Genomic DNA, 121,925 nt, shown 5'->3' on the forward strand with positions numbered 1-121,925 from the left:
TCTTGGCATATCAGTGTTACGTAAAATTACTTTTTATAACCAACAAGTATAGCAAAGTACCTTATGGGGACCGTGGGGGAGACACAAATGTTCTTTTCATTGTTTACATGCAGGAGAGCTGATATAGATGACAGACGTCTCACCTTGAAACAGAAAACCAAACCCTGCTGCCCTGCTCTGGCCAGGCGCTGAGCTGGACAGTGCCACCTTCAACTCCACCATTCAGTGGCTCTCGCAGGGCTCCCACACCAGGGGGTAGTCTGCTGGCACACCACACCACGTACTTTCACTTTGGTTCAATGCCCTCCCATCCCAGAGCCTTAGTAAGCTACTGCAGAGGGCTGCCTGAGCACCAGGTCAGGTAAGTGGGCACAGTGCCTCCCACTCTGCAGCTGTTCCCTCAGTTCCCAGCTGGACCTGCCCAGGGAGGAAGAGAGCAGAGCGGTTCTGTTGTACCTTTCAAGGTGTCAGAGGGGAAAACGTGGGCTCATTGGAGGGTGGAGAGAAAGGCATCAACCGAGATGGAGAGAAGTAAAGGTGTAGAAGGAAGAGTCCCAGAGGATAAACGTGGTAAAATGGGGCAGAAGTGAAGACTGGTTAAGACTGGGCCCCTCTCTCTCTAGCTGTGTATACAGTGGGCACTCACCACATCTCTGGGATGAATGAAGAACTGTTATGCCCAAGTCGCGAAATCTCCCAATGACCACCAGGGAGCCAATGTCCGATGCAAAAGCAAGAGAGTCTTTATTACCAAGCTCGAGCTGGGGCTCCCACCGTTACCGACGCAGCGGCTATGGGAAGGAGCCCCGAGTTTTGGGTTACATTGCTTATATAGGGTATATTCGTGAAAAGGGGGGATTTCCAGGCTGGAGGACATCTGATTGGTCACCCTCTTCCGAGGGGTTGTGTGTTGATTTCTGATTGGTTCTTATTACCTAGGCGAACCACAAATTCCTGAACATAAAATCAGGAAATTTTGGTCTGAGGTCTGATTGGCTCGTGGGTAGTGGGGTGAGGTCGGGTGATTTCCAAAGTCTTTTTCCCGGAACCTCACTAAATGGAGTTCTTGAAGAACCTAAGCCACTCCATTTTGTTAAACAAAACAAAACAAAACAAAACTCCATTTTAAAGTTCTGAGGAAAGAGTCTTTGGAAATCCCCTGACCTCACCCCACCACCTGCGAGCCAATCAGATCCCAGATCAGGATCTCCCGACTTTACCTTCAGGACTTATGACCTGCCCGGGAAATTCGAATTAAGCCCAGGAAATGAAAACCAATCAGAACCCAACACCTGACCCTTCCACAGAAGGTAACCAGTTAGACGTCTCCCAACACGGAAAATCCCGTTTTTCAAATTTTTCGCGCAAGAATACCCTATATAAGCAATGTAACCCAGAGTTCGGGGCTCCTCTCCTTAGCTGCTGCGTCGGTAACGGTGGGAGCCCCAGCTTGAGCTTGGTAATAAAAACTCTCTTGCTTTTGCAGCGGATACCGGCTCCCTGGTGGTCATTGGGAGATTTTGCGACTTGGGCATAACATTCTCTTTTTGACAAAATGGAGTAGCTTAGGTTCTTCATTCCCCCCTTCTCAAGGATCCAGGACAGACCCAATCATGGGTCTGTAGTCAGTTCTATATTGTCTCCCGTTAAGGGGGCTGTTGGTAGGGCTGTATATTTGGACCTGAGCACCATGAGCTGCACCATGTTGATGCAGCTTTTGATGAAGGTTGTTCAGTTCAGTTCAGTTCAGTCGCTCAGTCATGTCTGACTCTTTGCGACCCCATAAATCGCAGCACGCCAGGCCTCCCTGTCCATCACCATCTCCCAGAGTTCACTCAGACTCACTTCCATCGAGTCCGTGATGCCATCCAGCCATCTCATCCTCGGTCGTCCCTTTCTCCTCTTGCCCCCAATCTCTCCCAGCATCAGAGTCTTTTCCAATGAGTCAACTCTTCGCATGAGGTGTCCAAAGTACTGGAGGTTCAGCTTTAGCATCATTCCTTCCAAAGAAATCCCAGGGTTGATCTCCTTCAGAATGGACTGGTTGGATCTCCTTGCAGTCCAAGGGACCCTCAAGTCTTCTCCAACACCACAGTTCAAACGCATCAAGTCTTTGGTGCTCAGCCTTCTTCACAGTCCAACTCTCACATCCACACGTGACCACAGGAAAAACCATAGCCTTGACTAGACGGACCTTAGTCGGCAAAGTAATGTCTCTGCTTTTGAATATACTATCTATGTTGGTCATAACTTTTCTTCCAAGGAGTAAGCGTCTTTTAATTTCATGGCTGCAGTCACCATCTGCAGTGATTTTGGAGCCCCCCAAAATAAAGTCTGACACTGCTTCCACTGTTTCCCCATCTATTTCCCATGAAGTGATGGGACCAGATGCCATGATCTTCGTTTTCTGAATGTTGAGCTTTAAGCCAACTTTTTCACTCTCCTCTTTCACTTTCATCAAGAGGCTTTTTAGCTCCTCTTCACTTTCTGCCATAAGGGTGGTGTCATCTGCATATCTGAGGTTATTGATATTTCTCCCAGCAATCTTGATTCCAGCTTGTGTTTCTTCCAGTCCAGCATTTCTCATGATGTACTCTGCATATAAGTTAAATAAGCAGGGTGACAATATGAAGGTTATTAGTTTGTTTAATAAACATGGCCTGAAGGTGAGTAGCAAAAGCAAGATAATCAGAGGCCCTGCCAAGAAAGATATGAGGGCTGTGAACCCGGGGGATGAGTTGAACCAGGATTCAAACCAACTCTGAGACATTTCTCTTTCTCTTTTCTCTGATTCAGCCCTTCTCTTACCTTGGCCAGGGATTCTCTGACCAACCCTGAGTGATCTACATAAAAACAGCACTCTTCTCCTAATGCAGCGCATAGGCCCCCGTGCTGGAGAAAAACCAAGTCTAGCCCCCTTCTGTTTTGCAGTACTACGTCCGCCAGGGAGCTCAGCGACTCTTGGAGGTGGCTGATTGAGCTTTCTAGTCGCTCGATATCAAGATCTATGGCTACCCTTAGGCTGGAATAATGTTGATTCTGTAATACCAGAGAGGATATCCCGGTTCCTGCCCCGGCCACTCCTAACCCCAACAAGACTGTGAGGGTTAAAGCCGTGACCGGTTCTCTCTTGGGCCGGTGAGAGTCTCCTAGTTGTTGGAGGAGTTCATCATTGCAGTGATAGAACAGTCGAGGGACTAATAGTACTAACACAGAGAAATCTTTTGAGTCATTTAACACCTGCCCATGTATACAAGGTGCTAAGCCCGTGGAGCATGCCCACCAATTTTCTTGGGGAGGTTCCAGGTACTCAGTTGTTTTTATAGAGTCTGTGGCATTGCAGAGGTGTTGATAGGTTTGGGGGACATTCCCTATGCAGAGGCCCCGTCCAGTCACTCATTGGAGAGTTGATCTTGTGTCCCCTCTTTGCTGCCGTCGGCAAGCTCTGTGGTCTCTCGTTTGGGTGTAATTTCCTGGGACGGCTATGCCTTCATAATAAGGGGGTTTGATGTCATAACATAACCAGCAACTACTAGTCAGGTCCGGGCGGGTGGAATTTAGGACCCGATAGGTACTAACTATCATGTCAAATAACGGGTCCTGATCGTTTTTAACGTTGGGCCCTGTAAAGTTAATTTGGGGGGGTGTTGTTTGTACTGGTAAAGCTGGGCCCGGGAGGCGTCCGGGTAGGCTCTCAGGGCACTAGGACAGAATTAGGCCCTATGCCTTGACTTGGGCCTGTCTGTATGGGTTCTATTTTTAGCCTAACAGTGAATAGCAATCCATTATCATACCCTGATTGATACAGCTGGAGGCCCCAAGATTGTCCCGCCTCCCAACTGGGGAACTTTTTTCCTTCAGTTGAAAATTTGAGCCTCACCGGATTGCCAAAGAAACCTCATACAAGGTCCCATAATGAGAGATCCCCTCCCATGTTCCCCAGTTAATCCGGCGGGCCCTGGGACGCGACTCAAAGTAATCAAGTCTCCTTGAGTAGGAGGTTCCTAGTTGATAGTCCCCGTTGACTCGCATCCCCAAGCGGCACAGTAAAATTTGTCAGCAGCCCTCCCCTCCCCCCTCAATTATTGACTGTTGCCCAGTTCCGTCTTCCCTCGGGGCATACATAGAAGGTAGTGTCCCACAAGGCCGCTCGTTGAATGAAATGACTGCATCCAGGTCCTGAGTTGGTAGGGGGCCAGGTATTGCAACGATTAATGCCGGCCCCACATTCTGGTTTGCCGGGCGTTCTTCCAAGATCCCGCAGCCAGAAGACAGAGGTCAAATTCCAAGTCCGGCCACCAGATATTTTTAGGATAGATGGCCGAGGTAGAGTTAATTACCTCTCCTGTGGTCGCACTTAAAACCATCCAAGTCAGGTTCATGGGTTGATGGGGGTTAGCGGCACCATCAGGCTGTAGAGACAACAGCATAAGCAGTATTTTTTTCGTCGTTGTAGTTTGAGCTTGAGGGGATTTGCCTTGCCCAGCTTGGCCTTCCATTGGGGAAGGAACTCTTCTCTCAAGGCAAACAGGTCTGCAGGCCGTACGTGAGTGTAGTGAACCCAAGTGGATATGCCGTCAACCTTGAGTGCAGTGGGCGTCGTCAAGACAACTAGGAAGGGTCCTTTCCATCTGGGTTCTAGGGTCTCTTGGCAATGGCGGCGCACAAACACCCAGTCTCCTGGCCAGTAGCGGTGGGGTTCAGGTGGTGGGCCTGATTCATATAGAGCCTTGAGTCTCTTCCATGTGTCCCTGTGGGAGTATTGTAAGGACCAGAGACAAAAGAGTAATTTTTGATCATCTATTTCTTTTAGCACCTCTGTTTTTAGGTTAGGAATTATTGGGGGTGGTATTCCATACATAATCTCGAAGCAGGTAAGTCCCAGTTGGTAGGGGGAGTTCCGCACCCAGTATAGGGCAAAGGGGAGGAGAGCTACCCAGTCCCCGCCAGTCTCAGCAACTAGTTTTGTTAATGTTTCTTTGAGTGTCCTATTCACCCTTTCTACCTGTCCCAAGCTCTGGGGTCTGTAGGCGCAATGCAACTTCCATTTAGCCCCTTAAGCCCGGGCTACCCCCTGGCTTACCTGAGATACAAAGGCTGGCCCATTGTCCGACCCTACCTGTGCAGGAAACCCAAACCGCGGCAAGATGTCTTCAATCAACTTTTTGGCCACCACTTGCGCTGTTTCTCTTTTGGTGGGGAAAGCTTCTACCCACCCTGAGAAGGTGTCTATGAATACCAGTAGATACTTGTATCCGTATCTACCCGGTTTTACCTCCGTGAAGTCCACCTCCCAGTAGGCTCCTTGTCGACTTCCACGCTCTCTAGATCTGGGGTTGGTTGGGTGGCGGGTAGCGTTGGTGAGCTGGCAGGCCTTGCATGTTGATACAATGTTTTCTATTGTTGGCCTAATGTCTCTCATGGTAATTTTGGCATGTCTAATCAAGTCCTGCATCTTGTGGGTCCCCAGATGAGTGGCGTGATGCATCTTCAATAATACTTGTTTTCCCAGCTCTTCCAGGAGGATCAGGGAGATATCTGCTGCCTGCCACCACCCGGTCAATTGATGGGTCATGGGCAAACTTTTTATCCAATCTAAGTCTCTTGGTGAGTAGTCGGGCAGAGCTGGGAAAACAGGGCTTCCAGGGTTGGGCAGTTATAGGGTGGCTTCTATTACCATGCCCTGGGCAACATCTCGGGCTGCCTTATCCGCCAAGTTGTTTCCCCTTGAGGTCGGAGTGTCCGACTTCTGGTGTCCCGAGCAATGTATTATGGCTAGTTTTTTAGGAAGCCATAATGCTGAAAGGAGGGCCTTTATTTCCTCTTTGTTTTTGATTGTTTTACCCTCGGCTGTGAGGAGGCCTCTCTCTCTGTAAATGGCTCCATGAATATGGGTGGTAGCAAAGGCGTATCGGCTATCAGTAATGATGTTAAGTTTCTTGTCCTCTCCCAACTGGAAAGCTTTCGTTAGGGCGATTAATTCAGCTTTTTGAGCCGAGGTGCCCGGAGGTAATGCTTCCGCCCATATGATTTTGGTCTCAGTGGTTACGGCAGCCCCTGCGTACCTGAGTCCATTTTGGACAAAACTGCTCCCATCTGTATACCAGGTGACTTCAGCATCTGCTAGAGGGCGATCTTGCAAGTCCTCTCGTGTTCCATGTACCTGGGCCAGTATGTCGCCACAGTCGTGGACTGGACCGGGTTAGGAAGCAGTGTAGCCGGGTTGAGAGCAGTAGGCTGCAGAAAGATGATTCTGGAGGGGTTTAGCAGTAGTCCCTGGTAGTGGGTCAGCCCAGTGTTGCTGATCCATCTATCTGGTGGTGGTTTCAGTATACCCTCAATAGCATGGGGGGCGGTGATATGCAACTCTTGCCCCAGCGTCAGTTTACCTGCATCCTCGACCATTAGGGCCCCTGCTGCAATCATGCGGAGGCATGGGGGCCAGCCTGACGCCACGGGGTCTAGGCGTTTAGACAAGTAAGCCACTGGCCGCTTCCAAGGTCCCAAATGTTGCATCAATACCCCTTTTGCCACTTCCTGTTTTTCATCTACATACAGGAGAAAGGGTTTTGTAACGTCAGGCAACCCTAGAGCAGGGGCTGACAGCAGGGCCGTTTTAATGGTTTTGAAAGCCGTCTCCATCTGTTCCATCCAGCTGAAAGGGGTGGTACTCTTTGTGGCTTCATATAAAGGTTTAGCCAGTTCCGCATAATTAGGGATCCAAAGGCGGCAGAAGCCAGCGGACCCCAAAAATTCTCTCACCTTTTGAGGTGAATCTGGGATAGGGATTTTGAGTACCGTCTCCTTTTGTGCCCCCGACAGCCATCTCTTCCCCTCTTTTAGTACCTACCCCAGGTAGGTGACCTCCGGTTGGCATATTTGAGCCTTTTTGGCTGAGGCTCGGTATCCTAATTTTCCAAGGGTCTGCAGTAGTTCTTGGGTGCCCGTGAGGCAGGTTTGTTGATCCTTGGCTGCAATCAAGAGGTCATCTACGTATTTTAACAAGGTTAGTTGGGGGTGTTGTCTGAATTCACCCAGGTCCTCATGAAGGGCCTTGTCGAAGATGGTGGGGGAATTCTTGAATCTCTGTGGCAGCCGGGTCCATGTCAGCTGGCTGTTAATTCCCTCTTCTGGGTCGGACCATTCAAAGGCAAAAAGATCCTGGCTTCTGGGCGCCAGGGGAAGGCTGAAGAAAGCGTCTTTAAATCTAGGACCGTATACCAGTGTTGGTCTGGTGGGAGTGAGCTCAGGAGGTTGTATGGGTTTGGCACAGTGGGATGAATATCTAAAACTCAGCGGTTGACTTCTCGTAGATCCTGTACCGGCCCATAGTCATGAGAATTGGGTTTTTTTGACAAGGAGGAGGGGGGTATTCCAGGCTGACTGGCAGGGCCTCAAGATCTTCTGGGCCAAGAGTCTGCGGATATGGGGGGTGATCCCCTGTCGAGCCTCCAGGGTCATGGGGAATTGTCGGACCTGGACAGGGTCGGCCCCTGGCTTGAGATCTATATACATAGGAGGGCAGTGCCCGGCAAAGCCGGTTCCCCCTGTCTCGGCCCATGCATCGGGGAATTCATCTAGCCATTTTTGAATGTCCACTGGGGGCAGTATGGGTTTCTGGTGCAACCGATATTCATCTTCTAATTGGATGGTCAGTACTTGGATCGGTTTGCCCGTCTGGTCGAGCATTTTAGTTTCCTCCAGGAGGAAATGAATCTGGGCCCCCCATTTTGGTCAACAGGTCTCGTCCTAACAGCGGGAAGGGGCATTCCGGAATGACCATGAAAGAGTGGGATACCTGTCCCGCACACAAGTCCACTGATCTTCGGGTAGTCCATTGGTATTGTTTCATTCCGGTAGCCACCTGCACCCAAGAGGTCTTAACGGCCAGTTTTCCCTGGGGCTCTAGCAAAACCGAATATTGAGCCCCCGTGTCGACAAGGAAGTCAATTGGGGTCCCCTCCACTTTTAGGGTTACCCTGGGTTCGGGGAGGGGCGCCGAACCCCATCCTCCCTAGTCGCTCAGTTCTTTGATGGCCAGGATGGGGGGCCTTTCGTGGCCCCCTTTTTTTTCTTGGGACATTCTTTGGCCCAATGTCCCTCTTCTTTACAATAGGCACATTGGTTTTTTCCCAATGCTGGTCGCGTACGGGGACGTTTCTTACCTTCAGTAGCTAGGCGGCGCAATTGGCGCTCCCTTTCTCCGGAGTCAGGAACTGTAGCGTGCCATGTTACGGGTCTGGCGGTCTGCTGCTTTGGCTTGTTTTTCCTTGGGGGTCTCTCAGGTGTTGTATACTCTTTCTGCTACTATTATTAAATCTTGGATACTCTTTTCACCCAGGCGGTCTAATTTTTGTAGCTTCTTTCTAATATCAGGGGCTGCCTGATCGACAAAGTGCATTATCAAGGCGGCCTGGGTGCCTTCTGCTTCTGGATCCATGGGGGTGTATTGTCTAAAAGGTTCCATCAGACTTTCCAGGAAGGCTGCTGGGCTCTCGGTGGGGCCCTGTTGAACATCTCCTACTCTAGCTAGGTTAGTGGGTTTCTGTGCAGCTGCCTTAAGCACCCCCAAGAGAGTCTGGCGGTAGACCTGGAGCCTCTCCTTACCTTGTGCTGTATTATAATCCCAGTCAAGTCATGATAAAGGAAAGGAGGTGTTAATTTCATCTATATTAGTGGTGGGTTCTCCATTTGCCTCTGAGACCCTTTTTCGGAAATAATCGTAACAAAAAGGATTCTACAAATAAAAAATGTTTCTCTTATGGTCAAATAGAACATTTTTGCTGGCAATGTCCTGCTAAACAGAGACAACAAGCCGTGCCAATCAACCCCAGGTAGCTCAGGCCTAGACCTCAGTTCCACCATCGCAATAATATTAACCCCTGATGTGTGGATTACTCAGATTCCAATGGGAGTGGCTGGCCCCCTGCCTGAGGACATTCTGGACTTGTGCTAGGGCGTAGCTCGACTACTTTTCAAAAAATTTCGTTGGTGCCTGGTGTAGTAAATTCTGATTATACTGGGGAAATTAAAGTTTTGATCTCGCCACCTACTAAAACTGTGCAAATTAATAAAAGTCAAAGAATAGCACAGCTTTCTTTTACCTTATTATCAGATAGGAAACATCTTGACTTCTCAAGCTAGGGGCCCCAGAGGATTTGGATCTAATGATCTAGCTTTTTAGGTGCAGAAAATTACTGTTTCTAGGCCTTTAAAAAATCTTTACTGGCCCAGCTCCTGGCCAACATCTACTACTGAAAATGAGTTGGTAGGATTAGAAAAAGTGGTATGCGGAGTGAGAATGCTGCAGAGGAAAAGGTGAGGGAGAGTTTAAAACCTTGGAGAGTAGTGAGTTCCCCATTGCTAGAAGTATTCAAGCAAAGATTGGATGGTTGCTTGTCATCTAAAAAGCCATAGACCAGATTTAGATTATGGAAGGATAACTGGAAAAGCTTATAAAGATATTGTGCAACACCTCTTTACTTGCGTCTCATATTTAGGTCTGCCAAAAGTTTTGAAAACTGATAATGCCTCTTTAAAGCTATGGAGAGATTGTTTACTAACTTTAAATGATTTCCAGGAATTATTAGGGGATATTAATGGGATATGCCCACATTTAAAACTGACTACTGCAGATTTAAAGCATTTGTTTGATTGCTTAAAAAGCAATCCTAATCCCAGTTCTAAGAGACAGTTGACTAGTGAGACAGAGTCAGCTCTTGTGGAGAGGCTTTAAATGATCAGTTAATTAGGATTAATATTACCAAAAGATGAGATTAAATTATTCTTGCCACAAAGCATACACCTACAAGATGCTTGTGACAAAAAGGCCCATTGGTTCCATCTACCAGTGACCCCAAGAAAAATAGTTTTATCTTATCCCAGCTTGGTGGCACAATTAATTATATATATATTTTAAAAGTGTGGAACTTTTTGGAAAAGAAGTAGCAAATATAGTAATTCCATTCAATAAGGATCAACTGCAAGTCTTTTACAAAATAGTGATGATTGACAAGTTGCCCTGATAGATTTCAGGGGCCAAATTTTGTTTCATTTGACCTCAAGGCCCCACAGTAGCTAAGAGTGCAAAAATTTTAGATTGGTGGTTTGAGGATACCTGTGGAACTTCTCAACTGTATGTAGTTCCTTCACTCCCCTTTACCCTGTGGGGGAGGGACGTGCTTTCTCAAATGGGAGTGTTACTGTTTAGCCCTGATGATAAAGTGACCTCTCAAATGCTGCAGATGGGCTATGATCGATCCATCAAAAGGACTGGGCAAAAAAACAAACAAAAATAATTGAGCCAATTTGCCCAGCTCCTCAACAGCTACGTACTGGATTGGGGTATCCACATTTATAATGAAGGTTATTGTTTTTGCTGCCGACCCCATTACATGGAAATCTCAGGATCCAGTGTGGGTAGAACAATGGCCTCTGCCTAAAGAAAAATTACTGGCAGCTAAAACATTAATCACTGAACAACTAGAATTGGGACATATTGAGCCCTCCGATAGCCCCTGGAACACTCCTGTTTTTGTCATTAAGAAAAAATCTGGTAAATGGAGAATTTTACAAGATTTAAGAGCAATCAGTGCCACCGTAGAGGACATGGGAGCTTTACAACCTGGGCTCCCTTCCCCAGTAGCCGTTCCAGAGAGACACAATATAATTGTAATTGATTTACAAGATTGCTGTTTCACCATTCCTTTAAATGCTGAAGATAAAAAGCGATTTGCCTTTAGTCTGCCATCAAAAAATCTTAAACAGCCTTATTTAAGGTGTCAGTGGAAAGTATTACCTCAGGGGATGAAAAATAGCCCTACCTATGTCAAAAATTTGTCAATGCCGCTTTGGAAGATATTAGAGCTAAATATGAACGAATATATATGATCCATTACATGGATGATATTTTAATAGCTCATCCTGATAGAGCTCATTTACAAACTGTACTCCAAGATTTGACCCAGACAGTGTCAGCTAGAGGCTTAAAACTTGCTCCACAGAAAATTCAAACTAACCCGGCCATAACCTACGTAGGAAGAGTCATCAATTCAGAAACTGTGACTCATGCCCCGCTACAATTAAGACCATCTTGTCACTTTAAATGATTACCAAAAACTTTTCAGTTCAGTTCAGTTCAGTCGCTCAGTCGTGTCCGACTCTTTGCAACCCCATGAATCGCAGCACGCCAGGCCTCCCTGTCCATCACCATCTCCCAGAGTTCACTCAGACTCGCGTCCATCGAGTCAGTGATGCCATCCAGCCATCTCATCCTGGGTCGTCCCCTTCTCCTCCTGCCCCCAATCTCTCCCAGCATCAGAGTCTTTTCCAATGAGTCAGCTCTTCGCATGAGGTGTCCAAAGTACTGGAGCTTCAGCTTTAGCATCATTCCTTCCAAAGAAATCCCAGGGTTGATCTCCTTCAGAATGGACTGGTTGGATCTCCTTGCAGTCCAAGGGACCTTCAAGAGTCTTCTCCAACACCACAGTTCAAACGCATCAATTCTTGATATTAATTGGATTGGGCCCTATTAAAAATTAACCACTGCCAAATTAAAGCCTCTTTTTAACGTTTTGCGCGGGGATCCCAATCCAACTTCTGAAAGACAATTAACTGCTGAGGCTCGAGAAGCCCTAGACAAAGTAGAAGCAGCTTTATCTGATAGCTCCATCTTCCCGCCCAAGCTAAAAGAGTGGTAGCTTCTTATCCAGGCTTAATAGCAACATTGATATTAAAAGGGAGGAAACGGAGCATTGAATTGTTTGGGAAAGAGCCAACAGAGATTGTAATCCCATATAATAAGGAACAACTTGATGCTCTTCTAATGTTTGATGAAGATTGGCAGATTGCTATAAGAAATTATTGTGGTCAAATTTTACATCATTTACCCTCCATGGTTTGTTAATTCAAAAACTAAAAAAAGGGGAGTTTAAGTATAGTTCTCCCCATCAAATCTTGCAACATGCCCTTTTCGTAATAAATATTTTAAATGCTGATTCAGCCGGAACTACTGCAATGCTTCACCATTGGTGCCCGGAGCAATTAAATGCAAAGCCATTAGTAAAATGGAAGGACCTCCTCTCCGGACAATGGAAAGGTCCCGACCCATTGTTAACCAGCGGTCGAGGGTATGCTTGTATTTTTCCACAGGACGCAGATTCTCCAATTTGGGTTCCAGACCGATTGATTCACCATGTCTCAGCCCCTCGGATACCGGATTCCCCGGCTGCCGCGACCCCGAAAAAGGAAGAGACCTCTGCCTCTGCTCCCTCCGCCAGCACGGAAACGCCACGCCGCTGACAGCGGGACAACTGACGTCGGAGATCCCGGATGGGCAAGGAATGGATCCGCCCACCAAGCAGATGTCTCAGCTTCACATACAGGACATTACTCCCCCTGATTCCCTGCCCCACAGAAAGATGCCAGGTCGCGTGACCCAGGCAACTCAACATGCCCACTTACCAACTTGGGGACAAGTGAAAACACTGCCACCAGGCACGGAGAATAGCTTCTTTACAGGGATCTCCAGCTTCTCCTGAGAAAATGTTTATTGCCATGCTTGCTTTGCTTTCCTGCCAGGTAAGCGCCTCCCCCATTCCAACAAAATATTGGGCATATCTCCCAGATCCCCCAACTTTTCAAGTTGTTACTTGGAATAATGACCCCATACGGGTTAACACAAACCAACCCCAACTTTTGGGAGGATTTTATACTTCTTACACTAACGATAAATATCCCATTAATTTTAATTATACCTTTAGGGGACTGACTGATGAACTCCCTGTTTGCTTTAATTTCCTACCAGCAAAACAGGACATTTTATCACTCCCACTAAGAAAGGCTGTGCTGGAGCCTCTGAAAAGGTAATTCTGACTGAGTCTCCAACCCAAAAACCTAATTTTAAAAAGCCTCATTCAGTTTGGATACTGCGGGCTCGCTTGCCCAGGATCCTTGACCCTCACGAGTCTCTGTTTGTTGGGGCACCCCCAGGTTATCCAAATTGTAGAGAAATTACTCCTTTAACTGCTGTCTGGAATGATATAAATTATCGTTCTGGGTTTCCGATTTGGAAAGCCTGTACTTATGATTCAAGAATTGACTATAGAATTCCAGGAGGAGGGAATTACTCAATTCAAGATTAGAGCAACCCAAACCCATCTGTAAGCTCTGAGGCCGAGAAAGCATATGTTTTGGGTATTGAGAACTGGCATACCGATATAATTCCTTGGCAATTAAGATCCACTAGGTGGCACGGTTATCAATTTGTTCCTCCTATGTTGTCCTATACAACTAAAAATAGAACTTTTTGGCAGCAGAAATATGGAGAGCTCTCGCTGCTACTGCCCCTATTACTTTGACACGCCCATATAATGACACTACTTATTTTGCCATAGCTTGCTTGCCTTCTCCTTAGGTCTTTCTTTTTGTTAATGATTCCAGAAAAGTTAATGTTCATATGAATTTCACAGGTGGACCCAATGTAGTGACTTGTGAACAATGTATGCCCTCATTTGTTTAACTCCTCAATATAATGTTTGTTCTTTTGTGGTGTTTAAATGCCCGCCATATCTTATACCTGTAACTACTCACTGGTATGACAATTATGGTCTTGCTGTGTTACAGCAATTGCAGGATTTGACGTAAGCACGACGATTTGTGGGCTTACTTATTCTAGGAATGTCAGCTTTAATAGCCACAATCACTTCTGTTACTGTGGCAGCAATATCATTGACTCAACAAATGCATACTGCCCAATATGTTGACACTATGTCTAAAAATGTTTCTTTAACTCTGGCAATACAGGAAGCTATAGATAGAAAGTTAAGAGATGAGGGTGGATGCCTTGGAAGAAGCAATAATGCATATTGGGACTGAACTACAAGCTCTAAAAGTAAAAACGGCTCTCTTATGCCACGCCGATTACCGGTGGATATGCGTGACATCTTTGAAAGTAAACGAGACAGATTATGAGTGGGAAAAAATTAAAAATCATATTTCAGGTGTTTGGAACAGCTCTGATATTGGCCTGGACTTAGGAAAACTTCATAATGAGATACAGACCTTGGAACATTCTCAACTGGATTTTACTGCCGCAGGAGCAGCTAATGACTTTTTCCACACCTACTCTAACTTTATTTCTGGAAGAAACATTTTGTCTAATGTCTTCAGTTATACTGCTGTTGGTGCTCTAATTTTACTTCTTATAATCATTCTTCCTCGTATTGTCAGGATTCTTCGGCATTCAGAAGCTCGCGACTGAGCTGCACCGGGCTGGTTTAAGAAATAATTAAAAAAGGGGGAGATGCCGGGAGCCAGCGTGAGGAACTCTGCCCTTGGCAAAGGTCACGAGGAAGGAGGCTCGGCATTACGCAAAGGCAAGATTGAGCCTCAGGAGACCCCCTGTTCCTGAGCATCTACCCCCAAAACCAGAGTGCCTACTTTACTGTTTTATGCTCTCACCTATACCTCTGACTTTACAGGGGGCTAACCACCCCCCCAGCTCTCTCGGAGAAGGAGTTAACTTGCAGCTCCAGTTAATAAAAACTCCTGAGCATGACAAGAGTGTTTCAACTTACAAACTCCTCTGAAGTTTCTCTAGCCTGCCTGAGCAGGTTCGTCCAGCCACATGTGATTGTTTACAGCCTCCCAACCATGAGAGGCACGAGATGCTTTAAAACTTTCTAAATACAGACTCTTTGGAGAAGTTAGAAAATTTATTAGTATAGTATTAGTGGGTTGGTTAGAAATTATATTGGTGAAGGGTTTTTCATTTGTTGAGCCAATATTTGCTGCTAAATCTCCATATTCCCTGCCCTTATAATGAATATAACTAGCATACAGGAGAAATAAGTATTAACCTTTAAGATTAATCATGTTAAACCTTAGGCTGAGAAAATTCCTTTCTTGATTGTAACCCACTACACCCTCACCCTATAGGAATGCAACTTTATTTGGAAGGTGGCGCCTGGTTTAAAGAAAAAATCACCCCTGGAAAAAATAAGTTTTTTGGTTGACTGACCGTTACCAGAAAGGGCCATAAAATGTCAGCAGGCCTCATGGCCAGAAGATGATGTAAAACCCCTAAGACCTTTGTATAATTTTATATGAAGCACCTGATTTTGACAAGGGTCAGGTCTGCTGACCCCACGTGACTCTGTATTCATCCCTATGTATAACAAAAAGTATATAAGCAAACCTGAAAATAAAGAAAACGGATCAGTTTCTGGAAAGACTGATTCCCCCATGTCGTTCTTTCTTTCCCCTTCTGGCTGAATTCTCATCTGGAGCGTGGGTACTCACCAAGCCTGCTAATTTTGCCTGGGCTTCTAAGATCTGACCGGGGAGGCCTCAGTGTCTCCTCTCCTTTGGGAGAATGGAAAGACGCCTGTGGCCTACGTAGGTGGTGCAAATTCCTTGTCTTGGAGTTTTATTGGTATTCCACGTAAACGAAGTTATTCAGCATCTTTTTCTCCACTAATTTTCCTGCTACACTATTCTTTTCTAATCTCTCTTTATATCTGTAATTAAGTAAGTTTTTTCCTAGGATGCCGATTCCGTCTCCCCTTCGAATTACCCTGGACCCACCAGGGCTGGACCCCAGCACTCTCTCTCTCTTCTGTGGTAAAGAGAATCTGGAGCAGCTGTTGGCAGTCATCCCAGGGGGGCTGGTGGGTAAAGAGCACAGTCTCTAGAAGATTGGTTAAATCTCTAGGGTTATCTGAGAACCTGGCATTTTGGGATCTCCAGTTATATAGGTCACTAGTAGAGAAGGGCCAATATTGATGAGGTTGGTTCCCTTCCTCATGGGGGGGGGCTGGCCACTCGCAAGGGGAGGGCATCAGTTGACTCTGCCGGCCCCTCTGGGGACATGGCTCGCCAATCGCAAGTATTTTGTGTGGGCCCCCCTCCCTGTGTTTCGGCCCTGGGTGGAGGGATGGCGGGGGCAGGCGGTGGTTCCAGGGGTTGGTAAGGGGGAGGGAAGAGTAGTTCTTGTTCCCCTCTGCAGAATAGGGTAGAGTGGCGCCGTTGGTTCAGGCTCCTTGGGATTGTTCAGGCTCTTTCCTGTTCGGGTCACTAACACCTGATTGATGGAAAATCCCTGCTGAGGCAAGAAAGGTTTTACCCAAGGCAGGGGGTGGGGTGGGGGTGGGGGAGGCGTGCAACACAATATTTTCCCATACGGTGATGTAGGGAACTTGGTCAGGGTGTCCGATCTGCAGTCGGAAAATGACATCTCGGACTCGGTGTACAGTTTCCAAATCAAAGGTGTCTTCTGAGGGCCAGCCTACATTGAAGCTTGGCCATTCAGCACTGCAAAAAGTGATTAATTTATTCTTTTTGACTTCCACACTGAGGTCATGAGCATGCATTTTGACCTCCTTGAAATGATCTGTAATCAAGGATAGAGGCGTGGGGCTAGAATGGCGTTGCCCCATTGTCCCTGGATCAATCAAATGTTGGTAAATTAACACAGACAAAACGGACAGCCACACAGACAGACAGAGAGACAGAAGGAATATACCTCCGGGAGTTCGGAGGCAAAACTGAAAGTAAAACCATGGCCTCTGGACGTTCAGCGGGAGCGACCCGCTATTGTCTACAGAGAACAGGGGCACTCCGTCCCCTCCAAGGGGGTCGGGGACGTCTCCCAACAACCCACACCAGCGACCCATTGGCGCGTCCGCCTGAATCATATACCGGTTTCAGAAAATAGGCCTTATCAGAAACGAGGAAAAAGAAGAAAAAGGCTTACTGGCTGCAGATGACTCTCCGGATCAGTCCTCCCGTGGAGCCGGTGGGAGATCCCGGACGAGCCCCCAAATGTTATGCCCAAGTCGCGAAATCTCCCAATGACCACCAGGGAGCTGATGTCCGATGCAAAAGCAAGAGAGTCTTTATTACCAAGCTTGAGCTGGGGCTCCCGCCATTACCTACGCAGCGGCTATGCGAAGGAGCCCCGAGTTTTGGGTTACATTGCTTATATAGGGCATATTCATGAAAAGGGGGATTCCCAGGCTGGAGGACATCTGATTGGTCACCCTCTTCCGAGGGGTTGTGTGTTGATTTCTGATTGGTTCTTATTACTTAGGCGAACCACAAATCCCTGAACGTAAAATCAGGAGGTTTTGGTCTGAAGTCTGATTGGCTCGTGGGTAGTGGGGTGAGGTCGGGTGATTTCCAAAGTCTTTTTCCCGGAATCTCACAAAATGGAGTTCTCTTTTTGACAAAATGGAGTAGCTTAGGTTCTTCAGAACCATCAGAGAAGGGCTCTTGTCACTGAGAAACCAGGCCCCAACCTCAGAGAAGCAGTTTGGAGCTGGGCAGAGGGTTCAGGCATTATCAAATTCATTACAGCAATGAAGCCACTGCACAGGGAAGGGGTGGGCCAGGGTCACTCAGCAAGTCTGATGGGCTAAGACCCTGGGTCTCCCTTGGGCTCCGTTAGTGGTAGGATACTGGGGATAGCTGTGTGTCTCTTCCCTGGCTTGGCAAAGTCAAGAGACAGAGCTAGAATTCCCCCCAGAGCCCCTCCCTTCTCTGCCCGGGAGGGGCATGACTGAAGGGTGGCTGCCTACTCAGGGCCTGAGTCCCTCTGCAGCCCCCCACCCCCCCGGCCCTGGTCTCTGCTTACAGGCCTCCTGACACAGAGAGCTTGCTGTCTGGTCCATCCATCCCGGGAGCAGCCCTTCTGCTACAAAGTACAGCCTCCTGCAAAGCTGCAGCCTGTCCCCCAACAGTGCCCCCAACAGGCCCAGGGGCTCCTTGCACTGCCAGAGAGGACAAGTTGACTCTTCCCTGGGCCTGCCTGCTCAATGACTGTCCCTCAATACCAGAGGACAGAGATTAGGCTGCTCCAAGACTATCTTGGGCTAAACACCCTCCCAGGAAGGATACTTCTGGTCCCTTCCCAACACTGACCCCTCATCAAGGACGGTGCTGAGAAGGGAATAGGAGGCCAAAGCCAAGCCTCTGCTTTACTGCCCTGCCAGGGCCTGAGGCTCCTCTGGGGTAGGCAGAACATTCTCTAAGATGGTCTCTATAGCTGAGGGCCCCTGACCCCCCTACCCAGGCCCCCTTCACCTGCTCCATGGAGAGGCTCACATCTCCCTGGGGCCCAAACCAGCCTCGGTCAGCCCAGAGCATTTGCTGGCTTTTATTTTCTCTGCAGGGGGCTAGGATCTGTGCCTGGCAACTCAGTGGCACAGTGGGGCCAGCAGCAGGTGTGACACCTCTGCACATGGCTCAGAGCCTAGTTCTGCCGCCTCCCCGTGAGGAGGGGCCGCCAGCGGGCCAGTGGTCTAAACCCACGGTGGTAGGGGAGGGAGTCCCACTCAGGATCCCTCCTGCTTCCCCCAGCATCTCCACAGGGTTAGGTCTGCAGAACAGCGCCCTCTGGAAGATCCCTTGGCACCCCTCCGGGGAGGTCCCTGGGAGGAAGTCCAGCTCTCTGTGGGTAGCTGGAGCCAGCCCCAGGGGGCCAAGCAGACTCTGGCCTCCTCTCTGAAGGCACCAGCGCTCACCATCAGCTATGTTTCTGCACTCTCCTTTTCTTCCCAACTGGCCGCCTCCTGGTCCCGTGAGCCCTGGCCCGCTCCAGGGCTATAACTCAGACTGTGATCTTGAGATACGAGGGCCTTTTCGGATCTCTTTCCGCTTCTCTTCTTTCTTCCGGCGTTTCTCCTCTTCCCTCAGGGCCTTCTGGAAAGGGTCAGTGCTGGAGATGAACTGAGGGGAAAAGCAGAGAGATCTATTAGGTCAGCTGGCAGCAAAGAGTGTGCTCTGAGCTAGGCTGCTGTGGGCTGTGGGTACAGGAAGGTCACTGAGACACAGGCCCTGGCCTTGAGGGAAGCCCACGGACATGGAGCTAGTAAATGGGCTCAGGGAAAACTGCTGAGTGGGTCTCAAAAGATTAAGCAGGAGCTTGCCAAGCCAACAGGGCGAGGGAAGAGGACATTCCAGGAAGAGGGACAGGTGGTGAACCTGCACAGCACATTTGAGAAACGAGTGACAGACTGCACTCGGGGTAAAAGGGGCTGAGTGCCCAAGACCCACCATGGGCCCCCAGAGCCTTCTGTGGGAGGGGGCAGTCAGCGAGCGTAAGACAACAGGGGTCCTACTGCTTGCGGACAAGCTGCAAGGTGTAGGCAAGGGAGTATATAGGAAGCAGCTGTATCAGAGGTTAAACTGCCAGACTTGGAAAGAGATGGAAAGAAGATGACAGTGATGCCCAGGTTTGTGGCTTCCCTAGTGGGTGCAGGGTGGTAGCCAGTGAGAAGACAGGAACACGGGGCGTGCTGGGCGGGAGGAGGACAGGACTCTGGCCAGGGCAACCCCCAGGCCCTCAGCTCTTCCTTCCCGACTCTCTAGACCAGTTCATCTGAACCCAGGGCTTCTGTCGCACCTCCACAGTCCGTCACCCCTCAGATTTGCATCTCCCTATCTAAATGCCTGTCTGACACCTCCACACGTGTGCACATGTGCCCCGAACTCAGCATGGCTCCATCTCCCCAAAACCCAGTCCCCTTCCAGAGTCCGTGTCCTCGTGAACAGCAGAGTCCCACATCCCAGTCAGCAAGTAGGGCAGAGACCAAGCATCGCCCCCACTCGCCCCCCCAACTCCCCAGCCGCAGGTCCAAACCCCTCACAGTCCATTGCCAAGGTCTGGCCCATTTTAACCCCTAAGTCTCGAACCCATCTCTTCTGTCTCACCTATCATATCGCTAACCCCATCACCACCCCCCTACACCTCTTCTGATAAACCTCAGCACATCCCAGGGTCTCTCCACACCCACTTTGGTCCCTCTGAAGCCATTCTCCTCGCTGCAGTCAGATATTTTCAAAATGTAAATCGGACTCCTGCTGAAACACTTCCTTGACTTTCCACACAGCTCTATCTGCAGGCCCACCCTGCCCACCCCTCCTCCCGCCTCATTTATGGCTCCTGGGTTCCTTTGTGCCCACTTCCAGCTCTCTGTTCCCTGCTGTGCCCCAGTTCCAGAACGCTCTTCCCGGCCCCCACCCTCTTTGCCACAGTAGCTGCAGCTCAGCGCTTCCCATCCCTAGGGTGACTCCTGCCCTGACTTTCCTGGCTGGGGCTGTCTCCTCCGTTTCCTTCTCAGTGCTTCTCCCCTGCAACCACCTGCTTCTGTGACACCTGCTTTGTGCCTGTTGCCCCCACTGGCTCACACTCTCCCCAAGGACAGGTGGATAGTGTGGGGTGCCGCTCACCGTGACACAAGCCCCCAGGGTGGTCTAATGGGCCGACAGGCAGCGCTTAGTATGTATTTTTTAAATAAATGAATGAATCATGTTAGAGTGTGAAATACACTAATATCCACAACTCAGATAACTCTGTTGGGAAATATGCCCCTTTTACTTGTTCATATGGTAAATCTGATGTTTGGTCAAGGCAGATGTTAAAAACAAACTAGGAGCTCCACCTTGTGGAGTAATCCACCTACTGTGTTAGATTGAACTAGTCTGGAAGATGGGATGAAGCCAGAGAAGTGCAGCCCAGAGAGGGTAAGTGGTCTGCAAAGGTCACACAGCTAGTCCCAGTTGGGACTAGCCCCCAAGCCTCCCAAGCTGCCTGCCCCGTGCTTCCCCAATCACACAGCCTCCTATCCCTACCAGTTACTTCGGATCCTCCTGGGAAGCAAGGAGGAGCCAGGAGACCCCTCGGCCCACAGAGGACCCCAACCTCTGGCTCTGGCTGGGGAAGGACCAGTCAAGAGATCCTGGCCTCTCCAGCCCCAACAGGTTGGGTCAGCAGAGAAACAACACCTAGTCCTTTTCTGGCCCTCCTGGGCCTGGCTAATGCCTATTTTAAATTCAGATGCTGACCTCCAGTGGGCCCTCCCTGCTGCCTGGCAACCCAGGATGTTGCCCTGGTCCACTCCCTGTCCTGCTCTCCTAGACAGACCTTCTCCTCGAGCCTCCATCTCTCCTCCCCTCCTCACCCGCAGACCGTGACCTTGCTTCCTGTTTCACAGAGAATGGAGACGCTAAGGAGACAGCTTCTGTGAGCCCCCGCCACCACACCCACGGGCCCATGCTGCTGTGCCCACGCTGCTCTTCCAGGCGAGGCCACCCCTCCCCCAGGCAACAGCTCGCCTCTCTCTCCCTCCTCACCTCCTCAGGGATGAGACTCCAGAGACTCTCCTACCCCTGTACCAGGGCCTCTTCCCCACCCCTGCCATGGGTGGGTCCCCTCAACATGCAAACGTGGTGTGGTCTCTCCCATCTGACTAAGATTTCCCCTAGAACCCACGCCCTCCTCCAGCTAGTCTCCCATTGGGTCTGCTCCCCTTGAAAACACATCTCTTTACAACAGATAACAAGGATATACTGCACAGCACAGGGAATTACAGCCTGTCTTGTAATAACTTTTAATGGAGTAGAACCTGTAAAAATACTGAATCACAAAGCTGCACACCTGAAACATTAAAAACAAAAAAAAGAGTAACTTTTCAAAAGAGTCAGCTGTATTTGATGGGACAAGTCTACTTCCTTTCATTTCTTTCTCTTGAAACTCAGCCTTTTATCCCCACCACTCAACCAAAAGAGCTTTTACCCAGCTCTCTGAGGGCTGGTCTCCACGCTAAGTTCGGCGGCCGATTCTCAGCTCCACCTTCCTGACCCTCCAGCGGTGTCTGATGGCTCGTCTGCTCTCTCCTTCCTGTCATGCGGCCTCAGGGAACCTATTCCCTCTTGGGTCTGCTACTGCTCCACTGACTGATCCCTCTTGGGGCGCTCTGTGAGCTCCTCCTCACTCTCCCATCTCTAACTGCAGGCACATCCCAGGCCTTGGTCCTCAGACCACCGCTCTACTTGCCCATCCCCCTGCCCCCTGGAGTGGTGGGACATGGTCTGTCATCAGCACGACTCTCACATTTGTAGCTCTGGCTTTAATAAGCTCTCCCCTGAAATCTAGTCCTCCTCCTTGACATCAGTCAAGTCAAAATCAGTTACCTCCTTGACATCTTCATTCAGATGCCCATTAGGTCCAGAAACAAGGCATTGATCCCCAATCCAGCCCTCAACCTCACCCCACCACTTTGCCCATCTGGTGGAAAATAGCAACTCCATTCTTCCAAAATTGTCAAGTCATCCTTAATGCCTCTCTTTCACTCCATATTTGCTTCCTTAGTAAATTTTACTGGCTCTACCTTCAAAATAGAACCAAAATCTCACCATTCCTAATAGCCCCACTGTGTTACCCTGGTTCAAGCCACTGTTAACTCCAAATGGACCAGCTGTTAACTCCAGTGGACTGTTAACTCCAAACGGACCAGCACAGCGGTCTCCTCACCAGGATCTGTCTCCACCCTGGTCCTCACAGTATTTGCCACACGGCTGCCAGGCTGACCCCTAAAAGAGCTAAGTCAGAGCCCCTTGCCCTGCTCCTGTGTGTCCCGGAGTAAACGCCAAAGCCCTGGAGAAGACCTGCAAGGATCTTATGATCTGGCCTACGACTGTGACCTCCCCTTCCCATGCTCCTGCCCTTCCAAATACGCTTCCAACTCAGGGCCTTTGCACTTGCTGCCCCTCCAGTCTGGAAAGTTCTTCCCCCAGAGACAGGGCTGGCTCCCTTGCTGCTTTCAGGTCTTTGCAGTTAGAACCTCCTGTGTCCAAGTCACATGAAACAGCAACGATATCCTCACCTTATCCCTGGAATTCCTTAACCACGTGTCTCTGCCTTTTCCTCCATCCCCCTTGTCTCCATCTACCATGTATTTTTTATTGCCCGTCTGTCTTCTCCAACCAGAATGCCTTTCCCAGGTGGGCAGAGCCGGAGGGCTTCTCTGGTGGCTGGGATTTAGCAGATGCTCACTAAACGTTGAATGAAGACATGCGCTCTGCCTCTGAGCCTTCATGCAAGCCAGTCCCTCTCCCTGGAAGGTCTTCCCTGAGATGGTCCACCCGGCAACTCTTACTTGTCCCAGAGCCTTGGCCACCTGCATCCACAGGTTTCCTCTCATGGGTCCCGTGGCTCATGACGCTTCCCTCTTCCACTGGATCCAATGATCACGCTCGACTTGGACTGTGCTCCTCTGCTACCTTCCCCAGCAGTCTGTAAGCATCTGAACAGCAGGGACAGGGCCAGCTGCCTCTGGATGGGGACAGTGGCCAGCCCAAAGCTTGATACAAGCTGGCTCTAGTATCATAAGTAGGGGCCCTCCCAGAACACCCACTGGTATGGAGGCAGTGCATGGGGGGAGCTGAGTAAACCTGGGCTATTGCTGGCCTCCCCAAGTGGATACCTCAAAGAAACTGCCAGGATAGGCCCTGGGCCCCAGAGAACTTGATGGGGCTCTCCTTCTCACCTCGCCTACCCTGTCCAGCCCCCAGGGGCCCAGGAGGCCAGAACTGAGCCCAGCATGGACTTCAGGGAAAGGAGTTCTGGTCCCCCAGCCCATCCACCCTGCACCAGGCTGGGAGCCAGGCAGGACTCGGGTATTTGGGGTGGGGGCAGGGGCTGGCCTCCCAGGAGCCCTACAATGCAGGTTCCGTGAGGGGCCAGTGCTATGCAATAGAGCACAAATGACCTTTAAAAAAAAAAAAGGTCCTCTCAGAACCTTGCTGGCGGAAGGGTCTACACTGGATACTGAAAAGTGAGTAAAATCTTGGGACCGGCCCCAGCCGATGAGAAGGGAAGTGTGCTGCTTCTGTACGGCTATATCCAAGCAGAGCATATTACGATGACACTAAATCACACCTCTCTGGAGCCTATTCTCTCTGAGGTCTACCTCCTGTGGGAGAGGCATTCATTTCATGATCTGTAGGGCAAGGAGAGCCAGCATCAGAGCAGGAAAACATCTCCATGAGAGCCCGCGCTGGGAAAGGCAACCTGCCACGGCCTGAAGCCTGCCCGTGTGTCCCTGCTGGGTACACCGACAATCAGCCCTGCTGCTCTTGTCCAGGCTGTTTATCAGGGCTGTGGTGGCAGCAAGCGCCGTGCAGGGCGTGTCATCTTGGTTTCACATGAAGGGGAGGCAGCTATGCTAGTGTGAAAAACCGTATCGCCCACTCCGTCACCTGAAGCAAAGCCACTAGTTAAACAGGGACCTTGAGTCAGAGGTTCCTCTACTCAGGAACTCCACTGATTTGTTCATCTGAATGAAGCTCTAATGGTGCTCTTAACCAAGCTGGCCTGACTGCTCTCCTCTGGAGGGCCTGCGTTGAAGGCCGGCCTTTGGTTGGCATCTCAGAACTTGGCCCTTGGCTGGTGTCTGGGAACCAGGATTCTGGGAGGGATTTCCATTACCCTGACTGATAAGAGTGGCGCCCTGCGCCTAAACCGTACACAAGTGCGGTTTATGCCACAAACACGTGCTTCCCTTCTGGAGTGTGGAATTTTGGTATGTGTTAGGCAGAGGGTGCCTAAGTGACCAGTCCCTGGTAAAAACTCTGGGTGCTGCCTCTTTAACGGGCTCTCCTAATAGATGACTTCTCACACGTTTTCATAACCTGTGGCTGGGGGAATAAAGTGGGCCCTGAGTGACTCCACTGGGACAGACATATCGAAGCTTGTGTCCAGGTTCCCTTAGACTTCACCCCAGGAGCCTTTTTACCTTTTTTACTGCTGATTTTATTGTGGATCCTTGCACTGTAATAAATCAGAGCCTTGAGGACAACGACACACAGGAGTATTAACCAGTGACTCACAGGACTCAGTCCTCCCAGCAAATCACCAACCTGGGGGTGGGTTTCTATGGGCGGCAGCAGCCATCCAGCCCCAGGGATGATGCTGGGAGACCAACTGTCATAAAGTCCAGTAAGACAACAACCTGAATTAAAAGCCGTGACTCTTGCCTAGATGGTATTTCTAGCGGCCAGGCATGCTGTATTCTTACTGACTGTTGTCAGCATCCTAGCCATCTGGTCTGGCAGATAAGCAGGCTGCAAACTGGCAGGTCACACACGGCCATCCCTCTCGGGGGCCATGACCTGTGGAAACAAACCGTGGTTGACAACGGGACAGTCTGGGTCACTCGTTTAGATGCCCACAGCCAATTCCCTGATGAGACTGATCAGAATCAAACTGCCGATTGAGCCAACACCGCCCAGTTGATGGCACAGCCACCTATACATGTCACTGTACTAGATATGGCGGTACACCCACCACCATGGACTGACATGAAGCAGAGGACTCTGAAGCTCTGATTCAACCACCTAGAGACCCTGGATGGAACAGTATGGCCCAAGATCATCAGAATAATGACCATCTGGGGGACTTCCCTGGCAATCCAGTGGTTAAGACTCCATACGGCTACTGCAGCAGGCATGGGTTCAATCTCTGGTCAAGGAATAAAGATCTCACATGCTACAGGGCGCGGCCCCCCTTCTCCGAAAAAATAATAATGACCACTTGGCTAAGTACATTCCTTGCCAAGTCCCCTTGTAGTGGCCCATGTGGGCCAAGATGGGAAATAGGTGTCTGTGAAAATTTTGCAAAAAATGCTCTTGTCCCACTCACTTCTACCCCTTTCAGACAAAAAGTCTAGGTGAAGGTAGGGAATAACTGGAGAAAAGTGAAATTATAGGTCCTGGGATGTGACATGTTGATTTTGCAGCAATATTCTAGGGAGGGACTGCCTTAGCCCCCAGGAGGCATGTGGAACAATGAATTCTCTTTGTCTCTTACAGCCAGCACTGCCGCCTGGCCAAACAATCCTATGGTTCATGCAAGCCAAGTGGCAGCTGCAGTTGAGTCAGACCAACTGTCCAGTGTGTCATTCTCAACCACGTAACAGGAAAATTCACATAGACGAGGTCACTGCTAAACTATGTGGTTCTGCCTGCTGCCATCAAAGGCAGCTCCCCAAGTAACCCTGCGGAGACACACAGACCAGTACAACCTTGCTTCAATCCAACCTTGGTATGAATCCTTCCACCTGTCCTGATCCCTGATCGACCTTGGGTTATACCACATAGGGCAACTGAGGCAACTAAACAACTCCATGATAACACTGTCCCCATTGTTTAGCTCGAACAATGCAATGGTGACCCAAATCAAGTGGGAGACAGTGGACAATGGAATGCCTCCCCAATGCAGATGAAGATGGCTTTGGGTCTACCTACTGGCCCCAGTATGAGGCTTCCCCGATGGCTCAGTGGTAAAGAATCTGCCTGCAATGCAGGAGACTCAGGAGATGCAGGTTCGATCCCTGAGTTGGAAAGATCCCCTAGAGAAGGAAATGGCAACCCACTCCAGTATTCCTGCCTGGAAAATCCTATGCTCAGAGGAGCCTGGCATGTTACCGTCTGTGGGGTCGCAAAGAGCTGAACACGACTGAGCAACTGAACACACACACAAACTGGCCCTGGTAGCCACTAGCAATGACACTGAAGATCAGCAGCTCAGTCTAAACTCTTGTGTGGGTGGTAAGAGGTAATAGATTGGTCTCATATGACATCCTAATTTTCTAATATAAGTTCTACTGATCCCCCAGGACTTATCAGAGCTGGTTGAGTTCAGGACCCTGGAGCATATGGTTAAGATCAACACTGCATGTGGCCTCATCTTGCTAGTTACAGTCCTACTGACAGCAGCCTGAGACGAACTAAACAAATGTGGTCCTAGTCTCTACTGATCAGACTATGATATGGAATAAGGCATTCATGTAGAAATGTTAGTTAAGCCAAGACACACAGGGCTGGTGGATGGACTGGTGTGTGTGGTGGTGGTGGGAGTGTATGGAATCCTCTCTATGGCCCTGAGCGTCCCTGCATTCTTGTTGGGTACACCTGACCCCTCTGTACCTGAGCTACTTCTCAGGTCGTACTTACAAAAAGTTACCTTGAAGGATGAGGTAATGTCTGTCTACAAACAAAGACCACGTTTGCTTCTGTTCACTACAAACATGGTGGATTTCCCAAGCTTGGTGTTTCTCAACTTGATACAAACCCACTGGCATCTGTCTGGACCCCTCTGCTTCACCTCTCTCCACCAACCAAGACTTGGGAAATAAGGCAAACCCGCATGACCAGGTTAACAGCAACTGCTTTCGCTGTAATGAACTCTGATGTCTCTAACCTGTCAGCATCCATGAAACAGTAGCAAAATCCTAGACCTTCAGCGGTAACCCCCCGACACTTGGGGAGAGCTTGTCTTTTGCGGAGGCCAGTCCTCCAGCCCTTCCTGCCCAGCCACTCTGACCCCACCCTCCCCTCTGCTGTCTGTCCTGCTCCCCTTGCGGCCTCCAGCCCTCAGAGCCCACTTCAGCTCTAGGATGAGAACACGTGCAGAAATGTGGGGCAGAAAGCTGGCTGGGTGCTCAGAGGCTCAAGGGCAGAGAAGCAGGGCCTGACCTCCCATGGCTTCCCTACCATTCACCTGGAGTGAACAGTGCCTACTGTGCCCTGGGATGGATGTCTTCATAGCCCCTCACTACCCCCATAGCTGAGGTTCACCTTGCATGGACAGAGAGGAAGCTGAGACTAAGACAGGGCCAGTAGCTTGCCAAAGGTACCAGTGAGTGAGAGATAGGTTAGACCCAGACCCAGGCACTTCCGGCTCCAAGTCCAAAGCCCTCACACTCCACTCTAGGTGCTGCAGCTCCTGCTGGCCCTGGCCTCCCAGGGCCCTGCAGACGCAGTGCAGACGGGGCCACAGGTCCCAGCAGCTCACCTCTGTGCGGTCTACTTTAAATGGGTTCTGGAAGTCAGAGTGTTTCTCGCTGATCCCCAGCTCCTGGGCCATCTGTGGATGAGGAAAAGCTAGTCATCCTCTGCCTTCTCCCGCATCTTGCTCACCCGCAGGCCATTCCCTCCAAGGCTGGGACGGATGTGGGCCAGGTGATGACCCCCAGCCACCAAGATCAACACAGAAGCCCTTGAAATGGCACCTCAAAGTGGCCCGGAGGCTTATCAGAGAAAATGCAACCAAGGGTTGACATTCAAGCCCCACTGAAGGAGGCTCATGGTGCAGCCACAGAGCGGGCTCCTAGACCTCCTCCACCCCAGTCCTTACCAGGCTGAGGATGGGTGAGTGGGGGCCCTGGTCAAAGACGCCCGACTGGTTGCAGAAGCTGATGCCCCAGCGGATGAGGAGGTTCCAGTTGGAGTTGTGGTCGAAGTAGTGGTGCACGATCCTTGGGAAGCGCAGCACCACGTCCCCGAAGAAGGCCGTGTTCTCCACCACTTGGGAGAAAGCTGGCAAGAGGACTCTGGTGAGTGGCTGGCAGAGATGGCCCTCTGCAGCCTCCTGGCCAGCCCTACACACCCTCCAAAGGATAGCAACAAGCCCACTGACCAGAGAAGGTAACAGTGCCTGTTGCACACAGGCTGCTGACCACATGTGCAGTGAGTACTGAGGGATTCATGTCACCAAATCATCAAAACCACCTTCAGAGAGACATGTGGCTGTAATTCCCATTTCACACATGGGAAACTGAAGCTGACAGCTAGTGAGCAGCAAACCTGGGCTGCAAACCCAGATCTGTCTGACTCCAAAGGACATGCTTCTTCCCCCATACCTTGCAGCTCAGAACACTCGTTTGCCGTGGAGACCAGAGAGGGGTGCCATTGCACAGATGGAGGCATTTGCATCCCATGAGGCTTTGCTCCTAACCTCCCCAACTTGGTACCATAATGTCCAGAGCTGGGCCCTGGTGTTAACTAGTGTCTGTGAGGGGTCAGTTCTGTTAGGATGGCCAGGGAACACATCAGGGCTTGTTTTCTTTTTAGTATATGTTCAATTTTATTTTAAATGCTTAAGTTCTTATTTTGAAATAATTTTAGACTTACATAATACACCACAAAATTCCTTCACTCGGCTTCCTCTAATATTATCATCCTTATATAACCATTGTACAAACCATCTAAGACAGGAAATTAACATCAATACAATACTATTAACTAATCCCTAGACCTTATTTGATTTTGGTCAGTTTTTCCACCAATATCTTTTAGTCAACAGATCAGTTTGAGTTTAGTGTCCATTACAGTGGCAGATTCCCCTGACCCAGGCTAGCGTGAAGAATACCAACTATACCCGGCCCTGGTTGCGGCGGGGAGGCCTGTTTGAGTGACCCCCCATAGATAAGGCCCACGTCCTTACCAGCACTGGCCAGACCACACAAAGAGATAAGGGGACTCCTCCAAAGATATGCCAGGCTGGGTCTGAGACAAGTGGGGCAGGGACCTCTGGGCTTCAGAACAATCCTGAATCACAAAGAACTCAGGAATTCGCTAGGTTTATAGGTAAGAGCCAGGCAAACCACCTGTCCTCTTTCCCTTGGAAACTGGAGTTGATGGTGCCTTCCTCAGTTACAGTGGTGATTAGAGATGGTATCTGCCCAGCATTCAATATGTAAAGGCTACTTCTGTCCTCAGACACTGTGACCTAACATACTTTATTGTTAGAATGTAACCAGTTAATGGAGAGAAATTACCACTGAAGAGAAATTCCTGGAAGAGGAGATGAAGGGATATAGAATATTCTTTTATTTATGTTGGTCCCACCTTGTCTCAAAAAGGATTTAAGGAGGTCAAGGCTTTTAGAACAGCAGTAAAGAGTGCTGGTAACTGCTCCCATGGACCAGTCACTTCAATAGACCTCAGTTTTTTTTTCTTCTATAAATGGGAACAACCCTTGCCATCTCTACCAGAAGGGTCAGGGTGGTGAAGGCAAGGATTGCGGGACTGGAAGTGGGCACAGGCTCCTCCCTGATTCCCCTTCCCCAAGCACAGGACAGCACTACATAATGTATTTGTGTCAGGGATGCAGAACCTGGCTCTGAAACAAGCCCAGAACATTGGGAGAATCTTACAGAGTGCCCAACCACCCAAGAGACTCCATGAAGGTGCTGCAAGAGGGCATTTCCAGAGAGGAAAAGAAGAGTGACAAGAACAAGAGGGAAGGAGCAGCTGCAGATCAAGGTTGCGGTGGGGGGAGACCATACCATCCTTCAGTTTCTCGTCCTGGGGGAAGGGCCCATCTGGGAGCACACCTGCAGCAGTGAGCACTGTCCGGGAGTCCTCCAGCACCTGAGGGAAGCCCGCCTGGGCTGAGTGGCTTTGCCAAGGTCTTCCCAGACCAGCCCCAGCCCTGTTTACTGAGGCCCTACTTCAAATCTTCTGTGGGTTCGCTTCCCCTTCACTGAACACCATCCCCGTGGGGAACTCCTACTCATCCATCAGTGCCCAGATCAAAGACCAGGCCTGCCATGAGCTGCCCCCTGCCTGTGTGCACCTTAAAGAGCCCCTTGAGCATGACATCCAGGATCTTGTACTGCTGGTGGACATCGTTCAGCTGTGCTAGGTTTTTCAGTGCCAAGAGCTGCTCCCTCCGCTTCACCTCAAACATCTTCTTGTCTGAGCACCATTAAGTTAAGGAGCTGGCACCAACTCTCCTGCCTGGACAATCCAGTGGTCCTGATCCAGAGGGCCCATTCCTGGCCAGCAAGTCTCTACAAGGAGCATAGATGTGCATGGCTAGGACTTCCCAGCGAATGAATAAGCTGTCTGAGAAGCATATGAATCCCACAACATATCATTATTTCACAGAGGATTCCACACCCAACAGCCTGAATAGAACCGTCAGGACCTGGCTCCTGCCCCGTCCTCCCCTCCCTGTGGTCTTTCTACCATCTCCCACAACCCTTCACTGTTCCCAGAACCTCTGCTCCTCTGCTCACACTGTACACTCTGCTTGGGGTGCCCTCCCACCCTTCTCTATGAGTTTCTACTCTTTCAAGACCCGGTTTTTTAGTAGGTAGCCCAAAATGCCAGGATTTGGTCTCCACCCAGGGTCTCACACAGAAAGTGCTAGGTACGTGTGAAATCCTCAGGATCCTGAAATATATGCCTTGCCTTCTCAATCTGTATGGGAAAACTGAGGCTCAGAAGAGAACTGACTTGATCAAGATCTGGTTAGAGCACATTACTTTTTCTCCCCGATTTCTACTGGTTATGGGGGGCAGGTCCTGCTTTACCCTGGAATCCCCCAAGCAACTATGGGTATAGAGGGACCTCATTTATAGATCCCTCTAAAATACCTCCAACCCCAAAGGATACATATCTCCAGGCTCGGGTCCAGGGAGGTCCTCAGGGTGTCTGTGACTCCTGTTCCAGACAATAGCAGGACAGACAGGGAGGTCAGTAACTGAAGAAGGTCCATATCCAAGACTCTGGAGCTAAGAGAGCAACCCAGTGAAGGAAGGTGAGATCCAGAGCTTAGTGTTATATAAAACAGAAAGTGAACTGAAAAGCAACTTCCCCTGACATGACACAGCCCCCAAATACTGGGAAGCCAGCTTTCGGAATCCCTGAAGCCCTAGTCCCTAGCCCAGGGCCAGGGACCAAGACACACACGGTGAAGACATGGGATGATGGGAGGAAGAAAGATAAATGTCAGCAAAGCAGGGATGCTCAGAGAACAGGTCTGGAACCCTGCACTGGAGCCCTGGCTGTGCCTGACTTCAGGACCTAAAGAAGGCAAACTGCTCAGCCTCTCTGAGCTTCATCTTCCTCACTGCAAAATGAGGATAAGGAGGTCATCTCCCTGTTGCAGAGACAGAGACCTGGGTGAGGCACTGTGCCTGAGGAAGGAGGGTCAACATCATTCCCCCTCAGTTCCCCCTCCCTGGCCTTCCAGGAGGCTCAGGCAGTCAAAACGTGAAACTTGTAGGCTTTCCTGCTTTTCCTGACTTCTGTCATCAGAAAGGAAGAAGGGGTGCGGGGTGGGAAGGAGGCAAGGCAGTTTTGGGGTAAGACGGCTGTTACTCTCCTAGGAACCACAGGCACCACAAGCAACACCTGTTCCTATCTAGGCAACATTCCCCAACTATTTACTGAGGAAGTTTCATGTTCCGGAGCCAGGAATACAGCAGGAACAACATTCCCTGAACAACGGCACTTCCATCTCTAGCAGGGTTAAGAGACAACCAACAAAGCTGTGAAACAAGCACAGAAGGATAAGAGGGAGTCAGCAAAGTGCGATATTAAAACCAGCAGTCAGAGGAAGCATCTACTCAGATGACAGCTGCCCAATTTCACCAACGTGGAGATAAATGCACAGAAAAATGAGGTGACTGCCCAAATCACTTATATATCACTCACAGATTTTCCAGTTAAACTAAGAGTCTTAATGAACAGGCTATCTCAGAGCTGGCCACTGTCTGCCCCAGGGGAGAGATGCTCAGTTATTGACAGTGACCTCTCACAGAGGTCAACCAGAGAACCAACTCTGTCCCGTGCAGATCAGACAACTGAAGCCCAGAGAATGTGAGGAAATAGTTCAAGCTCACCCAGAGCCCTACGTTCCACCGTCATACTCCAGACTCAAGGGAACCAAACCCTGGTTAAGACGAAACTTGGGAGTCAGGGAATATCAGATGGCCGGTAATGACTGAAGCGGGGAAGAAGTGGGAAATGAGAGAGGTGACCTGGTGGTGGGTTCTGAGCGGGCCACTCGGGCTTGCAGACCAAGGATGCCACCCGTGCCTTTAGAGCTCCTAGAGGAGTCTTTCCAATGAGGCCCGCGAATCCCACACTCCACCCCCTGCAGCCAGTTCTGGGCCCTCGGTCCCTCCCGCCGCCCTCCAAAGGGGTCTGCGTGCCCACGGCCCTCGCCCTACCTACCGGGCCAGGCGGGCGGGGGGCCAGGAGTCAGGCAGCAACCGACTCGAGGGTCTACTAGCGACCAGCAGAGCCGTGGATTCTCATAGACTGCTCGCTAGTAGCACCACAGGGACCGCCGATTACTGGCCCCGCCCACCGTGCCACTTCTGACCAACGAGCGCAGGCCGCGACGGCCGCTCCTTGACCTCACTTCCGGTCCCGCCCACTAGGCGGAGGCATCTGCTCGGCCTGAGGTCCGTGGGATTCCGGTCCCGCCCACCTTGCCGGTCAGCTCGCGCACTTGTCGCGTGTTAAGATCGGTTTGGAGAAAACAGCCTGAAAGGGCGCATCAGCACGCTGACGCCGTGATCCCTTCCGGATGGTCTTTCTAGCGCCCTCCCTGAAACTGTTTTGTCAGCTGTTTTTCTAACTGCATTTGTCAAAATCAGTTTAGTGGGTCGTGACTAACCCCTTTTTCTAAGTAATGTGCAATGCAGAGGTGGGACATCCCCTTCTCGCCGCTTCGATCCACGAAATTCTAAACCAAGCTCGTTGGTTCTTCCCTGGTCTATGATTTTGTACAGCATCAGTACAGACCCGAGGAGAGCTCCGAAACCGTGTACAACCCGGTATCCTTATCTTTTGAAGAAAAACGCTGACTCTAGCGTTAATGATTGGGAAAGGTGAAGATGTAGAAACAAAGAATAGCTGTTGGACTGCTAAGTCATTTCAGTCGTGTCCGACTCTGTGCGACCCCATAGACAGCAGCCCACCAAGCTCCCCCGTCCCTGGGATTCTCCAGGCAAGAACACTGGAGCGGGTTGCCATTTCCTTCTCCAATGCATGAAAGTGAAAAGTCAAAGTGAAGTCGCTCAGTCGTGACCGACTCTTAGCGACTCCATGGACTGCAGCCTACCGGGCTCCTCTGTCCCTGGGATTTTCCAGGCAAGAGTACTGGAGTGGGGTGCCATTGCCTTCTGGAACTGGTAACAGTTTAGACTATAATTCTGCCACATAGCAGAATCACCGAACTCTCAGTTCCCTGGAAGATATAAAGGTCTGACACACATTTCTAAATTGTTTTTATAGTAAGCAGACCACCACCCCCACCCCACCAAATGAAAACTGCTGCCCACAAGAACCATATAGGCCATTGACTAGCTGAAACCAGAAAATTGATGATACTTGAAACTTCATCTTGATGCCAACCGATCGGAGAACTGTCCATGGATCATGCCCCGCCCCTTGAAGACTATAAAATTCCTCACTACCCCCCTCCAGGGTGAATCACACAGTCTTGAGGGCATTAGCCCAGTGTGGCCCTTTTTGCCTGGCAAAACAATAAAAACTACTCTTTTCTACTTCACCCAAAACTCTGTCTCCGAGTTTCTATTACTATTTGGCACCAATGAACAGTGGCTGAGTTTCCACGAGAGCCCTGGCGGACAGTCAGTAAGGGAGCTGACACTCTGGGTGAGCTGAGCGCAGAACAGGAGTAGGAAGTTGTGGAGAGCAGACATTGGAAGAATTACACACATGGGTACACAAATACACGTTCCAAGGAGAGCCAGGAGTGAAAGGCACACAGGGGACCTGCTTCAGCCAGAAAGGAGATGAGGTGGAACAGCTTTCTTTAGTTAGGAAGGCTGAGAAAGTTCTGACCTGCTCACTTTCCTTGCCTGGAATTTGTACCTCTCTCCACTTTGACTTGAGGTAAAGCAGCAGATAAACTGATCCCAGAGCACCTGGATCACAGCAGCACCAAACATGTGGCCTCTCTCTGCCTCTCCTGCCCCAAAGACAGCCTGACTGATGTCTTCAACTGAGGCGACCAGCTGGTGTAAGAAGAACAAGTCCGCCCCCTCTCTCCCTGAGGCCACCGATCCTGGCTGAGGAACCAGCTGGAGGGAGCCCAGGTAAGTGCAAAGTGACATATTTTTGGAGAGCCCACACAGGCATCTGTGTTTCACTTTATTTCCTGATTCTGTTCCAGTGATGGAGTAAATGGCCCCAGATGAAAGGCTGCAGTTGTCATACATTTCCCCCAAACCACTGTGTCCTGACTTTGTCTTCTCCGGGTCTCAGTTCTCTCTGCTTCTAGGCATCCGGCCGGAGGGTCAGTCTCTGATGTGGGACAGGGATATAGACACCCCTCCCAGGCAGCTGGCAACAACCATGAGAGGAGAACAGCAAGGAGGTGGGGCCAACCATGGGAGAACCATGCTTCTCGTGCCCAAAAGGGCAAAAATAGACAAGAGCAGAGGTGCTCCTGAGAATAATGGGATGGACTCTAAATTTGGGACCTGAATACCTGAGCTCAGTAATCACTATACATCAAGGAGGGAACTGTTCCATGGAAAGTGGAAGGGGAGTCCATGAAGAGGCACCCCCACCCCCACCCCAGCACACGCAACTCCAGACCAAGTGTCTCTGGAGCACCGGAGCAACCCCTCAGAGGGTGGGTGACCACTGCCACAGCCCCTGGCTTTCTCAGGGACCTGCCAGTCACCCAGCACCCTCCCCCATGTTACACTCAGGGCAGCATCTGTGCCAACTGGGCTTGGGCAACTTTCTCCAAAGCTCCTGGGGAAGGGGTCACTCCCTCTGAGTTTGGTGATATGACTTTGGAGATGGTAAAATCTGGGGTCAAATCCTGATGCTATCAGTGTGGATCCGGGCATGTCATTTAACCTCTCTGATCTAAGTTACTACTGTATTAACACCCCTAGCTATTGTGAGGATTCGACACAGTGCGTATAACATGACTGGTCCTTGGTAGGAACTTAACAAACAGAACAAGTCATTGTCACTGCTCCCACTGTTAATTATTCTCTCTGACCCCTGCTTGCCTTAAGAGGACAGGACTGTAGACAGAGTACCTCTCTACTCGGAAGCATGATGCCATGGCCTCCCATAGCCTGGGTGACCATGTATAGGCCAAAGCTCCAAGATGAGAGAAAGGATACAGCATGTCCTGTAGGGATGGCTGGGCCAGGGAGGCCCTGGAGGAAAGACTCTCCAAGGAGGCCTGCAGGGTCTGGGCCATACTGTCGTCAGTCAGGAGGCCCATGCTCTGGACCTGGAGAAAAAAGAGGGTAAGACAGACAGGCTTTCTCAGTGCCACTCCACACAGGCCCTCTCTGCCCTCCACCCCCTGCACTCCTGACCTCCCACTGGCTGCTGTGTTTAGAGCTCCCCCTTCCCACCCCAGCCCAAGAGAAGATGGTATAGAGGGTTCGGCCTCCCAGTGACTAAATGGCATCCCCTTCCCACTCACCTGCAGGAAGAAGCCATGCAGAGCCTGGAGTGTGGAGCCAGGGAGGGTAGAGAGGTCAGTCGAAGCTGCGCCTTGCAGAACGTGACCCACCTCCTGAGAGAGGATGCTGCTGCTCTGGAACCGCACAAACTGGGCCAGGGAGAGAAGCCAAGCACGCAGTGACTGGGCATCTCCATCCACAAACATTTCCTGTGTCCCTGCCATGCCCAGCACGGGGCTGGGGACACGGACTTGAAGCGCACGGAACTCTGCCTTCAAGGAGCTCAGCACAGGTACGCACAGGTGGGGTTGTGTCTTGGGACAGTGAAGTCACGAGGACTGCGAGGCGGAGAGCTGGCCCTGCAGCCCTGCCTCTCACACTGGACTGCGTGTTGCCCACCCCCACCCGCCACCCTGTGCCCGTACACCTGCTGCTCTCACCTCAGTGCCCGCGATACTTTCCCTTCTTGTCAATTAATCCTCCAAGGCTCGGCCAAAGTGTTACCTTCACTACTGAGTGGTTTCTTAACTTTATTAAAGATATATAGGCATTAACTCTCCCTCCCTATGCCAAGCCTTTGAGTGCGTGGATCACAACTAGTTGTGGAAAATTCTTAAAGAGATGGGAATACCAGATCACCTTAACCTGCCTCCTGAGAAATCTGTATGCAGGTCAAGAAGCAAGAGTTAGAACAGGACATGGAACAACAGACTGGTTCTAAATTGGGTAAGGAGTGCATCAAGGCTGTATACTGTCACCCAGTGTATTTATTTAACTTACACGCAGAGTACATCATGAGAAATGCCGGGCTGGATGAAGCACAACCTGGAATCAAGATTGCTGGGAGAAATATCAATAACCTCAGATATGCAGATGATACCAACCTTATGGCAGAAAGCAAAGAGGAACAAAAGAGCCTCTAAATGAAAGTGAAAGAGGAGAGTAAAAAGCTGGTTTAAAACCCAACATTCAAAAAACTAAGATCATGGTATCCGGTTCCATCACTTCATGGCAAATGGATAAGGAAACAATGGAAACAGTGACAGACTTTATTTTCTTGGTCTCCAAGATCACTGCAGATGGTGACTGCAGCCATGAAATTAAATGACACTTGCTCCTTGGAAGAAAAGCTATGACAAACCTAGACAGCATATTAAAAAGCAGAGACATTACTTTGCCAACAAAGGTCTGTCTAGTCAAAGCTCTGGTTTTTCCAGTAGTCATATATGGATGTGAGAGTTGAACCATAAATGTTGAGCGCCAAAGAATGATGATTTTGAATTGTGGTGTTGGAGAAGACTCTTGAGAGTCCCTTGGACTGCAAGGAGATCCAAACCAGTCTATCCTAAAGGAGATCAATCCTGAATATTCATTGGAAAGGACTTATACTGAAGCTGAAGCTCCAGTACTTTGGCCACCTGATGCGAAGAACTGACTCATTGGAAAAGACCCTGATGCTGGTAAAGATTGAAGGCAGGAGGAAAAGGGAACAACAGAGGACAAGATGGTTGGATGGCATCACTGACTCAATGGACATGAGTTTGAGCAAGCTCTGGGAGATGGTGAAGAACAGGGAAGTCTGGCATACTGCTGTCCATGGGGTAGCAAAGAATCAGGCACAAGTGAGTGACTGACAACAACAGGTATTAACTGTCCCTCCCAGCTCTGACAGAAACAATTACTCTTTTATTGGGACTTCCCTGTTGGCTCACTGTTAAGAATCTGCCTGCCAACGCAGGGGACACAGGTTCAATCACCGGTCTGGGAAGAGTCCACAGGCCACGGAGCAACTAAGCCTGTGTGCCACAGCTACTGAGCCACCACTCGAGAGCCCCCAAGGCGCAACTATTGAAGCCCATGTGCCTAGAGCCTGTGCTGTCCTCTGCAACAAGAGAAGTCACCGCCATGAGAAGCCCATCCACTACAAGGAAGGGTAGCCCCGCTCACTGCAACTAGAGTAAGCCCAGCAGAAATGAAGACCCAGCGCAACAGCAACAAAACATTTACTTTTCTCTGGGGTCCTACACCAACCATTGAGTTACTCACTGATCTATTTCACTATCATTCACGGGCTCACTGCCCTATTGTTTATCCAGTAGATACCTACTGTGTTCTAGGCACTGAGCATTATCTTCTCCTCTTCCATTAATAACATATTTTAAGTCTTAGTTTCCGTGTCTATCTCCTTCTCTAGACTGAGGGACCCTTAACAAAGAACAGTTTGCTCACTGACATCTTTGGTAGCTAGCATAGGATCTGGCATGTGGTGGGCAGGCTCTGGTCAATGTTTCATTAGTGCGTGAATAAGAAAGAATGCCCAGGTCTTCTGGGCTAAGATGTGGGCATTTAGAGGAATCCTCTAAGCAGGTTTCTTGTAGGGTGAAGGCCCACCCAGCCCCTCTATGCTTCTTGGAGAATGACATTCTTCAGACCACAAGACATCCATTCTACACTTACCAGGGTCATAAGTCTCAAGATTTCAGGTTTGAGGAAGGAATTCTCTCCAGCTTCCAAGAGAGTAAACATCAAAAACCGATTCCAGGGCTGGCAGGCCACATGGAGGGCTATAGGAAACACCAGTTACCGTGTTGTTAATGCTGCTTTTCCAAAGGCCATGGAACACTGATAAAGAAAACTTTCTCCTATTGGCTCAAAACTGGGTTGCTCCACTAGAGGCAGGGCACTGGACAAGCTGACTCCAGGGGTTTCTTTTTTTCCTGGGCTTCTATCCACCCATGCTGCCTGGCACAGGGAGACCATATATCCCATTATATGTGGGAGGAGCTCTGCCATGCAAGAACTATGTGGGGCAATTGCTTGACATCCCTGAACCTCAGTGTCTGCATCTGTATGATGGACATAGCAGTGCCCTTGCAGTATTGTTAAAAAGAATTAAACAAGATGAATGTGAATCACGGAGCTCCCTGGTGGCCTGGTGGTTAAGATTCTGGGCTTTCACTGCCATGACTCAGGTTCAGTCCCTGGTTAGGGAATTGACATCCCACAAGCCAAAAAAAAAAAGAAGAGTGTGAATCACAGAACAGAGAATGGGAGTTTGGGGTGGGAGGGTGTCACGGCAGGTGCTGGCTCCCTCCAACCGCCCCCATGGGAACATCAGAGAAGGGTGAGAGTTTGTACCGACATGTGGGCTCCGGGCATGCACGTAGTCAAGCAAGGCCTCCAGGCAGCCGACACAGGCATGGGACAACAGAGGGTCCTTCTGCAAAAAACCAACAAAACCCAAAGATGTACACATCAGATTTCACTATCAATGGATTTTGCTGCCAATCAAGAAAAAACATTTGGTTTTCAAAACAACTGGATTTCAGGGTTTCAGATTGGGGATTGTGGCTCTGTAGAAAATCAAGATGTTTGTTGGTTTCATCTCTCACTCACATACACATCACAGTGTGTATACTGATGATTTACCAGCATTTGACAGACTGTTTTGTTCCAGAGAAGAGTGGGCCCTGGGGCCCCTCAAGCGATTCACAAATTACACATGCTGTAAGAGCCCCGCAGTTTATCTAAGTCAGTGTGGGTAGGTTTTTCCTTAAAGCAGAACCTTTTACCAAACAAAATTTTATGCTCTAATAAGCACATGAAAAGATTATTATCATTAGTCATTAAGGAAATGCAAATTAAAATCACCTTGAGATAACACCACATGCTCACCAATAGCTAACTGTGACTGACAATACATACTAAGTATTAGCAAAAATGTGAAGCAACTAGAACTCTCGTGCACTCCTGATGGGAAGGCGAAATGGTGCAGCCGCTTTGGAAAATAGTTTGATGGTTTCTTATAGACATATGCTTACCATATGTTGTAGGCAGAATTTTAAGATGGTCCCATGACCTTTGCTCCCAGATGTTACTCCTGTGATTAGGTTACATTATATGGCAAAAGGGAGATTGTTTGGGTTGGTTCAATCTGATCACATCAGTTCTCTAAAAGCAGAGTTTTCTTTGGCTAGTAGCAGAAGAAGAACCAGAGAGACTGGAAGGGTGAGAAGGACTCAATATGCATTGGCTGGTTAGATGGAGGGGCCATGTAAGACAGAATAGGGGCAAACTTAGAGATGGAAGAGCACCCCCCACACCAAACTGAGAAAGAAGTGTTTCTTTCTTTGATCTCCCAGATAAGCACCCAGCCTGAGCAATAACTTGATTTCAGCCTTGTGAGACTCTTAAGTGAAGAACCTGGTTAAGCCCACCCAGACTTGCAACATAAAGAACTGTCAGGTAACTAGTGGGTGCTGTGTTAAGCTATTGCATTTATGGTGTGTAGATGCGCAGCAACAGAAAACTAATATGTCATTTGACCCAGCAATCCCACTCCTAGGCATTTTACCTAAGAGAAGTAAAAATGGATATTCACCCAGAGACTTGTACTTCAGTCTTTATTCATAACAACCAAAAGTCTGGAAGTCCCAAATAGCTATCAGTGTTATGTTAGTCGCTCAGTCATGTCCAACTCTTTGTGGCCCCGTGGACTGCAGCCCACTAGGCTCCTCCATCCGTGGAATTTTCCAGGCAAGAATGCTGAAGTAGGTTGCTATTTCCTTCTCCAGGGGATCTTCCCGACCCAGAGATTGAGCCCAGGTCGCCCATACTGCAGCCAGACTCTACCAAGGGAGCCACCAGGGAAGCAGTAGGTAAATGGGTAAACAAACTGTGGTACAGCCACATAGTAGGCCACTACTCACCAACATATAGAAATGAAGCACTGACACACACAACAGCATGAATGGATCTCAAAAGCATTAAGCTAAGTTGAAGAAGACAGACACACAAGGCAACATAATATATGATTTCATTTACATGGAGTTCTAGAAATGGTGCAACTGTAGTGCTAGAAAGCAGATCAGTGTTTGCCAAGGGTCGGGGATGGGGAGGGGACTGACTACAAAGCAATACACGGGGGCTTTTTGTGGTGCTGGAAACCCATACCACGATTGTGGTGGTGTTCACAAAACTGTGAACTCTAAGACTTCCCTGGTGGCTCAGACAGTAAAGCGTCTGTCTACAATGTGGGAGACCCAGGTTCGAGCCCTGGGTTGGGAAGATCCCCTGGAGAGGGAAATGGCAATCCACTCCAGTACTATTGCCTGGAAAATCCCATGGACAGAGAAGCCTGGTAGGCTACAGTCTGTGGGGTCGCAAAGAGTCAGACACAACTGAGCAACTACACTTCACTTCATTTCACAAAACTGTATCTATTTGTCAAAACTCATCTAATTACACTTAAATCAGTGAATTTTACTACATGTAAGTTATATCTCAATAAAACTGATTTTTTTTTTTTAATGTAACAAACCAACAAAAAAAATCCTATGTTCGCCTCATGTTATCCTTTGGAACACAGCAACCTGGAGGTTAAGTTATGAGGCAGATCTGGGTTTGAATACTTGCTTGGCTACTTACCATATACAGGATCCTGGCCAAGGTTACTTAATTTTGCTAAGTGGGGATAAAAAGATTACTTGGGTTGCTAAGAGGGTTTGATGAGATATGGGTACAGAGTATCTAACGAGTACTAAGCACTGAGTTAGCACAAAAAAGTGGTGAATATCTTAATGAAATGCATAACAGGGGAAACATTCTCCCTAAAAACCACTAAGTCTAGGCCTTGTGTCCTTTCTCCTTCTCCAATCAAAAATTAACTCTTAACCAGTTAAGAGTTGGGCACTTCCAACTTCTTCCCAGGTACTCAAGATTAGCGACTTTTTGCTTGTCCAGGATCCATTCCTCCTTCTTCTGAGAACAATTTTATTTTGCAGAAACACTCTTCTCTTATGTTCAGTCTGTGTGAGTTACGGAGAGTTGACCATATGCCCCATCCTTCATGAGAGGCACAAGCCAGGCCAATCAGAGCACCCCGTGTTTCAAGCAGAGTGACTAGCACATGACCAAGCCAGGCTCATGAGACTCAATTCTGGGGGCTACTGAGAAAGAGAAACTTTCTTTATGCCAGAAGGATATAGGCCAAGAGTTGTTCTAGGTTATCCTGCCATCCCATGAGAAGAAAGCTGAGAGAAATGCAGAGCCAGGAGATGATGACACTGTCTGAGCGTCTGGGATCCCATATGTGCCTAAAGCCAGTTTTGGCCCCTGGACTTCTCAAAATAAGACAATTTGAGTTTTGTTTCTGTCACTGTAACTTTAAAACCAATCAATCTACTCTCCAGGCCTTGGTGGGAATACCAGGATCTTGACAGGCAGTTACCCCTTCCTGCCATCATCCTGGGACAGGCAGGCTCCACTGCCAGGGTCCCTCTTGGCAAGGGCCTTACCTGCACCAGGAGGTTCTGCAGTCCGATGACCAGGGACAGCACTTGTGATGTTCCCAGCGGAGCTAGGACAGTGTCCTCAGGGGCTGGCGGTGACTGGGCCCCTGAGGGCAGTAGGGCAACCAGGGCAGAGGAGAAGTTTTGTTGCAGGGCTGTCCGCAGGAAGCGTAAGATGGCAGCTGAAAGCAGGAAACTCCTTACACCCAGTTCCTGTCTCATTCCCCACCTCCCTGTGCCCAGCTCTGTTCCGGGGGAAGACCATGGAGATATAGTGGGGTGACCACAGGCTGGTCTCGGGGGGTGGTCCCATCTCAGGATCTAGGGGAACGGTTCCTCTTCTCCCTGCTGGAGGCCCTTGCCCCACACCTGACAGCAGTGCGGCCTTTCTCTTTGGTACGCTGAGGGCCTTCAGTACTTGGTCCAGTTCCACGGACAACGTCTGATGAACCTGGCAGAGCATGGGGTAAAGGCATAACCCCCACTTTCTGGGAGCCTGGGGAGAAAATAACCTGCCACCATATCTCGCATCCCCTCATACACATATCCAGAAGGACAGAGAAGGCCACACAGGGTCTTATGAACCTCACCTGGATTCAGGAGCTTGAGGAAAATCAAGCCCAGACCTGGAGAACCCTGCTTCTCCCAAATTTCCCCATCCTCAGAGAGCATCTGCACCAGGGAGGAACTGATCCCAGCCTTATCTGTAGGTCCGTCTCTATCTCAGCCCACCATCCACCTAACTCAGACCTGGAGTCAGATGGCCCAGATTCAAAATCCTGGCTCTGCCACTTGCCAGCTGAGTGGCTGTGGACAAGTCACTGCCCTGCACCTCTATCAGCCTGTCTATGTCCTTCACCTGTGAAACGGGAACAGCACCACCTGCTTTCACTCCTGCCAGAGCCATTGTGAAGAACAGCTGAGGATTAGCACTGTGAATGTGCTCTTTGACGTCAAAGCAGTGACCAAACTAAGGGGTTAGTTTAGGCAACAGGTTCAAAGCTGTGAGTGTGCTCTGCTCTCCTTACCCAGAACATGAGCTGCCTTCAGGCAGCTTCTCCTCCACTTGGATCTATCACAGTTTTGAACAAAGCAATTCCTCAAAAATGCTTGTTGGCTGGTGGAATTGGCAGGTTCTAGGCAGAAGAACCAACTTGTATAAAGATATTGAGATGCCATACTAATCTGTTAGTAGAGGAAGCTGTGTGCAAGTTCTTGCTATCTGCTCAATTTTTTGGTAAATCTAAAACTGTCCAAAAAATAACAGCTACTAAAAATCAACCAGAAACAAACAAAACAAGGTATGGAGATGTGAAAGAGCATAGTGAACCGGGAGAAGGGCAAGCACGTGCTCTGAAGAGGAGGGCAGAATGACAGGAAGTAAGGCTGCAGAGGGGCCTAGTAGGAAGGGTCTCAGCAGCCGTGAAGAGAACAGAAAGGTGCTGAAGGAGAGTGGGCAGAGGGGAAGTGTGGATAGACGGTGCTGTGGGGATAGAAAGGCAGGGGGACGGAGAGGCTGGGGCTGGCAGATTGTTAACAGGCCGCCTTGGTGGTGAGGATAAATGATCAGGCCTGAATGAGGGCAGAGGGGAGGATTTGGAGGAGAGGCAATTAGGTGATTGGCTGGGTGTGAGCTGAGGGCCAGGGCAGAACTGATGACATGGTGCAGGCTTCCATCCAGGCAGGTAGCTGCAGGGGCAGGGGTGGGCCCAACAGAGAAAAGCAGGAGAGGTTCCTGTCCCAAGTTGACCCCACTGGAAACTACCTGAGGATCTGCTATACTGTAGATCTGCCAGTTTACTGAAAGTCTAGAAGCCAAAATTTTAAAACTCACTTCAATTCTATACCAGTGAGTGTTTGCCTGGCATTAGGTTGGCACAAAGCTGGGCACAGTGAGAGGATACCTCAAGGGCTAGGCAATGGTTTACGTCCACCAGGAGTAGCCAGCCTTAGGGGAAACACTCAAAAGTGGAGCAGCCCACAGAGGAGCCTATGCAGGGCACTAGGATGCCAAGGTCATACAAGGGGGAGGGGCTGAGAGGAAAGGAGGTGCACTGCGGATAAGTCCATGTGCTTCCGTTCCCCGCATCACCTTCTCTAAGTCACATGACAGCTCCCACGTGTATGGCACGTCACAGCTTACCACCTACCACTTCAGGATCATGGGCTGGATTCTGCCTTCCCATTCAGCTGGACAATCCACTCCCTACACCCTGCCATTGCGATACCTCACCACTCTTCAAATACATAAATCGTGTCTTGTGCAACTTCAGGCCTGTGCTCATCTCATTCTCTTTGCCTAGCATGCTCTCCCCCTTGCCTGGCACAGGATACTTACCTTTCAAGGCTTTGCTTAAAGATTACAACACAAGTTCCCCAAGTGTGGGGTGTATACTGTATTCATTTTTTATTCCTTTGTTCCTAAAGTACCGCCTGGAATGGAGGTGATCCATGTGTGCTAAATGGATCAATGTAAATCAACCTGACAACAGCCTTGCATGTTACTCTCCTGTTTTGTAGGCAAGGAAACTGAAGCTCAAAGGGGTAAATACTTCACTAAGGTTACATAGGTAATAAGCCACAGAGCTGAGACCAGAACTCGGATCTTCATTTGAGTGACACCCATGCCCCAAAGCTACAGGGGTTAGAGACTAACCTGAAGACTGCCTTTGTGCTGCTGGGCAGAGAAGGAGGCAGTGAGCAGCCAGGCGGAGCAGAGGAGCCCGGTCCTGGGAGAGCCCTCCTCAGCCCAGGTCAGTGCCAGCATCTTCTCCAGAAGCTCTATCAGGGCCGTGCTACTCAGAAGCACTGCAGCGGCTGCAGAGGGTTGGGAAGAGCAGGTAGTGCTCAATTAGTACCCAGAAGGTGCTCCACATATGCTCTGTGAATGAACAAAACGGTCACCTGGAGGCTCCCAGCTTCGTTTCGGAGCCAAAGGTTATCAGAACCAGAAAGGACCTTATGACCATCCATTCCAGTCACACACACACCCTGATTTATTTAAGATGGAAGAATAGGGCAGCAAGAGCCACAGACACTGCCCAGCACCCTCCCTTCCTCTTCACTGTGCCAGCCTGGGACCCAGTACCTCTTCTCTGACTGCCCAGCGTGGTCTGGTGAAGGCTGCAGTACAGGAAGTTGAAGGAGGGCTGCAGGATGTCCGAGTCAGCGGGGCTGCATGTCCCACACAGCTTGCTCACTGCAAGAGATCAGAGTCCTCGGGAGCCCCAGGGCTTAGCACTCACACTTCTTACAGCTAATGGCCCTCAACTGGCTAATTTCAGATGTCAGTCTTGAGGATCAAGAACAAACCTGGTGTCCCTGATGTTATTGCCAATGGAAAGAAGCAGCGACAAACCCAAAAACATGTTCACACTCTCCATAGGAACAAACATCAGGCAAGCAGCCCACCGGTACATGTACGAACAGACTGCACAAGTTTAGGAGATCAAAAGGCAGCCTCTGACAGCCCTTGTGCCAACCAGACTCCAGGTTGCAGAGTCTGCAGAGGTTACATAGGCCAACTTGCCACCATCAGCAGAGCCAACTTGCCACCATCAGCAGAAAGACGATCAAGTCTCTGAATTCTTCCAGCAACAGGCACTCACCACCTTCCCAGAGGGGGTCTGTAGTTATCGATGTGCAGTTCCCTAAACTTGCCACATTCTCTCTCTCATACCACCTCCATCTAGCTAACACCTTTCCTCCGATTCATCAATCAAGATTCAGCTTAAAGTTCACCTCCCTCATGAATTCTCCCTTAATCTCTCAAGGCAAAGTTAAACGCCTCCTCGTATTCCACCTGCCTCATCAGAGTGGATACAACACTGTGGTGTAGACATCTACAGAGCACAACCGTTTCCTCCTGGGCATTACCAGTCCTTGCTCCCCTGCCCCTACCATCCTAGATATAAACCTACCTGTCTCCATTCACTTTTTTGGCAGCCATATCACACTTGACTTTACATGGCTCATGATCAACCAGACAACCAGGCCCCTCCCATCCACAGCCCCACCCTTGAACCACAGTCCTCTACCCTCAATGTTCTCCAATAAAACTATTCAGGGTTATATGTAAACATATACTCATTTCACAAATATGCTTCAGTCTGCTATGTCTCCCTGTTAGAGGCCCTGTTGACAGCTATTTCTGTCACACACAAACCTCCCTCCTGGCTGAGTGCCACCTGATAAGACAGGCAGGCAATGACCAGCACCAGGCCAGGCTGGACACTGATCTTCTCATGAGGAGATCTGGGCTCCAGGCAGGGAAAAACCATACTACCCTGTGGCCAGAGGACACAACACTCCACAGGGACTGGAGACACACCTTTTTTCCTAATAATTTCAAGCTTTCCTCAACAAATCTTCCTGAGGGTGCTGCCTATGAACTGGTGGCTGCATCAGCGAGCAATAAAAGATCCTAATGTTTGAGGTACGGGGAGAGAAAAGGCCTAGAGATCTGTGAACTAGATCATCAGATCCTGAGTCAGCTGCAGGGTGAGGTGGAGAACAGAGCTTGTGCCAGGAAAAATGAAGGATACACAGACAGTACCCACTGAAGGCCTACTCTGTGCCAAGTACCTTGTGGCATTCTACATTTAAAGTTACTCCTTACATCAACCCTAAATCAGAACACACTGTTATCTTACTTATGAGGAACCAAAGGCTCATAAACGCTAGAGGCTGCCCGAGGTTCCATAACTAGTGACTAAGCCGAGAACAAAATCAGGCCTTCTTGATTCTGGAGCTTGTCGCAGTGACTTGTTTTGGTTTTTGTTTTCCAAACATCCCCAGAGGACGAGCAGAAGATCTGGAAGGTCCTTTATCAAGAAGCCCATAGGCGATCAGCCAGTCAGAGAACTGTGCGTGAGTTGATCACATACCCTGCAACCCTCCTCCCTCACATTGCCTTTAAAAATGCTTTGTTGAAATCCTTCAGGGAGTCTGGGTTTGTGGGGGGCATGAGTCCCCATTCTTGCTTGGCCCTGCAATAAACCTCTCTCTACTCAAAAAAAGAGAGAGAAGCCCACAGGAATAGACTGACCCACCAGCTTCTTCCAAAAGGTGAAAGGGTGGAAGGAAGGAGCAAGGCCAGTGCTATGAGGGCCGACCCACAGCCCGCCCAGCCCTGGGCCCTCAGGCACTGTTCCAAGCAGCCAGAGCACCTTGGTGAAGCAGCTTCATGGCCATGCTGTCCAGTTCTTGCTCTGACTCATTCCTCAGCTGCACTAAGGAGAGGAGGTTCAACAGCAAAGGCAGGTTCCCAGAGGCTGTTAGGAACAAGGAGAGCTGGTCAGGGGGACTGACAGACAGATCACCACCACCACCCAACCAGCAGTAAATAGTTCATTGGGATTTACCCCTATTTCCTGCCTTCTTTATTTGGAAAGGGGCAACTGACAGACTGAGTGCCAACTCTGGGTTGGGTAAGAGAATTCATTATTTCACTTAATCCTCTTTAAAATCATGGGAAGCAGGGACTGTCATTTCTATTTTACAGTTAAAAAAACTGAAGCCCAAAGAGGCTAAATGACATCTCCCAGGTCTCACAGCCACTGGCAGGGCCAGGACTTGAACCCAAATCTGAATCCAAGGTTCAAAGTCTTTCCACTATGGGTTTCCAAGAAATCTCATGATTCTTAAACACTATTATCACTTAGTTGTGGCTTCTCCTTCCGTGAAAAGGAAGGATTCAGCTCCTCCAGATCCCCTTAACAGAAGATATTAAGAAGAGGAGGCACAGAGAAGAGAATACACAGAAGAACTATACAAACAAGATCTTTACGACCCAGATAATCACAATGGTGTGATTGCTCATCTAGAGCCAGACATCCTGGAATGTGAAGTCAAGTGGGCCTTAGGAAGCATCACAATGAACAAAGCTAGTGAAAGTGATGGAATTCCAGTTGAGCTATTTCAAATCCTAAGATGATGCTGTGAAAGTGCTACACTCAATATGTCAGCACATTTGGAAAACTTAGCAGTGGCCACAGGACTGGAAAAGGTCAGTTTTCATTCCAATCCCAAAGAAAGGCAATGCCAAAGAATGCTCAAACTACCGCACAATTGCATTCATCTCACACACTAATGAAGTAATGTTCAAAATTCTCTAAGCCAGGCTTCAGCAATACGTGAACTTCCAGATGTTCAAGCTGGTTTTAGAAAAGCCAGAGGAACCAGAGATCAAATTACCAACATCTGCTGGATCACTGAAAAAGCAAGAATGTTCCAGAAAAACATCTATTTCTGCTTTATTGACTATGCCAAAGCTTTTGACTGTGTGGATCAAAATAAACCGTGGAAAATTCTGAAAGAGATGGGCATACCAAACCACCTGACCTGCCTCTTGAGAAACCTGTATGCAGGTCAGGAAGCAACAGTTAGAACTGGACATGGAACAACAGACTGGTTCCAAATAGGAAAAGGAGTGCGTCAAGGCTGTATAGTCATCCTGCTTATTTAACTTCTATGCAGAGTACATCATGAGAAACACTGGGCTGGAAGAAGCACAAGCTGGAATCAAGACTGCCGGGAGAAATATCAATAACCTCAGATATGCAGATGACACCACTCTTATGGCGGAAAGTGAAGAACTAAAGAGCCTCTTGATGAAAGTGAAAGAGGAGAGTGAAAAAGTTGGCTTAAAGCTCAACATTCAGAAAATGAAGATCATGGCATCTGGTCCCATCACTTCATGGGAAATAGATGGGGAAACAGTGGAAACAGAGGCTGACTTTATTTTTTTGGGCTCCAAAATCACTGCAGATGGTGACTGCAGCCATGAAATTAAAAGACGCTTAATCCTTGGAAGGAAACTAGACAGCATATTAAAAAGCAGAGACATTACTTTGTCAACAAAAGTCCGTCTAGTCAAGGCTATGGTTTTTCCAATAGTCATGTATGGATGTGAGAGCTGGACTATAAAGAAAGCTGAGCGCCGAAGAATTGATGCTTTTCAACTGTGGTGTTGGAGAAGGCTCTTGAGAGTCCCTTGGACTGCAAGGAGATCCAACCAGTCCATCTTAAAGGAGATCAGTCCTGGGTGTTCATTGGAAAGACTGATGTTGAAGCTGAAAATCCAGTGCCTCATTGGGCCACCTGATGCGAAGAGCTGAGTCATTTGGAAAAGACCCTGATGCTGGGAAAGATTGAGGGCAGGAGGAGAAGGGGACGACAGAGGATGAGATGGTTGGATGGCATCACCAACTCAACAGACATGAGTTTGGGTAAACTCCAGGAGTTGATGATGGACAGGGAGGCCTGGCGTGCTGCGGTTCATGGGGTCGCAAAGAGTGGACATGACTGAGCGACTGAACTGAACTGAACTGAGATCCCCTTAAACATGCCTCCAAACCCCCGTCCTCAACAGAACTGGACCAAGTGAGCCATAGTTCTCCACCCACTTCTTCTTAATTGTTTGAAAATTTTAAAGTTCAACTTTCTAAGAGTAGGAAAAAAAACAGACTAATCCTAGCCTTTCACACTATACCAAATATCAAGCTTCTGTGACTCCAGGGAGTCCCATTCCGGATTTGGAAACCATCCTTTTAGATCTCACCAGGAGCTCCAATCCATCACAGATCCACCCCCTCCCTTGCCCCTGCTGGCTGCTGCTGCCTCCCTCACCTCCCCAACATTCACCGCTTCTTTCTTCCCAACTGGGGGCTGCCATTCTTGTGACAAATAGCTCTGAGCACATGCTGTGCAGGGTGGGGATAGGCATGCATGCATCAAACACACCCACCCATGCAGACATATAACATAAGCACACTCAAACCACAGACACACACACATACACACACACAAGTATGTTGAACACCCACTCTCCCACAAGAGGAGATAAAAGTTTCTCGCTTGATGCCCCACTGGCCTGACTTTTCTTTTGCAGAGAAAACTCTGATTCTCTCTCCCAGAGCAGACCTCATCACAGTAGAGATGCCCACTCCTGAGTGACCTTCCTTCAGGTCTAAACATGCCTCCAGCAGCTACAGGCTGATCTCCTGAGGGGGAGGACCCATGCTCCACCAGCAGATGCTGTAGGATCATCAGGAAGTGGCCTCGGATGAGACCGCCCACTTGGACATCTTCATTCCTCCTCAGAAAGGTCTTCAGGACGATCAGTACCTTGCGGGCTATGTCCATGGGACTGGAACAGATGAGGTCCTGAGCAGGAGAGAAGGAAGCCAAAGCTCAGAGGGCATTATAGCTGGGGGCAGTTGAGCAGTGAAGAGGGGCTGGAGAAGAGCCCCAAATGATGCTGTCACAGAACCTGGGGAAGGAAGCTCTCACTCAGGACCTACCATGCATCATCCTGTCAAACAAGTCCATCCTAAACGGGAAAAAACAGGCTCAGAGAGATTGTGTGCTGTGCCAAAGCTCACATAAACTAGTAAGTGGCACAGTTAGGATCTGAATCCCTGGTGGCTCAGATGGTAAAGAATCTGCCTACAATGCAGAAGACCCTGGGTCAGGAAGATCCCCTGGAGAGGGAATGGCTACCCACTTCAGTATCATTGCCTGGAGAATCCTATGGACAGAGGAGCTTGACAGGCTACAGACCCAAGGGTAGGACTTGGATCACAAAGAGTCAGACACGACTGAGTGACTAACACACTCCCAACTCCAAGCCCAGAGCTCTTTCTACTTTCCAGGATGCCCCTCTCTTGCACATGGAAGTACAAGGGTCAAGAAGAGGTTATTTCAGAAGCAGGGACCTGAGTGTGCCTTAAGGGAGAAGAGGGTGGGGGTGGAGATGTCACAGGGCAAGGACAGGATGGGTTAGGACAGATTCAGGACACTGGAAGAGAAGCAAGGACCAGATCAGGCCCCGTCTCCACCATGGCATCTGGCTATTTCTGCCCCAAGGAGTAAAGGCCTTGGTTTCAGAAGGCTGGAAAGAACATTGCTTTTTATTTGCTTTCAGAGTTAATAAGTATATGTTAAAGGGGAAATCAGCAGAAGCTACACCAGAGACTATCCTATTGAGAGTTCCTGGCATCTGCCAGCTCAAACAGGCCAATTCCTTTGGACAAGGCAGAGGGGGCTGGGTGCCACGAAACCAGTGTCACACGGACTCCTAGCTCCTGACACACAGAACCATGATTCCAGGCAACTGGCCAGACAAGCCCAGATGTGCTGATCACTGGGTAGCACAGGGGCATCTGTGCTTAGTTCTCTAAAAACCCCCACAGCTGCCAGAGAAACAACTGTAATACTGATGAAATAATTCATATTTTACGGCACAATGAGAAACATTTAAACATAAAATTTTTCTTTGCTAGCTTGGGCCTCTTCCTCCCCTTTTATTGTGTTTGTGCATCTGAATTAACCAGACCTCCTTAGGAGATAACATTCTTTCTCAATCTCATCAAGGGTCACAACTCATAAGTCTTTAGGGGATAACTTCCTTCCTAACTCTGCAAGGGACCATGATGACCTGTGATCCACTACTACCTTTGTATGTATAGATTTAAATTGTGTAAACGATCAATAATATGTCATTTAACCATTTGTCTCAAAAACTTAAATCACTGTGCTTTGACCTCTTATGGGCAGAACAGTCCTCAGAGCTTTTTACTTTCTTAATTTATTTTTTTGGCCACACCACATGGTTTGCAAGATCTTAGTTCCTGGACCAGGCATGGAACCTGTACTCCCTATAGCAGAAGCACTGAGTCCTAACCACTGGACTGCCAGGGAATTCCCCTCAGAGATTTCTGAAAGACTGTCTACCAGGTTATAATTCTCGGGTTGGCTCAAATAAATTTGCCATTTCCTTCTGAGATAGACTGTTGATTAATTTTTATTGACAACATCAATAGCAATCACTGAATCAGGACCTAATAATGTCAGGTATTGTTCTGTGTTTAAACTGTAGTTACATGTTTGTTTATACATTATCTGTATCTTCATAATTTTTCCTAGTAGGTATCACTCCAGTTATTCAAATCAGCAAACTGAGGCAGATTAACTAGTTTGCCTGTCAAGAAAGCAGGAGCATTATAAATTCTATAGCCACTATGATTTAAGGAAGGGCAGGGATGAGGTTGGCTTCATCTTTGTTACCTTGTAGGGACTTGGTTGGGAAGATCCCCTGGAATAGGAAATGGCAACCCACTCCAGTATTATTGCCTAGAAAATTCCATGGACAGAGGAGCTTGTTGGGCTACAGTCCATGGGGTTGCAAAGAGTTGGACGCAGCACTTACTTACACATACACACAGAGACTCAGAAAACATCTTTGGCAGGAGAGGCTCTCAGAATAAGAAGGCTAAAGGGAATCTCAGTTCCTTTCCATCAACCGTTTCACTTTATAGAGTGTGAGGCTGAAGCCAGATGAGGTGTGATTTGTCTGAGGTCACAGGACCCACAGTCAAGCCAGTTTCCTAGTTCTGCTCCTTCACCAGCACACGGCTGCCTGACTGCCAAAGCCGGACTCTTGGAAACCGAAGTTAGTGAATGCTCAAAGCGCCAAAGGAAGGGAGCACTGTGAGGAATGCCAGGGGAAGGGGTGCACCCCACCCTATGGGTCAGTGAGGAGGCTCTGGGTGGAGCATGGCCCCCTCTGAAGCCTCTCCTGTCCAGAGTCGACCAGAACTCTCTGGGACTGGGCCGACCAGAGGGACATGGCCCAAGCAGGGAACAAACAGAGCTTCTATGACATCACTGTTTTTTACATATAAACAACCCACGTGAAAGACCACCCGTTGGTAAGAGTGGCAATTAACAGCTTTGTTTTCAGCTGTTAATTACCCATATCAGAAAAAGAAATTGGTACCAACACATATTTTTAGACTCTTTCCCCTCCTGCAGCTAGAGGCTGGGAAGCAATGGTAGGAATTATACACATGAACAAACAACAAAGTTGTTCCTTGCTCTTCTTTCTTAACCCTGATGTTTCTAGGATCTAATTTAGTAAAAACTCATTATTTAGGCTCCGGTCACGGTCATGACCTTTGTTAGCTATATGACCTTCAGAATTCAATAAGTCTTCCTTCTTTTAAAAAACTGTTTATTTATTTGGCTGTATCATGTCTTTGTTGTGGCTTAGTTGTCAGGTGGAATGCGGGATTTTAGTTGCTCAAGCAGGGTTCAAACCTGCATCCCTTGCATTGGAAGGCAGATTCTTAACCAATGTACTACAAGGGAAGGCCCTCAATAAGCCTTTCTAAGATTCTTTATCTGGTTGAGAGTCAGTCAGGAATCAGTGAATGATAGTCTACAGTGTACAGTATACCACGAGTGCTCCTATGTATTCTTTCATTTATCCCCATGTTATCTCCATTTTAGACATGAGGAAACCAAAGCTCAGAGAAGAGTTCTTTCAGTTGTTAGGGGTTTGTTGTATCTGAGTCCCTCACTGGCCCATGGGCCAGGAACTAGGTCTAATTCTTCCCTGTGCTCAAACAAACAGCTCTCCCATTAGGTGAAACCCTGAGTCAGGGTTGGTTTCTCTCTTGTCCTGAGATTTAGCTCAGTTTACTGGAAAAAACAATAGGGAATCAAAATTTGGGTTTTAATCTTAGCTCTTGTGACCTTGGGCAAATCTCTCTAAAACTATTTCTTATTCTGTTTAAAAAGAAAAAAATAAGATACTATGATTAGTATCTTCTTCAGAAGATCTGAATTTTTTCTTTTTTGAAAGACTTAGATCTATTCAGATCCCTAACTCAACAGGTCAGCAAAGGTTTATAAATACTTATGTGTGAGGAACTGACCCTGAATACTTTATCTAGCAAAGAAAACCCAGCGTCTTAGCTCTGTCCATTGCTACTCTGTGTCCCATCCTGTTTTCTTTCCGTATGTACTAACGGTTTATTTTTAACCCATTCCTTATTCCCTTTTCTTCCTCATCCAAGGAAGACTTTGAGCCAAAGCATGAATGTGGCCCCTATCAAATCAACTGCATACAAGCAGCTTCCTTATCTAACTGATGAACCTGACAGAAATTATAGGAATGTCTTACTTCATACAAAAAATCACTGGAATATGCAATAAACTCCTGATAAAACAAAATTCTGGGTATGCCCAAAGAAGAGTGTTGCACATGTAACACTATCTTGAGAGTTCTGACAGAAAAGAGGCTGAGTCCCTTTGCCAATCAGACATCTGCCACTACATCCCCCAGGGGTCCCCTGTGACATCAAACCCTTGCTAACAGAATATACTTAAGGCAGGGAGGCGACAGGGAATGGTGACAAAGGTCAGCATTTCAGAGGTATATCCCCTGAGGGTTAGAGGGGCGCATATCTCTCAGTGAGCAGACATCCATCAGACTTAGGAAAGGGTATGGATTAACCAGGCACCTGCCAGCTGAAATGACCTCCTATTAGCATGGAAACACTGATAAGTCCAGAAGTGGGTAGAAGCAGCTGTGAGTGCCTCCTGACCTCAGGAAACCAGTCCCAGAGAGAAAGGGCCCACCACCTCTGACTGTAGAAATAAGCAAGTGGTCACCTACTAGCAAAATGAGTAGGATGCTGGGGCTGCTCCTGAGTATGTGAAACAGGGCTGCTACGCTGGTGGGAAGGGTGGGCTGCCCAGCAGACAGGACACCGTCCAGCTCCTCACAGCTGCTCTCTTCCCAGGAGAACCAAAGTTCCAGGACACGGTGCCCAAACCTCCTCATCAGCTCTGGATGCAGCAGGAACAACCTGAGCAGGAGCGGATGGTGGGTGTAGACTCGGTGCAGGTCTGGGGTGTCCTCTAGGAATTTTCTGATGGCACCAACCACAGCCTGGAGGCAAAGAATAAAGAGGCTAAATACACCTTGCAGAGGCCCCAAGAGACTCCAATCCCCAACAAATAGAGACAGCCAAGATGTAATTGGGAAAAAATGTACTGGCTTCTCAGGGGTCCAGGTTATTTTCACTGGCACCCTCCAGTAAAAAAAAGCACTCTCACCGTGCTTACCTTGTAACAGTGGCCCTCAACTCAGGACGATTTCACTCCCCAAGGGACAGTAAAAATGTCTAGACTGTCTAGATTGTTGATTGTCTTGATTGGGGGAGTGCTAGTGGCGTCTAGTGTGAGAGAGCAGGAATCCTGCTAAATATTCTGCAATGCACCAAACAGCCTCCTACAGAAAAGACTGTGCAAAATGTCACCAGAGCTGTGACTGAGAAACCCCCACTCTATAATGACACTTAGCACAGTGTGCCACAACTGTCAGAGTGTATGTGTCTACCTACCACACTAGACTTCAGCTGTCTGAGGGCAGGGACTGCGGCAGATTCATCTGTGCCCTGGCACAGGGCCTGGCACAGAGACAGCAAAGAGCAGGTGTGTTAAACCATTTATTAAACCTCTCTCTTCCCTGCTGCACATATAAGAAAGCTCAAATTCCTGAGCATGTTACTCGCATGATTTTACGCTTTGTAGTTTTAACTCTTCACTAGGGTCTTTCATCCATTTTGAGTTCATTTCTGTGTATGATATGATCTAAGGGTCGAGCTCCATTCTGTTGTATGTAGATATGCAACTGATTCCAACACTATTTATTAAAAAGGCAGTTTTTCCTTTGCTGAATTGTCTTTACCGTTCTTATAAAAAACATATGGGTTTATTTTCGGGGTTTTTGTTTGTTTTCATTTTTGACCTGAGGGACCTTAATTCTCCCACTAGGGATGGAACCCAGGTCCCGGCAGTGAAAGTGCTGAGTTCTAACCACTGAACAGACAGGGAATTCCCTATGGGTTTATTTTTGGACTCTCAACTCTATTCGGTTGATCTGGATGTCTCTCCTAGACATATTTAGAACCATGCTGTCTTGATTACTCTATCTTTGTAGTAAGTTTGAAATGAAGAAGTGTGAGTCCTCCAAACTGGATCTTCTTTTTCAAAATTATTTTGGCTATTTTGGGTCCCCTGCATTTCCAAATAAATGTTAGGATCAGCTTGTCCATTTCGAGACAAGAAAAAAAAAGAAGGCAACTAGAATTTTGATGAAGATTATTTTGAATCTATAGAACAATTTGAGGAGTACTGCCATTTAAACACTATTAAGTCTTTTTTCCTAGTTTTCAGTTCAGTTCAGTCGCTCAGTCATGTCTGACTCTTTGCGACTTCATGAAGTGCAGCATACCAGGCCTCCCTGTCCATCACCAACTCCCGGAGTTTACCCAAACTCATGTCCATCGAGTCAGTGATGCCATCCAGCCACCTCATCCTCTGTCGTCTCCTTCTCCTCCTTCCCCCAATCCCTCCCAGCGTCAGAGTCTTTTCCAATGAGTCAACTCTTCACATGAGGTGGCCAAAGTATTGGAGTTTCAGCCCCAGCATCAGTCCTTTCAAAGAAGACCCAGGACTGATCTCCTTCAGAATGGACTGGTTGGATTTCCTTGCAGTCAAAGGCACTCTCAAGAGCCTTCTCCAACATCACAGTTCAAAAGCATCAATTCTTCAGCGCTCAGCTTTCTTCACAGTCCAACTCTCACATGCATACATGACCACAGGAAAAACCATAGCCTTGACTAGATGGACCTTTGTTGGCAAAGTAATGTCTCTGCTTTTGAATATGCTATCTAGGTTGGTCATAACTTTCCTTCCAAGAAGTAAGTGTCTTTTAATTTCATGGCTGCAATCACCATCTGCAGTGATTTTGGAGCCCCCCAAAATAAAGTCTGACACTGTTTCCACTGTTTCCCCATCTATTTCCCATGAAGTGATGGGACCAGATGCCATGATCTTAATTTTCTGAATGTTGAGCTTTAAGCCAACTTTTTCACTCTCCTCTTTCACTTCCATCAAGAGGCTTTTTAGTTCCTCTTCACTTTCTGCCGTAAGGGTGGTGTCATTTGCATATCTGAGGTTATTGATATTTCTCCTGGCAGTCTTGATTCCAGCTTGTGCTTCTTCCAGCCCAGCATTTCTCATGATGTACTCTGCATAGAAGTTAAATAAGCAGGGTGACAATATATAGCCTTGACATACTCCTTTTCCTATTTGGAACCAGTCTGTTGTTCCATGTCCAGTTCTAACTGTTGCTTCCTGACCTGCATATAGGTTTCTCAAGATGCAGGTCAGGAGGTCTGGTATTCCCATCTCTTTCAGAATTTTCCAGTTTATTGTGATCCACACAGTCAAAGGCTTTGGCATAGTCAATAAAGCAGAAGTAGATGTTTTTCTGGAACTCTCTTGCTTTTTTGATGATCCAGTGGATGTTGGCAATTTGATCTCTGGTTCTTCTGCCTTTTCTAAAACCAGCTTGAGCATCTGGAAGTTCACGGTTCACGTATTGCTGAAGCCTGGCTTGGAAAATTTTGAGCATTACTTTACTAGCATGTGAGATAACTGCAATTGTGCAGTAGTTTGAGCATTCTTTGGCATTGCCTTTCTTTGGGATTGGAATGAAAACTGACCTTTTCCAGTCCTGTGGCCACTGCTGAGTTTTCCAAATTTGCTGGCATATTGAGTATAGCACTTTCACAGCATGATCTTTTAGGATTTGAAATAGCTCAACTGGAATTCCATCACCTTCACTAGCTTTGTTCGTAGTGATGCTTTCTAAGGCCCACTTGACTTCACATTCCAGAAATGAGACATAATTAACATATAACATTGCATAAGTTTAAGGTTTCCCTGATAGCTCAGGTATGGGCTTCCCTTTTGGCTCAGCTGGTAAAGAATCCTCTTGCAATGCATAAGACTTGGGTTCGATCCCTGAGTTGGAAAGATCCCCTGGAGAAGGGAACAGCTACCCACTTCAGAATTCCATGGACTGTATAGTCCAGTCACAAAGAGTCGGACACGACTTAGGGACTTTCAAGTTTAAGAGATACAACATAATCATCTGATAAATGTATATATTGTGAAATGATTGCTCCAGTTCTAAGAGTTTATAAAGAAGCTAGAGGGAGAAAACCTCATCAACAAATAACCTCATCAAAGCAATCCAAGACCAGCCTGGCTAACAATGATGTAGGTCCCAGCAATACATTTTGTTTCATAAACTCTTTATCTGTAGACATCTCACACCTTTTTCCTCCTGCACAAACCAGAGGTGGTACTAAGAAAACAGCCTTTAACCTAATTCACCTTTATAACTTAGGTTAATTAGGACTTAATTAACTTAGGTCCACAGCGTGCAGGATCCTTCTTCTCTGACTAGGGATCAAACCCATGCCCCCTGCAGTGGAAGCATGGAGTCTTGACCACTGGACTTTGGGGGAAATCGTTAAGTCTTGATTTTCTTATCAATAAAATAAAAATAGTAACTTCTGCCTCCCAGAACTGCTGAGAGAACTGGCTAGTGACACGAGCTCTGTATGTGTCAGCGCTGTCTCCCTCTAGTCCCCCAACACACCCTGTCTCTCTGCCGCCCAGCATCTCTATACATAAACCAGTCTTCCAAGGAACCATGATGAAGAAGAGCAGGAGAAGGAGGAAAAGCCTCAGGAGTTTTGGTCCATACCTCATCTAAGGCACCATCTTTGTCCTGGCAGGTTGCAAGCAGATAGACAGAAGCTCTGAAGACCACGAGTGGAGGGCGTTCACCCTGGTCCTGCAGAGATAGGAGGAAGCTTTGCACAGCCATGAATAACTTCGTCTCTGAGACAAACCTGTCAACCAAGGACAGTCTGAGTGAAAAAGGCGGAGATGGCTGTCCTGCCTTGCCACACCCTCCCTCTGCCCTTCTGTCCCAGCATGTCCACAGCCTAATGACATCTTGCACAAAGAGGGTGCTGTACATACTTAACAAACCATTGTCAAACATGCACAGCACGCAGTTCTCTGCTTTGTGCAAGGATCTGTTAGAGAACAGAGACTCCTCACTTACACCCAGAAGGTAAAGCATCATGCAGCTGGACCAGCAGTGTTAAAAAGAAGGGTGCTACTTTGGGGTTTCAGGAGGCCCTGCTTTGACAGCCAGTTCACCCTTCTCTTCTCATATTTATCACTAAACATTTGTGTGTTGAATGGGCTCGTTTCTGGGGAAGGGAGACTTCTACACTTGTACATGCAAGGAAGATGGGGATGAGGAGACCAACTTCACTACATGTCCTTTTATGCTTTTTAAATGTTCTACCATGGGTATGTCTCACCTATCAGATTAAGACTCTGATAAACATTTTAAAATAGGTAATATTAAATGCAATGTGGTATCCTGGATTGTATCCTAGAACAGAAAAGGGACAGTACAGGAAAACTGGTGAAATCTGAATAAAGTTTAGTTAATAGTATTGTACCACCATACATATGGTCAAATGATTTTTAACAAGGGTGCCAATACCATTCAGTGGGGAAAGGACAGTCTTTTCAACAAATAGCACTGGGAAAACTGGATTTCCACATGCAAAAGAATGAAGTTAGAATCTTACCTAACAGGATAGAACAAAATTAACTCCAAATAGAAACACACTTAAATGAAAAGACTTAAACCTATAAAAAAATTTTAGAACAAAACATAAGGCAAAAGTTTCATGACATTGAATTTGGCAATGAATTATTGGTTATGACACCAAAAACACAGGGAATAAAAGAAAAAAATAAACTGGACTTTATGAAAGTTTTAAAAGTTTGTGCATCCAAAACCACTATCAACAGAGTAAAAAGACAACCCACAGAATGGTAGAAATTATTTGCAAATCTAATAAAGAACTAATATCCGGAATATATAGATAACTCCTAAAACTCAACAACAAAAACACTCAATCTGAATCAAAACTAGACACAAGATTTGAATAGACATTTCTCCAAAGAAGATATACAAATGGCCAACAAGCACATGAAAAGATGCTCAACAACAAATGACAACAGATAAAATAGACAAATTTCATCCCCCCCCCAAATTTAATTAGATTTAATAAAAATTTAAATTAAAAGACACTTGCTCCTTGGAAGAAAAGCTATGACAAAACTAGACAGTGTATTACAAAGCAGAGACATTACTTTGCCAACATAGGTCTGTATAATCAAAGCTATGGTTTTTCCAGTAGTCATGTACAGTTTCGAGAGTTGGACCATGAAGAAGTCTGAGTGCCAGAGAACTGATGCTTTTGAACTGTGGTGTTAGAGAAGACTAACACCTTGAACTGCAAGTCCCTTGGACTGCAAGATCAAACCAGTCAATCCTAAAGGAAACCAGCCTTGATCACTGGAACGACTGATGCTGAAGTTGAAGCTCCAGTACTTTGGGTACCTGATGTCAAGAACTGACTCATTGGAAAAGATCCTGATGCTGGGAAAGATTGAAGGCAGGAGAGGGGATGACAGAGGATAAGATGGTTGGATGGCATCACCAACTCGATGGACATGAATTTGAGCAAGCTCCAGGATTTTGTGATGGACAGGGAAGCCTGGGGTGCTGCAGTCCATGACGTCAAAAAGAGTCGGACATGACTGAGTGACCGAACTGAACAGAATCAAAATCACAATGCAAAAACCACTTCATAACCACTAGGATGACTATAATCAAAAAGATGGACAAGTCTTGACAAGGATATGGAGAAACCAGAACCCTTGCTCCAACATTGCTGGCTGTAGCTCCTCTGGAAAACAGTTCACAAGTTCCTCAAAATGTTACCCATAGTATTACCGTATGACTCTTCAATTCTAAACCTGGTGTATACAGAAAAGGAATAGAAAACAAGTACTCAAACAAACACACGTACACACATATTCACAGCATTACTATTCACAACAGCCAAAAGGTGGAAACAGCCCAAATGCGCATCAATGAATGAAGGAATAAACAAACTGTGGTGTATACACACAATGGTATTCAGCCATGAAAAAGAATGAAGTACAAATGCCTGCTGCAAACATTATGCTTACTGGATGAATCTTGAAAACATTATGCTCAGTGGAAGGAGCAGGTGCAAAAGATCACATACATATGACCACATCTACCAGAAATGTTCAGAATAGATAAGTCCACAGAGACAGAACGCAGAATGCTAGTTGCCAAAAGCTTAGGAGAAGGAAAGGGGAGTAACTGCTTAAAGGATAAGAGGCTTTACTTTGGAGTGATGGAAATGTTTTGGAACTAGACAGAGATGGTTTGCACAACACTGTGAATATACTCAGTGCCACTGTGTCCTCTTTAAAATGGTTAACTTAGCTATATAAACTTTACCTCAACAATTTTTTAAAAGCTTAATGAAAAATAGTACTTTGATTTTAAATTTTAATAAATTGTATAGTAATTCTTAAAACCAAAGTAAACTACTTTTTTTTTTGGTGCATAAACAACACCCTCAGGGATATCAAGCAATTCTCATCAGCATTCAAGGCTCTGTCCTTCACTCCTGAGACTACCCGTCTCTCCAAACTGTGCGCCCCTCAGGAATACACGCCATTTCTCACATATCTCCAGGTCCCCAGTGCTCAGCACCAGACCTGGAGAGGATGCCTCTGTAAATAGTTATTGAACTGAACCTGGCTACAGATGTAGCTTCCAGAACCAACTGTCAGTCGCGAGCTCTGAGCACTGACCTGTCCTCGTGAATGTAGGCCAGGTAGAAGAGGAGCAGCGTGCAGTACTGTCTCTGGCGAGCAGCTTCCTCCACGTACTGGCGATCCGACAGGAGGGCAAGGCTTTCAGGGCCCCTGCTGCTTATCTGGGGCAGCCCGTGCTGCAGGAGCTCAGACACTGCAGAGAGCTCTGGGGAGGAAACAGGCCAGAGGAAATCACACAAAGGACAGAGGCGAGCAGGTAATGGTCACATGCGTGTCTGTACATACAGAGTACTGCACAGGACAGCAAGGACACACCCAGGACAAAAGGCAATCAGTCTCTTCTCCCTCTCTTAGTCTCTCAGGAAAGACTGAAGGTAACATGTGGAAGGACTCGGATACATTCGTCTACTTGACAACGTCTGCTGAGTGGTATTCTAGGCCAGGCTATGACACACAGGCCCTACCTCCTGTAGCTGGCAGCTGGTGGGAAAAAAATAGATAATGAGACAGATAATTGCAGGACATATGATCAGTGCCATGTTCAAGTGTGGAAGAGAGAGTGACTCATGCCACCTGCGATGGGGAGGGCAAGCTCAAAGAGGAGGGAACCGTGAAGGGTGAACAGAAATCAGGCAGAGAAAGGAGAGAAGAGGCTTGCCAAGCCAGGAAGCAAGGTGTTCAGCAGCCTGGAGGCGTAAGAGGACATCATGTTTAGCGGGCAGCAAGGAGTTCAGTGTGACTGGACCATCAGTGAAAAGATGTGGAGTGTCAAGGGTTTAGGAACTGGGTGATGTAATTTGTAGGTAGGCTGCGAAAGACCTTGAACGAGGAGTATAGAATGTGGATTTTAACCTGAGAGCAGATTCCTACATTTCTTATGAAACCTCTGTTTCTTACAAGAAAGGACATTTGAATACCAAAAGAACATGAAAGAAAAGGACCTGAGAGCTTAAGTTTTGAATAAACTCAGCTTCATGGAAAATTCACTACATTACCCTTACTTTCCAAATTTCACCAGACAGACCAGAGAAAACTCCATCACTGTCAAACAATGCCTGATAGACTGCTGATTGGAGATGACTGCTGAAGGCCAGGGGAGTTGAGATGTTGACATGGGGAGTTGAGATGTTGACTTGGATTTTTGGATAGACCCTCCAGCAGTCGGTCAAGACCGGTTGGAGGATGAGAGACTGAAAGCAGGGGGCCAAGATAAAGGTCACATGAAAGGGTCCATCCTGCCAATGCAATGGGCCTCCAGTCAAGTGAGAGTGAGATGGAATGTGCCACTGAGATGCGGCAGCAATCAGGTCAGGTTTCCTAATTCTAAGTTTATTGCTTTTTCCACCAAAGCACACTATGATCATTGTGATCATAACAAAATTAATATCCTTGAGCCTCGCACACCCACCTGCCCTTTCTCCTGAAATGTAAAAGAAAGATGCAGTCTGCATGTAACTAAGGTTGGCTGCTCTTCCTGGTGCTCTGAGATATGACAAGATATCTGGGTCTCAGGGTCTGAGGAGGCAGAAGTGGGGCTCCTCCTACTCAGACAAGAGAGAGAACTGGCCAGCAGCAGGGGACTGGTGCTGGTAAGCACAAGAGGCTGCTGTGACATGGCTGCCACCAGGGCAGAAGTCATCACGCTATTCCCTGTGCAGGCCAGACCACACCTGGACAGGCAGAGAGCTGATCTATTACCTCACCTCCCTCCCTAGGAAGCAGCTTATAGTTCCATCGATCCATGATTCCATGGTTCTTCTGGGTAGCTTTAGGCAAAGATTTCTTATTACTGTACTGACTTATGACTCAGCTAATCAGCAAGACATCCAGACACTAAGACACCACCATGGACCTCATGAGTGGTCAAACTACAGCATCTTACCTTCCTGGGAAGGTGGTCCTGTCTTCTCTGGAACTGAGAGGAGGCTGATGCACATGAAGTACAGGAAACTGGAACACACCTGGTTCAGGGCTGAGTGACTTAGTGGGAGGAGAGGAAGACAGAACAAGAGAGAGAACATTGCTACTCTGGCTGGGAGCATTATCTCTGCCAGGTACTGAGGCACCACTGCTTTGTACCAGAGTCCAAGGAAATTCTAACCATGGCCCTGGTAGAGAAGGTTGAAGGTCTGGAGGTGGCTGTGAAAAGTAAATATGGAACCTGCTGCCCACAGGTGTAACTTAGTCACTTGGCCCATATAGGTATTCACGAAAAATCTCCTGAAAAAAAATAAGGTGAGCTACTAAGCTCCAAGTTAATAAAACATATAAACAAAATGTGCTCCTGGGCCAGGAAGGGGCTAGCAAGTACTAGAAAAAGGGGAAACTGTTGAACCCAAAATGAGTGATTCAGGAGAATTACAAACATCCAAAACTGTGAATCTGAACCCGGGTGGATCCCTGTATTCTCTCCTAAACGTCAGTTGTTCTATCCAGAGATATGGAAGGAGGGCTAGATACTACACTGAGGTTACCTTGAGGACTGTAGGCAGTAACAAGTGGAATCTGCCAAGCAAATGCAGAAACAGGTAGCAAGTCAGAAATGGGAAGGCTGCTCCAGAAACCTAATGAGAGAGATTGAAGCAGCAACCTCTCTACTCTGTATAAGAGAGCCTCTCCTCTGGAATTGCTGGGCTGGCAGCAACCAGGACATGACCCTCTTGATGGACATGGCATCAGTTACCCTGCGAAGGCCTCAGCTTCCTGGTCTATAAAATGAGGGTTAGACAAATGATTTCTAAGAGCCCTTCCAGTTTTGATGCTAAAAGCTGCCCTTCTGGGTATCACATGGAATGAGAGTCTTATCAGAACCAGGTAAGCAGAAGCTAGAGAAGCCCATCCAGCTCATACCATCAGGTGCTGAGCAATTCTGACACTGTGTCAATCCCTCCATGGTCCTATAACTAAACCACACCAGTCAGAAATTTCCACTTGTCCAGTCAAGAAGGACACTTGGCCCCTTGGGACAATACATACCTCAGGCCACTGCAGAACCTAGCCTTCAGTTCCAGGGCCAGTCGTATGAAGGATGAGCCAGCTTGCGAGAATTGGGAAGAAAGCAGAGAGTGGTTTAAGCCAGGCTTGTTACAGGGATTCTCAAGTCTGAGTGGTACTATTTTTGGAGTCACACAGACCTCGGTTCAAATACGCTCCATCGCTAACTAGTAACATGACCTTGAGACACTAACTTACCTTCTCTGAGATTCAGTTTCGATATCTATACCTCAAAGCCTGCTGTGAAACTAAGTAAGATATATGCATATAGAAGATCTAACAAATATTTAGCTCAGAGCAAGTGCTGAATAAAAGTTCACCTTCTTTTCTGATGAACGTTCCGCATTAGCTGGTGACCCTGGCCCAGTCCCCTGCATTGCCTGACTCTCCCAGTCTTCCCCCTCCTACTCCACTCTGCTTAAAAGGGACCACTGGCCTGCCCATCCCGGGCCCCTGTAAGAGCAGGATTCTAGACAAGAGCTACCACTGCCCCAGCTCGTGTTGAGGATAATCTGTATCCTATCCTAGGGCTTCTGGTAGGGAATTAACTTCTCAGAATCTCACAGCAACTTTCTGAGACAGCAGTTTAACCCACGGCTCTGAACTGGAACCTTCTTGACTCAGAGAAGTATCAATTAATTTGAGAACTGCCTTTAAAGACTTCTGACTGCTGGATGATATATCCTTCCACGCAATACTAGGCAGAGTGTGGATGTTGATTCTGAACGAATGAGTAACCCTCCACCCACAGGTTGTACTCTCTGAGTACCCTGAGCAACTGCCTAAGGCGCCAGCCTCCCTTCCGACTTCCACACTTGCTTGCGGCCTACCGAGCTTCTTGGAGAATTTCTCCTTCATGTGAGGGACGATGACAAAAAGGCTGTGCAGAACCGAGAGGAAAACCTCCATCACGGCTGGGTGAGTGGCCTGCTCCCAGTACCTCTGCAAAGAACCAAGAGGGAGCACATAGTCCACTAGGACTGAACCTCTGAAGAAGAAAGAGCATCAGCAGAAACTGCATCATCTAGCAGTAACAGACTAAATTCTTTCATCTGATGGACACAAAAAAGCTCAGAGACCTGAAGTCACAACCCTACCTCCAAGGCTTACATCTGCCACTTAATAAACTGTGCAAGATTTGCTACTGCTCTGGGCATCTACCAAAGACTAAACCAGGAATAACCACAAGTCCTCCCTCCCAGAAACAAATGACATCTCACATGTAAAAGACACTTTCTAAACTATGCATTATAGTGATATGAATGACACTCATGTCTCTAACATATAATAATATGGTTCACAAACTTCCTTCATGTTTATTTTTCATGTGATCTTTGAACAGAATCACGAGGCAGCCTGATGTGGTAGACAGAGTAGAGAAACTTGGGTTCTATTTCAAGCTTTACACAAGGTCGCTGTGTGCCCTGGGTCAGTCACCCCCTCCCCTTTCACTGTTTCGGTTCCTCATGTATAAATAGCCAGGGCCTCAGGGATGTGGTTCTTACAGATACTTTTCATTTGGTCTTCAAACCGTGTTTTTTTTTTCAACTAGAAAAGTAAGACAAGTTCATTAGAGAAAATGTATAAAATACTGAAAAGTAGAAAGCAAGAATAACAGAGTAATTCTATGATCTAATTCTAGATCTAGCTCTAACACTTCATAAATCTAGGAGGAAGGCAGAGAAGGGGAAGAAACCAAAGTGAATGGCCCAACTATTACTGTTAGTGTGTGCCAATCAGGGTTGTAACCCATGGGCCCTGGGAGTTACCTCCTGAAGACCCTGGCATGCTGGCTCAAAGGCTTCTTCAAGGAACAGAGGCTCTCCTGTCATAGCCAGAGGATGCTCCCCTGCTGCCACCTACTGTTTCCAGTGGGTGTTTTGGAGGTTTCCTTTCCCAACTAATGGACCGTTCATAGGATGTCCAAAACTCAAACAGGACAAGACTCACCCAGGGTCATCTGGACAGTCGACACTATGGACCCTGCTCTTCCTACCATCTTTGTCTCAAGTCAGCTCAAAACCAGGTCTCTTGAGAGTAGCCGTCTCTCATGTTACAGAACTCATGTATGTGCTACTTACTGAAGCCTAAATCACACTGACTGTTGCTCTTTGCATGCCTAGTCACTTAGTCGTGTCCAATTCTTTTGTGACCCCCCGGACCACAGCCCACCAGGCTCCTCTGTCCATGGGATTTTTTTAGGCAAGAACATCAGAGTGGGTTGCCATTTTTACTAGGCAGACAAAACACATGGGTTCAAACCTCAGCACTGTCGTATACTTGCTTTACAGCCATAGAAAAATCATCTTTAAATTGGGGAAAATCATAGGACCTATTTCAGAGGGTCAATGGGAGGGTTAAATTAAGTTCTGAATATAAGGCATTTATCACTTCATTAACACGCGCCAAAGAATTGATGCTTTTGATCTGTGGTGCTGGAGAAGACTCTTGAGAGTCCCTTGGACTGCAAGGAGATCCAACCAGTCAATCCTAAAGGAAATCAGTCAATATTCATGAAGTTCCAATACAGGAAGTTCCAATACTTTGGTCACCTGATGCGAAGAACTGACTCATTGGAAAAGACTCTGATGCTGGAAAAGATTGAGGGCAGGAGGAGAAGGGGATGACAGAGGATGAGATGGTTGGCGGGCATCACTGACTCGATGGACATGAGTTTGAGCAAGCTCTAGAAGTTGGTGATGGACAGGGAGGCCTGGCATGCTGTAGTTCATGGGGTCACAAAGAGTCGGACATGACTGAGCAACTGAACTGAACTGAAACATTACCGATTTATTATTTTATTACTACTACTTTCTACTTTTTAAGAGGCATCTATTAATCTAAAGTGTTTACAACAGAACACTGTACTGTGATTTTAAAACCAAAGGAAAAGTAGCTGCAAGAACAACACTGCTAAGACCCTCAGAAGGTCTAGCTGAGTGTCGAGTCACTGTCCTGTGCCTTTCAGCCTGGCTTGCTTTCACATCTTTCTCCTCCTCAAGATCCTTACTGCCCAACCCACCATCACCATGGGGATACACAGGGAGTCACAGGCACTGAGAAGAAATTCTGAGAAGGCCTCCAAAGTGTCTTCTTTCTCAGCACTGGGAGCTGTGAATGGATTCTCCTGGGCTGAAGGCTCCCTCTGGAATTCCATAGCCAACCTGAGAGATAAATACGAGTATATTTACTACTGTCTATGCAACAAGGTCAGATTCATCCTCTTAGAGGGATTTCTGAGTTCAGGGCTCAGGGCAAGCATCCCCACCAGCAGACCTGGAGAAAACTCCGGAGGCCTCAGTGAGGGAGAACCTGGTCTTGGGCCCTACCTCCAGCTTCGAGCTCCCTGCCCTCTCTCCCGTAACACGTGACACTCCACCCAACTATGTGTGTTAATATTTCCCTCAACATACCATGCTGTCTGCTGCTTTACATTGGAAGGCCTTCCCCAGGTTTGTGACAATGTAACGGACTGCACACATATACACAAAACTGTCTCGGTTCCCAAGAGACTGTGAGCTCCTTTTGGGCAAGAGCGGATCTGAGTTATCTTTCTACTTTCACTATCTAGCATCAGGGCTGGCACACAGTAGGTACAACAAATGTTTGTTGATGAGAACTGAATTAATCCAACAAGCAGTCAGTGAACACATGGAGCGCTAGGTTACTTGGGATGAGGCACAAAGCTGAATGAGATACAACTTCATTGCACTGTAACAAAAACTTCACCAGAAGGGAACCTTTAGAGAACTCCTCCACATACTCACTCCAAACTCACACACATCCCCATTCTCCACCCCAGCCAAAGTCCTCTCACTATGCAGCAAAGCATCAGAAATCAAGTGTTGCTTCTAGAACTTCACCCTTTGTCCACTCCTCTCTGTACCCACCCTCCATACTACTACCTCATCAGACTGTAAGGAGCTCCTCACCTGCAGGCATTTCTAAATCCCTCCAGAGTGTTCAAGAGGAACTTCCCTCTTCGAAGAATGGCCCTCTCCGAATTTCTGTTGGAGGCATGGCCCTGAGGTGAGAAGGAAAGAGGGAAACTACTGGTCAAGTACATACTCTGTATTCCAGTCTTTGCTTAGAGGACTACAGACCTCTTCCTCCCACACTGGAGTCTGGCATTCCCACACACCTAACACTTCTCAGGGGGTCTTAGGGATATCCTCAAAAATTCAGACATCTAGTAGCTCCTTTAAAAACATGGTACAAAGGGGAACCTTAACCCCTTGTCTCCTTATGAAGCACAGGACTGGTTCTTGTTCTATTATACGCAGAAAGCTGTCACAGGCCAGTCGACATTAGCCTAACTGGCTGTAACACCCATATTAGTTGCTCCAAAACACACAAATTCCACTGTATCATGTGCAAAGAGCTTAGCTTCCAAAGTTAATCTAGAAGACATAAAGCATACGTATGAATAGTATTTCCTCTGATATTTTAATCCTATGGACCACTAAAAGCCAACAATTATGACACACTGCACACTAGTCAGATTCTATGAGTCTAGTGAATCCAGCCTTAAATAATTTTGTGAGCATGTTTACCCTACCCAGTTGGATGATATAAAAGACAAAGTATGTAGCAGGCCCTGGGATTTACTACCCAAACTCAGGTCCTTGCTAGCTTTGGACCTAAGAGAAAAACTGCTTAACCCCTGCGGCTTTGGTTTCCTAACGAGGATAACAATTATTAAGCCTCACAGCTCTGCAGTTACAGTAAAAAAATAACATCTTGTTGTAAGTGTGTGTGCATGAGAAAAAGCTACAAAGTGGCATATAAAGATAATGCAATGTACTAATTATCTTCTAAAAAACAGGGCAGCATGGTCTCCAGAAGCAGCAGCTGCTGTGCACTAACCAGGGACCTCCAGTTCAGCGGCGTCTGGGACAGATCTGCACACCGGCTCAGCATGGCTTTGACCAAGGCCTGCAGCTCCTTGTACAGTGCAGGTAGCGCACTCTGATGATCCTTCCTGCACACAGGGAGACAAAGGTAGGCCTAGGGTGAGTTCAGGGTACCCCAAGATAGCCCCAGGTTCTCAGGCAATGAGGGGGCATGTGGTGGATCTGAACTTGGGTCCAGGAACTGATCTGACAAAAATCCCAGCTCCAGCACTTGTCTGCTGCATGACTTTATGCACATTCCTCATCCTCTCCAGCCCTCAGTTTCCTCATCTAGTAAGTGAAAGGTTAACAGTACTGTCCTCATAGAATTATGCTAAGGATCAAATTGGATAATGTATGCAAAGAACTCAGGACAGTGCTTACTAGATAGTAAGTCCTTATAAATGGCAGCTATGACTATGACTGGGCTTCCCAGGTGGCACCAGTGGTAAAGAACCCACTTGCCAATACAGGAGATGGAAGAGATGTGGATTCAATCCCTAGGTAGGGAAGATCCCCTGGAGGAGGACATGGCAACCCACTCCAGTATTCTTGTCTGGAGAAGCCCCACGGACAGAGGAGCCTGGCGGGCTACAGTCCATAGGGTTGCACAGAGTCAGACACGACTGAAGCGACTTAGCACCCGTGCACACACGCACATGACTATGGTCATTGTTATTAAGGATACAGAGGGTTTTCTCACTGAAAAGGACCTCCCAATTAAAGAAGTACTACCTAGAACAGAAGGTGTATCAAGAGATGTATATGGCCACTGTTCTCAAATAACTGATAAGCTCTCTTATTTTTTCAATTAATTTATTTTAATTGGAGGATAATTACTATGCAATATCGTGATGGTTTTTACCATACACCAACATGAGTCAGCCACAGGTATACATGTGTCCCCTCATCCTGAACCCTCCTCCCACCTCCCTCCCCACCCTATTCCAAGCTCTCTTCGAGAAATCAAATTTGATTTCTGCTACCTTGATGAGGAAAATCATGATCAACAGGTAAATGTTATCAAGGACCCAGATTTTATTTAAGGAATGAATATAAGGATATAAGGAAGAACTTTCTAAGAGTCAAAACGCTATAGAGGCACACAACGCTGTAAAGTAACTATACGTCAATAAAATTTTTTTAGAGCTGAAAAAATCTCTATAGAGGTAGACAGGAGTATCTAGGAGAAAGTGAGCTCTCTTGGAGATTATAAACAGAGACTGTAAACTATGTTTGGAGAATCAATTAATATGAGAATGTGAAACAATGTGAAAAGTAACACTTACGGTCCATTTAAACTCTCATATTTCTATAGACTCAGAGGAGGCAAGAGTCATGATTAGTCTAAATGTGAGCTCCAAGAGGCCAGGGGCCAGTTCTGCCTTTTCACTTTACCTAACAGAACTAGATGCACTGTAAATTGATGCTAAATTTAAAAAAAAAAGTTAAAGAAATGAATGACTGACTACTTGACAGGGTATAGTTTGCCGTATTGATTTCCTAGAAATGCTATGATAAGTTACCATAAACTGTGTTACTTAAAACAACAGAAATTTATTCTCACATTCTGCAGTCACAGTGTCAGCCCCTCCAAAGGCTCTCGGGAAGAACCCTGCCTTGCGTCTTAGCTTCTGGTGGTTGCTGGCAATCCTTATCATTCCCTGGCTTACAGATGCACGACTCCAATTTCTGCCTCGGTCTTCACATGGCCCTCTATGTGTGCCTGTGTCCAAACTCCCTTCTCCTCCTAAGGGAATCAGCCACTGGATTCAGGAGCCCACACTGTATGGCCTCATCTTAACTCAACTGTATCTACAAAGGCCCTATTTCCAAACACGGGCATAAATTTTAGAGGGATGCTAATTCAACCCAATGCAGTAACTAAGGGGAAACCTATGTTAACCCTCATCTCTGGGCTGTTTTTGAACTCTGAGAGCAATCCATTGGGCCTTCTAATTGCTCAGTTAACTGTATATAGTGAAGGCTTGATTTCCCCTTTCCCTTCTGGAAGCTCTTTCATTTTTTTCCCCCTTTTTAGACTTTATTTTTTACAACAGTTTTAGATTTACAGAAACAAACACAGTAGTTAGTGCAGTGTTCCCATACTCCCCCAGCCCTACTGCAGTTTCCCCTACTATTAACACACTGCATCAGCGTGGCACATCTGTTACAATTAGTGAACAGTACTGAGTGGAAGCTCTAACTTTCTGTCCTACATTGATAGCCAAGCTCTGGCTCTGCCATCTTTACATTCTTTCAACAGTTCTCACTCCTCATTCCCTCTTCTGGTTGGGCTTCCCAGAGACCTTCAGAATTACTCCACCTCAGAGGGACCACCTCACTAAACATTCAGGAAAATTAAAGTAAAAAATAAAAGCATCTAAGGATTAATAACCTTATAATTAATAACCTTATATTATTAACTTTATAAATATAAGCTTATATTAATAACCTTACTAACCTAATAAGCTTCCTACCCATAATTCTCCATAATTCTGATCCAACCAGCTTTCTGGCTTCTTCAAGTACTACTTACCCTCACACAATCTGCTGGCCAGACTGACTACTGTACCCTCAGTAATCCCTAAATTTTCCCACCCAGATGTTTTGACCAATCCTAGTCCTTCCACAAATCTATCTCTCTCATCCCTTATGTATGTATATGTTAGTATACATAATAAAACTAACATTTATAATGTTAATAATATAAAGTTATTAATCCTTTGTAACCCCTTGGACTGTAGCCCACCAGGCTCCTCTGTCCATGGGATTCTCCAGGCAAGAATACTGGAGTGGGTAGCCATTCTCCAGGGGATCTTCCCGACCCAGGGATCAACACTGGGTCTCCTGCACTGCAGGCAGATGCTTTACCATCTGAGCCACCAGGAAAGCCCCTGTAGCACAGCTCAAACCCTGCCTCCTGCCTGAAAGGTGCTATCAGTCCCCCATGACACTAACCTCCTGGGAGACTTGCAGCTCTGCCTGGCAACTTCTGATTGACCCTTGCTCTTACTCTAGGCCTTTGTTACCCTGTTGGTTTACTCATCTCACTCTTGTTAGGATTCATGCCCCAGATTAAGAGATTCAAATCCAGGAAAGGACAAAAGGGGAAACGAGACAAACTGAAGCCATTATAATATAAATGCTATTCTTTCTTTCAGTTTTTAGAAGCAATTTTATGCAAGTGACAAAGACTTAATTATGGTTACAGATGAGACTATAAATGTTAACAACTTTTACAATATAAATTAAAAGTACAATACAAAATTAAAGGTACAGCTGGTATTGAGAAGTAGAAGGTAAGGAGAAAGCTAAGGAAGAGCTGGGGTGCTAATACACCTAGCTAACCAAGTAGGGTGTCAAGAGATACTGCTTCAAGTTGAGGGAACAAGAAATACAAGTTTTAAGCATATTATTTAGAAGCTTGAAAACAAAATATTAACTAGCAAAAATGTCAAGGAAATGTAGAGAAGGCAAAACACCTAAGTCTTGGTCTTTCCTATTGGCAAGTCAATGAGATGTTCTAAATGGACAAAGAAATAACATTGCACTCATACTGTTTAGCGTTAGGGAAATAAGTCACCGGATCTAAAACCAAAATGAGTTAAAATTAGTTTCCTTTAGAAAGTAGGGACAGAGGACTTTTTCTTTTCATTATAAACCTTGTGCATGTTTTATTTTTTATTGCTTAAATATATTACTTTGTCAGATTTTTAAAAGGGAGAATGTAGAAACAAAGTAAAATTTTCTATATAAATAAATATTGGTTTCCTTCATTAGTTTTTTCAAGATCAAGCATCTTAGTAAGGAATTATTTCCCATTTTGACCCTAGGATCACTTAGTCTCACCATCCATTTTAACATCATTCATATACTGACTATTAGGAGTGAGGCATATAGCAGTTAAAAAAAAATGACATGATCTCTTAATTCTTGGAGATTATGTTATATTGTGGAGAAGACACAAAACAGATGAATAAACAAGAACTTTCAAGTAGGTGCTGCAATAGCCAAATGGGTCAGTTAGGAAAGGACACTCTGAATGAGACCTCAATGATGGAAAGAGGCCAGTCATGCAAAGATTTAAGGGGAACAGCATTTTAGGCAGAAGGAAAAATCAGAAGAAACAAAGTGGAAGCAAAGTCCACACTAAAAAAAAAGACTGGGTTTTAAAAAGTTATATCCACAAAATAAATACAGAATAAAATCCTATTTTAAAAGACATACAAAGAATTGGAAGGAACTCTTCTAAATTAAAATATGAAAGTAAAATACGCAATAGTAGAGTTGAAAAATAAAGTCAAGAAAATCTCCTGGAAACTAGTACATAATGACAAAAAGATGAAAAACTGTCAGACAGAAAAGAAACAAAACAAAAAAAATCAGATGACCAATCTAGGATGCCCAACATCCAAATGGCAGTTTCATAAAGGCAGAACAGAGTAAGCAGAATAATGGAAACAAATAATTCAACGAAATTTCCCTGACCTAAAGGACAAGTATCCTCTGGAAGCTACTCTGGCCTTGACAGGCCTCTGGGTACACGCCGAGGTGGAAAGTTCAGTCTGTCTGGGTCTCTCACCTCAGAAAGGCAGAAATGGCCTTCAGTGCCTCAGCAGCCACCTCCAGCACGGGGCTGCTCACTGCCTCCAGGAGGGCACGGCCAGCATCTCTGCACATGGCTGAGCTTGTGAACAGCTTGATCTCTTCTGGCTGCCTGAGAAATTGTAAATGAAGAATAAGCATGTGGACTCCCATCACTGACCCCACCAGGAATAAATACCTCCAGTTCTTTGCTTCTCCAGTCTGGCCCCTGCAGGCTTGATGCTCCACCACTTAGCTCACCGAGTCAGGATCTCAGCAAAAAGCAGCAGGCCCTGCTTGTGCAGCTCGGTGTTGTTCATCCTCAGGCTTCCCTGTAGGCTCCTCACCAACGACTCGATCCCTACCTCAAAATGACACGGCAGAGGCCAGGGATCAGTGTCCAGTAGTCTCCTTTCTGCCTTCCCAAGAGAGGGGAGAGGCTCTGGACAGCACACAGTTGCTGGCAGCCCTCCTGGAACAGTCCTGACAGGTTGAGCTGATGGGCCGGGGCTGTGAGATCTTTGAGGGCAGGCCCTTGTCTGATTCACCTCTGTCTCCCCAAACCCAGCACAACCCACAGCACAGGCCCTGGCATTTGAGATATTTCGTCAATGCCTACTGGCCGGGCTACTATACCTTCTCTACTACATACACTCCCATTTCTCCTCAAAGAATCAGCTCAGACCTCCACTCTCCAGGAAGCCTTCTCTGGTCCACTCAGGCAGAGCTATGGGCCTCCCCTGGGCTCCTCCACCTCTTGTCCATCCTCTGGAGTATAACCCTAACCACCTTGTTTATATCTCCCTCCCCTTCCAGAGGACAGGGACCACGTTATATGTATCTCTAAATCTCTAGCTCCCAGCCTGATGCCTGGCATAGCATAGGAACACAGAATATGAATAATTGAATGTGCCCAGTCTAAAAATCTAGATGTGATATAAAAAGTCCCAGACAAGGAAGGTATTACCATGAAAGAAGAAGGGATAGTTTTTAAAAACTTTGAAAGGTTAAATCAAAGTTGGGGGACTAATTAGATGGGGAGATTTCTGGGGCACAGGAAAAGAGTGCTCCAAGGCTGAGTAAGGTTGTTCTTGAGGTACAACAGGAATTCATCTCGTGGCTGATAGGAGTGTCTTTTTCTCGCTAAACATATACTTCCGCCAACTAACGGAGAGCAGAACTGTTTGGATATCACTGCTTGCCTGTGGAATCTGGTGACAAGTTGGGGCTGATGGAAATGACCAGACCAGCACATTCCTCCAAAGTATAGGCCAGCCCACCCATCACTGCTGCTGCCACTTAACTTCAAGGTGCTGTCCACCAGAGCCAGAGCTAGTGCAGGACCCATAGTACCAACCATACACCGTGTGGCACTTGGAAAAGAAGAGTGGCTCTTCCACCAGGAGTATCAAACAGTTGTAGCAGGACCAGACGAGCACTTCACTGGAAGAGGAAAGATGCTCAAAGAGGAATTCTGGCCAGGGAGAGAGGGAGGAAGCAATATGAAAACTGTGTGATAAAGCTCCCTGAACTAACACTAGGGTTTAGATATATTAAGCATCTCATACCTGTCACTTCATCTGTTCATACACCCTCGCCCTAAGACATGATCATTAATTCACAGATAAACCTGGAAAATGCCCTCTGGCTTATTTTCTAACTTCTTCTTTCTACAGATGGGGAAACTGAGGTCCAGAGAGAGAAAGCTGGTGGTAGAAAAGGGACTAGAACCTAGGTCAAAGGGACTAGAACCTAGGTCCCCTAATTCTCAGGATGGGCAGCAACATGATGCAGAGAAAAGAGGTTTTAGAGCCAGAGAGCCTTGATTTTGTATCCCTTCTCTGCCAATGCTGAGCCTTGTCGATTTAAACCAGCCGTTTCCCTTCTCTGACTTCCCTGGTGGCTCAGACAGTAAAGCATCTGCCTGTAATGCGGGAGACCCGGGTTCGATCCCTGGGTAGGGAAGATCTCCTGGAGAAGGAAATGGCAACCCACTCCAGTATTCTTGCCTGGAGAATCCCACGGACGGAGGAGCCTGGTAGGCTGCAGTCCATGGGGTCGCAAAGAGTCGGACACGACTTCACGACTTCAGTCTCACCCTTTCCCTTCTCTGGTTCAATTTCCTTATTTATAAAATAGCAAAGATGAGGACCTGAATGTGGCAACATTTACACTGCACCTCAGGGCATATTTCCTGGCTCATCACAAACTTTCAAGACACATTAATTCCTTTTTTTCTACAGGTCTTTCTACTACCCCACACTAGATGTTTATTTCTAGATGGTTTATTCCTAGACTGGTCTAAAAGTCAGTAACAAATTGTTCAAGGTCAGTTAGAAATCTGTCGAAAGAGGATTCAGATTTCCTGAGCTGTATTTCCTAGACTCTGTCATATATAATGAATATGACGCCAGCCAGTCCCTTCAGTATGCATAACAAAGAATCCCAATAGAACTGCTGCTGCCGCTGCTACATAAAAATCTCCAGTCAGAATTCTGGGGTTCTCAGAGGAGAAAGTTAGAAGGGGATTCCCACCTGGGATGTCAGCGTGGATGAAGGCCAGGGCGTGCTTCGCTGGTGAGTGGACTAATATTGCAGTTATACATTGGGCACTGGCCACCTGCAGAGTCTCATCTCTGGAGAGAAGAAGCTGGAAAAACAGGTAGCAAAATGTGCCAGTCACAACACAGACAGGACCAGGGGGAGGCACCTGGGTGCCTCAGGTCAAGAGCCTGATTGTCTCTGAATCTCTCCCACACTACTGGCACCAGGTGTAATCATGATACTTAAGGAGAGCAGCTGTGGATTATGGAAGAGTCTATGAAAAGCAGCAGGCGTGAAACAGAACAAAAGAACACAGTGGCATTCCAAGAACACTAAACCTGTCCCCAAGAATGCTCTGGCCTTCATTGATAAAAGTATTTTCACAGTCCTTGTCCAGTTTTGATGTTTGAAACAAGCCTGGGATGTGACAAGGCAAGGTTCTACTATTAGCCCCACTTAACAGAGTGTGCAGAAAAGAGTTAATACTGCAGACCTGAGACTGTACCCTTAGAAAGTCCTGTCTGCAAGGTTGGTCACTCACTGAGTCTGGGAAGCTGAATTTTAAGAGGGTTCCCAATTCCCCCAGAACTGATAAGAGTTGCTCACTGTGACTAAATCATTTGTTCAAGCAATGCAGTTTATGCTGCACATCTGCTTTCTTTCTGGGAATCTGGGATTTTGGTACGTGCTAGGCAGAGGATACCTACATAATCAGATAGCTCCCAATTAAAACTTTGGGCACTGAGACTCTAAAGAGCTTTCCTGCTAAACATTTCATATATGCTGTCACAGTTCATTGCTGGAGGAATACAGTGCATCTGGTGTGACCCCACTAGGAGAGGACTCTCGGAAGCTTGTGCCTGGTTTTCCCCAGACCTCATCCCATACACCTTTCCCTTTGCTGATTTTGCTTGGTATTCTTTTGCTGTAATAGATCACGGCTGTAGATATAACTGTACACTGAATCCTGTGAGTCTTCCCAGTGAGTCACTGAACCTAGAGTGGTCTTGGGGACCCTTAACACACAGAGGAAGGAACGAAAGCTCATTAAAGTTAAGTTACCTATGCCAGGCCACACAGCTCGTAAGTGGCAAAGCTCAGGCAGACACTCAGGTCAGTTCAGTCCAATTCAGTCGCTCAGTCATGTCCGACTCTTTGTGACCCCATGAATCGTAGCATGCCAGGCCTCCCTGTCCATCACCATCTCCCAGAGTTCACTCAGACTCACATCCATCGAGTCCGTGATGCCATCTAGCCATCTCATCCTCGGTCGTCCCCTTCTCCTCCTGCCCTCAATCCCTCCCAGCATCAGAGTCTTTTCCAATGAGTCAACTCTTCTCATGAGGTGGCCAAAGTATTGGAGTTTCAGCTTTAGCATCATTCCTTCCAAAGAAATCCCAGGGCTGATCTCCTTCAGAATGGACTGGTTGGATTTCCTTGCAGTCCAAGGGACTCTCAAGAGTCTTCTCCAACACCACAGTTCAAAAGCATCAAGTCTTCGGCGCTCAGCCTTCTTCACAGTCCAACTCTCACATCCATACATGACCACAGGAAAAACCATAGCCTTGACTAGACGGACCTTAGTCGGCAAAGTAATGTCTCTGCTTTTGAATATGCTATCTAGTTTGGTCATAACTTTTCTTCCAAGGAGTAAGCGTCTTTTAATTTCATGGCTGCAGTCACCATCTCAGGTCAGCCACATCCAAATCTAGGAGTCTTTCCACAACTGAGATGCCTCCCTCATCAAAATTTTAAATCAGGTTACTCCTCTAATTTAAATATTTCAATGAATTTCCATTGAACTCTGAATAACATCCAAACTCCTACTAGACACCATAGCTATTAGGAGTCCCTAAAACACTTTCCATGGGGTCGCAGAGAGTCGGATATGACTGAGTGACAGAATTGAACAACACTCAGAAATCAAGGAAAGAGTTAAATGCAACCAGAGATTTTAAGTATAGAAGAAACTGGCCTTCTGGGGGGAAATGACAAGCAAAACATAGCACAAGACAGAGGAGACAGTGCATGATTTTAGAGCTTCAGAGGAAAAGGACCAAGCTGTACATTTCTTGAGGACTACAAACTTAAACCCATCTCAGTTATGTTAGACTTAAAAATGGATACATAAACAGCCTTTCCATTTGCATGTAAAGGAGTTTCTAGATATTAATCTTTATCTTGTTCTATTTTATATAGGAAATGACATGTATTTCAGTCATGCCTAGTGATAAAAGGCAAACCATTATTTTATGTACCACTAAGAAAGAAGAGCTATAATTAAACTATGACATACCATTAATGGTAAAATGTCTCCCAGTTTGAGAGCTGTTACAGTATTTAAGCCTTAGAAAAATGATATTTAACCATTAAGCAAAGCAATGATTCTTGGCTTAAAATGTATATTCCTTATTGTGTTGGGATTAGACTGACCAAAAAAAAAAAAAAAAAAAGGAAGAATGGAAGTAGACAAATATAGACCAGTCCTTATTTAAAATTTTGATATTTTGTTCATTAATTTTTTGCATTAACTTTGATTTTTTAAAATTCTGCATTAAAATACTATTTATCTTGATTGCTGAGGTTTTCTTACTCTTTTTTTTTGATTGCTGAGTTTTTAGCACCCCCTTAAGTTTTCCACCTAAGGCAAGTGCCTGCTCACCTCACCAAGTTCCAGACTTGCTGATTCTTGTAGTAAATAAAACACTAATCATCAGAAATGGCCAAGAGAGGAACAGTCTCCATGTATGGATGGAGGACAGGAGCTCTAAACCAAGATTCCTGTCTCCACAAAGCTCTCTCTCCCTAGGGAGGTGCTCTCCAGTCTCCGTCCCCGCCACTCTCATGCTGCCTTGGTGCACTCCTGCTAAGTCCAGGAGCAACATTCTAACTAGACACCACCAAGGACTCCAGGACAGCAGCAATTAAGTGAACACAGAAATTAACCCACTATGAGATTTCGTGGTTCAAAGACACAAGACTTGCTCTTGAGAGCTCAAGGGCCCTGCGTGGACCATTCCAGGGGCGTCCCAGGGAGGTTAGGAGGGGCAGTTTGCTCTGGTTTTTTGATTCCTACCTTACCTAATCCTAACTGTCCCTTTCCTGTTTCTAACCAAGGTACCTTCTCCTTTCTGCAGAAGGAGTCCCACAGTCTAGTCAATGAGTGACATCCCTGGTATCAGCTGAGGATAAGCAGCTCTGCCAAGCCCTGTGCTGAGCACTGTGGACAGAGACAGTCAGACTCAGGTCCTGCTCTAAAGAAGCTCCCAATTGATCAACCACAACATGGTGAGGTAAGCACTGTGAAGAGGGCACATTCTACCTAAAGGAGCCAGGGGACAGGGGAGCTCTATGGGCCTTGAAAGCTGAATCAGACCAAGGAGAGGGGAAAGGCTTTAAAGGCAAAGGGGAAGAGCATCTGCCCAGGCACAGAGACAGGAGGTCCTAGCATATACAGGACCAGGGAGAAGTTGCATCTGGCTGGAGTGCTGGGCTGTGGAGTAGAAGAGAGGCAAGTAAGGCTGAAGGGATAAGCTGGGTCCAGAGAAAGAGGGCTCCATGTACCAAGCTGAGAAGCTTGAATAATCCCCAAAACAACTGAGGTGGCTTTGTTTCCACAGCTGCGTGTATTCTGCGTGTATTCTCCATTCTCAGACAACCCAGATGTAAAGGGGAGGATACAAACACAAAAATTCATGACTGAAAGAAAACCAACGTTGAGTCTTCCAACAGCATGTTGTTTTGGCCAGTGAGAAAGTACTTAGGAAATCCTAGGTAGAAGGATAAGGAAAAAGCCCCAGGAGATTCAGGTTCCTGGGTCAGAGACCAGGAGTCACAGGACAACTACCTTTTTCAGCACCAAAGGCAGTGGGGTCTCTCCTGGTGGCCCCTCAACACTCTCAGCACTTTCCACCAGCGCAGACTTGTTCATGAGCATGGACACAAAGAGGTCATACTTCAACAGCTGCTTTAGCAAACCTAGAAAACAAAGGGGTGGGGAAGTGAGGCAAGAGCAGCATGGGTGCAAGGACACGCCCAAGGTGGCTCCTCAGACATCTGCCAGAAGTTTCTTCATCTCTCCATAGATATTCCTAAGCATTTTATTATTTTTAACACTACTGTAGATGGGACTGTTTTCTTAACTTATTTTTGAGATAGTTTGCTGCTACCATATAGAAATTCAACTGATTTTGTATCCTACAATTTTACTAAATTCATTTATTAGTTTTAACAGTTTTTAGTGTAGTTTCTTGGACTTCCCTGGTGATTCAGACGGTAAACTGTCTGCCTACAATGCGGGAGACCCGAGTTCAATCCCTGGGTTGGGAAGATCTCCTGGAGGAAGAAATGGCAACCCACTCCAGTACTCTTGCCGGGAAAATCCCATGGTCAGAGGAGCCTCGTAGGCTACAGTCCATGGGGTCACAAAGAATCACACACAACTGAGCAACTTCACTTTTCTTTCAGTGTAGTTTTTAGGGGTTTCTATCTATAAGGTAATATCATCTGAAAACAGAGACAATTTTACTACTTCCTTCCTTTATTTCTGCCTTTTATTTCTTTTTCTTGCCTAATTATTCTGGCTAGGACTTCGAGTACTACGTTGAATAGAATCCCACCTTTTTCTTTGCAATCTCCATGATAGCGCACACCACAATTAATTCTAATTGTCCACATCTGCCCTCCACAATGGACTATGAATTTTCAGATTAGAGCATGGGTTTAATCATCTGTACAAACCCAGAACGGGTCCTGGTTCAGAATGAACACTCTCTATGTATTGCTGAGCTACTCAAAACAGAGCTCTTGGCCCAAACTGTGAAAATAAATTGTTGTTGCCCAGACTATGCTTTTCCCTGTAGCCCCTGCTTTGAAACAGGTCTGCACCCAATCACCACAGTGCCCATTTGCTCTATCCAAAATACGAAAGCTCCGGGCTCAAAAGCATTTGATAAATTTTGTGTATTTATGTAAGGAAGTTAACAGGAGAGGCTGAAAGGGTACATTGAACCTCAAATAACAAGAGAAACTTGGACTTCACCCTGGAGGCCAAAGGAAGCCATAGATGATTTTCCAAAGAGGAAACTGACGGGACACAAGCTCTGCAGTATGAAGATTAATTTGGCAGCAAGTGCAGGATGCACCAGGGCAGGCAGTAAAGACCAGAGGCAAAAAAACTGCTGTCCCACTTTTCCTCCTCTGCTCCTTCCAAAGCTGACGTTCTTAAGATACCACACCAACATGAGGCATCTTTCACAGTCTGTGCCTCTTATCTCCCAAATCCATGACTTCTACCCCGTGCAAAGCAGCAAGCCTCCCCACCGCTAATGAGTCTGCATCTCAAATCCTAAAAAAAAAATCTCAAAAGCTTTCTCTTTTCTCTCCAGTCCCACATCTTACCCAGGCAGTTGATCTGTAGCTCCTTTGTCTGGGCACCATCCATGGTGGAAAGGAAGAGAGGACACAGCTTCTCCCGGAAATGGCCCAAAAGCATCTCGGCAGCAACTGGGGAGGAGTACAGCTTCCCATAAAGGTAGCAGACAGAAGCCTGCACCCCCTCACTGGGGTACACTAGACCTCTCAGCAGATGCTCCATCAGGTCACCTATCCAGAAAACAACCAAGGGATCAAGGGAACCTCACAGTGTCAACTGCTAGATGACACTCCAAACTACTGCCCTGAGTGGGGCAGTCATGGCAGTCCCCTATAATCCCTCACAATACATGATTTCTGGGAACCTAAAAGAGAAAACCAAGGCATAGAGAAGTGATCTACCCTTGGATAAATCTTCTATGAGGTAACTTATTTCCTTTTACTGATAGAAAGCGCTTCTATATTCCAGAATTAATTCCTCCTCCCATCTGAAAGACTCATAGTAGATAATTAATTATTTTGTGTAAAAATAATGAATAGAAACAGCCCAAGACCAGAGTTGAGCAATACTTTTTTTCCCCAATTAGCCAATATAAAGCATATTTTGCAGATGAGGAAACTGAAGCCTGTAGAAGGAAAGTAATGTCTTTCCAGGTGTACACAGTGAATGGACCTCCCAGATGAAAGTGTGATCAAAGCAGCTCTTGAAAGTGTAGAAGGAGCTCTTCCCCAGAGGTCACTCACCATGTTCCATCACAAGTTTGTCTGCCAGAGCAGGGACAGCATCTACCAACTTGCCAAGAAGGGTCAGGGTGGCCAGGCTGCCTCGCATGCAGGGCATGCTACACAGCTAGAGAAAGTGAACACATTCCTTTCTATAAGTTAGGATGAAAACATCTCCCACCAAAGTTCACCTTGCCCTATCCACACCAAAGCCTGTACTGCCTGTGTCTCTCACAACAGTTAGTAGCCAGCCTCTTTAGCTAAGTATCAACTGCCCCTATTGGACTGGGAAACCCCAGAGGAAAGGGACCAAATCAGATTTCTCTTAGAATCCTCAGTACATAGCTCAGTACGTGTTTGTTAAACTAAATTAAAATTAGCCTATTTTGCCCCCTATAGAGCCAGAAACTGGAGGGGTGAAAGTTAGACACATCATAAAAATGGAATTCTAGTTCATTGCAAAAAATTATTATTATCATTATTATAGCTACTATTACTGAACATTCTATTTGTCAGGTACTATGCTTGATGCTTGGGGCTTCCCTAGTGGCTCAGGGGTAAAGAAGCCGCCTGCAATGCACAGGAGACTTGAGTTTGATCCCTGGGTTGGAAAGACCCTTGGAGGAAGGCATGGCAACCCACTCCAGGATTCTTGCCTGGAGAATCCCATGGACAGAGGAGCCTGATGGGCTATAGTCCATAGGGTTGCAGAGTCAGACATGACTGAAGCAACTGAGCATGCATGCATGCTTGATGCTTTTCAGGGAGAGTCAATAGTATTTATTTCACCTTTTCTATTGACTAGCTATAGCACCTTAAGAAAGATTCTTAACTCTTCTGATGGGAATTAGTACCAACTTTACTGGGTTGCTGAGAAGATTGAATGAGATATTGCATGTGAAGCACCAACACAGTGCCTACAGTATATAAAGGGGCATCACTACAATGATGTGTTGATATTTATAAATATAAATTTATAAATATAATCTTATACATTAATCACATGCAAAATAATTATAATGACATAATTTAACTTTTTAATTAAATGTTGCTCTTAATGGTGCTAAATAAACATCTGTCTTTCTCTTGCAAAAAAAATTATTCTGATATTATTCCTATATCTTAAACACAATGCAAAAGCTGCTCATTTAACTGATATTTTTGACTATATTGAAGAAAGCAGGTTAAATATAACTATTCAGTGCTTACTTTAGATGCTGATAAAAACAAATGCCTTCAGTACAAAATATTGTATACAACTTAAACCAAACAAAAATACTAAGCCAAGACATAGTGAACATATTTCCTTAATAAATTTTTGAAGGAAATCTGTTCATATTTAGGAGGATATAGAGAATGGCCATGGGATGATTATGCCAGAAAATGGACTTCACCAACATGGAGGTAGCCTTTGGGAGACTAAAAGTGAAAAGGAGGAAGTTGCAAAGAGCACTGGAGCAGAAGATCCAGGCCCCGGCTCTGGCTCTGCCACTGACTCAGTGACCTCAGGCAAGTCCCTTTTCCTCTCCAGATTCAATCTTCCAGTCTATCCAAAGAAGGGCTGACCCAGCTCTGACATCTGAGGATTCCAAGAGGTACTCAAGAACCCACGGATACTTACTGACCTCTTTGTGACATTCATCCAGCAGGCAATGAATGGTCTGCTCCAATTTCAGCTGAGTCGTAAGCTGGATAAGGACTGAACAGACACAATAGCATTACTTACCAGAAGACAACCCCAGGCCCAGACTTCTAATCAAAGTCATCTGCTTGTGTTAACTGGCATTAGTCTTTTCTATCTCCTCCATTCTTAACCGTTTTATCATCAATGGTTCAAAACAAGGCAATACATTACAATAATCTAGGAAGCTTTAAAAAAAATAAAAACTACTGCTCAATTCCATCCCAGATCAATTAAATTAGAATTTCTAGAGAAAGAGTCTAAGCATTTGGATATTTTTTAAGTTTCCCAAGTAAGTCTATTGTGAAACCAAGGTTGAAAACTACTATCATTATATTATTTCCACTTTTTTCCTTCCTTAGAATTTGCTACTTCATATACTAAAAAAGAGTTACGAGTTAATTCTTGTGCTGATAACTGACAATATTATCACTCAACCCCAAACCTATCCTTCTATACAATCATTTGTGTGCTTCTGCTGGTGTCTTTGATGAGGAGTGGAGAAGAGGCTTGCTCTGCAAGTGTGGGGGAAGCGGCGAACTAGATTTGGCTGCTGCTGAGGGAAGACTCTATTACTCCCAGAGTAAAGAAGCATTCTAGAACAACACTGACAGAAACAGAAAGAAGGCAGGAAGTAAACAGCAAACAGTGAGGAAGGAGCAAGTCCTTCTCCCTCTAGCTTTGCAATCTCCATCTAGTGCTCACCACCTCATGAAGTTTCCAGAGGATTCCAAGCTATGCTGGCATCTACCAGAAGCAGATGGCTTTAGGATGACAGCTCCACTCTAGAGTGGCCTTGGGAAGCCTTGGGACTTCCCTTGTGGCTCAGCTGGTAAAGAATCCGCCTGCAATGTGGGAGACCTGGGTTTGATCCCTGGGTTGGGAAGATCCCCTGGAGAAAGGAAAGGCTACCCATTCCAGCATTCTGGCCTGGAGAATTCCAGGGAGTGTATCGTCCATGGGGTCACAGAGTCAGACACAACTGAGCAAATTTTACTTTCACTGGTAAAGAATCTACCTGCCAAACAAGAGACATGGGTTCAATCCCTGGGTCAGGATGATCCCCTGGAGGAGGAAATGGCACCCCACTCCAGTATTCTTGCCTCGATAATCCCATGGACAGAGGAGCCTGGCAGGCTACAGCCCATGGGGTTGCAAAGAGTCAGACATGACTTAGCGACTAAATAATAACAACAGGGCAGCCTTGAGGAAAATGGCAAAGGGAGACCTCCCCACCCATGCCAGTGGTCGGAACTTCAAGTGAGACATTTGTTTATCCACATTCTCTATACTGAGAGATAGTCAAAAGTACACACAGATCATATTGACTTATTTGTTACAACTGCTAGCAGTTACAGCTGCTAACTCTATAGCTGTATCGTCATGGACCCAGCAGCAGCCAAGCAGCATCCCTCTCCTCAGCGGTCTGAGTTTCATATATGGGGTCCTTCCTCCAAACTTGTAAGTTTTAATAATTTCAACCTCTCCCTTTGCTTCCCTAGTCCCAGGGGTGGCAGCTGTTTTCAGAAATTGCTACCTTGGTGAAAACTTGGGTTCTCTTTTTGCCTTTAGTTACCTAGTTAATAATTCTTTAAAGTTCTATTTTCTGTTCAAATAACTTGAGTGGTTTGTGTTTCCTCACTAGACTCCTGATACAGTTCTTGTTCTTTCTGCAAGAATCCTTTCATCCCAATGCTCTTGTCTTCCTTCTTCTTGAATCTTACAGATAAATTCAGACACTTCCACAGCTTTAAATACCATCTATGTGCAGACAACTACCAATCACCCAACACTAATGTAAAAAAGCAGAGTTTGTACATGTCTTTGTAATAGCACTTATCAGCCGTTACTATTTACCAGCCAACCTCTCCTCCAGATTGTAAACTCTAACATGGCAGGAATTATGTCAGATATATCACTAGTATCACTAGTATCGAATACAGTACTTGACACAGAGTAGGTGCCAAGAAAAAAAATGCAGAATTAATTATTAAAAACGGAGTTTTCTTTATCTGTCTGTAAAATGGAACATTTCATCCAGGTCTCAAATAGTCAGAGCAGCAATTCAGGGTAATATTCCCAGCTTCAAATGCTGAGAACACAGAGTTTTATCTTACCTTCAATACAGAGGTCTGTTATGCTCCCATCCTCTACATTACATAACAGTCCTTGGAGCAGAAGGAAGAGGGGGATGGTTAACAGTTAAAAGAGAAACAAATCCAGAAAGGCACACTATGAATTCTAAGACTAATAGCAGCTTTAAGCAATGTCCCAGCTAAATTCTATCCTCAGCACCAACCCCCAGATTTTCAATAACAGCACTCTGGCTTTAAAAGGATAAAAATAGTCAGTGTGGCACAGTATAAAAACTGTGTGTTCTGGAGTCTGTAACAGACCTGGGGTAAAATCCCAGTTCTACCAGCTGTTAGCTAAGGCCTGCCTGAGCCTTGGGGATCATTCTCTCTCCCTTAAAAGAATATTTGGCAGTTGAAAGCCTGAAAAGCCTCTAGCAGAGAAAAGCATTCAATTTGAGTTGGCTCCCTTCCTCCTTGAAAGGGCTCATTCCCTAGGACACTATAACTGTATTAAGAGGATGGACTTCTTAATTCATCTTATTTTATACATGAAGAAACTAAAGGTACAGAAAAGAAGTCACTCAATCAAGGTCACAGTCATATCAGCAGACTCCAGATCTGACTATTAATCCTGTTCAAAGACCAGACAGTCTAGACTTTTTAAAAGAACACATCCACCTTCACACTTTTAATAACACCTGAGCTATAGTAAAGCCAGTTACCATACAATGCATCGTGTATCTTAGGAAGGGGACCATTTCTTCACCATTATAACAAAAGAATTTGTTAGTAAGTTAAACTTTTACATTGCAAACAGTGGAAACTATCGTTCCAAGACCATTTCTCCAAGACCCCAAAAACAAATGTACAAGGTATACAGGCAAAATTCACTCCAGGTTTCCTTTTCAGTCTCACCGAAAAGCATGCTTACGAAGTGGATACAGACTTTCTGATCCTGAGCCACCAGCTGCACAACCAGGGAGGCATGCTTCATGAGAGCATCTCGGAAGCCGGACAGCACGTGCTTCTTGCGCACCAACTTGGGGCAGATGAAGAAAATATTCAATAGCAACCAAGTCTCAGTTGTTCTGAACCCAAACAAGTATAATTTCCAAATATAATTACAAGATTACACCAGTGGGATCATCTGAACTATGGAGTATGAAGAGGCATCATTTACACACAGGAATCCACACGTTCAAAGGATGATACAAGAACTAAGGTTTCTAATACACTATATTTACAGAGTACTTTACTGTTCACAAATCACTCTTTTGTCCACTAGCTCATTTAAGCCTAATTGAGTTGGTAAAGTAAGCAGGAAAAGGTGCTACTATTGCTGTTTTGGAGATGAGAAAACTGAGGGTCAGAGACTTTGCCAAGGACTCAAATCTAAGTATCTAACCAGGTCTTGTCCAAGGCTCTTTCCACAGTCTATGAGAATGATACTGGGGACCCTTCATAAGTCTCACTGAAGTAGGTAGAGAAAAATGCATCCTTCCATTCATTGCAGAGATAAATCTTCACACTCAATTTGCCTCCCTATACAGGGAACTGGGTAGCAGCTGTGCAAAGTGTCCAAGATAGTAACAAAAGATAGATCAAAAAAAGGGTGTACTGAGGATAGAACATGAACATAGGTACCACTGACTACATTACCCCTTCAGTTGGTGAAAACTGAAGCTAAGACAAGTACGTTCAATAAAAGGTGAATTGCGTCTTTTATTGCCTCTAACCTGTGCTATTACAAGTCTCTCGTTCTTGAACTTCACCAGTTCCTCCCACATGATTCATTAAGCTAGTGACCTCAATGAGTTATTCAAAAAATTTCAATGACATTCCTTCACCTGCTAGATCCAAGCCTTAGCCTGGATTCAAACTCTTACGGGAACTGATCTCAACCCTGGCTCTCCAATATCACCTCCCTCAACTGCCCTTCAGACACATTCTAATGACCTCCCCAAACTCATCCTTGCTAATCCCACCTCCTGGAAAAAGCTCCCCCATTTCCTCTGGCCCAAATATCACCCATCATTTCAAGTGTAATTCAAATGCTTCCTCCTCTTAAAAAAAAACTTCCTTAATTTCACTCCTTATCCCACCAAACAGCACTTACCATAAACATGTCCAGCTTCTAAATTCCCAAAAATGTGTTCTCTTATTTTCTCCCATACCTCACTATCTTATTCATCTCTGTATCTCTCACTGTCCAAGAATGGCAGTCTCAAAACTTTAGCCTCAGTGATATTACAGATGTTATCAGCTAGTCCAGCGGTTCTCAAGAGTGTAGTCTTTGGACCCAGAGCGTGCCCAAAATCCTTTCGTAGGATCCACAAGACGAAAATTATTTCCATATAATACTAAGATGCTATTTGACTTTTTCAGTTATTCTACTGAGTGTACAGTAGAGTTTTTCCAAGGAGATATGTCACAACAGATAAAATGCAGAAATCCAGCCATCCTCTATTAAATCAGATGTTAACAAAATTTGCAAAAATGTGAAACAGACATTCCTTCCATTATCTGCTGTTTTGAAAGTATTTTCATTTTGAAAATCATGTATGCCACAGAACTGTACATTTAAAAGAATCAAAATGGTAAATGGGATGTTACCCATTTTTTTTGTCAAAATAAAAAGAATTGCATTAATATGTAATGGATTTACTATTATTTTTAAATGAGTATCTTAAACTTTGTTACTTTCAACACAGTAAATAAACAAAAGCTCTCTGGGGTCCTCAATACTTTTAAAAAGTGGAACGGTATCCCCAGGGCAAAACCTTGAGGACCGCTGATCTAGCGGATTCCCCACCCACCCCATGGTAAGAATTCCCCTCCTGAGAATCTGAAAAACAAGTTATCTCCCGAACTCTACTTGGAGGTGTCCATGGACAAAAAACTCACAGGACAAGTGGGCAGACATTGAGGGAGCGGGAATGTCACGCTCCAGCCGGCTCTGCCTTTCAGAAAGGTCTTCCCCTCACCCCACTCCCGCCTGCCCATAACATCCACTCGTGGTTCCTGCTGCCACAGAGCCCAAGGCGCCCCCGCCTCACATTTCCCTCAGAGAGCTGAAGGGAATAAGGCCCTGCGGTGTGTGCGCCCGGCCCACAGGCTGCGCGGGAGGGAGCCTGAGCGAAGGCTGGACCCCGGAGAACGGGAGGGTCAGCAAAGGGCGGACGGCTGAGAGGAGGGCAGAAGGAAAGCTGGGAACTCGTGCCAATGAGTCTTGGAGGGCCCCCGAGAGCCCTGGATTTAATGCGGAGAGCGTAGGCCTACACGAGGCGCAGAGCCAAGGTCAGGGCCTCGTTATGAAAGAGGCTGCTCGGCGGCCTGCGGGGTAGGGTGAGGGGCGGGCCTGGGTAGGAGCCAGATTTAACCAGGCGGGGGCCCGGCTTAGTTTCCCCGGAGGTGAGTCAGGTTCAGGCGACCTGCTCCGTGGAGGGGAGGGCCTGGTTGGTGAGGGAAATGCTGGGACCCAGTTCGCACCGACACGCCGGGCTCCGGCAGCAGCTCCAGCGCGCAGGCCAGGCAGCAGCGTGGGGACACGGGCAGCAGCCAGCGCGAGTCGTGCCGGTAATGGGCGCTCTCGAAGAGCAGCGCCGCCTCTTCGTCCCTCCCGGGCCCGGGAAGGCCTGCCGCCGCCTCCCTCACAGCCATCCCTCGACCGGCGTTCTACCGCCACAGCACTGTTCCCGCCAAGCTTACGCGCAAGCGCACTTGGCAGAGCGCGGCGCAGGCGCACCAGAAGGAGGGTAATGCGCCTGCGTAAAGCGGGTACCTGACAATTTAGGCGAGCAGCGGCACCTAAAGGCGGGTGAAGGGACTCAGGACTCACCTTGTACGTCTGAGCTCAAAGCTATTTGCTCTTATCAGTTCTGTTCAGTTCAGTCACTCAGTCGTGTCCGACTCTCTGCGACCCCATGGACTTCAGCACGCCAAGCCTCCCTGTCTATCACCAACTCCCGGACTTTACTCAAACTCATGCCCATCAAGTCGGTGATGATGCCATCCAACCATCTCATCCTCTGTCGTCCCCTTCTTCTCTTGTCTTCAGTCTTTCCCAGCATCAGGGTCTTTTCAAATGACTCAGTTCTTCACATCAGGTGGCCCAAGTATTGGAGCTTCAGCTTCAACATCAGTCCTTCCAATGAATATCCAGGACTGATTTCCTTTAGGATGGATTGGTTGGATCTCCTTGCAGTCCAAGGCACTCTCAAGAGTCTTCTCCAACACCACAGTTCAAAAGCATCAATTCTTCGGCACTCAGATTTCTTTATACTCCAACTCTCACATCCATACATGACGACTGGAAAAACCATAGCTTTGACTAGACAGACCTTTGTTAGCAAAGTAATAGAGGAAAACAATAGAATGGGAAAGTCTAGAGATATCTTCAAGAAAATTAGAGATACCAAGGGAACATTTCATGCAAAGACAGGCACAATAAAGGACAGAAATGGTATGGACCTAACAGAAGCAGAAGATATTAAGAAGAGGTGGCAAGAATACACAGAACTATACAAAAAAGATCTTCATGACCTAGATAATCACAATGGTGTGATCACCTACCTAGAGCCAGACATCCTGGAATACGAAGTCAAGTGGGCCTTGGGAAGCATCACTACGAACAAAGCTGGTGGAGGTGATGGAATTCCAGTTGAGCTATTTCAAATCCTAAAAGATAATGTTTGCTCTTGTAACTTGCAGGAATTTGGCTTCACCATGCCGAAGGTTGAAAAGCATTTAGAAAGGCACTGTTATTAGCCTTGAAAAAGAAAGGAAAGGAAACAATCTATTTGTGCTATTAAAAAATTAAATGATCTCGGTGATTTTTATCAAAAACTGTCAGCACTATTATTTTAAATTTACGTGACACCTTTCTTTCAGACAATCTAAGGTGATGCCTTTCTCTCAGAGATTCTAAGGTGATCCCCTTAAAATATCCTCTCACAGAGAGCTACACAGTACTTGCAATTTTGTGAGCCCAGAAGGAATCCTGAAGAAGAAAAATTGGTTTATTAAATATATTAAGCAAATCGGTCAATCTACAAGAATTTAATTAGCACCAAAATGCCCAGCAAGCTGTTAGTGTTGAAGGGGATAAGTGATACTTTGAGTCAAGGTCATCTTGCTAAACTGTGCCTGGATTCCTGACTCACGGAAGCTATGAGTTAACAAATGCTCCTGTGGACTTCCCTGGTGGTCCAGTGGTTAAGACTCTGGGCTTCCAATGAAGGGACATGGGTTCAATCCCTGCTTGGAGAACTAAGATCCTGTGTGCTGCATGGTGGGGCAAAAAAATAAAAGTTTAATGTTGCTTTAACCTGCTAAATATTGGGGTATATTAGTTTTTTATGGCTACTCTAACAAATTACCACAAACTTGGTGGTTTGAAACAACAGAAATTTATTCTGTCAGTTCTGGAGGCCATAAGTCAGGAGGACTACACTACGTGCTCAGTTATGTCCAACTTTTTGCAACCCTGTGGGCCGTAGGCCACCAGGCTCCTCTGTCCATAGGATTCCCCAGGCAAGAATACTGGAGTGGAGTGCCATTTCCTCCTCCAGGGAATCTTCCTGATCCAGGGATCGAATGCACATCTCTTATGTCTCCTGCATTGCAGGTGGGATCTTTATCACTAGCACCACCTGGGAACTAGCAGGCAAACAGTTCCTTGTTTTTTCCAGCTTCTAATGACTTGAGAACCAGTATTTGAGAACTGAAGAGGTAGAAATGTTTTCTCCATGGGCTCTATACATGGACAGCAGAATCCCAGAAGGGCAGCTACTCAGTGGTCAAGCTCTCTTCCCTCAGGTCCTTCAAAAGGACCTGAATAATAGTGTCCGGTGCAAAGTACTACCCCTTCCTCAAGCAGCAAAGGCTGTTTGAGCATCCTACCTCAATCATAATTAACTTGGAATAGGACAGGACATGACTATACCAAAGCCTTTGACTGTGTGGATCACCACAAACTGTGGGAAATTCTTAAAGAGATGGGAATACCAGATCACCTGACCTGCCTCTTGAGAAATCTGTATGCAGGTCAGGAAGCAACAGTTAGACCTGGACATGGAAAAACAGACTGGTTCCAAATAGGGAAAGGAATACGTCAAGGCTGTATATTGTCACCGTGCTTATTTAACTTCCATGCAGAGTACATAATGAGAAACACTGGGCTGGAAGAAGCACAAGCTGGAATCAAGATTGCCAGGAGCAATATCAATAACCTCAGATATGCAGATGACACCACCCTTGTGGCAGAAAGCAAAGAACTAAAGAGCCTCTTGATGAAATTGAAAGAAGAGAGTGGAAAGTTGGCCTAAAGCTCAACATTCAGAAAATGAAGATCATGACATATGGTCCCATCACTTCATGGCAAATAGATGGGGAAACAGTGAGAGACTTTATTTTGGGGGGCTCCAAAATCACTGCAGATGGTGACTGCAGCCATGAAATTAAAAGATGTTTACTCCTTGGAAGAAAAGCTATGACCAACCTAGATGGCATAATAAAAAGCAGAGACATTACTTTGCCAACAAAGGTCTGTCTAGTCAAGGCTATGGTTTTTTCAGTAGTCATGTATGGATGTGATATTTGGACTATAAAGAAAACTGAGTGCCAAAGAATTGATGCTTTTCAACTGTGGTGTTGGAGAAGATTCTTGAGAGTGCCTTGGACTGCAAGGAGATCCAACCAATCCATCCTAAAGGAAATCAGTCCTGAATATTCATTGGAAGGACTGATGTTGAAGCTGAAGCTCCAATACTTGGGCCACCTGATGTGAAGAACTGAGTCATTTGAAAAGACCCTGATGCTGGGAAAGATTGAAGGCAGGAGGAGAAGGGGACGACAGAGGATGAGATGGTTGGATGGCATCACCGACTCAATGGACATGAGTTTGAGTAAAGTCCGGGAGTTGGTGTGGTGTGCTGCAGTCCATGGGGTCACAAAGAGTCAGACATGAATGAGCAACTGAACTGAACTAAACTGAGGACAGGACAGGGCTTCCCAGGTGGTGCTAGTGGCAAAGAACCCTCCTGCCAATGCAGGAGACATAAGAGATGTGGGTTTGATATCTGGGTTGGGAAGATCCCCTGGAGAAGGAAATGGCAACCCACTCTAGTGTTCTTGACTGAAGAATCCCATGGACAGAGGAGCCTGGTGGGCTACAGTCCCCAGGGTCGTGAAGAGCTGGACACGACTGAAGCATTAGCAGCAGTAGAACAGGCAGAACCATGATAGAAATTTCAGTGAACCCTCCTCTGAGGACCAGGAGAGGGCAGGTGTTTAGGAGGCAGCACTGGGCTGACCTGTTCATACTGTTCATGAACAGTATGAACAGGCAAAATGATAGGATACCAAAAGAGGAACCCCCCAGATCATTAGGTGCCCAATATGCTACTGGAGATCAGTAGAGAAATAACCCCAGAAAGAATGAAGGGATGAAGCCAAAGCAAAAACAATACCCAGCTGTGGATGTGACTGGTGATAGAAGCAAGATCCCATGCTGTAAAGAGCAATATTGCATAGGAACCTGGAATGTCAGGTCCATGAATCAAGGCAAATTGGAAGTGGTCAAACAAGAGATGGCAAGAGTGAACGTCGACATTCTAGGAATCAGCGAACTAAAATGGACTGGAATGGGTGAATTTAACTCAGATGACCATTATATCTACTACTGCGGGCAGGAATCCCTCAGAAGAAATGGAGTAGCCATCATGGTCAACAAAAGAGTCCGAAATGCAGTACTTGGATGCAATCTCAAAAACAACAGAACGATCTCTGTTCGTCTCCAAGGCAAACCTTTCAATATCACAGTTATCCAAGTCTATGCCCCAACCAGTAACGCTGAAGAAGCTGAAGTTGAACAGTTTTATGAAGACCTACAAGACCTTTTAGAACTAACACCCAAAAAAGATGTCCTTTTCATTACAGGGGACTGGAATGCAAAAGTAGGAAGTCAAGAAACACCTGGAGTAACAGGCAAATTTGGCCTTGGAATGCGGAATGAAGCAGGGCAAAGACTAATAGTGTTTTGCCAAGAAAATGCACTGGTCATAGCAAACACCCTCTTCCAACAACACAAGAGAAGACTCTACACATGGACATCACCAGATGGTCAACACCGAAATCAGACTGATTATATTCTATGCAGCCAAATATGGAGAAGCTCTATACAGTCAACAAAAACAAGACCGGGAGCTGACTGTGGCTCAGATCATGAACTCCTTATTACCAAATTCAGACTCAAATTGAAGAAAGTAGGGAAAACCGCTAGACCATTCAGGTATGACCTAAATCAAATCCCTTATGATTATACAGTAGAAGTGAGAAATAGATTTAAGGGCCTAGATCTGATAGATAGAGTGCCTGATGAACTATGGAATGAGGTTCGTGACATTGTACAGGAGACAGGGATCAAGACCATCCACATGGAAAAGAAATGCAAAAAAGCAAAATGGCTGTCTGGGGAGGCCTTACAAATAGCTATGAAAAGAAGAGAGGCGAAAAGCAAAGGAGAAAAGGAAAGATATAAGCATCTGAATGCAGAGTTCCAAAGAATAGCAAGAAGAGATAAGAAAGCCTTCTTCAGCAATCAATGCAAAGAAATAGAGGAAAAGAACAGAATGGGAAAGACTAGAGATCTCTTCAAGAAAATTAGAGATACCAAGGGAACATTTCATGCAAAGATGGGCTCAATAAAGGACAGAAATGGTCTGGACCTAATAGAAGCAGAAGATATTAAGAAGAGGTGGCAAGAATACACAAAAGAACTGTACAAAAAAGATCTTCACGACCCAGATAATCATGATGATGTGATCACTAATCTAGAGCCAGACATCCTTGAATGTGAAGTCAAGTGGGCCTTAGAAAGCATCACTACGAACAAAGCTAGTGAAGGTGATGGAATTCCAGTTGATCTGTTTCAAATCCTGAAAGATGATGCTGTGAAAGTGCTGCACTCAATATGCCAGTACATTTGGAAAACTCAGCAGTGGCCACAGGACTGGAAAAGGTCAGTTTTCATTCCAATTCCAAAGGAAGGCAGTGCCAAAGAATGCTCAAACTACTGCACAATTGCACTCATCTCACATGCTAGTGAAGTAATGCTTAAAATTCTCTAAGCCAGGCTTCAGCAATACGTGAACCGTGAACTCCCTGATGTTCAACCTGGTTTTAGTAAAGGTAGAGGAACCAGAGATCAAATTGCCAACATCCACTGGATCATGGAAAAAGCAAGAGAGTTCCAGAAAAACATCTATTTCTGCTTTATTGACTATGCCAAAGCCTTTGACTGTGTGGATCACAATAAGCTGTGGAAAATTCTGAAAGAGATGGGAATACCAGACCACCTCACCTGCCTCTTGAGAAATCTGTATGCAGGTCAGGAAGGAACAGTTAGAACTGGACATGGAACAACAGACTGGTTCCAAATAGGAAAAGGAGTATGTCAAGGCTGTATATTGTCACCCTGCTTATTTAACTTCTATGCAGAGTACATCATGAGAAATGCTGGATTGGAAGAAACACAAGCTGGAATCAAGATTGCCGGGAGAAATATCAATAGCCTCAGATATGCAGGTGACACCACCCTTATGGCAGAAAGTGAAGAGCAACTAAAAAGCCTCTTGATGAAAGTGAAAGTGGAGACTGAAAAAGTTGGCTTAAAGCTCAACATTCAGAAAACAAAGATCATGGCATCCGGTCCCATCACTTCATGGGAAATAGACAGGGATATAGTGGAAACAGTGTCAGACTTTATTTTGGGGGGCTCCAAATTCACTGCAGATGATGACTGCAGCCATGAAATTAAAAGATGCTTATTCCTTGGAAAAAAAGTTATGACCAACCTAGATAGTGTATTCAAAAGCAGAGACATTACTTTGCCAACTAAGGTCCATCTAGTCAAGGCTATGGTTTTTCCTGTGGTCATATATGGATGTGAGAGTTGGACTGTGAAGAAGGCTGAGCGCCGAAGAATTGATGCTTTTGAACTGTGGTGTTGGAGAAGACTCTTGAGAGTCCCTTGGACTGCAAGGAGATCCAACCAGTCCATTCTGAAGGAGATCAACCCTGGGATTTCTTTGGAAGGAATGCTAAAGCTGAAGCTCCAGTACTTTGGCCACCTCATGCGAAGAGTTGACTCATTGGAAAAGACTCTGATGCTGGGAGGGATTGGGGGCAGGAGGAGAAGGAGACGACCGAGGATGAGAAGGCTGGATGGCATCACTGACTCGATGGACGTGAGTCTGAGTGAACTCTGGGAGTTGGTGATGGACAGGGAGGCCTGGCGTGCTGTGATTCATGGGGTCACAAAGAGTCGGACACAACTGAGCAACTAAACTGGACTGAACTGATTGGGTTGACCCACATTCCCCAAACCTTCAAAACCATAGAGCAACTATCCCACCCATATGGTATCCCATCCCCAAAAGAGGCACTTATAAAACATGCATGAAAGAAACCAGAACCCTCACAGGGCTTAAATAACCAATTTTATTAGAGGTTATTTTATCATCCCCTTTAGGGGTTAGCAGGCCACTCTCATGTCTTCTCTGGATGTGTTTTGAAGACTCTGTGCCCTCAGCCTACTTCCCAAAGCCATGCTGGAGCAGAAAACCCCTCAAAGATTTCATCAAACCAGACTTTCTGGGGGCTGGTGGATTCCATAGGGCCCCATGTGGGTTCTCAATTTCCTCCAGTTCTTCTGTCTTGAGAAGAGGAGCCCCAGCACCGCAGTGACCTGGTGGCTGAAGGTCCCTCTTCAGAGAAGTGTGGACTCTGATGCTGCCCTCCCTGGCATGTGGGGCACTCACTCTGGGAAGCGGCATAGGACCAGGATCTCTCGCACTCAGGTTGGGGGCTGAGTGCTGGGCCTTGGCCAAGTGTGGCAACCGGGAGCTCTTGTTCAGAAAGGTCATGCTCAGCCTTGCCGCAGCAGAGTGGAGACTCCTTTTGAAGCTGAAGGTGTCTGTGGAACAGGAGGAAGGCTGCTGCCCAGCCCCTCTGCGTTCCTCAGGTTCCAGGCTTCCTCTTCTGTGTGAGGGCTGCTGACACTGGAATCTGAGGGGCTTCTGAGATGTGTGTTCCCTCCTCCAGTGGTCGTAGCCTGCCCTGGGGTGTGAGATCCTCACTCTGCGGGAAGCCCTCTCTGCCATCCTGGAGATCCCCGGCCTGACCATCTTTCTCCCCCTGCTGTTCTCACTGGAAGGTTCTTGGACCCTTTCTTGGCCCCACCCGCTGCTAGATTCTGCAGCAGGCCTGGGGTTCCTGGAAACCGTGAGCTCCGCCCTGGGAGCAGCCTCTTTCTGGACATCCTGTGGTTCTCTGGCGCCCCCTGGTGGTCTGACTCTCTTAGGCTTTACAGGAGGGATAGACCTGCCCATTGGCTGCGACCCGGACCGGGTAGGCTTCTCTAGAGCTCTGGCCTGTGTAGGTTTTGAGCTTTTCCCTTCGTGAGGCCGAAACTTCTGGGACTTAAGGCCTGGCCTGGAGCCCTGGGCCTCACTTTCTTGCTGCCCCTGCAACTCACAGGCCAGTGGTAAAGAACCCTCTGTGCAACCAGGGAGCCTCTGCCCAGCAAGAGGCAGTGGGCGTGGTCCTAAGACATTAAAGTGCCTGTAGGACTCTAGGACCCGCTGGGGGAGGCCCCACTTCAGGTGGGCGATCTTCCGCCGCATAAGGGACTCCAGGAGCTGGCGCTGACTCTTCTTGAGGACTGGCCACTTGGGCAGGACAGAGAGGGCAGTGGGACCATCCAATGGAGCTGCGGCGGCCTGAGGGGCGTGGCCACATGAGACCGAGGGGCAAGCAGAGGGCAAGCCCAGGGGAGCAGCCAAAGACTGTGGGTTCCGGAGCTGTCTAGTCCGGTCAGCGGCCTGCCCTGGATCCACTCTTCTGTCCGTTTGTCGGCTTCTCTGGGGTTTAGGTCTGGCTTGCCGGGAAGCTGGAATGACATCGACTCTGGGCTTCCCAGCAGTGGCCGTGCTCTGGCTGGCCAAATGCTCCCCCTCTCCACTCACAAGCAAGAAGAGTTCGCTCTGGTCGGGGAGAGCCTTCAGCTCAGGATGGGGAGCAGCGGCCACAGCCTGTTCCTGATCTACGGCCATGGCCCCATAGTCAGAGCCAGTGAGGGCTGGGGGCCCGTCACCGCCAGAACAGTCAACTTGGAGAGGGCCTTCAGCAGCATCCTTTCCTCTGACCCGGCCTTTGTTTCCTTGCCTTCCAGCATCCTCAGCTCTGCACTTTCTCTGGCTCCCTACACCCCCGATTTCCACAGCATCCTCCTCTCCACCCTTGTTCTGGTTTCCTTGCCCTTGTATCTGGATCTCTCCATCGGTTTCACTTCTTAACTCTCCCTGATAATCTTCACCATGAGCCTGGGTCTCTTTACCATCATCACCTGTGATCCCTCTCAGGTTACTCTTCCCTTGTATTTGAATTTCTGCACCATTCTCACCTCCAGTCTGCTCCTGGTTCTTCCACTCTGGTGAACAGATGTTTTCATTAACCTTGCTTTTTAACAGTCTCTGCTTCCCTCCCCCAAGTCTCTGAATATTTCTACCATCTTTGCTTCCAACCTCTCTCTGGCTCTTCTTCTCCGATGTTGGATTTTCTGACTTGTCCATTCCTCTAGTCTGCTCCCAGCTTCTTCCCCCTGGTGAGTGGCTCAATCCAGTTTCACCATCAAATTGTCCTTCATTCTCTCTCTCAAGTCTCTGGGTTTCTACACCATCGTCAGCTCCAGGTTCTCTCTCGTCTGTCTTCTCTGGTGTCTGAATTTCTGTTTCATTCTCACCTCCCATCTCCTCGTGGTTCTTCCTGTCTGACAAATGAGTCTTTTCATCCGTGTCATCTCTCAGCTGATTCTGGCTTTCTTCTCCAGGTGTCCAGGTCTCTCTACCATCCTCACCTTCAGCTTCTCTCTGGTTTCTCTTTTCTGGAGCTTGAATTTCTGCACCATTCTCGCCTCCAGCCTGCTCCTCTTTCTTCCATTCTGCTGAATTAGTTTCTACATCAGTTTTACTTGCTAATTCTCCCCAGTTCTCTGCCTCAGATGCCTGGGTATTTTTACCATCCTTGCTTCTAATGTGTTCCTCATTCTTCCACTTTGGTATGTGAATATTTCCATTAATTTCACTGTTTAACTGGTACTGGTTTTCTTCCCTAATTTCCTGAGTCCCCTTACTATCTGCACCTTTAACCTCTCTCAGATTTTTCGTCCCCGTTGCCTGGATATCTGTACTAGTCTCATCTCCAAACTGCTCTTGGTTCCCCATCCCTAATGGATGAGTCTCTACCTGAGTTACACCTCGTAATTGTCTCTGGTTCTCTGCCTCTGGTGCCAGGGTGTTAGTATCATCTTCATCTCTGTCTTTTCTCTGGCCTCTCTTCTCCAGTGCCTGAATTTCTGCTTTATGTTCACCTCCAATCTGGCCCTCACTCCCCCAACATGGTGTCTTGAATTCTCTGTCAATTTCACTTGCTACTGGTTTCTGGTCTCCCCAACATTGTGCCCGGATCACTACCCAATCCTCCTCTCTTATCTCCCTGAGGTTGTTCCTTCTAGATATCTGGCTCTCCCCAGCATCACCCCCTCTTTTTACACCTCGATTACTCCACCCCACTTGAAGTTCATGTCTTAGTTGTTTCTGGATCTCTGCCCTACATACTTTGACCTTCCCAGCTTGCTCACTTCCATCTTGATCCTGCTTCTCCCACCCTGGCGTCTGGATCTCTGTAACATTCTCATTTTGAACGCATTCCTGCTTTCCCCACCCCAGCGCCTGGGTCTCTATATCCTCATTTTTCACTTCTTCCAAGTTCTCCTTCCCAGATATCTGGATTTGCACAGCATTTTCACCTCCACCCTGGTCTTCTTTTCTCCTCTCTTCTGCCTGAATTTCTATACTAGTATCACCTGTAATCTGCTCTTGTTTTCCCCACCCTGGGAGCTGGGTATCCTCACCATTCTCACTTCCAGTTTGGCCTTGCTTCCTCAACACTTGGGCCTCACTGTTTCCTTCATCTTCTCCTCTGGCCTCCTTCTTGTTCTCAAAAGACTGGGTCTCTATAGCATCCTTATCCCTTTTCCTATCCTGAGTTTCCCACATTGGTGTTTGGGTCTCTGAATCAATTTCACATCTTAACTGTTCTACTTTCTCTCCTCTACATGCCTGGGTTTCAGGAAGATTCTCAGCCTCCCCCGGACTTATCTTCCATAGTTCTTGAATTTCAGCTCTACTTTCAACTTGCATCTGGTCCTGCTTCTCCCACCATGGTGTCAAGATCTCGCCAACAGCCTTACTTATTACTAGTCTCTGGCTGCCCCAGTCCAGGACCTTACTCTCTGCCATGTCCTCCATCCCAAAGTTTATTGGCAGTTGCCTTCCAGATGCCTGAATTTCCCAAGCATTATCCACTCTGCTCTCTCTCTGCTTCGCCCACCCTGGAGCCTGGGTCTGTCTACTAGCCTCTCTACTTAATGTCTGGTTTTCCGTTCGTGGTGTGCAGGCCTCTTGTAGGCAGCCCCAGGATTTCCAAGTGGGCATTCCCACTCGTTGGTTGGAAGGAACCAGTAGGAACTCTCTGGAACAAAACGGCAAGCTCTGGGCTGAAGGGAGGTTTGGGAGAGGGGCCATGGAGGTGGGGTGGCATCTCACGCTGACAATATGCTCCAGTGGTGCCAGTTCTTCCAGGGGATGGACCAACAGCTGCTCCATCCTTTGGCGCCTGTCCAGGGCAGGGGGCCGTGGCTTGCAAATCAGGTGAGTCTGATCATCACTACAACAGCAGGGTACCTGCCATGCTTCCCAAGAACTGTCCCAAGGTAGCATACTGGTGCTTGGAAAGGGGGTGGTGCAAAAGATGTGATCAGAAGAGGTGTAGGCATCCCACAGTAAAGTGTGACATGGGTGCTGACAAGAGAGCAGATACTGGGTCCATGACTCCTCGAGGCTCCTCCAGTATTCCCTGCCCTTTCTTTGGGCCCGTTGTTGGGCACGAGCATCCAGGCCCCTGAACTTGCCAGGACTGAGAAAGAATTCCGGGGTCAGCCTGAAACAAGTGTCACGTCTCATGGAGGGCACGGCCCACGTCTGCGGTGGCACCTGTAGGCAAGAACAGAGAAGTAAAAACCTTTTCCTGTACATTATCTCACCTAATCCTCACAGATAAGGGCTGTAATCCTCATGATCCAGATGAGGATGCTGGGGTTCAGGAAATGGAGAGTCCCTTCTCTTAAGGAAAATAGTCATTCAAGAGAGTATTCATTTACACTTCCCTGGTGGTACAGTGGATGGGGGTCTGCCTGCCAGTGCAGAGGATGTGGCTTCGATCCCTGGTCTGGGAAGAGCCCACATGCCGCAGGAACAGCTAAGCTGTCATGCTACAACTGCTGAGCCTGTGCTGTAGAGCCCACGGGCTGAAACTGAGCCTGGGCACCGCATCTCCTGAAGCCCGTGTGCCTAGAGCCTGTGCTCTGAAACGAAACAAGCCACCACAATGAGAAGCCCACACAACGCAACGAGAGAGTAATCCCCACTCCCAAGTCCTCATGCAGCAACCAAGACCCAGCACAGCAAAGTTAACTGACTGATTAAACTTACAGAAAAGAGAATACTCAAGAAAGAAAGAGAGTTTCTTCCAGGCCACGCACTGTTCTAGGTGCTGGATGTACTAGCATGCACAAGACAGAAAGTCTTTGTTGGGAGCTGTCTTCCAGACTTGGAAGACACAATAACCAAAGTATATAACATAATGTTAGGTATCAAAAAGGGTTCTAAAGGAAATAAAAGCAGGACTGGGGATGGGGTTAGCTCCTTTTGTCAGAGAATCCTCTCAGAGGAGGTGATGTTTGACTGGAGACCTGAATGAAGCAAGGGACAAACCAAGCGACATCTGAAGAAAGAACCTTGTAGGTGAGGAGACATTCATGCAAAGGCCCTGAGGATGGAACAGGGTCATTTGTATAAAAACAGCTAGGAGGCCCTGTGGTCAGAATGGAACGAGTGAGGAAGACAGCATGAAGAGATGAGGTCAGAGAGAAATGCGGAACAGATTATTCCAAGCCTTGGAGTTGTGGTTAGGAGTTAGATTTTGTTCTGAGTTTGACTGGAAGTATATCCATGAGTTGTTGCAAAGTCTTGAGTGGCAAAGTGTTATGATCTGTTTGTAATAGTTTGTTCTTTCTCATGAACATAATGTTAGGCCTAAACCAGGTGCAAAGGAATATTTACTGCATGATGCCATATGAGCAAAACTAGTCTAATGCTTTCAGAAATCAGCGGAGTGGTGTCTGCAGGCTTCTGAGCTGCTGGTAGTGGTCTGTTTTCTTAATCTAATGCTGCACCTGGATGTGTTCCGTTTGCAAAAATTGATCTACACACTTTCCAATGGAGGGGACTCAGGTTTGATCCCTGGTTGGGGGAACTAAGATTCCCACATGCCGCAGGGCAACTAAGCCTGCTTGTCACAACTACTGAGTCTGGGGGGCTCTTGAGCCCGGGCCTCACAACTAGAGAGAAAACCAAGCACCACAGTGAAGAGGCTGCACACCACAATGAAAGATCCCGCATGCCACAACTAAGACACAATGCAGCCCCAAATAAATAAATATAAAACATATGTACATATAAGTATACAAAATATACATATATATATATTAAATAGTTGATAAATTTTTAAACTAAAATTAAAAAAAATTAAAATACACACTTATAATCTGTATGTATGTATTATCCTTGGATGAAAAATTTTAAAAAGAGACAGAAAGAAGTTCATTCTCTTGGCTGCATGGAACACTGAGCTCCCTGGTTGGTTGAGAGAAGAGGCAGGAACCAGGCAGAAGGTGGTACCTGCAGTCCAGAAGGATGTGGTGAGGGTTTGAGAAATGATCAGATTTGAGATATGGTTTGCAAGTAAAGCCCATAGGACTCGCAGGTGGATTGAACACGTGGCATGAGGGAGAGAGAAGTCCAGGGTGATTGCTGGCTTTGAGGCAAGAAAATGCTCTTCCTGAGTTCATCAGAGTTCAGTCTGAATCCATCTCCAGTACACAGGGCATAGAACAGGGTCCCTGTAACAAATGACTGACACAGTCATGGTGTGGAGGGAAAGAGGTGGGAGGGGCCCCCTCACCTTGATGACCTTCCTCATGCTGCGGTGGGTCCTCGTGACCTGATGCCAGTAGTGCCGGACCTGCCAGATCAGAAAGAGGCAGAGGACAAGCAGGTTGCCGCAGCACCGAGGGTCCCTGCAGCTGCGATCCTCGGAGAGCAGGGCCCGCACTGGCTCCCACTCAGGACCCCGGAAGGGCCCCACGACAGCACAGGCGCCCAGGACGGGCAGCAACATGACACGGTTTAGGTCAGGCAGGTGGTGTTCTGGAGGTGGAGGGCAGGGCTGATATGGCTGACCTAGCCACTGCGGGGCGGGGTAGCCCCTGCCTCACAGAACCGCTGTCACTAAGGCCGCCTCACAAAGGCTTCGATGCTGCGGCCTTAGCTCCAGCTGCTGCACGTGACATCAGAGCCGGCTTACATGTCCACAGTACAGATGAGGACAACACTGGGGAACAGCCCAAAAGGAATTAAGAGGAAGAAGAGCTTGAACACCTTGCCCTCTGGAGTGAAGAGATTATGTTCCCCCCCTGTTGATGGGGGGATGGAAACTGCAGTCTGTTGGATTTCTTTCTTCCTATGGGATACTTTCATCCATTTGTCCTTCAGGTATCCAATATCAAACACTTAATGAACACCCTATTGAACATGTGTGTTCCTGTTTAACCACCCAGCATATCCTGAATTTTTTGTTGGGTGATTACTTTCCCAACTCAGGATCAGTGTTGATAGGAATATAAATGCTATCCTGAAGACTTTCACCCAAAAGTTATGTTCAAAATATTGAATAACAGAGCGGGCAGGGTCATCAGCCAATCAGAATGGGCCAGGCCTTAACGCCTTAATTTCTAGGTTGTAAGTCGTCCCTGGGGCTTCCCAGATGGTGCAGTGGTAAAGAATCTGCCTATCAACGCAGGAGACCCAAGAGATGAGGGTTTGATCCCTGGGTTGGGAAGATACCCTGGAGGAGGAAATGGCAACCCACTCCAGAATCCTTGCCTGGAAAATCACATGGACAGAGGAACCTGATGGACTACAGTCCAAGGAGTCACAAAGAATCAGACATAACCGAGCATGAACACACAAAAGTGGTCCCTGGGGTTACAGCAGAAGGGTGTCACCTATTTACCAGCCATTTGGAAAGTATCTCTCTATTCTAAGGACCCAGGACTTCCCTCATAGTCCAGTGGTTAGGAATCTGCCTGCCAAGGCAGGAGACACTGATTCCACAATCCATGGTCTGGGAAGATTTCACATGTCATGGGGCAACTAAGCTCTTGCACTGCAACTGCTGAAGCCCACATGCCCCAGAGGCCATGCTCTGCAACCAGAAAGTCACCGCAATGAGAAGCCTGCGCACTGCAACTAGAGAGTAGCTTCCTGCTCACCACGACAAGAAAAAGCCCAAGTGCAGTAATGAAGACCCAGCACAGCCATAAATAAATAAATGAAGTTAGAAAGAACCACAAGAAAATCCCAATATACCACACAATGCATCTTGACTAAACACTCAGTTCAGTCGCTCAGTCGTGTCCGACTCTTTGCGACCCCATGAATCGCAGCACGCCAGGCCTCCCTGTCCATCACCATCTCTCGGAGTTCACCGAAACTCATATGCATTGAGTCGGTGATGGCATCCAGCCATCTCATCCTCTGTCGTTCCCTTCTCCTCCTGTCCCCAATCCCTCCCAGCATCAGGGTCTTTTCCAATGAGTCAACTCTTTGCATGAGGTGGCCAAACTATTGGAGTTTCAGCCCCAGCGTCAGTCCTTCCAATGAACACCCAGGACTGGTCTGCTTTAGGATGGACTGGTTGGATCTCCTTGCAGTCCAAGGGACTCTCAAGAGTCTTCTCCAGCACCATAGTTCAAAAGCATCAATTCTTTGGCGCTCAGCTTTCTTTATAATCCAACTCTCACATCCATACATGACCTCTGGAAAAGGCTAAACGTTACCCTAGGTTATAGCTGATTCTTTTTCACAGGCTCAGGACAGCTAAGGAGTGGAGGTGTGACCTAACTTTGACCATTACAGAGTCTTTTTCCAAATTCCTTTCAGCTTGTTTGTCACCAAAGATCCCTAAGTGAAAGAAGAACGCCCTTTGGATCAGACACAGTGCCAAAAGATAGGTATCCAAAGTGTCCAGGGCAGCTTCAAGCCCTGCTCTCATAAAGCACTCTGTGTGTTTGGAAAGGCAAACACTGAATAAAGACAGAGTCAATGAGGGCTACAGAGGGAACTGCGGGGGCTTCTGGGTCCATCCAGCAGGGGCAATTACCTAGTCTGGGTGATCGAGGAGTCTTCAATAAGAGGCGATGAACACAAGTCAGCTGGGCAGAAGAGCACAGCACATCACTCCTGATAGAGGGTGAAGGATGGGCTTGGGGAGACTGGGGCGTGCTTAGGGTAGAGAAAGAAGGTGGAGGGTGAAGAAGGTAGAGAAAGAAGGTGAAGCTGCAACTTAAGGATGAGAAGGGGAGAACCAGTGAAGAGAGGCCTTGTAAGCCATGGCAAGCATTTAGGGTTTTAAGCACAGAACCGTGGTAAAAGACAAATTTCTCAGACAAACTGATTCTGAGCATATGTTAACATTTACTAACTTACAAGAAAGGGAAAGAGCAAACTACGAAAGGGTGGGCTAGTCCTATGAGAACATGGAAAATGAGTTGATTTTATACAGTTGGGAAACAGAATTAATTAGGTAGAGTTTACTGCCTCACTACTCATAGTCATAAAAACACCAAGCTCCTATCAGTCATTACTAGGAGATCTGGGATATAACGGTCCAAGATGCCAGGTAGGCCAAATAACCACTTGAAATTGTGATAAAGCAAGACATCAAAAAAACAAATGATAATGACACCTATGACTGTAAATAGGAATAATACCTCTCCCAACAGTGGTAGCTGATTGTTGTTGTTTAGTCGCTCAGTCGTGTCTGACTCTTTGCGACCCCATGGACTGCAGCACGTGAGGCTTCCCTGTCCTTTGCTATCTCCCAGAGTTTGCTCAAACTCATGTCCATCAAATGGATGATGCCATCCAACCATCTCATCTTCTGTCGTCCCCTTCTCCTCCTGCCTTTAATCTTTCCCAGCATCAGGGTCTTTTTCAGTGAGTCAGATGGCCCAAAGCACTGGAGCTTCAGCTTCATCATCAGTCCTTCCAATGAATATTCAGGACTGATTTCTTTTAGGATGGACTGATTTCTTTTAGGATTGACTGATCTCCATGCTGTCCTAAGGACTCTCAAGACTCTTCTCCAGCGGTAGTTGATAAGTTCAATTAATACGCAAATAGGGGGACTTCCCAGGTAGTCCAGTGGCTAAGACTCTGTGTTCCCAACATAGGGGGAGAGAGGGGTGCTGCCGGGCTGATTCCTGGTCAGCGAACTAGATCTCGAATGTTACAACTGAAGATCCCGCATACCACAACTAAGACCTGAAGTGAAGTGAAAGTCGCTAGTCATGTCCGACTCTTCGCAACCCCATGGACTATACAGTCCATGGAATTCTCCAGGCCAGAATACTGGAGTGGGTAGCCTTTCCCTTCTCCAGGGGATTTTCCCAACCCAGGGATCAAATCCAAGTCTCCCGCATTTCAGGCCGATTTTTTACCAGCTGAGCCACAAGGAAAGCCCTAACTGAGACCTGGTGCAGCCAAATAAATATTAAAAACAAACAAACATGGAAATATAAAACTGCATCCAAGGAAGATGAGGAGCAGGGTCCAAATCACAGGTTCTCCTCTTTAACAGGAGTCATCAGTGGGAATTTCTTAATTTGGAGATAAATTTTATTATTTGACAAGTCATAGATTTGTGGATGTCATAGACTTCATGGATGAAGTCTGATGGGATGTTTCATGTAATAAAAGTTCAACCCTGGAGCCACTTCAAACCCATCCAGCTGGCTTTTCAAGCATAGTAACCAGATGTGGTGGAAGTAACCCAAGCTGAAAGCCAAAAATCCCAGAGTTGGGTTCTGGTTTCTGCCATTGTGTCCTTAGGTGACTTTGGACAAGCAACCTACCCACTCTGGGCCTCAGTATCTGTGAAGTTAAAGAGCTGCACTTCATCAGTCCCAAGTGCCCTGCTGGATCTCTACTTCTAGGTTTCCAAACGAAATACCTGGAAGTGACCCCTTACAGTCTAGTTCTGGCTAGATCCAGACGGTCCCAAGACATGCCTGGTGTCTTCGGAAGAGACACGAGTAAGGGCCATCAAAGATCCAGGAGAACTTTTTGGAGGTGGTGAGGGATCCAGGAGGACCTCTTACAGGTGATGAGGCATGAGTCTAGCTTTAAATAGTGGAACTTCGGAGCAGCGCAGGGAAAAAGCAGCATGCTGGGCAGGAAGAAAGTGGGTTGTCCTAGACATCTCCAAACCCAGCCTGCCAGAAACTCAACCTCCATCCCCAAACCGGAAGAATTCCCTACTCCACTGAATTCCCTACTCGGTGGATTCCACTTCTGGTGGACTCCACACTTCACCAGAAAATTTAACAAAGATATCTAAATATGAAGGAAAACATTTAGGATTACCAATTACTATCTCCATACCATTCCTTTACTACCACGTAGAGTTAAAAAAAAATGATATTAAAATCACATAAATGTGCTACAAAACAAACTAGCAATGGAATGACACCATTAAAATTCTTTGTTTTGGTGTGTTATATTTTGGATATTGAACTCACTGTTCCTGCCAATAACCGGTAATAGAACGACACTAAAACTACGGCAAAGGCGGTGCCTCCCCCAGAACTGAAGTCGTTCCGCGCTGGTGCCCTTTAAGGGGAGAGCCGCCCTCTTTCTAACGTCATTTCCGCTTCCGGCCGCAAGCGGCCATTTCCACTTCTTCCCTGCGACTTTTCTCGGCGGAAAGTTCTTTTCTGACGTCGCCTGTGCTTCTTGAGGAGGGACGGTACCACTGAACCGCAGCTATGGTGAGTGCGTGCGCCTGGTTTAAGAGCCAGGAAGTGGGAGACTCGGGGTTCTGTTCTCGCACTAGCTTGTCGGCTTAGAACATGCGCGGTCTCACCGGCTCGGTGAGGGGTTCGAGCTCGGACGGCCGAGTAACCCCAAGCACTGTCTTTTCTCCCGATCCGAGGTTAGAACGCTAGAGATGAGTCCCGGATTCTGTGATGGAGCGTCTGTCAGCAGTTAGTGCTCCTGGCCGAAGGCCTCCGGTGAGCGGAGAGGGCATAGCCTGGCCTGGGAGAAAGGGACCAACCCACGTGGGACAGAGTAGAAAGTCGAATGAGAAATTTTGATTTTATTGGTTTTATATTTCTTTTGGAGGGGTCGCTAGAGGATGATGTGGAACCCTGGGTTTGGATCAACCTCCCCAGCTCCACTTTCCCAATGCTGAGGTTCAGGAGAAGGATATCTCCATGGGTCTGCGCCTAGTGCTTGTCGCAAGTTACGTGTGCCAGGGATTAAAGGGGCCTTTGGCGTTTGGAGCCTGCGTTTGGAGGGAACCCCAGCCTGGAATGCAGGAAAGATTTCTCCTGCGAGGCGGTAACCTCAGAAATCAAAAGTCCTGGTAGCACCACGTGCGGGGCTCCTCTAAAACTCTTGATGGTCTCAACTTTTTAATCAGATCGTGTGCCTTGGTACCTGGTTTTGGTCGGCACTTAGTAAGGAGGGAAGAGTTTGCAAAAACAATTCGACTTTCATAATGAGGTTTAATCCTTTTAACGGTTCTTGGATCCCAATGGATATCTTCCCTGCTGCCCCACCCCCATTTTGAGTTTGGTATTTGCTGAGTCTAGAACTTGAACCTTCTAAACTAGTGCTCATTTTTCGGAGTTCCTTGAATAGTTTTGGAATCAGGTGGTCTCAGTTTAATAATGCATTTAATTGTCTTTGCGCCTGGTATGGAGAGATGAGCATGCAGTATTTGTTGTGAAATCAAAACTTGCAGGTTTTGGCTGTCTGGTGTATGAGGAGAACAAAGACATCAAGCTACGGGTTAAAGTTGTCTAGCAGTAAGATTTCATTCATTCACTCATTTAATTACCCTTGGAAAAATTAAAAGGTGAATAAATACACCCTAAGCAACTTTCAGTTGCTATTTATAAGGTCGGTGGTTTGGCTTTAAAGTTGAGTGGAACTTTTGTTGTCGTTGTTGTTGACTTTTATTAAACCAAGAAAGTGACTCCTCTTTCAGTTCAGTTCAGTCGCTCAGTCGTATCCAGCTCTTTGCTACCCCATGGACTTGCAACATGCCAGGCTTCCCTGTCCATCACCAACTTCCAGAGCTTGCTCAAACTCTTATCCATCCAGTTGATGATGCCATCCAACCATCTCATCCTCTGTTGTCCCCTTCTCCTCCTGCCTTCAATCTTTCCCAGCACCAGGGTCTTTTCCAGTGAGTCAGTCCTTCGCATCTGGTGGCCAAAGTATTGGACTTCATCATCGGTCCTTCCAATGAATATTCAGGACTGATTCCTTTAGGATTTTCTGGTTTGGTCTCCTTGCAGTCCAGGGGACTCTCAAGAGCCTTCTCCAACACCACAGTTCAAAAGCATTGATTCCTCGGGGCTCAGCTTTCTTTATGGGCCAACTCTCACATCCATACATGACTACTGGAGAAACCATAGCTTTGACTAGACAGACCTTTGTTGGGAAAGTAATGTCTCTGCTTTTTAATATGCTGTCTAGGTTGGTCATAGCTTTTCAGAATCTGCCTACAATGCGGGAGACCTGGGTTGGGAAGATTCCCTGGAGAAGGGAAAGACTACCCACTCCAGTATTCTGGCCTAGAGAATTCCGTGGACTGTACGGGATCACAAAGAGTTGAACACAACTGAGTGACTCACTTCACTTTCTTCCAAGGAGCAAGCGTCTTTTAATTTGATGGCGGCAGTCACCATCTGCAGTGATTTTGGAGTCCAAGAAAATAGTCTGTCACCGTTTCCATTGTTTCCCCATTTGTTTGCCATGAAGTGTTGGGACCAGATGATCATGGTGGATCTCCTGAAGTCTCCCCCTTTTATGCCTTTGATGTTTATTAAGAGATGAGAATCTTAGTTCCCAGAGATGGGTGATTGGAAGCTACAGTAAAAATATCTTGGCATTTTAATTATGAGGAGTGATAGGAATTAAAGTGTTTCTGGGAACTTAACTGTTTAAGAGGCAGTTCTTAATTGTGACGTTATTGGTGAGCATTAGATTTTGATGAGTTAAAAACATAAGTTGTGATTTCTCAGTAGCCATCAAAAAAATAAAGATAACTCCAAATCACTAGAGTGGAAAATGGCGGGGGCAGGTGGTGGGGGTACACGACACTCGAAGGAAAGAAAGTACAAGTAAAATGAGGATGACATAATTATAAGAAGAAATAGATATGCAGTTATGTAGCATTTAATTGATTGTGAAGCGAAAACATCAGTATGGAAATAGAAGATGTGGATAACACTATGAATAAACTTGGATCTAGTGGTGGTAGTGAAACCAGTGAATACTGCACCCATCAATTATAGAAGATAAAGACTGATGGTAATATAGACCATGTTCTCTCAACTAAAATGCAGATGACGTAGAAACAAAGTGTAAAGGAGATATAAAGAACTCATGGGTCAAGAAACAAAGTTACTATTGTATGTTAATTATAACTCAGTAAGAAAAACTAAAGTTTTGTTTTTCTTTTTTTTAACTAAAACTTTTTTAACATGGAAAAATTTTAAGTGTTAGTTGCTGAGTCCTGTCTGACTCTTGAAACTCCATGGACTATGGTCCACCAGCCTCCTCTGTCCATGGAATTCTCCAGACAAGAATACTAGAGGGTAGCCATCCCATTCTCGAAGCGATCTTGCTGACCCAGGGATTGAACCTTGGCCTCCTGCATTGTGGCATCTGAGCCACTACACCTACTTTTAACAATAGCTTTATTGAGATAATTTCATACCATAAAGTTCCGCTCTTTAGTGTGTAAGTCAGTGGTGATCAGTTTGTATAGAAATATCAAATAACAGTGTTGTGCGCCTGGAACTAACATAATATCATAGGTCAGTTATGCATCAATTTTAAAAACAAGTGTGTAGTAGAAAAAAAAAAGTATAACTCAGTGGGTGTTCTTATATTTACAACCTTGTGCAACCAACACTAGAAAAACTTTAAGAATAAAGGAGAAAAGTCTTAACTCATCCATCTCATACAAAAAATATAAAAGTTCTTAAAATATTAAGGAATAGGGTGAATTTTCTTAAGCTGAAATATCTGAGTAAATCTAAAAGATACTAAGGCTTTTGGAGAAATTATAAAGCTTTATTTAAAAGCACTAAAGAGTTAAGTAAATATATATGCTTAACTGGTTTGACAGATTCTGTATCTTAAAGGTGTTTTATCCTAATTGGGATTACTTTAAATCTACAAATCAGTGCTGTCCCAGCAGGTTTTTCTTTTTCTTTCTTTCTTTTTTTTTTTTTTTGGTAGAATTTGAAAAAGCTGATTATAGAATGTATGTGCTTGCTCAGTCGCTGTTAGTCTTTTGGCCGTGTTGGACTCTTTGTTACCCCATGAAGTATATAGCCCACCAGGCTCCTCTGTCCATGGGATTTTTCAAGCAAGAATACTAGTGGCTTGCCAGTTCCTCCTCCAGGGGATCTTCCTGACCCAGGGATTGAGCCTGCATCTCTTGAGTCTCCTGCATTGCAGGCGGATTCTTCACCACTGAGCCACCTGGCTGTATGAAGAAGAGCAAATAATTAGAGATCTTTCCCACTTCGTGAAACATCTCGAACTTCCTCTAATCTCTCATCACCCTGGTACCATGACACATTGACCCAGTGCATTGTGTTGGTGTGTGGGACCAGGCTTCCGGTCCGAGCGAGTTCTCGACGTCACTTCCGCTGACTTCACTTCCAGTTCCTCTGCGGCGGGGGGTGGGGGGGTCGCTTCCAAGCTCTTGGGGGATCAGGCAGGAGACAATCAAGGCGGACTCAACATGGTGAGTATATCCACTGGGCCATTGCCCATGGGTCACCACGTGCCGCAGTCCCCTTCCAAACCCAGGGTTAGACCGCATCACTGCTGGCAAACTGCTCGGTGCTCAGGAATGGTAATGTGGGCTGCACCCAGGTTATGTATATAATAAAATAGATATTTGTGAAAAGAATCACAGGGAAAGCAAATGAGAAATTATAAAAAGAAAAAAAAGTCGAGAGGTGAAAATAGGGTAGGAGAAATGGAATAAGCGAGGCACCACCGAGTTTGTTTTATATGTGTGTTATTTTGCAATGGATCCGATGGGGTTGCATTTTATCTATAGGTATTACAGCATGCGTCTGTAAAATGACAAATTTCAACAACTTCGATGCCACTACAGTACCCCCAAATTTAATAATTCGTTACTATCAAATATATAGTATTATTCTCCCTTGGTTGCAGCTGCTGCTAAGTCGATTCAGTCATGTCCGACTCTGTGCGACCCCATGGACTGCAGCCTACAAGGCTCCTCGGTCTATGGGATTTTCCAGGCAAGAGTACTGGAGTGGGTTGCCATTGCCTTCTCCGCCTGGTTGCCGCAGTTCAGATCAGTCGCTCAGTCGTGTCCGACTCTTTGTGACCCCATGAATCGCAACACGCCAGGCCTCCCTGTCCATCACCAACTCCCGGAGTTCATTCAGACTCACGTCCATCGAGTCCGTGATGCCATCCAGCCATCTCATCCTCTGTCGTCCCCTTCTCCTCCTGCCTGGAGCTTCAGCTTTAGCATCATTCCTTCCAAAGAAATCCCAGGGCTGATCTCCTTCAGAATGGACTGGTTGCATCTCCTTGCAGTCCAAGGCACTCTCAAGAGTCTTCTCCAACACCACAGTTCAAAAGCATCAATTCTTCGGCGCTCAGCCTTCTTCACAGTCCAACTCTCACATCCATACATGACTACTGGAAAAACCATAGCCTTGACTAGATGGACCTTAGTCGGCAAAGTAATGTCTCTGCTTATGAATATGCTGTCTACGTTAATTATAACTTTTCTTCCAAGGAGTAAGCGTCTTTTAATTTCATGGCTGCAGTCACCATCTGCAGTGATTCTGGAGCCCCCAAAACTAAAGTCTGACACTGTTTCCACTATTTCCCCATCTATTTCTCATGAAGTGATGGGACCGGATGCCATGATCTTTGTTTTCTGAATGTTGAGCTTTAAGCCAACTTTTTCAGTCTCCACTTTCACTTTCATCAAGAGGCTTTTTAGTTGCTCTTCACTTTCTGCCATAAGGGTGGTGTCATCTGCATATCTGAGATTATTGATATTTCTCCCAGCAATCTTGATTCCAGCTTGTGTTTCTTCCAGTCCAGCGTTTCTCATGATGTACTCTGCATATAAGTTAAATAAGCAGGGTGACAATATACAGCCTTGACATACTCCTTTTCCTATTTGGAACCAGTCTGTTGTTCCATGTCCAGTTCTAACTGTTGCTTCCTGACCTGCATACAGATTTCTCAAGAGGCAGGTCAGGTGGTCTGGTATTCCCATCTCTTTCAGAATTTTCCACAGTTTATTGTGATCCATACAGTCAAAGGCTTTGACATAGTCAATAAAGCAGAAATAGATGTTTTTCTGGAACTCTCTTGCTTTTTCCATGATCCAGTGGATGTTGGCAATTTGATCTCTGGTTCCTCTGCCTTTCCTAAAACCAGCTTGAACATCAGGAAGTTCATGGTTCACGTATTGCTGAAGCCTGGCTTGGAGAATTTTGAGCATTACTTTACTAGCATGTGAGATGAGTGCAATTGTGCGGTAGTTTGAGCATTCTTTGGCATTGCCTTTCTTTGGGATTGGAATGAAAACTGACCTTTTCCAGTCCTGTGGCCACTGCTGAGTTTTCCAAATGTGCTGGCATATTGAGTGCAGCACTTTCACAGCATCATCTCTCAGGATTTGAAATAGCTGAACTGGAATGCCATCACCTCGACTAGGTTTGTTCGTAGTGATGCTTTCTAAGGCCCACTTGACTTCACATTCCAGGATGTCTGGCTCCAGATGAGTGATCACACCATCATGATTATCCGGGTCGTGAAGATCTTTTTTGTACAGTTCGTCTGTGTATTCTTGCCACCTCTTCTTAATATCTTCTGCTTCTGTTAGGTCCATACCATTTCTGTCCTTTATTGAGCCCATCTTTGCGTGAAATGTTCCCTTGGTATCTAATTTTCTTGAAGAGATCTCTAGTCTTTCCCATTCTGTTCTTTTCCTCTATTTCTTTGCATTGATCGCTGAAGAAGGCTTTCTTATCTCTTCTTGCTATTCTTTGGAACTCTGCATTCAGATGCTTATATCTTTCCTTTTCTCCTTTGCTTTTCGCCTGTCTTCTTTTCACAGCTATTTGTAAGGCCTCCCCAGACAGCCATTTTGCTTTTTTGCATTTCTTTTCCATGGGGATGGTCTTGATCCCTGTCTCCTGTACAGTGTCACAAACCTCAGTCCATAGTTCATCAGGCACTCTATCTATCAGATCTAGGCCCTTAAATCTGTTTCTCACTTCCACTGTATAATCATAAGGGATTTGATTTAGGTCATACCTGAATGGTCTAGTGGTTTTCCCTACTTTCTTCAATTTAAGTCTGAATTTGGCAGTAAGGAGTTCATGATCTGAGCCACAGTCAGCTCCTGGTCTTGTTTTTGTTGACTGTATAGAGCTTCTCCATCTTTGGCTGCAAAGAATATAATGAATCTGATTTCGGTGTTGACCATCTGGTGATGTCCATGTGTAGAGTCTTCTCTTGTGTCGTTGGAAGAGGGTGTTTGCTCTCACCAGTGCATTTTCTTGGCAAAACTCTATTAGTCTTTGCCCTGCTTCATTCCGCATTCCAAGGCCAAATTTGCCTGTTACTCCAAAGGAACCTTAATTGTGTATCAGATTGATAGCCACAAGGTAAAATATATTTTGAATAACTTTTGAATATAGTAGTCTGACTGGATGGTTTTAGTTGGATATATTGTAAGATTAAAAGGAAATTTTGACCTTGGTGGGTTTATAGTTGATGGAGGTAGTATTGGTATAGCAACTCTGAAACTATTTTATGTGAATTGCAGGGTAGAATAAATGAGAAAATACTTTGATGTTTTGGAAACCAGGATTCTTACTGAAAACTGAAGATTCAAATATAAAGGAAATAGAACTTTGTGCTGGGTTTCTATAAATTATACTTGTTTAGATTCAGTAAATAAATTAAATGTGTGTGTTTGGGGGAGGGGAAGTAGGGAAGCTCCGTATTGCCCCTCTCAGTTTTTGGTTGAAGTTCTTTGTGACTTGTCTGGAACAACTTCTGGTTCAGTTCGACTCGTGCTTTGATTTCCCTGCAACAGACCGAGGCGGATGTCAATCCGAAGGCCTACCCTCTTGCAGATGCCCACCTCACCAAGAAACTACTGGACCTTGTGCAGCAGTCATGTAACTACAAGCAGCTTCGAAAAGGAGCCAACGAGGGTAAGGCAACCAGAGGATGGTCCGAGAGCAGTGTTAACAGCACCGTCCCTGTCTGGGGTCTGGACTAGATTTCCAAGGTGGAAAGAGGGCCTGGTGCTTTTGATTAGGCCCACCATGGGGAGCAGCAGCGTGTGTGGCCTGCGGGCTAGCACTAGGTCAAAGAGATAAGCAGTCACGGATAAGCATTTGAGGGGGTTTCACTGGTAGCTCAGTGGTAAAGAATCCACTCACCAATGCAGGAGACACAGTTAGAACCCTGGTCTGGGAAGATCCCACACGCAGCTGAGCATCTAAGCCTGTGTGCCACGACTGTTGAGCCTGTGCTGCGAAGGCACTGCAGTGAGAAGCCCGCCCACCCCCACTGAGAGTAGCCCCTGCTTCTCACAGCGAGAGAAAAGCCCAAGCAGCAAGGGAGACCGGAACAGCCAGAGTGAAAGTATAAGTTAAATAAGATGATAAGGATTTGAACAGTGCTCTGGGGTGTTGAGCTTGCTTGGTGAGTTGCGCGTGGTGTGAGCTTTCCGAAGTATTGATCCTGGCAGATCGGGATGGGGACTCCTGATCCTTGGTCACGGGGCTGGAGAAGTGCTGCACTGCACTGCTTCCTGCTGGAGAAGCTCGGGGAGTGTGGTGGCAGAGGACAGGAACAGAAGGGCTCTTTTTAGGAGTGAGAGTGCGTTTTGACAGAACTGACGGGTTTGATGTAGAGTTTTGAGGAAGGCATTGGAGATTTGATGCTTGGCTCCCTATCTCCTTCCAAGGCCACTGTGGGACAGAGAATTGCCTAGTCCTGGACATTTCTGCCCATTTTTCTTGCACCTGTTTTCTTTTCCTTGGAAATTGCTTTGTTGTGGCTTCCCTGCCCCAGCCCCCATTACCTGTTGACTTCATGTCCTTCTCTCCGCAGCCACCAAAACCCTCAACAGAGGCATCTCTGAGTTCATCGTGATGGCTGCAGACGCGGAGCCCTTGGAGATCATCCTGCACCTCCCGCTGCTGTGTGAGGACAAGAACGTGCCCTATGTGTTCGTGCGCTCCAAGCAGGCTCTGGGGCGAGCCTGTGGGGTCTCCCGGCCTGTCATCGCCTGCTCCGTCACCATCAAAGAGGGCTCACAACTGAAGCAGCAGATCCAGTCCATCCAGCAGTCCATCGAAAGGCTCTTGGTCTAAACCGGTGGCCTCAGCCGCACTCCCAGCTGACTCCTCTGCACCCCCCACCCCGAGTTATGTGTCAGATTGTCTGTTAGCATGTAGTGTTTCCAGCTACCTTCTGTTGTTATAAAGTATTTTAATGCTCAGTCTGGTTTTTGCATTTTTGTATTGTTGTCTTGTTTTACAGGTTGTCAGCCCCTCCCCTAATCTCCCCTTCCTCTCTGCCATCTTATCCTCCCTTTTAGAAAATGAACTAATGCCCAGAACAGGTGGAACAGGCTGGATAACACCACTTTAAGGCAGGGAAGAGCCGAGATAGAGAATTGGTTCCAGCTTTCAGATGCCTGCTTCCTACTGTGCAGGGCATGATGGCATAACTTTCTGCTTGTACCCCTCGTTCCCGGTGTACAGGATCGTTGCACACGTGTCTGAATCATCGAGGGGTTTGCTTTGCTCTGCAGGGCGTAATGTGTCATTTGGGGAGGAAGCATGTGTTTTGTGAGGTTGTTGGGTGTATGCCCGAAGTGTCGGTTGCTGATGTACCCTGCTGTTTGCTTTTGGTAATGTTGTATTCCCCCCAGCTCCCACCTTTGCCCCCTGAGGGTGGCGGGGCAGCAGCATACCAAAGAGACATGCTGCCAAATTCCAGAGGCACCCGGGTGAGTGAGACATGGGCCACTTGACCTAGGTCTTGAAGGCACGGTAGGAGGTTCTGGAATGGAGGATTCTGGGCCCATCACGGACGACTGCCTGGAAGCTGCAGCAGAGATGATGGAATCCAGGAAGCATCCTCGCTTGGCTGAATGGCAGTTTCTTCAGTGGACCCCTGTACCCGCTCTGAGAGCAGTTCCCCGGGCCTGTCTCCTGCTATGATGTGGGTCAGATGTGTATTCTCTGTCCCACCAGAAGGACAGTGCTAATGTGTCATTCTTGTGAGCATCCTAATAAAGAATACATACATTCATATCCCAGTTTAAAGAAAGTGTGATTCTTGGTGTCCAGCTGATACTTGATTGAAGCATTAGAGTGATTAATGGTTTCTTGTAGTTTCTCAGTTTTCACCAGGAAGCTGTGCAAAAGACGTCACTTCCAGATGACTTCTGGCTGTTCAGAAAATGCAGACTTAATCACTGAGGTGTCGCTGTCACTCTGGAAGAGGATTTCTCAACTTCAGCACTGTTGATATTTTTGGTTGGATAATCTTCTATAGGAGCCTGCCCTGTATGCTTAGAATGTAGAATGTTTAGCTGCAAACCTGGCCTTTACCCACTAGAATGTAACCACTCCAGCAGTGGGTTCCTAGGGAAGCTAAAACTACCCTGTTGTGCTAAAACCTGTTCTGTTCCTACTGGGCTAGTAATCTCCTTTGGCTCACTCCAGCATATGCATCTTTATGTATCATACTGTAAAAGACTGAAATAATTTGGGGGTGAAGGGAGATCAAGTAATCTAACCTCTGGGATTTCCTGGCAATCCAGTGGTTAAGACTCCACCTGCTAATGCAGGGGATGCAAGTTCGATCTCTGATCCGCTAGGGATCCCGCAGTCCACGAGGCAGGTGGCGGTGGTGGTGGTTTAGTCGCTAAGTCATGTCTGACTCTGCAACCCTGTGGACTGTAGCCTGCCAGGCTCCTCTGTCATGGGATTCTCCAGGCAAGAATACTGGAGTGGGTTGCCATTTCCTTCACCATGAGGCAGGGGGTAGTAAACACTTGGACAACTACTGAGCCTGCGGGTTCTAAAGCCCGTGCTTGGCAACAAGAGGAGCCACCATGAGAAGCCTGTGCACCACAATTAGAGAGTAGCCCCCCAGCATGGCCACTAGAGAAAGCCCTTAGGCAGCAACGAAGACCCAGCGCAGCCAAAAAATGAAAAATAGCTCTAGTGATGAAGAATGCGGAAGTGCTGGCAGGGCCTACAGGTTAGAAGGTCCCAGCTGCATGTGTCCAGAGTAAATCTCAGGCAAGACCGGCTTTCATGTGTGATACAGTCAGTTACAATGAAGATTACACACTCGGGGATGGTTTGGGATCAAACTGGAAAGGCTGGATAGTCGTCATAGCTCCTGGTCCATTATAATAGGTGTGTGTTTCCCCCTCAAATGGACTTGAGGCTGGAATTTTGTTTGAAGGCAACGGAGAAGAAGTGGATGACCAGGCTCTCCCAGATTTCATGGTCCTGCTTTGCTTCTACCCTTTTCAGTTCAGTTCAGTCACTCAGTCCTGTCCGACTCTTTGCGACCCCATGAATTGCAGCATGCCAGGCCTCCCTGTTCATTACCATCTCCCGAAGTTCACTAAGACTCATGTCCATCGAGTCCGTGATGCCATCCAGCCATCTCATCCTCAGTCGTCCCTTTCTCCTCCTGCCCCCAATCCCTCCCAGCATCAGAGTCTTTTCCAATGAGTCAACTCTTCACATAAGGTGGCCGAAATACTGGAGTTTCAGCTTCAGCATCATTCCTTCCAAACAAATCCCAGGGCTGATCTCCTTCAGAATGGACTGGTTGCATCTCCTTGCAGTCCAAGGGACTCTCAAGAGTCTTCTCCAACACCACAATTCAAAAGCATCAGTTCTTCGGCACTCAGCCTTCTTCACACTCCAACTCTCACATCCATACATGACCACAGGAAAAACCATAGCCTTGACTAGACGGACCTTAGTCGGCAAAGTAATGTCTCTGCTTTTGAATATGCTATCTAGGTTGGTCATAACTTTTCTTCCAAGGAGTAAGCGTCTTTTAATTTCATGGCTGCAGTCACCATCTGCAGTGATTTTGGAGCCCCCAGAAATAGTCTGACACTGTTTCCACTGTTTCCCTGCCTATTTCCCATGAAGTGATGGGACCAGATGCCATGATCTTCGTTTTCTGAATGTTGAGCTTTAAGCCAACTTTTTCACTCTCCTCTTTCACTTTCATCAAGAGGCTTTTTAGTTGCTCTTCACTTTCTGCCATAAGGGTGGTGTCATCTGCATATCTGAGATTATTGATATTTCTCCCGGCAATCTTGATTCCAGCTTGTGTTTCTTCCAGTCCAGTATTTCTCATGATGTACTCTGCATATAAGTTAAATAAGCAGGGTGACAATATACAGCCTTGACGTACTCTTCCTATTTGGAACCAGTCTGTTGTTCCATGTCCAGTTCTAATTGTTGCTTCCTGACCCGCATACAGATTTCTCAAGAGGCAGGTCAGGTGGTCTGGTATTCCCATCTCTTTCAGAATTCCCCACAGTTTATTGTGATCCACACAGTCAAAGGCTTTGGCATAGTCAATAAAGCAGAAATAGATGTTTTTCTGGAACTCTCTTGCTTTTTCCGTGATCCAGCGGATGTTGGCAATTTGATCTCTGGTTCCTCTGCCTTTTCTAAAACCACCTTGAACATCAGCGAGTTCACGGTTCACGTATTGCTGAAGCCTGGCTTGGAGAATTTTGAGCATTACTTTACTAGCATGTGAGATGAGTGCAATTGTGCAGTACCCTTTTAATAAGACATTAAAAGAGATGTCCCCTCTGCATTCGGCCTGGAGGCATATACACACATGCACAGACGCGTGCAGTTCTCTCCAGCAGCCACGCCCCCACCTGCCTCTGCGGACTGCCACTCAGGCAGGTGCACCTCCCCGTTCCTCCCATCCCCGCGCGCTCTCGGCGCCAGGCGCCAGGTTTGCGGCGTGAATGCGCAGGCCATTTCTGCTCAGTGGCCGTGCATCACCACCATCTGCTGGACTGAAGCATGTTTGCAGTCTTAAGAAATTCGTTAAAGTTTGTGCCTTTTGAGCACTTTGTCCATTTACGTGTTTTCTTATTTTCATTATTCCACGTTATTATTATTATCAGTAAACTGAGGTTTGAAAATGCGAAGTAAATTGCCTACTGTCATTTGTCTGTGTGTGATGGAGCCAAGATGTAAATCTACTAAGTCTGACCTGTGCACTTACAAGAGCCCAACCAAATTATGTTTGGACATGATGGTTTTTCTCCCAGGAGCTCAACAGCAGAGAAGGCAAGCATCATTAATCTACAGAGAAACAGAGATCACACAATTGCTCTTTATCACAGACCTCAGTGGTTATTTTTCTAACATCATTCACATTACCCATGTTTTGTTTGACCCTTGAACTCCTCTCCATTTTGTAAACCGAACAGAGTTTCGAAAAGGACCCTATGGGCCTGCAGGTGTGCACAGAAAAGCCTGGGACTCTCCAGGTTGCCTTCTCACCAGCTTGAAAGCAAAGGCCCAGCAAGCGGTGGCACTCATTCTTACCCTCCTACTTGAGATGACCAGCCTGATTTTGATCTACCTCTGTGGTATTGTAACCCTCTCTAGAACCCAGAGTTTTCCAAAAATGTGTCATTTAACAGGGGTGGTCTTATTTCCCAGCAACAAGAATGAACACTTCCTGTATTAAATGATTTTGCATTATCTTGCTGTCTCCTCAAAGGAAACTAACTGGATAATTATTTTCCCTCTCCCCAAGATAAGGAAAGAAATCCAAACAAGAATATAACATCTCCTTTCCAAACACACACAAACAAAAAGAAGTTAAAAAAAAAAAATCCATAAAACTCAGAGCAAAGAATCCAAAACTGAAAACCTCTTCCAAGAGTAACCTGATCCTTCTACACTCACCTCATGAGATGTTCATTCTAGTCTCAAAGACACAGGACCTACAAGCCATCCTCAGAGGATAAAAACCCTTCCAGGTGCTTTCCTTCCTTCTCTCAGGCTAATTCTTCAAAAGCAGTAACTGCAGAAGGAACAAGGAAAGGGGCAGGGAGGAGAAAGGAGGGAAGGTATGGGGAGACACGGAGAGATCCCGCCC

General features: G+C 46.8%; 3 protein-coding genes and 1 long non-coding RNA gene across 5 annotated transcripts; 1 reads left to right on the forward strand and 3 right to left on the reverse strand.

Annotated features, from left to right (window-relative positions):
* Nucleotides 1–15,606: 15,606 nt before the first annotated feature.
* Nucleotides 15,607–17,150, reverse strand: LOC120857587. The gene is made up of 2 exons (XR_005719701.1): nt 16,754–17,150; nt 15,607–16,099 (listed from the first exon to the last, which is right to left on the reverse strand). It is a non-coding gene; the product is annotated as an uncharacterized LOC120857587 (long non-coding RNA).
* Nucleotides 17,151–18,138: 988 nt separating this feature from the next.
* On the reverse strand, nt 18,139–32,728 carry CCDC134 (coiled-coil domain containing 134). Of its 2 annotated transcripts, XM_040233195.1 has the most exons (7): nt 32,590–32,728; nt 31,024–31,142; nt 30,200–30,321; nt 29,910–29,994; nt 27,977–28,158; nt 27,635–27,706; nt 18,139–18,726 (listed from the first exon to the last, which is right to left on the reverse strand). In XM_040233195.1, exons 2-7 carry the CDS (start codon nt 31,124–31,126, stop codon nt 18,601–18,603), a joined length of 690 nt encoding a protein of 229 aa, XP_040089129.1. In that variant the 5' UTR covers nt 31,127–31,142; nt 32,590–32,728; the 3' UTR covers nt 18,139–18,600. The 2 variants fall into 2 exon arrangements, with proteins under 2 accessions (XP_040089129.1, XP_040089130.1); XM_040233196.1 differs by lacking the exons at nt 27,635–27,706; nt 27,977–28,158; nt 29,910–29,994 and having other exon boundaries at nt 32,590–32,721.
* A 1,773-nt stretch (nt 32,729–34,501) lies between these two features.
* MEI1 (meiotic double-stranded break formation protein 1) lies at nt 34,502–90,045 on the reverse strand. The gene is made up of 32 exons (XM_040233364.1): nt 89,864–90,045; nt 89,665–89,718; nt 87,301–87,473; nt 86,428–86,478; nt 84,255–84,328; nt 82,651–82,756; nt 81,934–82,137; nt 80,381–80,511; nt 76,525–76,639; nt 75,347–75,463; nt 74,251–74,350; nt 73,988–74,122; nt 69,377–69,491; nt 68,443–68,534; nt 67,533–67,674; nt 65,341–65,452; nt 64,493–64,553; nt 63,399–63,496; nt 61,553–61,721; nt 58,530–58,677; nt 54,579–54,854; nt 50,116–50,281; nt 47,284–47,388; nt 45,204–45,314; nt 44,772–44,932; nt 42,485–42,611; nt 42,122–42,297; nt 38,964–39,045; nt 38,283–38,389; nt 35,846–35,974; nt 35,535–35,647; nt 34,502–34,731 (listed from the first exon to the last, which is right to left on the reverse strand). Exons 1-32 carry the CDS (start codon nt 90,043–90,045, stop codon nt 34,686–34,688), a joined length of 3,978 nt encoding a protein of 1,325 aa, XP_040089298.1. The 3' UTR covers nt 34,502–34,685.
* Nucleotides 90,046–108,315: 18,270 nt separating this feature from the next.
* On the forward strand, nt 108,316–118,068 carry SNU13 (small nuclear ribonucleoprotein 13). Its single transcript, XM_040233198.1, has 3 exons — nt 108,316–108,454; nt 115,825–115,945; nt 116,853–118,068. The coding sequence occupies exons 1-3, from the start codon at nt 108,452–108,454 to the stop codon at nt 117,113–117,115; spliced, it is 387 nt and encodes a 128-aa protein (XP_040089132.1). The 5' UTR covers nt 108,316–108,451; the 3' UTR covers nt 117,116–118,068.
* Nucleotides 118,069–121,925: the final 3,857 nt, after the last annotated feature.

Source organism: Oryx dammah, unplaced genomic scaffold, assembly GCF_014754425.2.
Source record: "Oryx dammah isolate SB20612 unplaced genomic scaffold, SCBI_Odam_1.1 HiC_scaffold_29, whole genome shotgun sequence".
Taxonomy (NCBI): domain Eukaryota; kingdom Metazoa; phylum Chordata; class Mammalia; order Artiodactyla; family Bovidae; genus Oryx; species Oryx dammah.

What these genes read in the sequence shown, in the direction of transcription:
- MEI1 (XM_040233364.1), bottom strand. Translation starts at nt 90,045, where the DNA reads ATGGCTGTGAGGGAGGCGGCGGCAGGCCTTCCCGGGCCCGGGAGGGAC. An exon ending in CGCTGAACTGGAGGTCCCTG is followed by an intron (nt 68,535 to 69,376) that starts GTTAGTGCACAG and finishes TTCTCACCTCAG; the next exon opens with GGCCATGCCTCCAACAGAAA. An exon ending in AGGTTCTGCAGTGGCCTGAG is followed by an intron (nt 63,497 to 64,492) that starts GTATGTATTGTC and finishes CCTCCCACTAAG; the next exon opens with TCACTCAGCCCTGAACCAGG.
- CCDC134 (XM_040233195.1), bottom strand. Translation starts at nt 31,126, where the DNA reads ATGGACCTTCTTCAGTTACTGACCTCCCTGTCTGTCCTGCTATTGTCT. An exon ending in TGCTCAAGGGGCTCTTTAAG is followed by an intron (nt 29,995 to 30,199) that starts GTGCACACAGGC and finishes GGCTTCCCTCAG; the next exon opens with GTGCTGGAGGACTCCCGGAC. An exon ending in GGACGAGAAACTGAAGGATG is followed by an intron (nt 28,159 to 29,909) that starts GTATGGTCTCCC and finishes TCCTCTTGCCAG; the next exon opens with CTTTCTCCCAAGTGGTGGAG.
- SNU13 (XM_040233198.1), top strand. An exon ending in TCGAAAAGGAGCCAACGAGG is followed by an intron (nt 115,946 to 116,852) that starts GTAAGGCAACCA and finishes TTCTCTCCGCAG; the next exon opens with CCACCAAAACCCTCAACAGA.